This window comes from Mesoplodon densirostris, chromosome 18 (assembly GCF_025265405.1).
Source record: "Mesoplodon densirostris isolate mMesDen1 chromosome 18, mMesDen1 primary haplotype, whole genome shotgun sequence".
Classification (NCBI taxonomy): Eukaryota; Metazoa; Chordata; class Mammalia; order Artiodactyla; family Ziphiidae; genus Mesoplodon; species Mesoplodon densirostris.
The window spans coordinates 5,317,644-5,452,313 of NC_082678.1; the positions used below are offsets into that span (position 1 = coordinate 5,317,644).

A 134,670-nucleotide genomic window follows, 5' to 3' on the forward strand; every position below is an offset into this window, starting at 1 on the left:
ATCGGGGTGGGGCCCCGTGTCCCTATCGTTGATGCCCATTCCTGGAGGCTCATTCAACTCCCTGTCATCCTGAGCAGTGGAGATAGCATCTCTAAGGTCTGCAGAGAGTGGGTTCCCCTACCGTCACCCCTAACCCCAATGCTCAGAGGTAAGTCAGGATGGGAAAGGATCCAGGGAGGGAAGCTTTGCTTGGAGCCCAGATCAGGAGGGGGCCTGGAGCCCTGGATAATAAACGTCCCACCAGTTACATTATGGCTCCCCTCTGGCTCAAATTTCTTTCCCTCTCTGGAGCTAGGACAGGAGGGAAAGGAGAGGGAGGACACGTGGGGCAGAAGATGGGGGGGGCAGGGTGGGGAGGTGGCAGACAGGTGCTTCACTGGCTCTCCTCCCCAGGGAGAGACCTCTTCACCCGAGCCAGCTGGGGTCTCTGAGTCAGAACTTGGTGCGAAGGGGGTGTCCAACGCAGTAACTTCGGCTCAGCCCATCACAGGAGACTGGGCAAAGCGGGGCCACCACAGACTCAGAGAAGCTCCTGCTAGGACAACAGTTACTGAACCATCAACACCCTGGCCTCTGGGTTGTGCTTGTTCTCTGGGCAGGCAGGAAGGGGTGGCATAAGTGGTTTCAGCCCCATCCTTATCTCTGCCGGAGACCAGTGATCATAGGACCAGTGTTCCGAGACGCCACGTGGGCCCTGGCAAGGCAGCTGGATGGCCTCGTTTTTGTTGCCTGCTTCTGGCCCCTCTGCCTGGTACAGAGGAAGCGGGGACATGTTATGTCAAGACCAACCTCTCCCATCGGGATGTGCTGGAGCCAGGAACAAAGCTGCTTCCCTGGTGGAGCAGTGGGTAAGAATCCGCCTGCCAATGCAGGAGACACGGGTTCGAGCCGTGGTCCGGGAAGATCCCACGTGACACGGAGCAGCTAAGCCCGTGCGCCACAACTACTGAGCCCTGTGCTCTAGAGCCTGTGAGCCACAACTACTGAGCCCGCGTGCTACAACTACTGAAGCCTGTGCGCCTAGAGCCCGTGCTCTGCCACGAGAGAAGCCACCGCAATGAGAAGCCCGCGCACCACAACGAAGGGTAGCCCCCACTCGTGGCAACTAGAGAAAGCCCGTGCGCAGCAATGAAGACCCAACAGAGCCAAAAAAAAAAAAAGGCTGCCAGCTACCAAGAGAGCCCAGCAACATGCCTGGTCCAGCTCTGATGCAAGAACCCAGGAAGGCAGATCCCGGTTCGTCATCCATGGGCAGCACCCTGGAGCCGGTGGTCTGTGGGTGGGGGTGGGAGGAGAGGAGAGTCCCTCACTCAGCCCTTCCACCACCAGCTTCTGGAGCAGCAGAGAAAGCAGATGCTGCCCTCAGGGAGCCCCAGTCTGAGGAGGAGAGCTATGACCCTATCTCTCAGGGAACCCCCAGACTAATGGAAGAAAGAGGGTCCTTTGTCTTTGGGGAGCTCTGATACTGGTGAGACCAAGACATGCCCCAGACACAGAGACTGAAGCACCTACAAAGCCTAGTTATCTACTAAAGGAAGTGGAGAGAGAACAAACCGAGTACAAGGGAGCTGAGGGAGGCGGTTAAGAAGCAGTGCCCCACCCTTCCTGTCCTGGGCTCCTGTGCAGACATTCCAAGTGCAACCCTGAAAGAGGGGTGTCAGTATCAAAACCAGGAGAACCCAGGCAGCTTCTTCCAAGTACCTCCCCCATTAGACTATGGGGAGTTCCAACCAGAAACCGTTTCCCCTCGTTTCTCTGGGGCCCTGTTATCAGCAACCTTGGTTGCCTGTAAGGCATGATTTCCCAAACCAGGAAGGCAGAAAACCAAGCAGACGGAGCTAGGCGTCTGAGCTGCCAAAGCGGATGCCACCACAAGTCCACTGGCTCGTTCAACAAACATTTATTGAGTTACTACTACATACCAGGCGCTGCAGATTCAGAGATGAGGAAATTGTGGTGCCCATCCTTGGAAGATCTGATGGTGATGACAGCCTGGGCGACAGAGGTGTGCACAGGGGCCACGTGAGCCCAGAAGGGGCACCTAAAGCAAAGGTTCAGGTACTTTGTTCACAAGAGCACTCACTCAGGGCCACGTGAGCCCAGAAGGGGCACCTAAAGCAAAGGTTCAGGTACTTTGTTCACAAGAGCACTCACTCAGAACCCATTTATTTTGCCTATTTGTTTAAATCTTATTTTACATAGACTTCTAATAATTTTGGAACTATGGTTTCCTTGATGCAACAGGTTAGAAGCAGTATATTTGAAGTAGGAAAAAAGTTCACTACAGATAGAATAACAGCAGGGTGTATCAACAGCCTGACAGCAGGGAGAGACATTACTAAAAGTATTTTTAAGAACTCAAAAAGCAATGCAGGGCTTCCCTGGTGGCGCAGTGGTTGAGAGTCCGCCTGCCGACGCAGGGGACACGGGTTCGTGCCCCGGTCCGGGAAGATCCCACATGCCGCGGAGCGGCTGGGCCCGTGAGCCATGGCCACTGAGCCTGAGCGTCCGGAGCCTGTGCTCCGTAACGGGAGAGGCCACAACAGTGAGAGGCCCGCGTACCACCAAAAAAAAAAAAAAAAAGCAATGCAGTAGGGCCCTGTAATGTCTTCTTTTTTAAATTTTATTTTATTGAAGTATAGTTGACCTACAATGTTTTGATAGTTTCTGGTATACAGCAAAGTGATTCAGTTATACATGTATATACATTCTTTTTTGTTTTTAAATATTTATTTACTTATTTATTTGGCTGTGCTGGGTCTTAGTTGCAGCACACAGGATCTTTTTAGTTGCAGCATGCAGGATCTTTAGTTGGGGCATGCAAACTTAGTTGCGGCATGTAAGATCTGGTTCGCTGACCAGGGATCAAAGCCAGGCCCCCTGCATTTGGAGCATGGAGTCTTAGCCACTGGACCACCAAGGAAGTACCTACATTGTTTTCCATATTCTTTGCCATCATGGTTTATTACAGGATATTGAATATAGATTCCTGTGCTATACAGTAAGTTGTTTATCTATTTTATATATAATAGTTTGCATCTGCTAATCCCAAACTCCTGATGCATCTCTCCCCCACCCCTCCTCCTCCTTGGCAACCACAAGTCTGTTCTCTATGTCTGTGAGTCTGTTTTCGTTTTGGAGATAAGTTCATTTGTGTCATATTTTAGATTCCACATATAAGTGATATCATATGATATTTGTCTTTCTCTTTCTGACTTAGTACAATAATCTCTAGGTCCATCCATTTTGCTGCAAATGGCATTATTTCATTTCATTCTTTTTTATGGCTGAGTCCTATTCCACTGTATATATGTACCACATCTTCTTTATCCATTCATCTATTGATGGACATTGAGGTTGTTTCCATGTCTTGGCTATTGTAAATAGTGCTGCAATAAACACTGGGGTTCATGTATCTCTTCAAAGTACAGTTTTCTTCAGGGATATGCCCAGGAGTGGGATTGCAGGATCATATGGCAACTCTATTTTTAGTTTTTTGAGGAACTCTGTACTGTTTTCCATAGTGGTTGCACCAATTTACATGTAGTGTCTTCTAAATGACCCTGTGTGGACAAATTAGTCTCCCCGCCTCTAAGGGGCCTATGGATGTTGGCAAAATGCATAATATTAATCTCACTGACTTTGAGTTACCTGCAAACAAGGTCAAATCTTGGAGTGTCCACTTTCAGGGACAGGGAGCCGGCGATGCATTTGAGAAAGTGTCCCTCCTATCAGGGCAGAAGTAAATAATGCAGAACGAGTCCTGGAAAAATGCTTGTTCGACCAGGGCTGCTTCCGTGTTCCTTCCTCCACAGGACCAAGATCTGCCCTGAGGCTGTGCAGAGCAGCCCAGTCTCTCCTGGAAACGACAGCCCTTTGAATGGGTGAAGATGGCTCTCCAGCACCTGATTCAGCACATCATGGCCCTTCTCTGTTCTTGTCTCTCTGTCCCCGATTAATGTCCCACAATCACCACCACACCCACACACCTGCCTAGGTCCCTGGAAAATCCAGCTTATCTCCTCCCAGTCACAATACTCATTTCTGCAGTTAAGATGATTACTCTCTTCCTCTTTTAGAATGTTTAAAAAAAAAACAAAAGGGCTTCCCTGGTGGCGCAGTGGTTGAGAGTCCACCTGCCGATGAAGGGGACGCAGGTTCGTGCCCCGGTCCGGGAGGATCCCATGTGCCGCGGAGCGGCTGGGCCCGTGAGCCATGGCCGCTGAGCCTGCGCGTCCGGAGCCTGTGCTCCGCAACGGGAGAGGCCACAACAATGAGAGGACAGCGTACCGCAAAACGAAAACAAAAACTCAAGTCCCCACACTAAAACTAATGTCTGAAGTCAGCACTCAATTTTCATTCATTTTAGGGGTCAGGGCAATTTATCATGCAGAGTCAAGCCATCAGGGAAGGTTCTCTCAAAGGATGTATGGCAACAAGCACAATGGCATGGTGTCTGTCCTGGAGAACAAAGAAAAGACTCCAAGATCACCAAGACTGCAGTCGCAGGGCTCCTGGTGAATATCTTTGCCACAGTCAGCAGCAAATGTCAAAATTCCATGGACATCCAAAACCTCAGCATTGTGAATGATCTGGAAAACCTAAGAAGGGGTGAGCTGCTGAGTGGGGTGGGGAGGCAGGTTGAGGATGCCAGGCCAGCCAAGGGGGCTGGCAACAAGGAGCATGCCCCCACCCAGAGGGATTCAGGTTATCAGAGCTGGCAGGGATCTTTACTTTACAAAAAGGCCCAGAGAGGGATGGTGAGTTGTCCAAGATCACACAGGGAGTCAGGGAAGAAGCAAGACTAGAACCCACAGGTCCCCTGTCCCTCTGAGACGCGTGCGCACGCACACACACACACACACACACACACACACACACACGCTTCCTTCCGAGGGAATGGGCTGAGGGAAGGGTAGACCTAGTGGTGCCACTGAGGGAGCTGGACATGGATCGGAAGAGAGCCCCACCCACTCAGAGCCAGCTCCACCCCCGCAGCACAAGAAGCTAAGAAGCTTGAGGAGCATGGGGAAAACCTGTCTGTACATGGCGACCGATGCTGTGAGATGCTGAGGGAAGCCACCCTGGAGGAGGGGAGCAAGACTGGAGGGGCCATTCCATCCCCTTCCTCACTGCTGCTGGATTCAGAGTTGGGAACCTCCAAGATGCTTCCCATGCCCCACCCCATCCATACACACGCTTGCCCCCACTCCTTCCCTGCCACAGCCCTTGAATCTCCCCTGCATCCTTGCCCATCATTAGGGCATCCTAATGTACCTCTCTCCCGTCCAGATCTGCCTCTCATCCAGTTCCCCTAATAATGGTGTCTTCATCTTTTATAATACCGCCCTTCTCTTTTCTAAGGACTTTTCCATCTATTATTTCACATGAGATAGGTAGGCTACTTGCTATTGCAATCCCCATCTCACATGTTTAGGAAACTACCTCGGAAAAGTCCATTGGCTCACCAGCTACTCAGTGGGCAATCTGTGAGCAAAACCCAGGCTTTGAGACTCCAGCCGGTGCTTTCCCCTCACAGCTCCAACCCCTGCCAGAGTTCTCACCTCCCTCTGCCGAGTTCCCCTCTCTTCATTTCTCTTCCATCTTCCCCCACCACCACCTGCCCCTTGACGGCCTGTCTTTCCCCAGGGCTCTCTCAGTCCCAGCACCACCATCAGCCTACCCCAAGCAGTAGTCACTGGGTAGAGCAGGGGGGTGCCCTGGGTGGAAGCCGGGTGAATGTGAAGGACAGGAGGGGTGGCAGACAGCCCAGGGCTGGTCCCCCAGTCTCAGGGCTGAAATCTGGGCGGTGGGGGTCTTCCATTCCTCTTTAGGCTCTGCCCCCCAAACCAACTGATGACCCCAGCCCCTGCCTCAGGCCCTTCCAACCCTTTCTGTGCAGCTCCCTAAAGCATACACCTCTCACCACTCCTCCCCTCTCGGAGACCACACTACGTGGGTATGTGTGATGAGGCGAGCTGGCCAGGAAAGGCAAGGAGGAGCAGGGAGTCAGTGACAGCCAGTGCCCCATTTCTGAGCCCTCACACACATCCTCCCATTCAGGGACCAGAACCTGAAGCTGTTCCCCTCCGAAGGTGAGAGAAGCTGAAGGACTCTTCTTCCCTCCACATCCCATAATGTGATGGGGGCTGGGGAAGGGTGGACAAAGTCTCAGAAGGAGAGAGGGACACAAAGGTCCCCCTTCTCCAGCAAAGGAAAGAAACCGATCAAGTGAGGAATTCAAGCCCAGAACCCTTTCTCAAAACCCTGGGGTGGTGGTGGGTGGGATGCAGAGGGGTCTCTCAGGATGCAGTGATGACAGGCATCCCAGCCACGGGTTTCCTGGGCCTTTAAGTGCATCCTCCCCCTGCCCCAGGCTCCACCAGGCTCTTCTAGGCAGGATGAGGCTGAACCCACCCAGGGCTGCACCGGCGGTCAGGAGGACGCCTCTTCCTTTAGGGCTCTCAGTCCTCCTTCTTCGGTCACAGTCAACCGTGCAGTCCCTTTCTCCTCTGCAGGGTCCTCAACGTCCATCAAAAAATACTGTAAGGAGCTGAGCTCCCCCGTCACCCCACACCAGACCCTGCCCTGATCCTCTTTCCCTGGGGAGGGGTACTTGAGGGAGACACAGGACACCAAGCCTCAGAAGGGGGCCTCTGTGCCTGGGGGTGGGGGGACCCTCTGGGTGAAGTTATGTGAAGGCAGACGGAGCGAGGTAGGGTCCTAGTCACCACTGTCCTCATAGCTCTGTCTGGGCCTGAGCCGGTCCCCCAGGAGCCCACGAGGTTTCGGGAGCTACAGGCTTAGGTGGAGGAGGAGCTCCTGGTGCTGAAGGGCCTGACCCGGAACAGCAGACAGCCGGGCTGAGGGAAAGATTGGCGGATTGGCGCTGCTGGGCCAGGGTCGGAGGCTGCAGGAGCTGTGGGACGCGGCGGGGGCGGGGCCGGGGCGCCTGGGGGCGGGGCCGGGACGGAGTGGGCGGGATTGCGGGAGCCTGGGGGCGGGGTGATGAGGGAGTTCCGGAGCACGCTGGAGTGGTACTGCAGGACTGAGGGGCGAGAGGCGGGGCTTAAACGGCTGGTGGGGATCTCTGGGGGCGGGGCTAAACTGGTGATGGCTAGCCTGTCTGCCGCGGGGGCGGGGCCGGATGGTGAAGGCGGGACTACGGGGGCGAGGGGAGGGGCTTAATATGGCTGGGGGCGGGTGGGGGCGGCCTGGGGCGGGGCTACGGGTTGCAGGGGCCAGATGCAAGTTGGGTGGGGCGTGACTGGCCTCCTCCAGGGAAATCTCAGCCAGCACGTCCAATCGAGGGAGGATTCTAACGGAGAGACTAGGCTCCTGCCCTGAGGGAATCCTCACTCAGTGGGGAGACCTGCTCCCTCTCCCTCGTGGAGCTCTCTGTCTCACTAACTGCAGGAGTATCTAGCTGATCACTTCCCATATCTCTGCCAGGTGGATGGGGCCCTGGATCTTAACAAGCCAGAGGTTCTGGGAGTCTGAGGGGCGGGCCCGGTTACTCAGTCCTCGAATGACTACAGGAGACTTCTAGCAAACTCAGTTCCATACTGGCTGGATACATCCTCTACGTGCTGGAAGTTCTGAGTGATGAGGGTCGGGAGTGGGGATGGGGTCAGTCTCTGATGTGACTGATGGGCCTACTGGGTTGGGCCCCATTGTACCAAGAAGGACCTGCAACATAATTTACGAGTCCCACCGCAAAATGAAAAATACAGGGCTCCTTGTTAAAAATTTATTAAGAAATATTCAAGATGACAACAGCAGAGCGTTAAACCAAACATGGGACCCAGTGCAACTGCATAGGTTCCCTCAAGCCAGCTGTGGTACCAAGCTACAAAGCAGAGTGTCTCAGGGTCCAAACCCAGGTGTCACCTCCACGGAAAAGGCAGGACGTGCAAGCCCTTCTACCCCACGCACCCACCCACCCACCCATTTTTCCTAAAAGAAAGGGGAATGTATCCTCTTAGGAATCTTCTCTTATCCTCTCCTGGAGGGGATTGAATCTGCTGCCCCCCAACACACACACACACACACACACACACACACACACACACACACCAACTACCAGAGCTGCCTTACAATCCACTGCCCACCAGAGGGAGAGACTGTGCCCCTGTCCCTCACGTGGTCTCCACTCCTTTACCCTCTGCAGAGCTGAGCACGGAGCAGCAGCGGCTACTAGCCATGTCCATGGAGAAAGTTCCTTCCCCAACAGACAGAGCTGATGAGGATCTGAGGGTCACAAGATGGGTGTCAGGGATGACAACTAGGGTAAAATTGAACACTAGAAACGATGTGGGAGCGCATCCAGCTCCACCCCACCTCTCACTGATGAGCACTCTGGACCAAAGAGCACAAGGTACTTCAGGGCCACACAGCAAGCTCTTGGCAGAGCTCTCTACAGAACTCAGGTTTCCAAATTCTTAACCCATGCCTATTTTTCCTCTGCTCTAGCACTAATGGGCAGAAGGGGTCAAGGATGGGGGCAGGGGCTGAAATTTAAAATTTTACTTCAGGGACTTCCCTGGTGGTCCAGTGGGTAAGACTCCATGCTCTCAATGCAGGGCACCTGTGTTCCATCCCTGGTTGGGGAACTAGATCCCACATGCATGCTGCAACTAAGAAGCCCGCATGCAGCAACAAAGATCCCACGTGGGGGCTTCCCTGGTGGCGCAGTGGTTGAGAATCTGCCTGCCAATGCAGGGGACACGGGTTCGAGCCCTGGTCTGGGAAGATCCCACATGCCGCGGAGCAACTAGGTCTATGAGCCACAACTACGGAGCCTGCGCGTCTGGAGCCTGTGCTCCGCAACAAGAGAGGCCGCGATAGTGAGAAGCCCGTGCACCGCGATGAAGAGTGGCCCCTGCTCGCTGCAACTAGAGAAAGCCCTTGCACAGAAACGAAGACTCAACACAGCCAAAAATAAATATATAAATTTATTTAAAAAAATTAAAAAAATCCCACGTGCCTCAACTAAGACCTGGCACGGCCTAAATAAATAAATAATTTTAAAATAAAATAAATTTTACTGCACACCACCTGTGAAGTTGGTAGCTCCCCAAATGCAAAGCATCTTGTGATGTTTATTCTCTACTGTGCAGGTGGTGATCATCCTGGACCAAATTTTTCCAGGGGGATGCAGTGCTCTTCTGTCTTCACTTCAAGCTGCTCAGGGGCTTTTAGCCCCTGTGAGGAGCTGAAGGTCACCCAGCCCTAGTCAGACTCTGCAGCCTTGACATACAAGGGCATGGACACCATTATACCCGGGACCCCAATGCCTTGTCACCATTCTGCGCCCTCCACGCCATCCTCGCCATATTGCAGGTGTGGCCAACAACACCTGGCTTTCCCCAACCAGAACTGGGGAAAACAGAGTGGGGCTTGGTGCAGGCCTGGGGGAGTTGGTGAAATGGAGAGGAGCTTCGACTCCAAGTTCTCCTGGAAGCAGAGCTTCAAAGGCTCCATCTGGGACCCAGTCTCTTCAACAAGGATCTGGGACCTTTGTCCCATCACGAAGGCCTGGCAGTCACAGCTGAGGAGGAAAGCTTCTCTTTCATCAGCTGTGAGTGGACAGGAGCTCCAGCACCTGGCGCAGCTGCATCTTCAGCCTGACTCCGGGTAGCGGGCCTGGCAGCAGAGGGCTGGGGGCAGCGAGGGCTGGCACCTTGTAGTTTGACCTTGAGTTTGACGTACTTCTTCAGTGATTCAGCACAACTTTGAGTAAGTGTCACAAGCCACTGACCAGTGTCTGCCCAGCCAGGATTTTGGAGATGTCTTAGGCTCTAAAGCGGATTTGAGAATTCGGGAAGAACATTTTTTTAGGGGATAAGAAAAGAGTCTTATTTTTACTCCATTCAGAAAAGAAGTATAGTTTATTTATGGAAGTATAGCTCACAATCGGCAGTCTGCACCCCAAAACTTCCAACCTCCCATGAGAGATATAATTTTTTTTTTTTGGCCTCACATTGGGGATCTTAGTTCCCCGACCAGGGATCAAACCCACTCCCCCTGCTGTGGAAGCGCAGAATCTTAACCACTGGACTACCAAGGAAGTCCCCCATGAGAAATATAAAACGCAACGCCCTCACTGCACATTCTTCCTGCTTCTCCACCACTCCAGCCTGTCTTCATCCCTAGTTAGTCCACCTCTTTTTACTCAACAAAGGTCCGGGAGTATGTCTGTGCAGGGGGTCCCTTCCCCCAAGTGCTCCAGGCTTCCCACACCCTACAAATTGGCTCTGTCTGCTACAGGCACGTTCCTTAAGCTCCTTCCTGCCCTCATAACTCCCAGGGTGTCAGCTTCTTCCCATTCTTGCCAGGATCAGTGCCTTCCACCCTCCTGAACTTCAGTAGCCTACCCCTCTCTCCTTCCTCTTTGGCCCCTTCCTGAGGAGAAAATTAAGAATAATAAAGAAGGACTTCCCTGGCGGTCCAGTGGTTAAGAGTCCACACTTCAAATGCAGGGGGCACAGGTTCGATGCCTGGTCGGGGAACTAGGACAACACATGCCACGCAGCGTGGCAAAAAATAAAGTAAAATAAAATCTACAACAGAAGGAAGACCCACCCCACCCCCCAAAAGAAGAAAAAAACTATATATTAAAAAAAAGGAGAATAAAGAAGAAAATGGGTAAGTAAATAATGCCCCGTCCCAATGTCTGTGTCTGTCTTCAGAGTCTGCAGTGTACTCTGTGGGTCAGGGTCTTAGAGAACAGGTGGCTGGGGTTTCCTCCCCTAAGTCGATTCCCTTACCAGACCCCCATCTCCTAGCAACCACACACAAATCACAAGATTGGAGCAAACCTCGGGGATGATTACCTCCCTTAACTGACCACCAGAGGGAGATACAGAGCAAAGCCTGTTGCCTGCATCAGCACCATGCACTACCCAGGCTCCTGTTTCAATAAATCACTATTAATTGACGTAAAGAGTACTTACACATTAATCCAACTTAAATTTCCTCCAGCACAGTTTGAATTGTGTCCCAGATTTCCCTGAACATAAACAAGGACTCTGAGGAAAAGAAGTCTCTGGACCATAAAGTGATTCTGTGGCTTATCCCTAAGGACTTTACTGGAGGTTTTCTTGAGGAGCTGGTGCTGAATGGGGTAGAGGGTGACAAAAAGACAGGATATGCTGGGTGGGAGGAACAGCACTGGGACAAGTCTGGCATGGATGTTTTTATTCCAAAAGCACAAGACCTTCCAACCTGATGACCTCACAAGTCCTCATTTCTTCTCTGCACCTTGAACCCTCAAAGGCTCCTGCTTGGAACACCATCATGCAGTTGGGGGAATGGTGTGATGGGGTGAAGGTGGGGTGAGAGCAGGACAAGGAGAATAAGGACAGGCCTGGTAGAGTTCAGAGGGAATAAAGGAGGGCAAGAGAAATAAAGAGGCAAGGTTTCTAGGTCAGAGGAGAGAAAGCTGGCTTGATGGACTTTCTGGGTCCTCAGGAAGAGCAGAAACAGGTGTGACTTATTTTTTTTAATATTTATTTATTTATTCTTGGCTGTGTTGGGTCTTTTTTTAAAATAAATAAATAAACTTTTTTTTTTTTTTGGCTGCATTGGGTCTTTGTTACTGCACGCAGGCTTTCTCTAATTTCAGCAAGCAGGAGCTACTCTTCGTTGCGGTGTGCGGGCTTCTCATTGTGGTGGCTTCTCTTGTTGTGGAGCACGGGCTCTGGGCACGCGGGCTCTAGAGCTCAGGCTCAGTAGTTGTGGCGCACGGGCTTAGTTGCTCCGCGGCACGTGGGATCTTCCCGGACCAGGGCTCGAACCCATGTCCGGCCAGACTCAACCACTGCGCCATCAGGGAAGCCCCTGTGTCGGGTCTTAGTTGCGGAACACAGGATCTTTTTGTTGTGGCACTCGGGCTCTCTCGTTGAGGCGCCTGAACTCAGTAGTTGTGGCACTCAGGCTTCGTTGCCCCATGGCATGTGGCATCTTATGTCCCTGACCAGGGATGAAGCCCTCATCCCCTGTGTTGGAAGGCGGATTCTTAACCAGTGGACCACCAGGTAAGTCCCAGGTGTGACTTCTTGAAATCACTCTTCTCCAAGTCTTTGGAGGATGAGCTGAACTGGAAACCTTGGCTTGCAGTCAGTGGGAGGAAGATAGACACGAGGAAGAAACTCCCAAAAGTCTGGCTGAGGCAACGGTGGGCTGGGAAGAGGGTGGGAAGTGGAGCCGCCTTCTCTGGAGCTGATTAAAGGATGGGAGACTGCACAACCCAGGACCACATGCTGGATTGCTGTCGTATCACATCAATGTGCTGAATAAGAGATACAGAGAGGAAGAGATGGAAATCCAGGAAGAACCAGGAAAAGAGAGATGGAGAGGTGATTACACAGACACACATTTCTGCATAGATGTGCAATTGTGACAGGAACCGCATGACTAATGGCAGCCTTCCCCCACGCCCAAGCTCCCGTCCCACCGCCTAAGAAGGGATGTTTGTTTAAGGTAATGGTTAGAGCTGTCGAGGGAGGAGGTATTAGGTAGCTGCACAAAAAGTTTTGAGAAGATGGAATTATGAAGTTACCTGAAAAATGGCAGAAGATAGTGGAACAAATCAGTGAGTACGTTGTTCAATAAAGTTCTTGGTGAAAATGAACAATGTGTCTTTTATTTTTACTTTAAAAACGAAGGAACTTTTTGGCCAATCCAATAAATCAACTATACTTCAATAAAATGTTTAAAAAACTATACTTCAATTAAAAAAATAATAATAAGAGAGCCGTGAACCAAGATGGTGGAGTAGAAGGACATGCTCTCACTCTCTCTTGTGAGAATACGAACTAGGTGCTGGACAATCATCGACAGGAAGACACTGGAACTCACCAAAAAAGATACCCCACATCCAAAGACAAAGGAGAAGCCACAATGAGATGGTAGGAGGGGCGCAATCACAGTAAAATCAAATCCCATAACTGCTGGGTGGGTGACTCACAGACTGGAGAACACTTATACCACAGAAGTCCACCCACTGGAGTGAAGGTTCTGAGCCCCATGTCAGGCTTCCCAACCTGGGGGTCCAGCAACGGGAGGAGGAATTCCTAGAGAGTCAGACTTTGAAGGCTAGTGGGATTTGATTGCAGGACTTCGACAGGACTGGGGGAAACAGAGACTCCACTGTTGGAGGGCACATACAAAGTAGTGTGCGCATTGGGACCTAGGGGAAGGAGCAGTGACCCCAGGGGAGACTGAACCAGACCTACCTGCTAGTGTTGGAGGGTGTCCTGCAGAGGTGGAGGGTGGCTGTGGCTCACCATGGGGACAAGGACACTGGCAGCAAAAGTTCCGGGAAGTACTCCTTGGCGTGAGCCCTCCCAGAGTCCACCATTAGACCCACCAAAGAGCCCAGGTAGGCTTCAGTGTTGGGTTGCCTTGAGCCAAACAACCAACAGGGAGGGAACCCAGCCCCACCCATGAACAGTCAAGTGGATTAAAGTTTTATTGAGCTCTGTCCACCAGAGCAAAAGCCAGCTCTACCCATCACCAGTCCCTCCCATCAGGAGACTTGCACAAGCCTCTTAGATAGCCACATCCACTAGAGGGCAGACAGCAGAAGCAAGAAGAACTACAATCCTGCAGCCTGTGGAACAAAAACCACATTCACAGAAAGATAGACAAGATGAAAAGGCAGAGGGTTAGGTACCAGATGAAGGAACAAGATAAAACCCCAGAAAAACAACTAAATGAAATGGAGATAGGCAACCTTCCAGAAAAAGAATTCAGAATAATGATAGTGAAGATGATCCAGGACCTCAGAAAAAGAATGGAGGCAAAGATCGAGAAGATGCAAGAAATGTTTAACAAAGACCTAGAAGAATTAAAGAACAAACAAACAGAGATGAACAATACAATAACTGAAATGAAAACTACACTAGAAGGAATCAATAGCAGAATAACTGAGGCAGGAGAACGGATAAGTGACCTGGAAGACAGAATGGTGGAATTCACTGCTGCAGAACAGAATAAAGAAAAAAGAAGGAAAAGAAATGAAGACAGCCTAAGAGACCTCTGGGACAACATTAAGTGCAACAACATTCACATTAGAGGGGTCCCAGAAGGAGAAGAGAGAGAGAAAGGACCAGAGAAAATATTTGAAGAGATTATAGTCAAAAAACGTCCTTAACATGGGAAAGGAAATAGCCACCCAAGTCCAGGAAGAGCAGCAAGTCCCATACAGGATAAACCCAAGGGGAAACATGCCAAGACACATAGTAATCAAACTGGCAAAAATTAAAGACAAAGAAAACTTATTGAAAGCAACAAGGGGAAAATGACAAATAACATACAAGGGAACTCCCATAAGGTTAACAGCAGATTTCTCAGCAGAAACTCTACAAGCCAGAAGGGAGTGGCATGATATACTTAAAGTGATGAAAGGGAAGAACCTACAACGAAGATTACTCTACCCAGCAAGGATCTCATTCAGATTCGATGGAAAAATCAAAAGCTTTACAGACAAGCAAAAGCTAAGAGAATTCAGCACCACCAAACCAGCTCTACAGCAAATGCTAAAGGAACTCTAAGTGGGAAACACAAGAGAAGAAAAAGACCTACAGAAAGAAACCCAAAACAATTAAGAAAACGGTCATAGGAACATACATATCAATAATTACCTTAAACGTGAATGGATTAAATGCTCTAACCAAAAGACACAGGCTTGCTGAATGGATAGAAAAACAAGACCCATATATATGCTGTCTACAAGAGACCCACTTCAGACCTAGAGACACATACAGACTGAAAGTGAGGGGATGGAAAAAGATATTCCATGCAAATGGGAATCAAAAGAAAGCTGGAGTAGCAAATACTCATATCAGATAAAATAGACTTTAAAATAAAGAATGTTACAAGAGACAAGGAAGCACACTACATAATGATCAAGGGATCAATCCAAGAAGAAGATATAACAATTATAAATATATATGCACCCAACATAGGAGCACATCAATACATAAGGCAACTGCTAACAGCTATAAAAGAGGAAATCGACAGTAACACAATAATAGTGGGGGACTTTAACACCTCACTTACACCAATGGACAGATCATCCAAAATGAAAATAAATAAGGAAAGAGAAGCTTTAAATGACACAATAGATCAGATAGATTTAGTTGATATTTATAGGACATTCCATCCAAAAACAGCAGATTACACTTTCTTCTCAAGTGTGCATGGAACATTCTCCAGGATAGATCACATCTTGGGTCACAAATCAAGCCTCAGTAAATTTAAGAAAATTGAAATCATATCAAGCAACTTTTCTTACCACAACGCTATGAGATTAGAAATCAATTATAGGGGGAAAAATGTAAAAAACACAAACACATGGAGGCTAAACAATACGTTACTAAATAACCAAGAGATCACTGAAGATATCAAAGAGGAAATCGAAAAATACCTAGAGACAAATGACAATGAAAACACGACGATCCAAAACCTACGGGATGCAGCAAAAGCAGTTTTAAGAGGGAAGTTTATACCTATACAAGCCTACCTCAAGAAACAAGAAATATCTCAAATAAACAATCTAACCTTACTCCTGAAGGAACTAGAGAAAGAAGAACAAACAAAACCCAAAGTTAGCAAAAGGAAAGAAATCATAAAGATCAGAGCAGAAAAAAATGAAATAGAAACAAAGAAAACAATAGCAAAGATCAATAAAACTAAAAGCTGGTTCCTTGAGAAGATAAACAAAATTGATAAACCATTAGCCAGACTCATCAAGAAAAAGAGGGAGAGGACTCAAATCAATAAAATTAGAAATGAAAAAGGAGAAGTTACAACAGACACTGCAGGAATACAAAGCATCCTAAGAGACTACTACAAGCAACTCTATGCCAATAAAATGGACAACCTGGAAGAAATGGACAAATTCTTAGAAAGGTATAACCTTCCAAGACTGAACCAGGAAGAAATAGAAAATATGAACAGACCAATCACAAGTAATGAAATTGAAACTGTGATTAAAAATCTTCCAACAAACAAAAGTTCAGGACGAGATGGTTTTACAGGTGAATTCTATCAAACATTTAGAGAAGAGCTAACACCCATCCTTCTCAAACTCTTCCAAAAAATTGCAGAGGAAGGAACACTCCCAAACTCATTCTATGAGGCCACCATCAACCTGATACCAAAACCAAAGATACTATAAAAAAAGAAAATTACAGACCAATATCACTGATGAATATAGATGCAAAAATCCTCAACAAAATACTAGCAAACAGAATCCAACAGCACATTAAAAGGATCATGAACCATGATCAGTGGGATTTATCCCAGGGATGCAAGGATTCTTCAATATACGCAAATCAATCAGTGTGATACACCATATTAACAAATTGAAGAATAAAAACCATATGATCATCTCAATAGATGAAGAAAAAGCTTTTGACAAAATTCAACACCCATTTATGATAAAAACTCTCCAGAAAGTGGGCATAGAGGGAAACTACGTCACCATAATAAAGGCCATATATGACAAACCCACAGCAAACATCATTCTCAATGGTGAAAAACTGAAAGCATTTCCTATAAGATCAGGAAGAAGACAAGGTTGCCCACTCTCGCCACTATTATTCAATGTAGTTTTGGAAGTTTTAGCCACAGCAATCAGAGAAGAAAAAGAAATAGAATGAATCCAAATCAGAAAAGAAGAAGTAAAACTGTCACTGTTTGCAGATGACATGATACTATACATAGAGAATCCTAAAGATGCTACCAGAAAACTACTAGAGCTAGTTAATGAATTTGGTAAAGTAGCAGGATACAAAATTTATGCACAGAAATCTCTTGCATTCCTATACACTAATGATGAAAAATCTGAAAGAGAAATTAAGAAAACACTCCCACTTACCACTGCAACAAAAAGAATAAAATACCTAGGAATAAACCTACCTAGGAAGACAAAAGACCTGTATGCAGAAAACTATAAGACACTGATGAAAGAAATTAAAGAGGATACCAACAGATGGAGAGAAATACCATGTTCTTGGCTTGGAAGAATCAATATTGTGAAAATGACTATACTACCCAAAGCAATCTACAGATTCAATGCAACCCCTATCAAATTACCAATTGCATTTTTTACAGAACTAGAACAAAAAATCTTAAACTTTGTATGGAGACACAAAAGACCCTGAATAGCCAAAGCAGTCCTGAGGGAAAAAAAACGGAGCTGGAGGAATCAGACTCCCTGACTTCAGATTATACTACAAAGCTACAGTAATCAAGACAATATGGTACTGGAACAAAAACAGAAACATAGATCAATGTAACAAGATAGAAAGCCCAGAGGTAATCCCACACACCTATGGTCAACTAATCTATGACAAAGGAGGAAAGAATATACAATGGAGAAAAGACAGTCTCTTCAATAAGTGGTGCTGGGAAACCTGGACAGCTACATAAAAGAATGAAATTAGAACACTCCCTAACACCATACGCAAAAATAAACTCAAAATGGATTAGAACCCTAAATGTAAGACCGGACACTATAAAACTCTTAGAGGAAAACATAGGAAGAACACTCTTTGGCATAAATCACAGCAAGATCTTTTTTGATCCACCTCCTAGAGTAATGGAAATAAAAACAAAAACAAACAAATGGGACCTAATGAAACTTCAAAGCTTTTGCACAGCAAAGGAAACCATAAACAAGACGAAAAGACAACCCTCAGAATGGGAGAAAATATTTGAAAACGAATCAACGGACAAAGGATTAATCTCCAAAATATATAAGCAGCTCATGCAGCTCAATATTAAAGAAACAAACAACCCAATTCAAAAATGGGCAGAAGACCTAAATAGACATTTCTCCAAAGAAGGCATACAGATGGCCAAGAAGCACATGAAAAGCTGCTCAACATCACTAATTATTAGAGAAATGCAAATCAAAACTACAATGAGGTATCACCTCACACCAGTTAGAATGGGCATCATCAGAAAATCTACAAACAACAAATGCTGGAGAGGGTGTGGAGAAAAGGGAACCCTCTTGCACTATTGGTGGGAATGTAAATTGATACAGCCACTATGGAGAACAGTATGGAGTTTCCTTAAAAAACTAAAAATAGAGCTACCATATGATCCAGCAATCCCACTACTGGGCATATACCTAGAGAAAACCATAATTCAAAAGATACATGCCCCCAGTGTTCATTGCAGCACTATTTACAATAGCCAGGTCATGGAAGCAACCTAAATGCCCATTGACAGATGAATGGATAAAGAAGATGTGGCACATATATACAATGGAATATTACTCAGCCATAAAAAGGAACGAAATTGGGTCATTTGTTGAGACGTGGATGAATCTAGAGACTGTCATACAGAGTGAAGTAAGTCAGAAAGAGAAAAACAAATATCGTATATTACCGCATGTATGTGGAACCTAGAAAAATGGTACAGATGAACCGGTTTGCAGGGCAGAAGTTGAGTCACAGATGTAGAGAACAAACGTATGGACACCAAGGGGGGAAAACCGCGGGGGGGTGGGGTTGGTGGTGTGATGAATTGGGCAATTGGGATTGACATGTATACACTGATGTATATAAAATGGATGACTAATAAGAACCTGCTGTATAAAAAAAAAGCAAAAAAAAAGCACCAAGTCCTAACCACTGGACAACCGGGGAATTCCCAATCATTTTCCCATATATACATATATCAAATCATTACATTGTAGCTTTGGTGGTACAGTGGTTAAGACTTTGTGCTTCCAATGCAGGGGGCACAGGTTCAATATGCGGCCAAAAAAAAAAAGAAAGAAAAATCATTATGCTGTATACCTAAAAGTAGTACAATATTATATGTCAATTATATCTCAATCTTTAACAATGTTAAAAGTAGTTGGAAATGAGGACCTGGAGCTCAGGAGAGGAGTCAAGGTGAAGATATGTATGTGGTGGTCAGCAATTTAAAGATTTAAACTATAGGAATGACTTAGCTGGTGGCGCAGTGGTTAAGAATCCGCCTGTCAATGCAAGGGACACGGGTTCGATCCCTGGTCCGGGAAGATCCCACATACCGTAGAGCAACTAAGCCTGTGCGCCACAACTACTGAAGCCCACACGCCTAGAGCCCATGTTCCACAACAAGAGAAGTCACTGCAATGAGAAGCCCACTCACCACAACTAGAGAAAACATGCACGCAGCAATGAAGACCCAACGCAGCCAAAAATATAAGTAAGTAAATAAATAAATAAATTATTTTTTTAAAAAAAGAAGGGGAGGGCCCAGATGAGTAAAAGCTCCGGACGGGTCCCTGATGTTTCTCCTGCCACAGGAAGCTGGCAGCAGAGCGCCCATTCCTGGAGGAGATGCGAGGGCGAGGAGAGAACCTGAACGTGGAGGTGGAGGGGGTACAGACCGCACAGAAGGTGACTGGCAAGAGCTGGCAAGGCTCCTCCCTCCCATTCTTCGCCCCGCTGGGGCTACAGGTTAGGTACACACACACACACACACACACACACACACACACACATTCAGTTTACCCTCAGGGGCTGCATCACTTAACCCGATCAGTGCCCCCTCAGGATACCGAAAAGGACCCACTTCCTCCCCATTCTCTTCAACATCCAGACCCCAGTTGGCCAGAAACAAATCATCCCCATGGTCAATGGTGCCCAGCTGGATAGAGTCCTGTGCCAGATGCCACGGGGAGCTACCAGGGAAGGGGACACTCTTAGTTGTGGATTTTCCCTCACGATGCTCCCAATCTACAGGAAAGGCATCCTTGTTGTCAGAAAGTTCTCCGTCTCATGCAGGAGACACAGAGGTTAAAGGCCAGAAAATTCAATGTAAATAAGTAGTGATCTACATACCTATATCTACACTGTATAAATATTCAAGGGATGAGTGGGAACCGGGAGTAGGGAGTAGTCATGGAAGGCTTTCAAAGGAGGTGAGCATGGGACAGATGGCAAAGAGGAAGAAGGAACCAGGGCCTGGATGGAAGCTCTAAAGTGGGACAGGGATGCATAGGCAGGTGATGGAGCCCAGTTCCTTCATGTGCCTGAACCAGGAAGAGAGAAAGAGGTCGTTAAAGGGTTGATCAGCGGAAATGAACAGAAGAGCTCTGAAGCTCACTCCACCAGGTGGAAAGGCGATCAGGGACACCGCTGAAGGGTTCCCAACTTCTGATCTCCCCAGACGCTCTCGGGCCTGGCCCTCCACTGGTCCCCCATCCCTCACTCCCAATGTCTCATACTTAGCATCTCTGCAGAGTCACAAATCCTCATTGTCTACTTCTAGGGATCCATAAACCACAAGGAGGCTGTTACCATCCCCAAGGGCTGCGTCCTGGCATTTCGAGTGAGACAGCTGATGGTCAAAGGCAAAGATGAGTGGGGTGAGCACATTCTCCCCTCAAGACAAGAATTACCCGCACCACTCCTAAGGCATCCTGGTCCCCTCCCGTGGCAACGCCAGGAAAGGAGTAAAGGAGTGTATTGTATTGTGGCCCAACCAACAGAGCCAGAACTGCAGAGGCTGCTCTGGAGAGGGAGTGAGGAACATCTGGGTTCTGAGCATCTCCTGAGTGCGAGGCCCTGTGTAGATGGGGGAAGGGAGTACAGGGATGAATGAGCACAGCCTCTGCTCTCAAGAAGTCGGGGGCCACTGGAGGAAACAGGCACACAGACACCAGCACTAGAATGCAAGGTAGAAAAGAGTGGTATCATAGGAAAAGATTTACAGAGGAAGAAATGATCACTTCCAGCCATAGAGGCGGAGCAGGGGATTAGGTGAGGCATTCGAGGGCAGGGTCCTAGCCCTTAGCAGAGCCCATGGGCTTGAGAGCAGAGAAGAAAATTTGGGACGGCTGTTAAGAGTCCCACTGCCCTCCCCTCTCTTGTTCCTTACAGATATTCCACCCATCTGCAATGATGACATGCAAACCTTCCCTCCCGGAGGTGAGTGAAATTGCTTCCCAGCTCCCCACATCTTTCTCCCTACCCCTGACGTTACCTGCTGAAATCCTGCACCCTCTAATAGGGTATACCATAATCCCCCAAGGAGCCCCCTGGTTTTGTTTCCCAAGGCCTGAAAGATATCTATCCTCAACTTTAGGAAAGGCATATGGAGACACAGAAAATTGCCCATGAGAGACAGAGAAACAGAAAGAGACCGGAAGGCACCATCAGAAGCAGAAATACTGGAGACAGTGCGTGTTCCCAAATTGCGGGGGCGGATGAGCTCTGTGTTTTTATAACGATCACTGATAAAGCTGCCTTGACAACTGCTCTAGATAAAAAGGCACAAAGAGGTTTTATGCTGACATATGTGCATTGTTTGTCTTCAGAAGAGCCAGAAGAGGAGAAGCTCACCTGTGTTTCCTGTCATTTCACTGCACCTTTCTTGACAGAATTTTAAAACTCCCGTCTTTGTCTTCCCTTCTCTCTGGGACTGACAAGGAACAGGGCAGAGCAGATCTCAGCCAACTACCGTCTCTGAAATGTGGCAGGAATTCCAACAGCTTAGGGAAAAGCAGTGGAAGGGGAAAGTCTTTGGACAAGATGCCCAGGTGGTCTGATGCCTCCAACTTCTGTCCTCAAGGCCTTAGTAACTATAACCTGTCCTATGCCACCCAGCGCCCGGGGTGGGAGCTGCTGAGTCACAGTGATGCCAGCTTAATCCAGGTGCCCCTTTTCACAATGCATTAGCATCTGTGCTGCTCCAGTCCTACCTTCCACGAATGGAGCAGGAGCATCCTTAAGGTGGCTGGGATGTCCCAGGAGACAGGATATATTTCCTCATTCAGGTCTCATCCCCTGGGTACGGCTACCGGTTTGGAGGATTGCATTCTAAATGGTTTTGTTTTGTTTTGTTTTTCCCCTCAGTTATCCAGGCATCTGATGTTGGTAAGGAATTTTGTGTTTCTCCCTAGACTTTGGCAGGAAGGCAGGGGAAGTAACCTTGGGGTGAAGGGACGGGAAGACACGTGCTGAGTCCCAGTTGCTGGGGGTTGCAGCCACTTCCAGGAAGCCACTCTTTCTAAAGCAGGCTGGACATATTCCTAGGATGCCAGGCTGCTAGAGGGACAGGCCAAGGTTCAAGCTATCTTTAATCCACCCACATCCCCGAATTTAGACCCACTGCTCTTTGGGTCAGTCCCCTCCTGGTCTTTACTCAGTCACCGAAATTATTCTTCTTTGTCAGCTAACTCTTGAGAAGGGAAAATAGACCTTCCTTATCAACTCTTAGCTGGGGTCTTAGAGAAAGGGAGGTCAACTGTCTACTGATCCAGGATGGGGCCTGGGATCTCAGGGAGAATGAAAACCTGTCTTGGATGATAATGTGGGTCCTGGTCCACCCCCTCCCGCCACCCCACCCCCAACACCTCAAGTCAAGGCTGGGGGATGACTTCATAACTGTGTTCCTTGGTCAAGCAAAAAGAGAGGAGAGCAAAGCCCGGGGGGCATCAGAGCCTGGGGCCTGAGCAGGGCTGAGTGAAGGAAGCCTGCAGGGAGAGCACTGACTGAACTGATGGGGAGTGTACCACATCTACTGTCCCCACAGGGGAGGTACACGAGGACTTCAGGACCCTAAAAGAAGAGGTTTAAAGGGAGACTCGGGGGCTTCGGGGGCTTCCCTGGTGGCGCAGTGGTTGGGAGTCCGCCTGCCAATGCAGGGGACACGGGTTCGTGCCCTGGTCCGGGAAGATCCCACATGCCGTGGAGCGGCTGGGCCCGTGAGCCATGGCTGCTGAGCCTGCACGTCTGGAGCCTGTGCTCCGCAAGGGGAGAGGCCACAACAGTGAGAGGCCCGCGTACCACAAAAAAAAAAAAAAAAAAAAAAAAAAGGGAGACCCCGGAAGTGGAGAGGCTGAGCCCAGAAGGGAAGAGCTCCCTGCTCAGCTCCCTCAGCAAACTCTTAGGGAAGAAAAAGGAGCTGGAAGACCTGGAGCTCACGGTGAGGACCCAAGGGAAGGGTGGGAGATGCAGAAGAAGGAAGGCTTTTGGTGGAGGTGTGTGTGGCGATCTGATGGGTCTGGCAGCAGGTGGGCAGTGGCTAGAGGAATCGACAGTGGACGCCTTCCCCAAGGCTGGTCAAGTGTTCCCCAGGCTGCCAGGGGCACCACTGCTCCCTGTGTCCCTCTGGAGAAGGGCAAACAGTGCAGATTCCCCCAAAGCACATGCTCCCTCCTCATGAACAGAGGGTAGGCTCCCTGCTCCGTTGGAAGGGGGCTGGACCTTTCCTTTCCAGAGTCCAGGGCTCAGACACCAAGGAACCCAGGAGTCCAATACTTTTCAGGGCTTGATACCTTGAAAAAGAAACGAGGAGATGGAGATAGTTAACACATCTCAAGGGAATGCTATGTGCCAGGCACTATGCCCTTTAACTGTGTTATCTTAAATAGTCACCCACCCAACTTTCCCCACAGCTTGAAGGAGCTCTAGACAAAGGACATGAAGTAACCCTGGAGGCACTCCCAAAAGATGTCCTACTCTCAAAGGAGGCTATGGGTGCCGTCCTCTATTTCCTTGGAGCTCTAACAGGTAAGTGGGGAGTGAGGTCTTCATTTATATACCTATTCAGTGGTAGGATGAGTCACTAAATGACTTTCCAGATGAATAAATGAATGAATGAATGAATGAGTAAATAAGTAAATGTCAAGCAAATTATACTACAGTTAAGTAGTTTATATCTACATCTTCAAAAATTGGTTTCAGGCTTCCCTGGTGGCGCAGTGGTTGAGAGTCCGCCTGCCAATGCAGGGGACACGGGTTCGTGCCCCGGTCCGGGAGGATCCCACATGCCACGGAGCGGCTGGGCCCGTGAGCCATGGCCGCTGAGCCTGTGCGTCCGGAGCCTGTGCTCCGCAACGGGAGAGGCCACAACAGTGAGAGGCCCGCATACCACAAAAAAAAAAAAAAAAAAAAATTGGTTTCATTCCTAAGGATTCACTTGGTCATCATAGCCTAGTCTTGCTAACAGAGGTTGGGAAATAACCCTAGTTTTATCAGCCATATACTTAAAACTTCTACATATAGCTAAGCTCATCACTTTTATATCGCTATCTGTTAGCTTTAATTTGAGGATAACATCTTCTGATCTTGCCCCTGAATTCTCTTCTTCCCTCTGCAAGAAACATTCTCCCACCTTGAAAAACTCTCTGGACCTTCACGTGTAAGCTGAGGTGTTTGTTCCTTCAAGAAGCCTGCCCTCAAACACCAAGACCAAAGTAGACCCTCAGCTATGGCTCCTGTAACAGCCTGATTATAATTGCATGTTACTTTGTCTTCTCCACTAGACTGCAAGTTCCTTGAGTGAAGAGAGGATGATTTTTACCTAACACATCCAGCAAAGGTGCCTGGCCTAGAGCAGGCATTCAACCTTGGATGAATGTATGAATCAGTGGATGCCGACGTTCTGGAAATACACCCCCTGGGAGCCTGTAGTCCCCTTTGCACCCACACATCTCTTTCTCTGCTTTTCTTCTCCAGAGTTAAGTGAAGCCCAACAGAAGCTGCTGGCACAATCCATGGAGAAAAAGATCTTACCTTTGCAGCTAAAGCTGGTGAGAAAAAATGGCAGGTGTCGGGGAGAGTTCGCGAGGGAGTCAGCTAGAACCAGTGGAAAGATGCAATTTCGCCTAATGACAGAACCATCCTCCAGGGCCTCTGTCTTATCCCAGGAGCTCATGCCCCCTTCTCATTTCTCTCCATGTTTCTTCCTGTTTGCTATTTCACAACTAGAGGGAGAAGAGTGCACTTTGGGGCAACTATCTGGGTTTTTCAACCTGATCCTAGGAGAAGAGACAGAAACCTCTGACTTGGTTTATTCCTAGCCAAGGGATGTGAGCAAATCTTAATGTCTCTGAGTCTGCCTCAATTCACTCCTCTGTCAAATGGGGCTAAAAACAAATTGCCGCTCATCATTCAGGGCTATTAAAAGGCCCAGACAGAGTTGTCATGTAATGTAACAAAAGGGGTTATAGTAAAAGAACGGTAGCCCTCTTCATGGTTTTTTTGAGATAGGAAAAAGGAAGAGAGCTTTCTAGTTCTTTCTTTTCCTACTACTTTGGTTCCTTCCCGGTGGAGAGCACAATGGAACAGAATTTCCGCCAGGATAAAGAGGGTGTTTTCCCCCTGCAACCTGAGCTGCTTTCCTCTCTTGGGGAAGAGGAACTGACCCTCACAGAGGCCCTAGTGGGGCTGAGTGGCCTGGAAGTGCAGAGATCAGGCCCCCAGTACACATGGGACGCAGACACCCTTCCCCGCCTCTGTGCCCTTTATGCTGGCCTCTCCCTCCTGCAGCTACTGACCAAGGCCTCCTAACTTGCCTTTTCCATTGGCCTCCTGCTTTCCTAAGGCCTTCCCTACTTTATTGTGTCCTGTCCTGACATGCAAGGGCATTTCAGAGCCAGCAGGCTGAGGATGATGGAAACCTTAGCTGATTACCCAAGATAATCAATTTCCACTTGTCCAACTCTGTATATCCCCCTGCCCCATGGCTCCACAACCCATCTGCTGATGCTTAAATCCTCTAAAAGTGGAAACACTCAAACTTTTAAAACTATGAACCATTTCAGCAAAACCGAAATTAAATACTTTCCTAGGCCAACCCCTACCCCTTTAGAACCCCCATCTAATCAAATATCTGAAGACCTCTTTTTCTTTATACATTTTAGGTGTTCATCCATTTGTTTCACTGTTCCACTGTGCTGAATATTTAGTGATGACTATAATCTATGGAGTGTGGCTATGGACGTTTTTCCCCCATATGATCCAAATCATAAGATTGAAATGTTCTCTCAGCTCAGGAAATGGTTTATCCAGTTGTAGATCTTCCAGTGCATCATCTGGGTAAAACCCCTACCACTTATGATTCCAAAAATCAAGCTTCATTGGAATTGATGAAAAAAATATTATTTCATCTTGGGTGAAGTGCCTTTTGGTGTTTTTCTTTGAAGAACCTATCCTAAGGAAATTTTTTTTTTTTTTTGCAGTACGCGGGCCTCTCACTGTTGTGGCCTCTCCCGTTGCAGAGCACAGGCTCTGGACGTGCAGGCTCAGCGGCCATGGCTCATGGGCCCAGCCGCTCCGCAGCATGTGGGATCTTCCCGGACCGGGGCACGAACCTATGTCCCCTGCACCGGCAGGCGGACTCTCAACCACTGCGCCACCAGGGAAGCCCCCCTAAGGAAGTTCTTAATTTGTGCCAGAAAAAAATAAATAAATATTATCATACTACGTATAGATTATATGTACATGAATACTGTCATGTGGTCCTCAGACCAACTGGAAAATGCTCAGAGAAGAACTGTGAGGGTGTGGAATATGGAGTCTAGATTCTAAAGTCAGAAGATGGGACTTCCCTGGTGATCCAGTGGGTAAGACTCCACGCTCCCAATGCAGGGGGCCCGGGTTCGAGCTAAGATCCCACAGGCTGTGCGGCGCGGCCAAAAAAAAAATAATACAATTTCTTTAAAAATGCAGATAAGTAAAAATAAATAAATAAATGGTACCCAAGAATTAGACTGATGCAAAACTTTAAAAAAGCAAGTGTGATATTATCTTCTCATTTCACCTTTCCTTCTTCTGCCCTCAATTAGCGTGGTTGTTATGTGGGTAGGTTTGGCATGTGGAAGGGCTAATACAGACATTCAGTCTCATAAAACTGCTGGGTCCATACCAGCCTCCTCTGCCTAAAGCTGGGTTTTAACATCTTTCACCAATCTCTTATAAAATAGTTTTACGGGTGGAATAATTTCTGCAAGGTTTTTGGCCCCAGGAGTCAGACTCTCCCCCTTCTTAGCCACCCCCTACCCAGGCTGCTTCCCTCACTCACCAAGAATTCATGACCCATTGACAAAAGCTTTGCGTTAAGCCATCCTCGCCCATTCTGGGGCATCTTCCAAGGCCTCGCTATATTGCTCAAGGACATACTGGGTAGTTATCTGCTGACTTGATTGTTTTTCCCTTGTGATGTAAACTTAACAATGAAGTGAGCTAACACCCTAACTATCCAGAAGGGTAACCTCATAAAGATGGACAACAAAACCTGTCGGTTTTCTTCCTTTACCATTCTCATGCCCACCTTCAGTTACAGATATGGTGTTACAAAGAAGAGATTTTCATGAGTTTATTCCAGTGATGATTCAAAAGTCCTGTTATCCTTCTCCCAGTCCTAGGGGGCAGGGGGACAGTTAGGAAGGAATTGGTCAGGCATTTTTCCCTAAAACTGGAGCACACACTTTTCCATTGAGCAAGTGGCTGTTTAGTGCGAGCAGCTATTCGCTGCAGTCGCATAAAAGGAGGAATACAAAGAATACCGTCTCTCTGTATAAATATAAAGGAGAATATAGTCGAAACATATTCTCTGCCCTCTAGGACCTTACAACAGGGCTAGGTTGTCTTGCAGGGTCTGACCTGGTCTAAAACTTAAAACTTCCATTTATGGAAGAGATAAAAGTTCCAAGATAGGAAGGGAGTTTTTGTTTTGTGTCTTAAGAAATTGGAACCTGTATCCTCCTCCTGCAGAATCGCTGGAGGATTCCTATGAAAAATAAGTGGACAGGGTTTCAGGTCCAATTTCCTTCCCTTGGAGGAGTCTTAGGTGCTCCTTAGGTGTACTATTATTCTGTTCCCCCATTTCACTACAGTGTCTGTCTGGATGCATAGAGGCGCCTCAACGTACCCCCTGAAGCCTCTCTCTTTCCTCCGGCCTCACAATACACAGCAGCCCAGAGCAAAGCTTCCAGCAGATTACATTCTGGCGCTGTTTTTTTTTTTTACCACCCCTCCCCCTGAATGTGCTAGCCCTGGGCCTCACAGAGTGGACCCCTAAATTTTATTAAACTTAAGTAATCACACACAAATGCACTTTGCCCCCATCCGCACTCCCAGGCTGCAGAGATTTTATGCCTTATTTTCAGCACGAGCTAAACTCGGACAAGGAAGTCTGAATCCCATAGGGTTCTTCCTTGTCTCCAGTTTGGTTTTATTTTAAGCCCAACAACCTAGCTCCACATCCCTTTGGGCGGCGGTTGAGGACCAGCCTCTTGGATATCAAAAGTGACCCCTTACCGGGCGCAAATTGAGCGAGTTTAGGCACGAAACCCGCCCAGCAACTCGTGGCGTCATCACGCCCTGCGTTCCGATAGGCCCTACCCACTCCACGCGGGGTGGGGTGCTCTTAGAGTCCGCGGTAACCCAGTTGGAGCCTGAGGTGACCTCTTGTGGACATATACGGAAATGCACTCGAGAGGCGCAAGAAAAAAAATCAACACACTGGAGCCCTCCAAAGCAAGCCCCGCAAACTCATAAAGGCTCCTCCCCGCTCTTTCTGCGAAGATCCGCCTCCATCCTGCATCTCGGCGGTTGACTTTTTTCCCCTTTGATGACTCGGTCATCGGCCAGCCCGGCCTGGCGTTTCCCAGAAGGCCCAGCGCCGGGAAGGGGTTTGCAGGTGCTCCGTCATCGTGCGGCCCGACGCGAGTCCGCGCTCGTGTGCAGGCCCGGCTCGGTTCCTGGTCTCCGGTGCGAGGGTTCACGCGAGGCCCCGGCCTCGGTCCCCGGACTAGGCCGCGACTCCGGGCGCCATGAAGCAGGAGGGCTCGGCGCGGCGCCGCGGCACGGACAAGGCGAAGCCGCCGCCCGGCGGAGGGGAACAAGAACCCCCGCCGCCCCCGGCGCCCCAGGATGTGGAGATGAAAGAGGAGGCGGCGGCGGGTGGCGGATCAACTGGCGAAACTGATGGCAAGGCGGCGGCTGCGGCGGCTGAGCACTCCCAACGAGAGCTGGACACCGTCACCTTGGAGGGTAAGAGAGCCCGGGCCGGGGACGTGCCATTATCACGGGTGACAGCGCCGCGGTGATCCACCCTCTCCTTGGGATCCCAGCGCAGCCTCCACCACCTTGACTTGAGGGTTCCTTGGGATCACCCCCAAATGCCTGCCCCCACTACCCTGACACTCCCGACCCCAGCCCGGATAACTGAACATTCTCTCTAGGCTCAGGACTCCTCCCTTCGCACCCCCCACCCCCCACCGGGGATTGCATCTAGAAGTAGGTCTCACTGGGCCCATAGACTTTCTCTTCTGAGTTCTCTCCTTTCACCTTATTACTCTATTTACATCCCACCGGACAGATTCTAGTGACCCCAGTGCACGATTGATCTCTCTAAAAACCGGTGTCTGTATTTATGTTTGAAGGGGGTCAGAATGACGCCAAATACTGGCCCCTGCATTTTAAGAATGGTTTCTGTTGTCTTAACTACCTTTAGCAAACTCCCCTCAAAGAGCCCTTTCTCCCTAGTATCTTGCTTCCTTGTTGCTGTACTTGAGGTGCCCAAACGATCCCATTGCTCTTTTTCTTTCCCTGCAAGCCCTTACTCCTACTCTGTTTCTAAAGAGTTTAAACACATTACACACTTCACCTTTTTAGGTGTCGGATGTTTGTTTGGGTTCCTAATGTTCACCTTCCACGTAAACTATATACCACTCCCATTTCTTTTCTCCTAGGTGCCTGTTCCCTGTTTCCCATCATCCTCTTGTTCCTCCAAGTTCATATTTCACTTTTCCTGCTTAGAGCATCCTGTCCACATTTGGAGTGGGTAGAGTGAGAGCTTCCCACTGTGACCCTGGTGCTCTTTTCTGGTTCTGGATCACGTAGGACCGGACTGTTTATCGGGTTTTCTCTCTACTTAACTGCACGAGAAACTAGCTCGGAAACATTGAAATAAGCAAAGTTAGGCTCCTGGGTGGTGCTTTGAGGACGTGATAGTGTTGACTGCCTCAGCTTCTACTCTGAAGTTGGATAGCAGGCTCAGTATCTAATAAAGATCCTTTTACATAAAATAACGATAGTCAACCAGTGGCAAAGGTGCCATTCAGCATTACCTACTGGGTATATACATATGTTTCTTATAAACGTTTTAATATGAGAGGTCTAAAGTAGCAGGGGGAAAAAAAAACCAACCGTGGTTAACATTATTTCCTCTGAATTTTTGAGCTATTCTCCCATAATTGAGATCAGGTTTATGTATACAGTTTGGAACAAGGCATAACTAAATACAGATGATTTTGTGTGTTTTCATGTAACATGTCCATAAAGCATTCAATGTATTCCAGAAACATTTATTGAATAACTGATATAATGGCTAAGAATGTACGCTCTGGGATTAGTTTCCTTATCTCTATAAATGAAAGTAATAGTACCTACTTAATTGGGTTGTTGTGAAGATTAAAATGTTTACAACTGTGCCTAATACATGATGAAAGCATAGTAAAATCCTCCATAAATATTAGCTGTTATTACTATTATATCGTTAATGTGACACCGGCACCCGATGCTAAAAATACAAAGGTAACTGAGAAACTACCAATTGATTGCATTCCCTTATTTCTGGATATTTAAGTTGTTTCTATTTTTCTCTGTTACAAATAGCTTTGCAACCATCATCTCTGTTTCCAAGTTTTTGATCTACCTCTATAATTATTTCTTCATTAGATATTCCTGAATTGAAAGGGTATTTACGTTTGTTTTTAAGGTTTTTGGTAGATACTGTCCAGAAAAACTGAACTGATATACGTTATACGAGCAGAAGTGTCTTGCTCACCCCTGTACTCTATATGTTATCATTTTTAAATACCACTAGAATGGTAATTGAAAAATGTTTTCCCTTGCGGTTATTTGAATACTAGTGAAATATACTTTTCACGTCTGTTATTTGTCGTTCCTCTTTTTGTATTGTCCATTCATGTTCATTTTTATTTCTTTCTTTCTTTTTTTGCTGTAAGCGGGCCTCTCACTGCCGTGACCTCTTCCGTTGCGGAGCACAGGCTCCGGATGCTCAGGCTCAGTGGCCATGGCTCATGGGCCCAGCCGCTCCGCGGCATGTGGGATCTTTCCAGACCAGGGCACGAACCCGTGTCCCCTGCATCGGCAGGCGGACTCTCAACCACTGCGCCACCAGGGAAGCCCCATTTTTATTTATTTTAATCCTTTATACAAGCTCCTTGTAGAAAAGGAATATGAATCTCTGGTCACATGTGTTGCAGATATTTTTCTTCTGTTTACGGTTCTCAGAAGGATTTGAGACGTCTCTTCCTATTTGAAGATATGCTAAATCTCCATGTGTTTTTGGTTTTCATTGTTTTTTTCTTTTTTCTGTCACCCTCTACTCCTTGCCCTACCCCGTCTTTATTTTTCTTTGTCTCTTGGTTATGTCTTAAAATCAATGTATGGCATCCATAACTATTGCTCTTAGGGCAAAAGCGGTGATTGGCCACATCCTGCCATTTGTAAGAGGCTCCCTAGGACTGCTGGGCTGGAGTGGCGGGGGGGTGGGGGGAGTAGGAGTTGGAATTAACATTTTTCTCCCCTCATCCTCCACAGACATCAAGGAGCACGTGAAACAGCTGGAGAAGGCAGTCTCAGGCAAGGAGCCTCGGTTCGTGCTGCGGGCCCTGCGGATGCTGCCTTCCACATCACGCCGCCTCAACCACTACGTTCTGTACAAGGCTGTGCATGGCTTTTTCACCTCCAACAATGCCACTCGAGACTTCTTGCTACCCTTCCTGGAAGAGGTAAGTGAGTCAGGCCAGCGTGAAGGGTGCAGGCTTGGCTTGACACACACATTCCACCCTGTGTAACTGTTTCCTATCCTGGAGACCTGTCTTGTTACCTGCCATAGCAGAGTCATGAAGCAAGACAGCCCCTCTTGATACTCATTTGCCCTCTAACAAGGCGACCGTCCTTCTGCCCTGTAGAGTCATTCTTTTTTTTTTTTTTTTTTTTTTTTGCGGTACGCAGGCCTCTCACTGCTGTGGCCTCTCCCGTTGCGGAGCACAGGCCCCGGACGCGCAAGCTCAGTGGCCATGGCTCACGGGCCCAGCTGCTCCATGGCATGTGGGATCTTCCCGGACTGGGGCATGAACCCGCGTCCCCTGCATCAGCAGGCGGACTCTCAACCACTGCACCACCAGGGAAGCCTAGAGTCATTCTTCTGAGTCAGGAAGAAGAGCCAGGAATCAGGACCCTTCCAGCCACACTCATTTCCCAGCACCCCCAACAGGGGGCCTATTCCACCGCCTTTTTGCCTCCAAAGCTTCACCATGATGGATATATAGAACAGTGGTTAAGGGACTTCCCTGGCGGGTCCAGTGGTTAAGATTCCTCGCTTCCATCCCTGATTGGGGCACTAAGATCCCACAGATCCCACATGCCGCGTGGTCCGGCCAAAAAAAAAAAAAGAACAAAAGAACAGTGGTTGGGCCTCCCTGGTGGCGCAAGTGGTTGAGAGTCCGCCTGCCGATGCAGGGGATACGGGTTCGTGCCCCGGTCTGGGAGGATCCCATATGCCGCGGAGCGGCTGGGCCCGTGAGCCATGGCCGCTGAGCCTGCGCGTCCGGAGCCTGCGCGTCCGGAGCCTGTGCTCCGCGACGGGGGAGGCCACAACAGTGAGAGGCCCGCATACCGCAAAAGGAAAAAAAAAAAAAAAAGAACAGTGGTTGAGAGCACAGGTTTTGGAGGGGGTGTTGAATTTGAATCCAAACGCTACCATTTGGTATCTGTGGGACTTGGGCAAATGACCTAACCTCCTTGGGCCTCATTTTCTTCTCTTGGTAAATGTGATGAACAGATTTGGGGGGGCGAGGAGGAGGGGGAAAGCTCTTAGAACAGGGTGCGGCACAGAGCGCATGTTGATGAAGTTAGTTTGCTGGTGGTTGCGGTCTCCGTGCCAGGAGGAACGTCTCCTTTTCCTTTCTGGCTGTAAAACTCCCCTTATCATCCACGATACAGTTCGGGTCCTGCCCCCTCTCCAACCTCACTGGCCCTTCAGCCACCTTTATCTCCCTAAAATCCTGGATGCTTACAGTCTGTTTCATAGATGTAAAAACTCAGAGAATCCTTGAGATGGACAGTGAAGACTTTACTGTCTGGGAAAAAGGAAAAGCACCCTCTCCCAACCCCACCTGGAATGTTTTTTAACCTTTACATCTCTAAAGTAACCCACCATGATCGTCTTTTGATCTATTACACATTATTCCAGTTTTGGTGACTAGATCTGAAGGTAAGTACTATGTATATGTCAGTTTCCCCAAAAATTCCTTTGTTCCCACCAAAAAAAAAATTTTTTTTGTTTGTTTCATTATTCTTTTTTTTTTTTTTTTAATTTTGGCCACGCCGCACGACTTGCAGGACTCAGTTCCCCAACCGGGGACTGAACCCAGGCCACGGCAGTGAAAGCCCAGAATCCCAACCAGTAGACCACCAGGGAACACCCTGTCTCATTATTCTTGATCTCATCTCTAGAATTGTATCCCTTTATTAACCCTGCCTGATAGAATTCGCAGTGGTTCCAGGTATGGTGGTTTAATCTTGACTTAGACTGTAGGCTCTCTGAGGGGTCCTTACATCATCCTTTCGGTCCACATTATACTCTGTAAGGATGTTACACTCCTGTAACCCTTTTCTGAATTTATTGTATTGCCAGCCTCCTTGACTGCCTTCAGAAAGAGACTGTGTCATCTTTATTTCTGTATCCCCAGCACCTAGAAAAATCTTGGCGTGTAGTAGACACTTATTAAATATTTGTTGAAATACATAGTGAGTGCTTAATAAATTCTTGGTTGACTGATCTGACTGAGCTCTTCCACGGTGACTCATGTCCTCTCCAGCCCATGGACACAGAAGCCGATTTGCAGTTCCGTCCCCGAACAGGAAAAGCTGCGTCGGCTCCCCTCCTGCCCGAAGTGGAAGCCTACCTCCAGCTCCTCGTGGTCATCTTCCTGATGAACAGCAAGAGCTACAAAGAGGTAGCCAGGGCCGGTGCGAGCGACTGACGCGCCCCAGGCGGGGTGTGGGCTTAGTGGGGGATAGTGCCTCTAGTGAAGAAATAGACAATCGCTGGGTTATTAACTGTCCCCCAGGCTGTTCCCCCGTGTGGGAATGCACCCCGCCCCGCATCCGGGGAAGACCCCTCAGCTCCTGCTCAGGCTCTGGGAAAGGGCTGGCAGTGGTCACTCTGTACCCGTCTGTGGCGCGATCCCAGTATGGTGGATGCTTTTGAGAAGAGTAGATCTGGAGACAGAAATACCTGGGTTCAAATCCCATTTGTACCTTAGGCAAATTAATTTCTCCTAGCTGTGTGTAAAATGAGACACACTGCCCACCTTAAAAGATTATTGTTCGTATTAAATAAAATAATATCTTTTAAAAATACTTAGCTCAATGATCTGCACGTGTAAGCATTCGCAACATTTTAATAAATGGTAGCTATTATTATGAAACTGAAAGACTCCATTTTGGATACCACTCTTCCACCACGCCTTCCAACCGGGGCCAGCTCCTTTGTCAGGCTTAGCTACTGTCCCAAGAGCACGCCCAAAAAGTGACAGGTCTCCTCAGTCCTCTGTTTTGTTTTTTCCTTGCTCTGCCACTGGTTGGCTTTTGTTTGGTTGGTTTTTAGAAATAATTCCCTCCCTTGAAAGTGTACAACTCAGTGGTTTTTGGTATATTCACAAGGTTGTGCAACCGCCCTCACTATCGAATTCCAGACCAGTTTAATCACTGCCCCCACCAAAACGCGCCGTACCTATCTGTAGTCACTCCCTGTTCTTCCCTCACCGCAGCCCAGTCATCTATTAATATTTGTGTCCCGTGGATTTTCCTATTCTGGGCATTTTATCTAAATGGAATTATATAATATGTGCCTTTTGTGTCTGGCTTTTTTCTGTAGCATGATGTTTTCTAAGTTTGTCCATGTTGTGGCATATATCTGTACTCTGTTCTTTTTGTGGCTGAGTAAAATTCCATCATATAGATATACCACATTTTGTTTATCCATTCATTGGGTGATGGGCACTTGGGTTGTTTCCACGTTTTGGTTATTGTGAATAATGCTGATAGGAATGTTCGTGTGCAAGCTTTTATGTGAACGTATGTTTCCAGTTCTCTTGGATGTATGCCTAGGAGGGGAATTGCTGGCTCCGTGTTTAACTTTTTGAAACACTGATGCTTGATTCTCTTTTGGCTGCCTCCCCAGGCACAGAAGATCTCTGATGACCTAATGCAGAAGATCAGCACTCAGAACCGCCGGGCCCTGGACCTTGTGGCCGCAAAGTGTTACTATTACCATGCCCGGGTCTATGAGTTCCTGGACAAGCTGGATGTGGTGCGCAGGTACTGTGGCCGGCGGGCTGGCCTGTGGCCCGTGGGGTCAGAGACATGGTCAGGCACTACCACAGAGCTGTGGACTTGCAGGGGGCCGTGGGCTGGGAGATGTAACGTGCCCAGCAGGAAGTGGGGGTAATAGTTAACACGCCCTGAGCTGTGCGAGGGTTTGAGAGCGAGGCTGAGACTAGATGAGGAAACGGAGACGACCAGTGGCCTGTTAAGTCCTGCCTCCCAGGCTCTTCCCTTCACCACACGTCAGGGGAGGACTCGTTAGTGGGTCAGAGGTACAAGCAGGTTCAGGCTGGAAAACCTTTCACTCCTCTGCTTGAAACCTGCAGCGGCTCCCCGTTTCCCTCAGGGAAAAGCCAAAGCCCTCACGATGTAAGCTTATTAGGCCCCATGGGGTCTGGCCCCCGTTCCTGCCTCCTTGATTTTATTTCCACTGCTCCCCCGACGCTGGCCGCCTCGCTCCATCGCGGGCACGCCAGCACACTCTTCCCTCGGCCGAGAACGCTCTCCTCCCTGCCTCCTTCAAGCCTCTGCTTAGCTGTTACCTTCTCAGTGAGTGCTACGCTGACTGGGCTATTTAAAGGTGCAACCCCATCCTCCTCTCCTCCTGCGGTTCCCATCGCACTTACCCTGACTTCGACGTCACCCCACCACCTTCCGTTGAGCTGCATGGTACGCTTACTCATCGTGATGGCTGTCTGTCTCCCCCCACTAGAATGCAGGTCCCCTGAGCAGAGTTCTGTCCTTCTGTGCACCTGGACTAGTGCTTCATTTGTTGAGTATTCAGTGAATAACCAGAAAAGCAGTTTGAATCACTTTTTTAGGAATTGAGAGAGAATGGAGCGGTCAGAGGCAGCTTGAAGAGTTGTCATGTGAAGGCTTTGACCTCCCGTTTCTTTCCTTCTGGAAGCTTCTTGCACGCTCGGCTCCGGACCGCCACCCTGCGGCATGACGCGGACGGGCAGGCCACACTGCTGAACCTCCTGCTGCGGAACTACCTGCATTACAGCTTGTACGACCAGGCCGAGAAGCTGGTGTCCAAGTCTGTGTTCCCCGAGCAGGCCAACAACAATGAGTGGGCAAGGTACCTCTACTATACAGGTGAGCAGGGCCCGCCCCCCAGCCGGAAGGTGTCTCGGGCTCAGTCGGTGCAAATTTGCTAAGAAAGTGGTGCCCTTGGTGCATAAGAGTGCCCATTTGGCACTCTGGTTTGCGGGGGGCCGGAGTTTGGATCACACCATCCTCTTGATCAGTTCTCTTCTCCACACCCAGGGCGCATCAAAGCCATCCAGCTGGAGTACTCAGAGGCCCGGAGGACAATGACCAATGCCCTTCGCAAGGCCCCTCAGCACACAGCTGTCGGCTTCAAACAGACGGTGAGCAGCAGTTCTCACCCCTTTGACCCCCTTACTTGTCTGATACCATGTTAGTGCCGTTTCCCTATCTGAGGAGCCCAGGAGGTCCTTAATCTTCTTACCCTAAAGGTGGCATCGCATGTCTGTTTGCACGTGACACTGTTCAGGGTACGTTAGGCAGACACTACGTGCACCTCTGGCAGTTTATGTTCCCAGTATTCTCCCTGGTACGTAGGTTTAGAATATTCCCGATTCCCCAGAACCCCCTATAGTCATTCCAGGTGAGGGCCTGGATTGTGTTGATAAACCCCAGGCTCTTACCTGACCCCTCACATGCCCCTTCGGGAGCAGTGTTGTCTGTGGCCAGGGAACCCAGAGCTCTCCCTAAGGCTGGCTGACTCGGGTGGAGGTAAACCTTGGCCGTGGCAAAGCCGTCAGTCACCAGGTAGTTTTTGGAGTGCTGACCTTGACGCTGGGCACTAAGGGATAGAAGAGAAGAAGAAGAGGTGGTGCCCGCCCTCGAAGAGCGAGAGCAGGAGCACTGGCTCAGAAGGCTGAGGGCCTGTGCAAAGGCACAGAGCCTGGTAGCCAGGATCAGGACCCAGCTTTCCCAGCTACAAACCTCTGCTCTCACGTTAACACGTCCACCTCCTAGTGCCCTTGAAAGAGAGCAGGGTGAGCACGGGCAGTGACTAGCTCAGTGTGGTGGGAGGTTGGTTTTGTTTCAGTTCAGAAGTTCAGAGAATGGCAGATTCAGTTGTGGTCAAACAAAGTAATCTTAAATAGTTAAATTTGATCTGGGTTTTGAAAGATGGGTAGAATTTTCATAGAAAGGAATGGCTTTTCCGACATATGGGGTACACTGCACGATGTGAGATTGCTTTTACAACGTAGGACACACACTAAGCCTTCTTCGAAAATTCGCTAAAAATACAGGTAATTGACATAAAGGCTGTGTTGTGCACCAGGGAGAGGTCTCGTGGGGTAAAGCAGTGTTTCCAGACCAGATTTTGCTATGGATGGATACGGTTTCACAGTTTTCTGTGGTGGAGCCAGGTCGCCGGAAGAAGGATCAGAGGGCGCTGGACTGCGGTCTTTGGCCTATAGACTGTTGGCCAGGGAGCCAGGAAGGAGGTGGGAGGGTTGCCTGAGAGGGTAAGGGGCAGAGTTGGGGAACTTGCCACCCAGAGAGACTTCAGCAAATGGGCGGTGGGCCAAGGCCTTGAACAAGGTGGGAGGAATGGGATCGAGGGCCCACGTGGAGGAGCCAGCGTTAAGTAGAAACAGGGAGAGTGAGAACACGTAAAGAGAGACATCGAATTTAACTTGGAGTCCAAAACGGAGCATGTTGACAGTGTATCCATGCGTGGAAAATCCACATTCTCGCCTTGGGTGATCTCATTTGCCTTCATGGCTCAGCTGTGACCTCCATGATGCTTCACCAAAGTCCATTATGAACTGTCTTAATCTGCTCGGGTTGCTATTACAAGACTGGGTGGCTTAAACAATAGAAATTTATTTCATCACAGGTTTGGAGGCAAGAAGTCCAAGATCAGGATGTCAGCATGGCCGGGTTCTTTTGAGGGCTTCTTTTTTTCTTTTGTGGTACGCGGGCCTCTCACTGCTGTGGCCTGTCCCGCTGCGTAACACAGGCTCCGGGCGCACAGGCTCAGCGACCATGGCTCACGGGCTCAGCCGCTCCGCAGCATGTGGGATCTTCCCGGACCGGGGCACGAACCCGTGTCCCCTGCATCGGCAGGCGGACTCCCAACCACTGCGCCACCAGGGAAGCCCTCAAGGGCTTCTCTTTTGCTTGTAGTTGGCCATCTTCTGACGTCTTCAAATGGTCTCCCCTCTGTGCACGTCTGAATCCTAATCCTTCTTATAAGAACCCCAGTCATATTGAATTAGGGCCCACTCATATGACCTCATTTTACCTTAATTACCTCTTCAACGGCTCTATCTCCAAATCCAGTCACATTCTGAGGTACTAGGGGGTTAGGGCTTCAGCATATGAATTTGGGGGTTCACAGTTCAGCCCATAATACAAGTTCTGACCCCTTTCATGAAGCCAGACCTGCAAATCCGACTTCCCACCATGCATCTGCCTGACTCCTCAGCCTCAGCTTGTCCAGACAGGCCCTTCTGGGCACCCCTCCCCAATCCTTGCTCCTGCCCTCCTGATCCAGATAGGAGCCTCCGGGCCATCTTGGACTCCTCCCCCCGCCCCCCCCACCACCATCGCTGAGTCGTCTGTTGATTTGCCTCCATGGCTTTTGTATTGATCTCTCTGATGTTACCAGTGCCCTTGTTCAAGCCACTGACCCTGCTGGTCGCCATCATCCCCTCCACCAGCCCAGCTTCCGCACAGCTGCCTAACTAAGCGGAGCTCCAGGCCCGTCTGCCTGGCCCAGGAAGCTCGCATTTCTCCCCATTGCCTGCCCAGTAGAGTATTCTAAGTCTTGTGAAGTAGGCAAGCCAGGTATTGTTGTTGTTATGCCCATTTTAGGGAGGTGGAAACCAAAGACTCAGTTGCTCGGCGTTTCCTAGCTGGCAAGTACAGGCTAGCTAGTTCTGTCTCCAAACTCAGAACTCAGCCTGGCATTCAAAACCGCACGTCCCCGGACGGGCCCCGCTCATCTCTCCAGGTGGCCCCCCACACACCCCCTCCAGGATGCCGGCCTCTTCTCCAACCTGTTCCCTGGGCTGGAACGTCCTCCCTCCTTTTCTGCTTCATCAGAATCTTTAAGGCATGTGTTAACTTCTGCCGTCGGCATGGCTTTGCCCTCACTCGTGGGGTACGCCGAGAGCCAAGGGACAGGGCAGCCTCGTGGGTGTGTGTGGAGGAGCTTAGGGTCCTTGCCCAGGGGTGGGCACCATCAGCCACCACCTGTTTTAACCCCTTGCCTCCATCGTGACACTTGCTGTCACGTGGTTTAGCTGTCTGTGCTCCTGTCCCTCCCGCCTGGTGGGAGGCTCCGTAACTGCTGGGCATCATCCCTCCCCCGTAGTCGTCCTTGCACGGTGCTGAATCCACGGGAGGCGCCGTTCAGAAGTACCCACAGTGGTATTTGGAGGAGGAGGGGCCCCATTTTCCAGCCAGCCGGCTCGCTGGCTGAGGTTCTGCAGGCCCTTCCCTGAGCTTCTGGCTCTACCCAGATAACTAATTTTACACGTAGTTCACCTCCCCACCAGCATCTTCGGCTGTGACTCACATTCCACTGCCTGGGCCTCTCGGCCCCACTTCCTCACCGTTTCTGAGCCACAGAACCTACCCATCTGCCTGTCCTTTAGAACTTTGCCGTTTCAGGGCGCTGTGCACCGATTGGCCAGATGAAATGCAGCTGAGGGCCTGGTGTGGCCAAAGGGTCAGAAGCTCACAAGGCCTGTCTCCCAAGGCAGAGCTTCAATTCCACGCCCAGCACAGCTTCAGGATTTTTTCCCTCTCCCTGTGGGCCTGGTCCCAGTGCCACGTTCCCTCTTTCCCTGTGTGTCTGGCTGAGTTGAAGCCCCATTTCGTTCTCTTCTCCCACCCGGCGGGGCTCCCTGCCCACTGTGTTCCTGTGTCACACTCTGCCAGGTGCACAAGCTTCTGATCGTGGTGGAGCTGCTGCTGGGGGAGATCCCGGACCGGCTGCAGTTCCGTCAACCGTCCCTCAAGCGCTCACTCATGCCTTACTTCCTTCTGACCCAGGGTAAGGGCTGGTCCCCTCCCAGAGCTTGCTGGACCCCTGGTACTGTGGCCCCTTTTTTGTGTGCACCCTGTGCAGCGTCTGATCCACTCCTCTCCCCACTGCAGCTGTCAGGACGGGAAACCTGGCCAAGTTCAACCAGGTCCTGGATCAGTTTGGGGAGAAGTTTCAGGCAGATGGGACCTACACCCTCATCATCAGACTACGACACAACGTCATCAAGACAGGTGTGGAGCAGGGTCTGAGGGGCCCCTGGCAGAGCAGGACCCGGACTGGGCTTCTCCGGGGGCAGGGACAACCCTGTGGGCGCCCGGGCGGGTGAAGGGTCTGTGCCCACCCCATCTTCCCCACCGCACCTTCCTCTCCCAGGTGTGCGCATGATCAGCCTCTCCTATTCCCGAATCTCCCTGGCGGACATCGCCCAGAAGCTGCAGCTGGATAGCCCAGAGGATGCAGAGTTCATTGTTGCCAAGGTGGGCCTGGCTCAGGGACCGCGGTTGTCACCTTCCTGCCTTATTTCAGGGATGGGGGTGGGAGGAGGTTGACCAAGGAGGGGAATGGCTAAAGCAGTGGCCTAGTCTTCAGGGAGTGCCCGTCTTGCAGTGAAGCCAGGAAGTTGCCATAGAGAGAGAGAGGGTGTGTGTACGCAAGTGAGTGTGTAAGAGATCAGGAGGACAAAGAGGTGGGACAAGATGTTCTAGGACTTGGAAGATGGATTTTCTGGTGACTCTTCCTCCCATTTGGGGCCTGCAGGCCATCCGGGATGGCGTCATTGAGGCCAGCATTAACCATGAGAAGGGCTATGTCCAGTCCAAGGAGATGATTGACATCTATTCCACCCGTGAGCCCCAGCTCGCCTTCCACCAGCGCATCTCCTTCTGCCTGGATATTCACAACATGTCTGTCAAGGTGCGGAGCCCTGGGCTGCAGAGGCGATGCTGGGCAGCAACATGCCTCCCTCCGCACCCACGGGTTCCTCAGGGAAGACTGGCTTGGTTTGGGGCGCAGTTCCCAGACGATCTCTGTAAAATCACTGGGGGTCCAGAAGGGGCAAAGGACTTTGCTTGTGGGACCACAACACCTTCCCTTTGCTCTTCAGGGGTCTGGTTGCCAGGGAGGATCAGACAGGGATTCAGAGTGCAGTGTTCTGGATTTGGTTCCAAGTTTGAGTCATTTACCTTCTCTGAGCCTGTTTCTCCTTCTGTGAAGCTGATAATGAGGTATTACCTGCCCTGCCTGCTTCGCAGGGTTGACGGGATTACATGAAATCACTGTCTTGGGGGCACTTAGCGAAGTCTGAACTGTGTAAAAGGTAGGGCTGCCATCTCCTTCCACAAAAGGCTCTTAAGCTCTTACCCTGTGTCAGGAGCTGGGTTAAGTGCTGGTACTGTTGGGCTGCCGATTTTTTTCCTGCTCTCTTCCCCCAGGAAACCAGGGCTATAGCTTCACTTAAAACCAGGCAAACGCTGTGCTCTGCTAGACAGGAAAGGCCCTTTGTGATCTGGTCCCCTGTGTCCCTGGCCTGCCCCCCCAGGACCTCTCCGCCGACCCCTCCCCTCCACCCCAGTTGGCCCCACTGAACTCAGGCCGGGCCCGCTCACACCCTGGATCCTCTGCCTGCAGCGCCTTTCCTCCACCCCACAGCCCGTCCATTCTTCCTCTTCCTTCTCACTGCCAGTCCCTCTCCCGGCCCGATCAAGAGGGTTGATCATTTATACCTCTGGCTTCTTCTAATTCTCCATCTTCAGCACTTATCCCGTGGTGTTGTAGTAATGAATTAGTCTCCATGCCTGGCTCCCCCACTGGACTGAGCTAGGGAGTGATCACCTGTCCCACGCATACCCTGGCGCCTGGCACGCGGGAGCACGACGAGCGGGTGTTACATTGATGCCTCCTCTTCACCTTGTTCCTCTCTCTGTTGTGCTTCAGGCCATGAGGTTTCCTCCCAAATCGTACAACAAGGACTTGGAGTCTGCGGAGGTAAGCTGCCCTGTGCTTTGGGTAAGACTGAAAGATCAGACTTCCCTATAGAAAGGGGAGAGGGGAGGTTTCTGGAAGGGCTGGGGCAACTCCGAAGCTTGGCCAGTCTCTGGCCCTGGGTGGAGACGGAGTGAGAGAGCCCGACCTGCCCTCAGCAGCCCGGCCCTCGCCCCCTCTTTCCCCAGGAGCGGCGGGAGCGGGAGCAGCAGGATTTGGAGTTTGCCAAGGAGATGGCGGAAGACGATGATGATAGCTTTCCTTGAGCTGGGGGGCTGGGGAGGGGTGGGTGAGTGGGGACTGGCTCTTTATCCTTCCCCGTAGGGGGTCCCCTGCCCAGGGAACCGGCCCCTTTTCCCACACGCTGCACACAGACTGCATATGTGCAGGGGGTGAGGCGTGCAGGGAGCCAGTCACCCCCACCTCATCCCAGGGCCCCTCCCCAGCCAGTGACGTAGCACACGTGGGCAGGAGGGCGAGCAGGCAGCCTCCCCAGGGCAGGGTCCTGGCTAGCAGTGTGGGCAGCAGGATGGGAGGGACTAGCCCTGTGCTCTCCTCCAGGGAGGAGGGCACTGGAATTGGGACGTGTTAGGTTGTATGTTTTTTGAAGCTTCAGTTGTGATTTTTAAACAATAAAAAGTTCTCCAGGACTCTTTGTGCATCAGTTAATTACTCTTATCTCACTCTCACATGTGCAACTGTTAACAGGCCCAGATCTTTTTCTGGCCTGGGAGTGCTAACCCCAGGCATGACCCGAGGACCCGAAGCAGCTGTAGATGAAGAGGAGGCCGAGGGCTGGGTGGAGAGACTCTGGTCTGGGATCAGAGGGCCTGGGTTTACTCTTTCATAGCTAACTGGCTCTCGAATAACTGGCAGCTCTCCAAATTTCTCAGGCTCCTTTCCCATATCTGCCAAATAAATGATTAGACTCAGTGACCTCCTGGCTCCAAACCTGGGAATCTAGGCTTCCAATGGATCAAACACAAGGTGCGAGTCTGACCCTCAGGTGAGGTTCGCAGGGGAGAGGAGGGTCTCCAGCAAGGCTGCAGCGGGTGGAGAGCAGGGTTCTGCCCAGTGGGCCTTAGGGAGTGGGGGCTGGGCTCCTTCCTGAGAGCAGAGCGGGAGTCAGGCGAGAGGGGCTCCCTGTGGACCCCCAGCCCACCTCCTCCAGCTGCACGTGGTGGGAAAATGCACCTGCCAGGGTCTCTCTAAGTCTCCCAGCCGCTGCCAGCGGCGCTCCCCACAGTGGGTCCTTCGCGTCACTGATGCTCTCTGGTTGGCACCTGGGGCGTCGCCGTACACGCACCCTTCGTTCCTGCCGAGCGAGCTCTGCTATCAGAACGATGCCGCGTGGGTCTCTGCCTCTCCTCAGCTGCATTCCCTCTCCTGGCCAGCTCTCGCTCTGCTGATTGCCACACATCTTCCAGGCATCCTGCCTCACAGTGATTCAACTCCCTGGCGTCTGAACCACTCACGGGATGATCAGATTCTCTTAGGAGGTTGTCGCTGTGAAAGCCTTATCCTCCCAACTAGAAGATAACTTCTTAAAGAGCGTGAGGCACTCTGTCCCCCCAGGGCCTTGCCCAGTACCTGGCACGCCGAGCTGGTTAACGTCTTGTTTGTTAGGAAAGGTACACCATGTGTGCATCACCAGCTGCTGATTTTCATACCCCGATAGCCCTAACTTGAGCAAAGGCATGTTCTAGACTGGCCTGGCTTTGGTTTCTGATCCCACCGCAGCCTTGGTCACGTGATGTGGGTTTGCCACTTCCTTTAAGCTGCTGCCAGGTCGTGAAACTTTTTTTTTTTTTTTTTGGCTGCATTGGGTCTTCATTGTGGCGCGAGCTTCTCGTTGCGGTGGCTCCTCTTGTTGCGGAGCACGGGCTCTAGGTGCACGGGCTTCAGTAGCTGTGGCACATGGGCTCAATAGTTGTGGCTCACGGGCTCTAGAGCGCAGGCTCAGTCATTGTGGCGCACAGGCTTAGTTGCTCCGCGGCATGTGGGACCTTCCCGGACCAGGGCTCAAACCCATGTCCCCTGCATTAGCAGGCAGATTCTAAACCACTGCACCACCATGGAAGTACCTAGTGAAACTCTTGAAAGTCTGCTTTGTGAAACGGCACTTTTTTCCCCAAGCTCCCCCTTTGATCTTTGTGGAAGATGTTATTATTCCAGCATCCAAACTTTCCATTATTTTGTTTTAAAGGATTCAATCTTTTCCCCATTTTACAGGTCAATTCAAAAATCTAATAGATCTTTTTTTAAAATTTATTTATTTATTTTTGGCTGTGTTGTGTCTTCGTTTCTGTGCGAGGGCTTTCTCTGGTTGCGCAAGCGGGGGTCACTCTTCATCGCGGTGCGCGGGCCTCTCACTATCGTGGCCACTCTTGTTGCGGAGCACAGGCTCCAGACGCGTAGGCTCAGTAGTTGTGGCTCACGGGCCTAGTTGCTCCACGGTATGTGGGATCTTCCCAGACCAGGACTCGAACCCATGTCCCCTCCATTGGCAGGCAGATTCTCAACCACTGCACCACCAGGAAAGCCCCTAATAGGAGATCTTTAATTCCCTTCCAGGAAGGATGGGGACTAACGGTGAGCACCCCCTGTGCCCCTTCCGGGGCGTGAGGACAGGCTTAGGTGGGACATGAACACTGGCCTACGTGATACCAAGTTCAGGTCATGTTCTGTAGGCTGTGCAGCCTTCTCCCAGCCTCAGTCTGTGGCTCTGTTATCTGGTTGGTTGGTTTGTTGGTTGGTTGGTTTTTGTCCCTACATGGCTGTCCTTCTGGCCCATGACCACTTTACCTGACCTCTAAAATGACTTTCTTTTTGAGTGTGTGATAATTAGTTGTAATTATTATTATTCCCAATGACACATCTTAAAGTCAGCACCCAGCCCAAAGTGCCCCATACCCTTTCCTGGTTGGTAATGGATTGGAGAGTCTATCATCCTGTTACACAGAGTTGGGGTCATTTGTCACGATTTCCTGGTTCTCAACCACCTTGAGTCTATAGACCATTTTTCTGTCTGCTCACGGTCTGGAAGTTTCTTGTAATTCATCGCCACTGGCTTAGCTTTCTTTTCCTGGAGAAGTTCAGTGTCATCTTTATGCTTGGAGAGTTCCCTGTGTTCTCTACCTTCCAGGTTTGTTTTTTAATTAGAAAACTACAGAGAAGGACAAAGAATAACATAAGAAACACCCATGTTCTTTCCACCCAATTTTAATAAATATCAACCTTTTGTTATCGTGTCAAGTTTTTTCATGCAAGATAAAACATGACACATAAGTTAAAAGCCCATTTTCCTTCCCCAGGCCTCCTCCCTCCCTCCCTAAAGGCAGCCACTCTGATGAATTCAGTGGGTATCCTTCCAGTTTATGTTTATATACTTTTACTACAAAATATAGTATTGTCTTGAGTTTTTAAATCTTTGTAAATGATGTGTCACATGAAAGTAAGTTCCTTTCACTCAGTATGGGTTTTGAGAAGTAATCGTGTTTAAACCCATGCCCAGCACTGTTCTAGGGACTAAGAATACAACTGAATAAAACAAACTGCTTTCCTCGTGGATTTTCTATTGTGGAAGGGTGGAGAGGCGCATGTGGTATGAATGGGCCACAATTTATTTGTTTATTAATTTATTGGTGGCCATTGGTTTACTGTTATAAACAGCAGTGCAGAGGACATCTCTGTATGTCCCCTGTACATAGGTCCTGTGTACTAGTTTGCGAACTTTTCTTAAAGGGCCAGATGGTACGTTTTTTAGGCTTGTGAGCGATATGCTCTGTCACAACTACTCACTCCCGCCCTTCTTGAAAGGGGCCTTACATAAACAAAATGTAAACAAATTATTTATGAACACTGGCTTTTCATGATTTTTACCTGTGATAAAATGTTCTTTTGGGGCTTCCCTGGCAGTCCAGTGGTTAAGACTCCGTGCTTCCACTGCAGGGGGGCGAGGTCCCTGGTCAGGGAACTAAGATCTCGCATGCTGCGCAATGCAGCCAAAGAAAAAAAATCTTTTGATTTTTTTTTCCAACCACTTAAAACATGTAAAACCGATTCTTTTTTTTTTTTTTTTTTTTTGCTGTACGCGGGCCTCTCACTGCTGTGGCCTCTCCCGTTGCGGACACACAGGCTCCGCGGCCATGGCTCGCGGGCCCAGCCGCTCCGCGGCATGTGGGATCTTCCGGGATCGGGGCACGAACCCATGTCCCCTGCATCGGCAGGCGGACTCCCAACCACTGCGCCACCAGGGAAGCCCAAAAACCGATTCTTAACTCAGGGTGTACCTATCTTGGCCCACAGGCCAAGTCTGCAACAAAGGCATTACGCCGGAGCCTTTATAAGGCCACTCCAAGCCCAGTTCCAGATGGAAACAGGGAGTGGAAGCCGCTCACCCGCTCTGGCCATTGAGAAATAACTGGGAAAGACTTCAGGAAGCTGGAAGGATGAATAACAGCTTGTGGGGTGGGGGGGTGTCTCTGGAGCCAGGACCTTTGCCAGATCATTTCAGTCTGGCTCAGCCCGCAGGTGTCAGGACTGGTAACCGGGCTTTCTCTCTGCCTGGTCTTTATTCTCTCATGGGTGGGGCTGAAGTCTGGATTGAGCCATCATCCAAGAAGTACATACAGCTCTCTGAACAGGGAGACAGTGTAATAGGAAGGACGGGGGCTTGGGAAGGCTGATCACAAATCCTTGCCCTGCCCCCGACTCGTTCTGTGATCTTGGGCCTTTCGGTTTTCTGAGGCTGTCCCTTGTCTATAATGGGAATAATCCACACGTGGTTGATAGGATGAAAGACAAAAGTGTAATGGAAAGTGCCTGGCATATAAGAGGTGTCCGGTAACTGCCAGCCAATGTTCGGATTTTCTCTCTATGGAATGGAGGCCAGAACACCTCCCTGGCCAGGCAGTTCACTTCCTTTGGAAGTAGCCCACCCCATCCTCCAGCACCTCTGGCTGTTAGAAAGCTCTCTCCTTGAGCTGAAAGCTGGCTAGCTGGGCTTCCACTCCCTGTGCCACTTCTAGCCCTTGAGACCACACAACAACCTCTCCTCTTGACCAGACAAAATGGCCTGTTTTCTTCAAATCATAATCGCAAGTCCTTTCACCATTCTGGCCACCCTTGTTAGAAGTAGCATTTTCTGAGCCAAACCTCTGACACACTCGGACTGTAAGTGAAAATTAAAGTTTGGGTCTAGAGCTGGCCTGGTTATGGTTGAGGAAGGCCAAACATTGGTCAAGAGATTCAATGGTGGGCACTTCCCTGGTGGTCCAGTGGTTAAGGATCCGCCTTCCAATGCAGGGGACGGGGGTTTGATCCCTGGTCAGGGAACTAAGATCCTACATGCTGTGGGGCAACTCAGCCCTCTCCCTCTAGAGCCCGCACACCACACCAAAATATTCCGCGTGCCACAAGGAAGATTTCGTGTGCCACAACTAAGACCCGACGCAGCCAAATAAATAAATAAATTTTATGTAAATAAATAATGAATGAATGAATGAAAGAGTTTCAATGGTTAAGAGTTTAAGACTCTGGCACAGTGCAGACCTTGGCTCTGCTAGTTTTGGGCAAGTCAACCTCTCCAAGTTCAGATTCATCTTCTGTAAAAGGGGAAATGGTTCTGGTACCTTCCTCATAGGCTTATTGAAAGCAGTGCATTTGCCAATGTACAGGGCATGCTCTGCACAACATCTGGGGCGGGCTGGGTCCTCTGGAGGTTCTTAGGGGGAAGGAGAGGAGGCTTGTTTGTGAGAACCTCTGCCATCCCCCCACAGTTCTGTTAAACCCACCCCTCTCCTCCCATGGAGGTGGGCGCAGAACTGGGCTTAATAGGAGCATGGTGGCCAGTTGCCTGGCCTAAGGTGGAGCTGGGGGCCAGGGCTGTCCGGCAGGACCAGGGACCAGAGGCAGGATGGGAATTGATTAGCAGGTGAAGGCCCTGCCAGCTGTGGCCACCAGGGGGCACCCCCGCCCCAGAGATGGCCTGGCCCAGTCAGACAGACCCACTCCTCATCCGAAGAGACTCTGTTGTGGCCCGTCCTGGGGTAGGACAACGTTCTGTTGGGACAGAACATGACAGTCTTGGGTGCGGTTGGTCAGACTTCCCCAGGCAGGCCCCCATGGCCTGTGGAAAACTCTCAGGCCCAAGGCAGAGGTCGGGATTATAACTCTGACTCTGCTACCCATGACCTTGGGCAAGCCTCTTCCCTCACTGGCCCGGTTCACAGGGTTGGAACAGACTCCAAAGTCCCTTCCAGCGCTAACAGTACGTGGTTCTCGGGTTTGAAGCCGGGTGGTTTCTTCTTTCTCACCCTAGCGCTTCTCCACTCAGGGCAGCACACTCATGCCCGCTGGCCGTGAACCTGGCCAGGGAAGCCACCTGTCCCAGACCCTCAACTCCAAAGCACTGCGACACTAGGGGGGAGGGGTAGTGCGGGCGGGGGTGAGGAGGAAGGGCAAGGTCAGGTGAACCTGAACCGAGAGCCTCAGTGGGTCTTACTTCATTCGGCACAGACATCCGGTTTCCTCTGGTCTCTGCCAGGATTCCGGGGGCTTAAAGGAATGAGTCATGGGGGGGATTGGGGAGTTCCCAGCTAACCAGTTCGGGACAGGAACCAGGATGATGCCTCTCAACATGTGGGGTGGGGACAGGAGGCAAGACCCCAATGTTCCTATCTCAGGCCTCTGGCCCCTCAAGAGGGCACTCAGAGAGGCAGCCTCTGGGAACTGGGGGGGGATAGAAATAGGGCAACTAGTTTCTTCCTTCTCAGAATTGGGGGCCTCGGGACCAGGTGGCTTGAGAATCCCAAGGGAGAGTGGCAAATGGGGCTGACCCAGGAGACGTGCCAGGAGAGAGCGGGAGGGAGGGCCCCGAGGCCTAGGCTTGCCTCTTCCCTGGGGTCAACCAGACTCCAGCCTCCCGGGCTTTTATCATTTTATCATTGGCTCAGCTTTTGTTCAGCGGTTCAGTTCAAACACTCTGGGGCAATTCAGACCTGGGTGGGGCTGAGGGGAGGAAGGGAGTTTGAGGGGGGCAAGACGTCAAAGAAGAATCAGAGATTCCACAATTTCACAAAACTTTCGCAAACACTTTTTTTGTCCCAACCCCCCTGCACTGTCCTGGACACCAAATTTGCATAAATCTTGGGAAGTTATTACTAAGCCTTAGTCGCAGCACCAGGTAATTTCCTCCCAGGCCTCCATGGGCTTGTGTATAAAGGCCCCTGGACCTGGTCCCTGACAGAACCCACAACCTACAGACCCATCCAGACCCCTGGCTGAACCTGCTGCCCAGAGCCCCATGAAGCTGATGGGTGAGTGTCCGGGCCCCAGGAGGGGAGAGCTGCGGGGCCGGAGTGGCAGAGGGCAGGGTCCCTGGGCTCCCAGAAAGGTCTGCACGTCTCCTGAGCCCCTGTCTGCTCCCAGCCCTGCAGCTGCTGCTCTGGCACAGTGCACTCTGGACGGTGCAAGAAGCCACACCCCTCGGCCCTGCCAGCTCCCTGCCCCAGAGCTTCCTGCTTAAGTGCTTAGAGCAAGTGAGGAAAATCCAGGCTGATGGCGCTGAGCTGCAGGAGAGGCTGGTGAGTGAGGGCAGCCTGCCGAGGGACAGGGAGGGGACAGAGATACTGCAGCATCGGGCAAGGAGGAAAGAAGGTGCGCAGGGCAGAGCTGAGGGGAGAGAGAGAAGCAGAGGGAAGCAAGGGGAACCGTGGGGAAGGGATGTGGGATGGGAGAGGAGAGACTCAGGGGACATGGGAGGAGATTAGGAAAGGCAGAGCCCTGGACGGCTGGTGCGCAACTGGGGGAAGAACCTCCAGGGGACAGTGCTGGGAGGGGCTGCCTGGGGGCCTGGACGGAGGAACGGGGCTGAGGAGCCTGGCGGGACGTGGAGGGAGGGGAAGATGTGGATGTGGAGAGATGGGGGCACTCGGGAAGGAGGAGCCGCCCGGCTCTGCCAGCCCCCTCACTCAGCATCCTTCCCACCCCCAGTGCACCACCCACCAGCTGTGCCACCCTGAGGAGCTGGTGCTGCTTGGGCACTCTCTGGGCATCCCCCAGGCTTCTCTGAGTAGCTGCTCCAGCCAGGCCCTGCAGCTGGTGAGTGTCCGGAGGGGAGAAGGGAGATGAGGGGGACGGGCAGGAAAGGATGACCTGGAAGGCTCCCCAGTCCTCCAGGCTCCATGCTGGGGCCCTGAGGGGAGCAGCCCAGGCAGCGTCCCCTGACTTTCCTATCCCATCTCCCAGACAGACTGCCTGAGCCAGCTGCACGGCGGCCTCTTCCTCTACCAGGGCCTCCTGCAGGCCCTGGCGGGGATCTCCCCAGAGTTAGCCCCCACCTTGGACATACTGCAGCTGGACGTCACCGACTTTGCCACCAACATCTGGCTGCAGGTGAGTCTCTTTGGGAGCAGCAAGTGTTAGGGCCCCGGACCAAGCTGGTCCCCAAAGGTGGTGCTGCCAGCCTGGGGACCCCAGAGTTCTCTAGGGCTGGGGCAGGAACATTCTCGGTGGGCTGGATGTAGGAAGCTACCACCTCATCCCAGGACCCTCCCCCATCCCCCCTAGCTGAGGGCATGAGGCGGGGTCACTGGACCTTAAAGAGACCTGGGTTCGGTCCTGGCCCCACCATGAACCCTGGATCGTCTACAGCCCATCAGCCCTTCGTCTTTCCTCCCTGTGCTGACTACACCCTCAGCAGGGCCTGATTGCTGACCTCATCTTCCCCCACAGATGGAAGACCTGGGGGTGGCCCCTGCCGTGCAGCCCACCCAGGGCCCCATGCCGACCTTCACCTCGGCCTTCCAGCGCCGGGCAGGAGGGGTCCTGGTTGCTTCCAAGCTGCAGAGCTTCCTGGAGCTCGCGTACCGTGTCCTGCGCTACCTGGCCGAGCCCTGAGCAAAGCGCTCCCCATCCAGTGTATTTATCTCTATTTAATATTTATGCTTATTTAAACCTAATATTTAAAGATGGGGAAGACAGAAAGGAGCCCCAGACTCCTGGATCCTTCCCACCACCTCCAAGTTTCATTCTCCCGCCTATAGCAGGGAGAAAAACTCCCGTCTTCCCGTTCCCTGGACTGGGAGGGAGTTGGTAAATACCAAGTATTACTTCCTGTGACTGCTCCCTGCCTGGCTCCGTGGTGGGCTCTGCGGAGAGCCACAGCGAACCCCTACCCTGAGGGTGCCTACCTCGGGGCCTTTGGAATCACTGGGAAGTCTCCCACGTGGGAGATGAGACAGCCCTGTTTAATATTTAAACAGCAGTGTTCCCCAACTGGGTCCTTGCACCCCTGGCTCTGGCCTGACTTGGCTGTTTCCCTTGAGTCCCCTTTGCTACGGGCACGAAGCCCATCAGAGGCAGCCGGAGCCAGGACGCTTGACCCTGGGGTCCCACGAATTTGCTGAGGAATCGTTTTAAGATTTTTTTCGGGCACGTTTTGACTCCTTGTGTGGGGAGCCCAGGCATCCATCAGCGACGCCTCTTGTTTTTCTGGATGCGCTATAGACACCATCAGGCTAGTGGCGCCTGCCCCACCCCGCCGGGGTCAGGGTCGGGATTCTGACTCCTTTTCAGGCTGGGCAGTCATGTCTCTGCCTTGCTGGGTGGGACTGGGAATGTGGGAGGGAAAAGATGAGGGGGCTCGTGTGACGGGGTGTGAGAGGGACGCTCGACTGTTCACCTTCCCCCTCGGCCCCCACTTTCTCATTGTAGCCAAACTTCACGATAATAAAGTGTTTGTCTCCAGTAAATGTCCTTCCTCCTTCTTGCGTCCAGCTGGTGCCTGGCCAGGGGTCGCGGGCGGGGAGTTGAATGGAGGGCGAGGCCCGAAGGAGGGGAAGAGGAGGTGCACCCACTGGGTGCAGACACTGGGCCGGGTGCTAGGACACGGCAGTGAACAAGGCAGGCGTGGTCCCGGCCCTCGTGGAGCCATGGCCTAGCAGGGAGGACGGAAGGTAGATGGGTCACCCGTACTGGGAGAGGAGAGTGTAGGGTTGGGAGAGGGGGACTGGGGGGCTCAACATTCCAGACACAGATGGACACAGGCCCGAAGTGAGGGCTGCAGTTCACCATCTTCCATAACCTTCACCCATCCATGCTCACAGCTGCCCACAAAGATAGAATTATGAAGGGCCTTTTACAGATTAGGAAGCTGAGGTCAAGGTGACAGCTTGGCTTGGACCCCACATTCCAGGCTCTGCACTTCTGTCCCTCGTCAAGCGCTGCCTCTGATCTGGCGGGGAGCCCGCAGCCTTCCTACCTGTCTCGGGCCTCATGGGCTGAAGAGGCCTGAGCTCACGCCTGGGGAGACCGGAGGGGCCGCTTCACAGCACAGGTTCAAGACAAACCTCTCTGTGCTCTCAGCTGAAGACGCACGTATGCTTCCAGGCTGCCACCACCAGACCAAGGACATCCAGACGGCCCACCAGTCCCCAGGTCCCCTCCCAAGACTTTCCCATCCTCAACTCCTGAGTCACTTCCCACTTCCCTTCCCCATCTGATTCCTTAGAAGGAGGGTCATGCTGAGTGGGGCTAGGACCCCCAGCTGCACGGCTCAGGGGCCCCCCTCTCCAGTGGGTCCTGAAGAAACGGGGCTTGGAGACGAGCAGGCAAAGAAGGGTTAAACAGAGTTCCTGCCTTTGTCCCCCCCCCCTCATCCCTCAGCCCCTCAGCCCCTCACCCCTCATACCCCCAGTCGTCCTCTTCTGGAGAGGAAAGATCCAACTCCGGGCCAGTCAGACTCTGGGTGGGGCTTGGCCGGGCTGGGGAACATCAGAACAGGACACCCTACCCCAGCACCAGCGGGGCCTTTAGCCAAAACCTCTCCCTTTTCAGAGTAAGTCTGACTTTGCGAGGTGGGGGGAAGCGGCAGGCGGGTATGAGGAAGGGAAGCTGCGCCCACCGCCCGGCCCCGCCCCTACCGAGCGGGGGACCCTGAGCCCAGCCCTCCTCTGCGCACCCTCCTGCTTCCTCCACCAGGGAGGGACTGCACGGGTCCAAGGCGGAGCCAGCGTTCCCCACCCCCTCGGACACAGGCACCGAGGGATCCATGAGGTCTTTATTTACAAGCCAGCCGAGGTGAACACACCCGTGTAAGAAGAGATAATATACATCTACACACATATACACACATACCCTGCACCTGTAAAGTTCCCCGGAGGTAAATCCACTCCTGGGGAGGCGCGCACAGGGGTCGGGCGGGAGGGCTGCAGTGAGACCGCCCGGAGTCAAGGCACCAGGCTGCTCACACGCATCAGGTGCTGGCAGTGGGAAAGGGAAATTATGAAAGAAACTGGGAGCCGTCTTAGAGGTCAGAAGTCAGGAACAGGGGAAAGATCTGGAAACCGACCGAGGGCGGTTACATCATGTGGATATGAGCAATGATGTCTCATCTTTGCACACGTCCTTTTCTGAGGCGCCCGGGGCTGGGACCCTCCCTGCCAGCCCCTGCGGTCACTCCAAGCCCCTCAGAGGGCGGCAATGGCTTTGGCGGCCACCTGGCGGCCCAGGGGCAGGCTGAGGTCCGTGATGGCCAGAACCACCTTGGGGCTGGACATGGCTGACACCTTCACCAGTTCCGATACCTGTCAGACAGACAGACAGCTGCTCAGCAAGGTAATGGTGGGTGTGACGTCCAGGAGGAAGGAGCCCTCCCTCCTGGCCGCCGGACCCCAGGCTCTCCTGCAACGTGCTGCCCCGCTCTGAGCCGGAGGGTGGGCCAGGGCCCGGGGCGCGGTACTCACGGTGGTAAAGGGCATGAACTGCAGGATGCTGCCTCGGCCGCCCTGTTCCAGGCAGTCCACGCAGCCCTCCATGAACCACTGCGCAAAGTGCGTGTGGGGGCCGGCGGTCCGAGAGCCCAGGATGGAGGAGATGAGCAGGAACAGGTTGGCTGTGAGGAAAGGGCGGCGGGGGGAAGGAGAAGAGCTCCATGAGAAGGGTTTGGGAAGAGGTCAGATTCTGGGAGAAGAAAGAAGTGCTAAGGGTGTTCCCCCCACATGGGGACGTCAAAAAGAGAAGGTACAAAGGAAAGCTGGGGGCGAGCCAGAGAGGGACGAGACGGGGGCCTGGGGGAGACAGGAGAGCCGGCAATCAGGGGGGACGGAGGGCAGAGGGGAGGAGGGTGGGGAGCGGGGCTGGGAGGCCTCACCCAGGACTCGGTTCAGCGGGTCTCTCATGTTAACCGTGTGTAGCTGGGAGGCTGACAGGTTGCTGCTCATGGACCGGTCCGCTGTGGGGCAAGCGAGGGGCACTGAGCAAACGGCCTCCTGCGTTCCGAAGTGCCGCCCACGGGAGCCCTCACTGTCGGGGGTGGAGGGCCCGGCCGGGGAAGATGCTTGGGTCCAGTCACACGGATCCCAAATACAGGCCTCCCCACAAGCAGGTAAGAGAGAAGAACTACCATCCGGTCAGCACCGCCAGGTGCCAATCTGAGGGCTGCCTGTGGCTGAAACCGCTAATCCTCACGTCTCCATGTTACAGACCAGGAAGCTGAGACTAAGATTTGCTAAGTAACTAGCCAAAGGTCATAGCATCTCTCCTCTGTTCAAGTGCACCATTGGCCCCCTAGTCCCTAAAAGACCTCAGGGAAACTTCTAGGCTCAGGAGAAATCTCTGGAAACAGGAAAAATTAAATGCCACGTGAGAGCCCCTAGCAGGCAGAGACGATGCCATCTAGGGAAGCAGGTGGGGTTGGGGTGCCCTCCAGGCAGGAGGAGTGGGGAGCAGTCCCAAGTACCAGCCCAGGCCTGCTCCAGGTCTCGGGGTCTGCGCTAGGGGAAGGAAGGTCAGAGCCGTGAGTCGGTGGCACAGACTGTGCCCAAGGCAGTGAACTCACTGCCATGAGGAGTGGGGAAGGGTCAACTAGGCACCCCGGGCTGGGACGGGATCTGGGCAGAAGAGCCTCAGCCCTGAGGGAGTGATCCACAGCAACCTTTGGTCGCTCGAGGATAGGAAACAGAGCAGCTGCAGGGGACAGACTGGGGCAGACTCCTCCCACAGCCTCTCTGACCAGCCAGCGAGATGCAGAGCAGCTCTCAGAAGGAGTGAGTTCCCGGGAGAGGAGACAGCCCGCCCGGCCCCTGTCCACACACTCACTGGGACTCGAAAGGATATTTGCATCTTCCTCGTTGGAGCTCAGCAGTCGCATCAGCTTCGAGGGCTGCATGTCATCCAAGGGGAAGAGGCTGATGTAATCCTGGGGGGCAGGAGAGCCACTGTTACCCACAGCTGCATCCCCTGATCTTCCAGGCCTGCAGCTCAGTTCGGAGTCAAGCCCCCATGGGCCGCAGGCAGCATCTCCAGGGGGTCAGCTTCCCTCTCCTCGCCCCTCCCACTACCCTAGGGAGAGACCCTCCCACACAGTCACCCCTGACACAGTGGCCCAGAGGCAGGGACCATGCCTGGCTGCCTGTGCCCGGGAAGGCGCCTCTTACCAGAAGAGGCTCAGTGAACATCTGCTGAACAAGCACAAGGGCAATGAACGGGGGAAGGGGCCCCTATCCTACCTCGATGTCTTCGCGCTGTCTCTTCTTTTGGCGGGAGGACGCCTGCCCCTTGTGGGAAGAGTAGGAACTCAGGGCACACCAGACGGCCAGCCTGGCAAAGGGGTCCAGGAAAAGGGGGTAAAATCAAAGAGGCCCCAACGCGGTTTCTGTGCCCATGCTGATCAGGCCCCACCCGACAGGGCTTCCCCACAGCCCAGCTTCCTGGGTGGCCCAGGCAGGGTGCACCACTCCGGGCTGGGGGGACTTAAGGCTCTCCACAAAATCCTACTTGGCGAGAGCAGTGCCAGGGGGGTCCATGAGGCTGTGCCACTTGGAGGAGTCGGTGAGCAGGCCAGGCAGGATGTGGCCCAGCAGGACCAGGGTCACTTGCTGCATGTCCAGACAGAAGATGGAGTACAGCAGCTCCACCGCCCGCAGCGTGTGCTCCTTCCGCGTCTCCTTCAACAGCTCCTGGAAGGACGGGGCAGAGGAGGACCGAGGAGCTGAGGGCCCTCAACGTGGGCAATGACGTCCTGCAACTCCCTTCAGACCCCAGGAGCTCCCGAGGCGAGGACCGGCCTCTGGAGTCCAAGGAATCTTCTCTGCGTTCAGTGGGCCTCGCAGAGAAGCCCAGCCGACTGGGCTGGGGGTTGGGAAGCCAGAGGACCAGACCACGCTTGGTGCTGTCAGGCGTTTTCTCAGCTGTCTCCGGTGGTCTGAGGACGCCTGTTCCCCCCAGCCCACACCCACCCCCGACCCCAGACCCCAGTACCTTAATCAGGTTGTTGCAGAACCAGTAGACGCCTCCCATGTGCAGCAGGGTGTCAAAGATGTGGATGGAGCGACTGTCCACCCATCCCTTCTCCAGCACCTTAGCAAATATGTCCGTCAACACCTCCTTGATGGGTCGCTTGGGGGGCAGCAGGTTCCAGTAGGGCATGGTGTCCATGCCCGTGGATGGGAACTTGATCTGTGTGGCCGTCTGCTGCAGCACGTCCGCACACATATGCTCCAGGATGGAGCTCATGATCACCACCCTGATGGGGGGAGGGAAGCGGGAGGGCCTGTGGGTCAGGCAGCAGCAGGTTCAATAGCTGGGGTGGGGGCAGGAACAGGCAGGCCCAACTCTTCCCAGGACTCCGGTTACGGAATTAGCCCCATTCTATGCTGAGGGAGGAGACAAGGGGAAGTTGCAAACCCCTAGGAGACCTGACCCCACGAGTCCTGCTCCGGCACCAGCCTACGGGGGGCGGGGGCACTTGCCTCCCCCAGGTCATTCTAGCAATATATTCATTCATACTTTCTCTCACTCTCTCTCCAACTTCCTCCATCCCCCAGGCCTGGGCCCTGACAATCCTCTGGCATAAATAAATACAATCACTTCCGTCTAGGCTGAGTGCTTGCGGGGGTTCCCCACCCAGCCTTGGCCTCCTCCCAAAGTAACTGTTACTTCCAGGACAGGGGCCCAAGGGCTGCCCCACAAGACTTTTCCCGGCCGTTGGTAGCTGGGCAAATATAAGTGTACATCCAGCAATTTCCTCATGAAGAGTCTTTGACAGTGAATGCAGGCCTGGGCCTGAGCGCTAACCGTTCGGGGAACACTGGGGGGCTCTGGGAAAGTCACTATGACTTTCACGGCCACTATTTCCACCTGCCTGATGGAGCCACAGATTTCCCAGATAGGAGTCAGGGTGCTTAGCATGGATTATGTCACAGAAAACAGTCCATGACTTTTGGGGGAGGGTGATGAGGGAGGGGAGGAACAGAGGAGATGGGATTTTACCGATGCTCCCAACCTCATTTCAGCTCAGTGTTGCCACTTCTCTTAAAAGACATCCTGAGGGCTACCTTGTGGGTCATCACTCATAACTCTTCGCTTGGTGCATGCCCACGTTCATAGCAGCACTATTCACAAAAGCCAAGAAGTGAAGGAAACCCACGTGTCCATCAACCAAGGGAAAGATAAGCAAAATGTAGTATATACATACGATCCAGCCTTAAAAAGGAAGGAAATTCTGACACATGCAATGACATGGTTGAACCTTGGGGACATTACACAAAGTGAGATATGCCCGCCACAAAAAGACAAACACTACATGACTCCACTTACATGGGTACCTAAAGAAGTCAAATTCATAGAAACAGAAAGTAGGATGGTGGTTGCCAGGGGCTGGGGGAAGGACAGGAAGGGGTGCTGTTTAACGGGTCCAGGTTCAGATTTACAAGATGAAAAAGTTCTGCATATCTGTTTCACAACAGTGTGAATATACTTAACACACTACTGAACTGTACCCTTAAAAATGGTTAAGGTGGGGCTTCCCTGGTGGCGCAGTGGTTGAGAGTCTGCCTGCCGATACAGGGGACACGGGTTCGTGCCCCGGTCCGGGAAGATCCCACGTGCCGCGGAGCGGCTGGGCCCGTGAGCCGTGGCCGCTGAGCCTGCGCGTCCGGAGCCTGTGCTCCACAACGGGAGAGGCCACAACAGTGAGAGGCCCACGTACCGCAAAAAAAAAAAAAAAAAAACTGGTTAAGGTGGTAAACTTTATGTTATGTATTTTTAACTTCTTTTTTTCTTTTTCTTTTCCCTACGGTACACGGGCCTCTCACTGTTGTGGCCTCTCCCGTTGCGGAGCACAGGCTCCGGACGTGCAGGCTCAGCGGCCACGGCTCACGGGCCCAGCCGCTCCGCGGCACGCGGGATCTTCCCGGACCGGGGCACGAACCCGCGTCCCCTGCATCGGCAGGAGGACTCTCAACCACTGCGCCACCAGGGAAGCCCCCCGTATTTTTTTAAAAAGCTTATGGGATGGGCAAATGAACCAACACCACTGAACTCAACACAGCTGAAGTCGCTAGGGAGGTCCTCCAAGTCCCTGAAAAGCCCAGGCAGGAAAATGGCACAGAAGATAGCTGGGCCTGAAGGGGCAGGGTAGGGAGGGGGTGGGCAGGCCCAAGGCCTGTAAAATCTACAGATGGGCTCACAGTTCCTTAAGAATGACAGAGCTAAGATAACCATTCCGTTCTGGCAAGCCAGCTGCCCAGGACTCGAGCTCCTTGAGGGCAGGAATCAACGCCACGTGGGGTCTGTAGCTCTGTCGCACACACAGCGGGTGCTGGATAATAACACTCCCGGCACAGAGACACACACTAAGCGTTGCTGAGTCAGTGAGTGAAGACGTGATTGAGAGCGTGAGTGAGTGAGGAAGAGAGCGAGCAGGTGAGTGGCATGTTCGGGAAGGTAAGAGAAGAGGAAGAGAGCGGTTCCTGGAGGCGCTGGCTTCTCAGGACAGACCTGCAGAGTTCCAGAAGGGAGGGGATGGGCCGCTGACCTCTCGTTGTAGAACTGCAAGGTGTTCTCGCTGTACAGCGGCCCTGCCAGCTGGCGGATCATCTGCAGCGACTTCTCACGTTCGTCCAGCCCCAGCATCCGCACGTGGGCCACAAGCCAGGCCACAGCACACACTGCCAGGCTGCACACCTTCCCCTTGATGTTATCGGTGATTTTCTGGGGGGGTGGGGAGGGTGATGGGGTCACCCTCTCCCCTTCCCTGGCCACCACTTGCCCCAGCCTCCGTGGGCAGCTCAGCGCGGCAGTGGGATCCAGGGCCATGTTCCACGCCTCTTTTCACCACAAGTCTGATTTTCCCCAAGTTCCCTGCCGGGGAGGGAGCAGCTAAGACTATGACTACAAGAAAGATCAAGAGCCACACGCAGGCTCCTGGATTAAGGGCCTTTTCGTTCTTATGAAATCTAACAAGCTACCAAAGACTGCCTCTGTGTCTCAGGGAAGAGAGAAGGCTGCTGGAATGGTGGGGCTACCTGGATGGACTCAAAGGCCAGCACCCCATTCTCCCAGGCATTGAGGATTTCCAAGATGGCCGCCGAAATGTTGAGACAGGCCTCATGCCACTTCATCTGCCTACAAATGGGAGAAAAGTCACCACTGGGGGGCGTGGGACGGGCTGAGGGAGAGGGTCTGGGCCCTACCCGCACCACCACCCTTGGGAGTGGGCGCCCAGGCCACTGACACCAGCTTTATCTCCGAGGAGTTGTTGAGCAGAGCCACCAGGGACTCCACTTTGGTGGAGTCGGGCCGGAAGCAGGGGTGGTCAGGGTTCAGGATTTTTCCCTCCTCGGGCATGCAGGTCTGCATCCAGGTCTCAAAGAAGAACACCTCTCCTCCCGTGTTTGACTCGGACAGGATCACCTGAGAAAGGAGGGCGTGGGGAGGTGCAGCACGCTGCACCTCGTGTCCTGCCCAGTGGCTCCCCCGCTCCCAGCCTGAAGAACTGGGGACAAATTGGTCTGAGGGAGAAAGACAGGGGCTCTGCTGCCACCTAGTGGTGGGTGTGGAACTGAGGGATTCAGGACATGACAAGGGGGCATCTATTGACTTGGGGCGGGGGCATCTGATTTCTGCAGCCAGGAGAACTAACTGGCTTGGGACATTGACGGGGGTGGGGTAGGGGGGGTGTGAGGCAGGGAGAGTTATTGGTTGTTACCTTCCCCTTTGTCCCAGGTGCCCCAATCGTGACTGCTCCCCGTCACTCACCTCTGAGCCATAGGTCTGGGCCACGTGGCACAGCATGAGAAAGGAGATGTCAAAGAGCAAGGCTCGAACTGAGGCCGCCTTGGCTGTGAAGGATGAAAAGGCTGACCCCCAGCCTAGGGCAGGGGCCCAAAGGCCTTGTCTGGGTCGGGAGGGGCTCAGGATCTGCCTCAAGGAAGGTCAGGGACCGAGGGGCTCCTTCAAAGCTCTGAGGCTCAGAATCCTTTTCTTGAGTCTCAGTTGGAACATCATCCCTTCCTTGGAACCAGACTCCTGAACCCTCCTTTCCCCCAACACCTGACCAAATCGTAATGCGGGATGGAGAGAGACAAAGGGTGGTTTGGGAAGAATGCTTTTTCCAGCATGACCTTCTTTCAAGGCTCCCCAAAAGCTTCAGTCAGTCACCCCTGGGGGAGAACACAGCCTCCCCAGGATGAGCAAAAGCGTCCCCTTCCCTCCCCTGTTCTCTGCCTCCACACCCCTCCTTCAGCACCACTGGGTCTGGGGGTGTGTGGAGCTGACTTACTGCTTTCTTCACTGCGGTGTGTCGTGAATTCGTTCAAACTGCAGAAGGAATGGAGACAGGTCGCATCAACCAGGGCAAGGGCTGGGCAGCGGCTGGGGTCAGGGGCTCCGCCCACTCAGAGAGGCGGTCACTAGCGTCTGAATTATGGGTTCAACTTAAAAGGAACACCATTGTTACAGAAACAAGAACTCTTTCTATTTTTAAAAGATTTCCAAGGCCTAGAGAATGGCTCGCTGAATGGAACAACATTCTATACATCAAATTCCAGGTCAATCCAAAAAGTCAGCAGAATTTGAGTCCCTTATTAGTAAGTGGGTATGAACACAATCCCTTCACATCTGCTGTTCAACACCTCGTCACCTGGCCAAACACCTCCACTCCATCCTCAGCTGAAGAGAAAACAGTACTTCCTGTCCAGAGAATGGGCCCTTCCCTCAGGTCTCCAGCTGGGATGCTCTGCCTTGGCATCTCTGGGGAGACTCAGACCCCAGTGCCTCACCCTTATTCTGCCACCTCTTCCTTTGTTTTTCGCTTTCTTTCTTTTTAATATTTATTTATTTATATTTGGCTGTGCCGGGTCTTAGTCGCAGCACACGGGATCTTCACTGCAGCATGCGGGATCTTTCAGTTGTGGCATGTGAACTCTTAGTTGTGGCATGTGAACTCTTAGTTGCAGCATGTGAACTCTTAGTTGTGGCATGTGAACTCTTAGTTGCGGCATGTGGGATCTAGTTCCCTGACAAGGGATCGAACCTGGGCCCCCTGCATTGGGAGCACAGAGTCTTAGCCACTGGGCCACCAGGGACGTCCCCACCTCCTCCTTCACACATGCCTCCCAGACCCTGGTCCGGGGCTCAGGCTTCCTTACTTGATGAATTTCCGGGCAAAGGACTTAAGCTTCCCAGTGGCCGCAGCAGCAGCCAGCAGCAAGTCCAGGCTCTTCCCAGACAGCATGTGGCCCAGGACTCCTAGCAGCCCCTCCGGGGACTTGGAGTGGTCTGCATCCATTGTCTGGGGACAAGACAGGAAATCAAGTCCTGAAGAACACTGAAGACCGCCCCAGATACAGCCTAGCCACAGTTTCTCTCTCTGCATGTCTCCATTAAACGGGATACCAGGACCTGCCATTTAATCGACATCTGACTCCAATCTGGAAATCCGTTCCTTAAATTCTCTGCTCTCCGATCCATTCCTCTCGACTAAACTGGGACGATGGTGCTGGAGTCAGGATGGGCGAGGTCTCTGCTGTGCGATTCAGTGCTGTTTCCACACCCACCACAGCGCCTGGCTGACCAGTGAAGCGCAACAAACTCTTGTTTCCAGGGGCGCTTCCCTCACCTTCCCCCTTTCTCTATTTCCAAAGTAACCAGAAGAGAGAGAGGTCCGTGGCCTATTTACTTATCTGGAAGAAGAGGGAAACTGGAAAGAGGGAAGGTGTGCCCCTGGTGGCAAGGGAACAGCACACTCACTTTGAGGATGTTGGTGACGGTGGGCTCCGCGCGGAGGATCAGCCCGGGGTTGGGCTGGATGTTGGCATTTTCATCTGATTTCAGCTGGGGTGCGTGCTCCCGGTCTGCTTTGCTGTGTCCACAAGAGAAGGTAAGGGAACAGAGATGAATTCCTGACACACTCCTTAGTCCAGGCCCAGAAGCAGAGGCACAGAGAAGGCGCGAAGCACATAAGCACCAGGGGGCTCGGGGGATGCTTATGAAAGTGCATCCAGTATCGCAATTGCTTCAAATCGTCTCTAGTCATTACATCTGTTTAGAAAGTTCATTTAAGACTGAAGGAAGTTTTACAATTTCTACTTCGATCACAAAGGAGGGCGAGAGTTAAAGCCCTAACAGTGCAAAACCCTGGTCTGGAGAAATCAGTGTCTCCTGTCCCTGGTAACCCTAGGTGTGGTTCCCGTCACCCACACTCAAACCCTCGACAGGAGGGAAAAGGCACCCAGCAGCCCAGTCTGAACACGAGGCGGGTGGTCAAGGGGCCCTTGGGCCAGCCCGGGAGCTCATCCTTACCGCTTGGCCATGAGGTTGTTCGTACTGGCTTCAGACAGAAGCCCCTGCTTGCTACATTCTTGGAGTAGGAAATTTGTACAGTCACAGCTGTGAGGGAAAAAGATGATGGGGGGCCTAGGCATACTGCAGGGGTTACTGAGGGGGAGCCGTGAGGCCCTGCCCAACATCCCCCCTCCTTTAGGGTGAAGGACATTTTGAGTGCCTGAGGGGAGGCAGAGGGGCTTGGGCACTCGGCAACGACGGGGCCGCAGCCTCCTGCCCCTGCCGAGGGGAGGAACAAGGAGCCGGTCCCCTGGTGCTGATCTGGCACAAGGAGCAGGGGAAGAGCCGTAACTCCTTCCAGTTCAGCGAGGTGAGCCGGGGACCTCATACTTGCAGCGCTGGTCAGCTTTGTCCAGCAAGGGTGTGAGCTTCAGCAGGAACTCAAAAGCAGAATTGACATCCTCGGTAAAGTCCTGCGAAGGGACAGAAACTGCCATCTGGCTTCCAGGTCCTCCGCTCCACCCACGGCCCGTGATGTGGGCTCACAAAGGCACCCTGCTGGGTACAACAGCCTACAGGTCGGCCGTGCCCACTGCTGGCTTCCAGCGACTGGACGAGGACAGTATGGGGCATCACTGCTCCCTGCCATCTCGGCCCTGGTCATCTCGGGCACCCTTGCCTCCGGAGCAGCCTGGCTGCCTTCTGTGCGTGGATGCCCACAGATGCTCAGGGGATAACCCCCCCTTCCAGCCCTCCCCAGCACAAGAATGCACTACCGCCCAGGGAGGGCCAAGTGACCCTTCCCTTGCCCTTGTTTCTCCAGAGCTGTAACAAGGATTCACCTGTTCCCATGCCAACTCCCCATCTCATTTCTTTAACTTACCTTGTCCCCATGGGAGTATTTCTTCAACTTCACCAAAACCTGTGGAATCTAGAGGGTGAGGCAGGGGGAAAAACAGGAAGCTCAATTTCTTCTCTCTTTCACCCAGAACGAAAGGCATCCCTTCCGTCCCCCTGCTCTGGGTTGAGACAGGAACATTCCTGCCCTGGAAGTGAAAGCACTCAAAGAGCCAAATGAGAAAGCTGACGTCTACCCATGCGCCCGCTGCCCTCAGCCTGCAGGGCCCAGGAACCCCTCACTGCCGTGGCTCAACAAGGAAATGCTCTAAGTGAAAGTGGGCTCCTGGAGCTGCCCCGTGCCAACATGGCTGATGACCAAGCTCCCAGCACCTGTGGGCCAAGACATGGCAGAGGCCTGCCAAGCAGGCTGAACAGCCTGGGACCTTCAGGGAAAATCGGGGCAACTTGTGCTGGGGGACCTGGCAAGCTGGGCATGAAGTCAGTGGGGAGAAATGCGGGGCAAAGGGCCAGGGTGTCTCCGCTCTTCCTGAGAACCATTCTGAGACTGGCTCTCTGTGGCTCCCACGTCCCAGGTACCTTGAGGAAAGTGAAAGCTGTCCACTTGAGCTCCCCCGTGCCCTCAGGAGACTCGATGAGGCCCACGAAGCAGGCTTTCCAGATCTCCAGGACAAAGAGCGGGGTGGGGATATGCTGTGGGAAGACCCAAGGGAGAGCATAAGAGGGCGCCCACCCCCCTCCCGTCTCCTGAGCCCCGGGGGTCAGTGGGTCACAGGACGGCAGTACAGGCACCTCCCCGACTCTTTGCAAGGACCAGGGACAGCAGGTGACACGGCAGAGCCATTCCACCTGACAGAACCATGCACGTTCCACCACGAATTAGGAGAAACCCTATTTCTCCCTTGAAAGACCAGAAGAATCCTCCCTGCCGCCCCGGGGACAGAGAAGCAGCCCTGGCCTCCCACCTGCATGCGTTTCACCATCATCAGCTGCTCCACCAGGGGCTGTGTCTCGCCGGTCAGGTTCATGGTGCCCTCAAGCAGGACCACCGCGTGGACTGTGGGGAAGCCAGTCTTGTGCAGCTGCTCAGAGTGCACAGACAGCATGGTGGGGATGCTGAGGGGACACAGAGGGGACAGTGTGCGGGGGGTGAGGGAGAGTCAGAGAGGAGGTGAGAGCAGAGAGGTCAGGGCCCGAGGCCACGTCTTCCCTCCCGTACCCGGGCCTTTCCGCTCTCCCTTCACCGGATCACCCTGGGAGCAGGTACCTCCTAATGAGCGTGCCACACTGCTCAGCCTGGCTCCGGAGCTGCGGGTTGCTGAGGTTGGCCAGGATCTCCCCAAGCTTCAAGAGACAATGCTCGATAGCAGTCCAGGAGGCTGGCAGAGAAAAGAAAACGCAGAGAATCACGGGGAGCAGAGAGAGAGAGAGACTGGCCCCAAACGCCTTGACCTGTCGCCCCCTGGGCCCACAAAAACCACGCAGGGAGGCTTCCCCCGAGGATGGCCTGGAGGCTAGGGGCCTGAGGGCAGCATGCACTGTTTCCAGAAGGGGGGTGAGCACCACTGATGAAGCCGCTAGAGACGATTCCCAGAAGCCCGATTCCTTAGGGGTCGCCCACAGCTGACTTCAGAAACTAGGTACGGCAGAAGACAGGCAGTGACAGAGAAAGGCCCAGGGGGCTTGCAGTCCAGTGGCCAGAACAGGGAGGTGACCACAGATCATTTCGAGAGTGGGCCAGCCTTGCAAGCGGCCACCGCTCTCCACCCCAGCCAAGCTGGATTCCTAAACAGCCTTCTGTGCTCACCCGCTCCCTGTCTGGGCCTTTGCTCTCGCTGTCCTCCCCTCTGCAAAGCCCCTCCTACTCACCTTCTCCCCTCACACTCTCACTGTCCTGCGAGTCTATGTTCAAGACCCAGCTCCTTTAACAACTTACCCAACTGGTCCAACCCACTGACCTCTTACTCCTAAATGCCTGAACTCATGGTCTATACCACAGAGTTGGGCACTTCTAAATCACTTATCCTAGTTACACTTCCAGAGGGTCAAGTGATGAATAAGGGCACCAACTAGCCCATTAACCTCCACGTAGCAGAGGGGAAAAAAAACACAAAAAGATAAGACCTGAGATCCAATCAAATTAAGTTAAAAATTCATTCATGTTTCAGCCAATAAACATTTGTCAAGCGCTCAAAATAGACAAACTGTCAACACAGCCCATTTTTACACAGTGATCATCTTTCTGGACTTTTCATAGCCCATAACCATATTCTGAGAAGTAATAAATATACTAATCCTATAACAAGGTCTTCAACCAGGTCCTAAAGACCTGGGTGTCACCCATTCCAGCATTCTCGTTACAGGAGAACAAGAGATCCTTAGGTAGTCCCAAGCCTCATCAGCAAGACCGTGGCCTTCAGGCCCCATGTCCAGAAATACCCGTCTCCCTCCCACCAGGTGATCTGTCTGATCCCGGGCTCTGGAGGGTTCCAACATTTAATATCTGCACTTGAGTCGAGAGGTGTATAGCTCAACAGGCCTGGCAGCAGGCAGGCACTGCATTTAAAGGGATGTTTTAGGCAGCACTCAAACACAAAAGTTATTTGCTTTCAGATGAGTAACATGGAGACAAACACAGCGAATGGATGGTGTGCTTGTCTTGTCCTCTCGTTTTTTCCATGTATATTATGTACTAGCCTTGCTCCCCACTAGCATGTACACTTGTTGAGGGCAGGGACCCTGCCACATGCCCGTTCGGTAGCCCCCCGCCCCCACCCCCAGCACCTGGCACAGTGCTGGGCATACAATAATGCTCAGTAAATACCTGTTGGTTGATTGGCTCGGGTGCCACCCTGCCCAAGTCCCTGGGATGTATGCAATGCTTATGGGGAGAAAAAAAAGGAAGTGGGATGATTTCAGATCCTCCTGGAAAAAAGTGGGATGGCATCCTGCCTCTCCCCTCTCAATTAAAGAACCGGCTATGGGAGCAGTGACGGGTGGGGCTCAGGGAACCAGGGGACATACAGGCCTCCTCTAGTTTGGCGATGTGGAGCAGGGCCCGGTTCTTGGTGCTGCTGAGGGTCTTCTCCAGGCGCTGCAGGCACATGGCAAGCTGCTTCTCACCAGCCGCTGGGGTGCCGGCCTCCAGCCCCTCCCGGAGCCGCTCTGCAGAGGCTGCGGTGCAGCGCAGCAGCCAGTGGAGGGCGCTGAGAAGGGCCCGGCACAGCCCGATGCACTCCTCCGCTTTGCCGTGACAGCTACCGGGAAAGGATGCAAACTCTGTCTTTGATCCAAAGGCTGAAATCCGACCCACACCCATGTTCCCCAGAGTGCCTGGCGCTCCCTTACTAGGGAAGAAAGTTGGGAAGCTTGCAAAGTCCTGGGGAAGACTGCCCTGCTGGCTTTCACTGGATAAGATTTCAAATGAGCTACTCCAAATAGAGAAGAGGCACTTTAGTCCTAAGGGAGTAAGTAGAAAAGGATGCGGATGGGCGGGTGCAGACAAGCAGGTGGGAAGAAGTGTGGGAACCGACAGAGGTGGCCTGAGCCTGTATGCCGGGAGCTTCTCCTTTACGCTAAGATAATGCTGGAAGGCGGTGAGCTCCTCATCCCCGCCATTACCTCAGTCGGTCACAAAACATGTCCATGATATCCAGCAAAGCCTGGACACACAGGTCCCGGGAAAAGTCATCAAACTGTGGAGAGAACAGTGGCGATGCGACGGGGTGTCCCAGGCACACCCCAGTCTCAAACATGAGGCAGCTGGCGCATTCAGGAGTCCTGCTCATCTTTCCTCCAACCCCAGGTTTCAGACTCGGCAGCCTTTCAACATTGGAAATGCGCTCCTGATGGCCAGTGCCCACTTCCTAGGATCCCCCTCCCTCTAATGGAAGGCAGCCGTGCCAGCCAGAGGCATGCTGTGCTGCCTGCCCAGCCACAGAGGTCACTCGATCAGAGCAGTCAAGGAGGTGGGGCCCCATCTGTCACTACTGTATCTCTGTCCCTCCATCCCCCATCTAGCCTGTGAGTGGCTATGGTCATACCTTACTGATAGCTGTGAGGACGGAGGAGTAGGACACCATCTGGAGGGAAGGAAGAAAGATAAGTTCAGACAACTGGTGTCTGAGAGGAACAAAACAGACACTTAAAGTTGCTCCTAAAATCTCAACCCCTTCAAGAGGCCTTCCACAAGCCCAGGGGCCGTAACACCAGGCACTGTGTCCATCCCTGCTTCCATCAAACTATGATTGACAGCACCAGCGTAAACCCACTAAGATGATGATTTGGGGGCTTCCCTGGTGGCGCAGTGGTTGAGAGTCCGCCTGCCGATGCAGGGGACGCGGGTTCGTGCCCCGGTCCGGGAGGATCCCACATGCCGCGGAGCGGCTGGGCCCGTGAGCCATGGCCGCGGAGCCTGCACGTCCGGAGCCTGTGCTCCGTAGAGGGAGGGGCCACAACGGTGAGAGGCACGCGTACCGCCAAAAAAAAAAAAAAAAGAGGATGATTTGGGGGTATTCAAAGGGGCCACACACTGTCCACCGTATAGTACAAGGTTTGACTGCTGGTGGGCAGAAGAATGGACATGAGTGAGGTCATGTTACTCTCCTCCTGCAACTCCTACCAAGGGTGATTTTATCTGGACAAGAACTGGAGACATACGACCTGTTCCTGCAATGAATAGGTGGTAACTCCACTTTGAAATAGGAAGGGAATTTCAATACACACACTCATTCTCTAAGATACCTCCAGGACACCACCCAAAGCTGAAATCCTTTCTCGGTGCTCCAAGTAATCCCCTTAGACCCATCATTACACAGTGGGTACCTGCTGCCCCCACCAAACTAGGAGCTCCTTGAAGACAAGGGTGCTTAGGGAAGGTGGGAGGGAGATGCAAGGGGGAGGAGATATGGGGATATATGTATACATATAGCTGATTCACTTTGTTATACAGCAGAAACTAACACAATGTTGTAAAGCAATTATACTCCAATAAAGATGTTAAAAAAAAAAAAAAGACAAGGGTGCTTTTACTCAGTGACCACCATCAACTTGTTAATGTTTGTAGAATGAATCAGTAAAACACACCTTTTGATCAATATTTTTCAAAGTAGCTTCCAAAGCTGCGCTGTCCGACAGGGAAGCCACTAGCCCCATATGGCTGTTTAAGTTTAAACTAAAGTTAAATAACATTAAAAATTCAATTCCTTAGTCATAGTAACCACATTTCAGGTGCTCAACAGCCACATGGGGCTAGTGGCTGCTGTATTGGACAGCACAGATATAGAACATTTTTATCACTATAGAAAGTTCCATTGGGGGATGCTGTCCCAAAGGGTCCTCAAGATGTTAAAAACTTTTACACATGCACACACATACACAGAGCTTCTGTGTGATATGAATTTGAGAAACCCTGAAATAAACATGTACAAAGAGCTTTTTTTAAGGGTTCTTTTAGTAAAGAGATTTCTTTAGTATAGGACTGCTCTTACCCATAATAATATACTTGTTTACAATGAGACTCTCTGAGATCACTGGAGATGAAGCAAGCAATATTTTTCCAATTTATTAGACCAAGGAATCTCACTTAACTAGTATCTGCAAAACACATTTTGCAAAATGCCATCTAAACAGCAAGATCCCTGAGACAGAAATAGTGTTAAATTTATATGTTTCCCTAAAACCTAGTCTGGGGCCTACCACATAGTAGGACTGCTTTGGTTTGATGAATTCTAGTAACTAGCATTCTGAAAAAATTTTACCTTAAACACAAATTTCTATTAGTAGAACCTATTATCACCATTATAAGATTGGAGATGTAGTTCAAAAGAAATAATCTGTCCTGAATGAAATCAAACCTTACAGAGAGCTTTTAAGTTGTCATATTTAAAAAAAATAATTATAGCATGCTGATCAAACATGAATAATACTATAGAAAATAGTTACAACTCTATACTCAAAATCAGTGGCAAAATATACCAAAATAAAAAGCAGAATACAATGCCAGAAACTGTCAGGATAATCACCTGCCTCATAGGTTGTCTTCACTAGAGGAAAAGAAATTTCCAAAGATTTAAGAAGAAACCTAGGGCTTCCCTGGTGGCGCAGTGGTTAAGAATCCACCTGCCAATGCAGGGGACACGGGTTCGAGCCCTGGTCCAGGAAGATCTCACATGCCGTGGAGCAACTAAGCCCGTGCACCACAACAACTGAGCCTACGCTCTAGAGCCCGCGAGCCACAACTACTGAAGCCCGCGAGCCGCAACTACTGAAGCCTGTGCACCTAGAGCCCGTGCTCCGCAGCAGGAGAAGCCACTGCAATGAGAAGCCCGTGCACCGCAAGGAAGAGTAGCCCCCGCTCACCGCAACTAGAGAAAGCCCGCACGCAGCAACAAAGACCCAATGCAGCCAAAAACAATAAATAAATTTTAAAAAAAGAAGAAGAAAGCTAAGTCACCCTCAATGACTCAGTATGGCAAATTTTACATGCTTGGCAATGCCTTCCATGTATAATTTCTCCCTCACATGAACAGGCTGCTCTCTGTTCAGACATTTTTTAACCAGTATTCTTGGATAAAGAGGAACAAAACACACAGAGGACTTAAATACACAATTAGTGTTTAGTGCCACTCTCAGCGGGTCATGCTGTGAAGCACTAGCTGGTGTCTGACAGGGACCAGAAAGTTGGGAGCCTGCCTGGCAGGATGACCATAACATTCCAGGCGAGTGTTTGTTTATTAATAACTGATGTCCCCATAGCAAGAGCTTGGAAGTGAACTGAACCTTGTTGGATACCAACCGGAAGGGGGAGCTGGATGTTTCCACTAGAAACTGACCCCAAACTACCACAAGAGGAAGCCCCAATTCTGTATGTTCTAAGGGATGCTGTGAGTTACCATGAATTTATCGTCTCCAAATTCAGAATTGTGTTCAGTGAATTTCTGCTAACAGTATCAATAAAGCCCCCTACTCTAAAGACCAGAAATACTTTCCACATGGTGAACTGTTTTTTCACAGCAGGACGTATAACTTATCTCAGTCCTACTGTATCGATCAACGTAGAAGCTCTAAACTACCACCAGCCCCCGAGGCTGGAGCCCACTGACGCAGCCCAGGGCCCACCTGGCCAGCCCAGAGAGACCCTGCAGCTGCTCTCTAATCTCCCTTCTCTTCTTCATATTCGACGCCTTCAACTACTCCTAAGTGCCCTCTACACACACAGCACTGGACCAAAGAGCCTCTTGACTCGGAGGGAAGAATACATTACTACTTTTGCATACAGCACGTTACAAGTCATGGAGGTCTTGACTCGGAGGAAAGAATACATTACTAATCTTGCATACAGCACGTTACAAGTCAGGGAGGTCTTGCAAATATATTTATTTCTCACTCACTGGTACTTCAGCCTCTTCCTCTCTCCTGCCTTTGCCACCAGTCTATGCATCTCAAGATGCTTCTCTTCTTAAAAGAAACTCCCGCAGGCCCTATACTTCCAATTAACCACCACGCTCTCCTCACCGTCACAGGAGTTCTCTGCACTCCACCTCCCCACCTTCCATTCACAGTGCGACCCACTCCAATCACTTCTGTCCTTCCCACCGCATGAAATCTCTCATTAAGCTCATCAACAAACTTGTTAAACCCCATGGACACTTCTCAGTTCTGATCTCGCTGACCTCTCAGCAGCATCTCACACCAGGAAACACCTCCTCATCCTTCGGTCCTCTCCTCCCTGGGCTTTTCGTTTTTTGGGCCACGCCTTGAGGCATGCTGAATCTTAGTTCCCCCACCAGGGATCGAACCCCCAGCCCCTGCATTGGAAGTACGGAGTCTTAACCACTGGACTGCCAGGGAAGTCCCCCCTGGGCTTTTCTTGATACCACACTCCCTTGTTTTCCTTCTCTCCTCATTGGCCCCTTCTTTTCAGACTCCTATGAGGAATTCTTTTCCTATGTGTGTTCCTTAAATGTGACTGGTTCCTTAGAAACATGGCTTGGGTCACTTCTTTGCTCCGTCTGCACGCTCTCTCTGGGTAAATCTCATCCGTGCCCATAGCTTCAATTACCACCTGCGGCTGACAACTCCTAAACCGTAGCTCCAGCCCTGACCTCTCCTCCTGAGTCCCAGACATCGATGTTCTACTGCCTGCTGAGTGTCTTCTCTTTGACAGCCCACACAGGCGCTTTCCACGAAACAAGGCCAGAATCAAACAAGGCATCTCCACCCCTCACCTGCAATGCTAACAACAGTCCTGCTCTTCTCCCACCGTCTCCTTACGATCCCATCAGCCATCCAGATGTCCAAACCAGACACCTAGACACTGGCCTTGACTTCTCCCTCTCCCTCACACCTTTCATCCAGGTAACCACCAAGTCCTCGCCATGCCACTTCCTAATTTGTTCTTGAATTCATCTTTTTTTTTCTGCTGCCGCTTCTCAAGTTTATGTTAGTATCATCTCTTACCTGAATCACTGCAACAGCCGAAATCAGGGGCTGGAAAACAACAGCTCACAAGCTAAATCTGGCTCATCACCTTTTTTGTAAATAAAGCTGCATCAGGACACAGCCATGTGCACTTACTTCTAGATCGCCTACACATTATAGGCCTGCTAACAGAGACCATACAGTCTGCTAAGCTGAAAGCATTTACTATCTGGTCCTTTACAGAAAAACTGTCTCCCTGCTTTCTGTCTTACCTCCCTCCAACTCATTCTTCAAATTGCAAACAGAGTGATCTTTCTAAAATTGATCCACAAATCCCACAAATCCACAAAGTCAAGGAAACCCCAATCAAAATGCAAAAGGCCTTTTTAAGGAACTTAAGTTGAGTCTAAAATCTGTCTGGAAAAGAAAATGCCTGAAAATAGCCAAGAAATTTTTGAAAAATAAAACAACTAAGGGAACACTTCCCTAACAAGATATCAAACATACTATAAAGGTATAGTAATTAAAACAGTAAAGTACTGGTACAAGAAAAGACAAATATGTCAATGAAATATACTAGAATGTCAAGAAATAGACCCTAGTCTGTAAGAGAATTTAAGATATGACAAAGAATGGCCTATTCAATAAAGGCAGTTGAGCCAATTGTCCATCTATTTGGAAAAATAAATAAATTTGGATCTCTTCCTCACACCAGAATAAGTTTTAAATGGATTAAACAAAGTGAAGTGTTGGCAGAAATTAAAGACTATATTTTGATCCTTGGAGCAGGGAAGCCCTTATGCAAGAGAAAAGCCATATAGAGGAAAAAATGGTTAAATCTGACAACAAATACATATTTAAAATTCTGGGGAGGGACCTCCCTGGTGGTCCAATGGTCAAGAATCCGCCTTCCGATGCAGGGGATGCAGGTTCGATCCCTGGTCGGGGAACTAAGATCCCACATACCACGGGGCAACTAAGGCCATGCGCTCTAGAGCCCGTGAGCCTGAACTAGAGAGAAGTCCACGCCCACAACGAAGATCCTGTGTGCCGCAGCTAAGACCCGATGCAGCCAAATAAATAAATATTTTAAAAATTAATAATAAAATAAAATTCTGGGGAATTCCCTGGTAATCCAGTGGTTAGGACTCCATGCTTTCACTGCCGAGGGCCTGGGTTCAATGCCTGGTTGGGTAACTATGATCCTGCAAGGCACACAGTGCAGCCAAAATAAATAAATAAGATTCTGCATGCTAAAAAAATAAAATGATAAAGTAAAAAAGTGATAGAAAATTTAAAACATAAAAAAAAGACAATGATTACAAGATAGAATACACTAAAAGACTTAAAAATCAGTAAGAATTCTTGGAGTGATGAAAATGTTCTAAATTGACTGTGGTGATGGTTGCACAATTCTAAATATACTAAAAACCAGTGAATTGTACACCTTAAATGGGTAAACTGTATGGTATGTGATTTATATCTCAAATAAAGCTGTTACTACAAAATTTAAGAAAACAAACTAATGACAGAAAAATGGGCAAATGATATTCATAAGTAATTCACACAATATACACAGAGAGCCAATAAACATATGAAAAAATATGCTCAATATCACAATCATGGAAATACATCTTATAACATGTTGTAATTTTTTGCCTCTCTAGAAAATCATCTTAAAAGATTCAACCTTGGCAAAGGTGTGGGGAAATACTATCAAGAACTATGGGGCAGGTGTAAACTGATACAATCCTTTTTTTGAGGGCAATCTGCAGGATCTACTGTAATTTAATATGTGGGCACTCTTCAAATCAGCAATTCCATTTCTAGGAATCTATCCTAGGGAAATAGTCCCAGATATGCAGAGGCAAGTACAAGAATGTTCAGTGAAACCTTGACTATAACAGTAAAAAATTTAAAACAACTTAAATTACACTACATATGGAACACTAGGCAGCAGTTAAAAAGAAAAAGGTAGGGACTTCCCTGGTGGCACAGTGGTTGAGAGTCTGCCTGCCGATGCAGTGGATGCAGATTCGTGCCCCGGTCTGGGAGGATCCCGCATGCCGCGGAGCGGCTGGGCCCGTGAGCCATGGCTGCTGAGCCTGCGCGTCCGGAGCCTGTGCTCCGCAACAGGAGGGGCCACAGCAGGGAGGGGCCCACGTACCACAAAAAAAAAAAAAAAAAAAAAAAGGTAGGGGCTTCCCTGGTGGCACAGGGGTTAAGAATCCACCTGCCAATGCAGGGGACATGGGTTCGAGCCCTGGTCCAGGAAGATTCCACATGCCACAGAGCAACTAAGCCCATGTGCCACAACTACTGAGCCTGTGCTCTAGAGCCCGCGCACCACAACTACTGAAGCCCGTGAGCCTAGAGCCCATGCTCCACAACGAGAAGCCACCACAGTTGAGAAGCCCGTGCACTGCAACAAAGAGTAGCCCCCACTAGCCACAACTAGAGAAAGCCGGCACACAGCAATGAAGACCCAACGCAGCCAAAAATAAATTAATAAATAATAGATAAATTTATTTTAAAAAAAGAACAAGGTAGATGAATATGTGCCAACACAGAAAGCAGACTTGATGCCAAGAGGAAAAAGGAAGCATAAGAACCATGAGCCAGCTGAGGAATACTACTCAGCTTTTTTTTTTTTTAAGATTTATTATTTATTTATTTATATTTATTTTTGGCTGCGTCGGGTCTTAGTTGCGGCACACGGGATCCTTATTGAGGCATGCAGGATCTTCTGTTGCGGGTGCGCGGGCTTCTCTCTAGTTGCGGTGTGTGGGTTTTCTCTTTAGTTGTGGCACACAGGCTCCAGGGCGCGTGGGCTCTGTAGTTGTGGCATGCGGGTTCCAGAGACCGTGGACTCTGTAGTTTGCAGCATGCAGGCTCTCTAGTTGAGGCATGCGAGCTCAGTAGTTGTGGCATGCGGGCTTAGTTGCCCCGCAGCTTGTGGGATCTTAGTTCCCTGACCAGGGATCAAACCCATGTCCCCTGCATTGTAAGGTGGATTCTTTACTGCTGGACCACCAGGGAAGTCACTACTCAGCAATTAAAAAAAAAGAAATGAAGGGCTTCCCTGGTGGCACAGTGGTTAAGAATCCACCTGCCAATGCAGGGGACACTTGATGCCAAGTGTCAAAGAATATCCACATTTATCTGAAAAGCTTATTAAAATGTTCTCCCCTTTTCAAACTAAATACCTAATGTGTGAGGCCAGATTTCCTTCATATACTTCAGCTGAAACAGCCTACTGCAACAACTGAATGCAGAAGCAGCTATGAGAATTCAGCTGTATTCTATTAAGTCAAATTAAAGAGATTTGCAAAAATGTAAAACAATGCCACTTTCCTCACTAATTTTTTTTGTTTGTTTGGTAAAATATGGTTATTTTTCATTAAAATCTTACTTATATTAATATATAATGGGTTTACTTTTTATTATTTTTAAATACATAGTTTTTACATTTCTCAGCTTTCATTTTTAAAGTGGTAAATAGGAATAGATTTAATACGTCTAAACAAAAGCTCTGTAGGAGACTCAATTTTTAAGAATACAAAATGTCCTGAGACCAAAACTGCTACTCTAGCCATACCACATTATTTTCAGTTCCTAAACATCATGTGATGTTTGTCTCCCAGCCGTTGCACATGCTTTTCTCTCTGCTTTGTACACGCTCATCAATCTGCCTGGCTAACTCCCACTCAACACTCACGTCTTGGTTTAAACATCACTTCCTACCCAGTTGCTCAGACTGGATTAGGTATCCCTCCTATGTACTCCCATAGTACTCTGTCCGAGGCTATATCATAGTCCCATCCTGTGACTGACTGCTTATTTACATGCCTGTATTACCCACTATATTCCTTGAGTGCTTGGATTAGACCTTGTTCACAGCGAAATCCCCAGAGCCTATGGTACCGTCTGGCACATACAAGCATCTGTGAATATTTACTGATAGACTAAGTTAATGTAATATTCATCATAACCAATGAAGTATTATTATTTTCACAAGAAAACTGGGGCTCAGAGAAATGATGTGTTCAAACAAATTCACCTAGAGAGTGTGAGCTGACAACTGTATTCCAAGTCTTTTACCTTCAAACCCTCATTCTCTGGCAGAGGTGGAAGAGTTTACCTGGGAACTAATGGCATACTTCAGGTAGGACAGGATGAGAGGATTGGGGGAAGGTCCAATCATGGCCTGCTCCAGGAGTGCTTCTGCAAGGGGAATAACAAAGGAAGACTGAGTGGTTACAGCACTTCTGGGTTTAGCCCTCCCATCCTTCCTTCCTACTTCACTAGAGACCTGCTAGGTTGAGAATGTCCCAGGTGGCTCCTTTGGGAAAGAATTTCTTCATGTTGATCGCCCACTGGTAGTCACTCCACCGCTCCTTCCAAGCTTGCAAAATGGCTTGCTTCAGGTTCACCACCTTCATGATTTTACTCTGAGGAGGCGGGGCCGGTGGCGGTCAGCCTTGAGGTGAAGTCGAGCTAGAGAAGGGGCGAGGGGATCCTGAGGAAAAGAACGGGGGGCGGGGGGGGGTGCAGCACAGAGTTAAATGGAATGGAGAAGATACAGAAAGATTAAAGGGAGGCAGAACTAGAATGGGAAAAAGGAGAAAGGGGCAAAGTAGGGATCCTGTCAGGTTTTTCCCTCCTGAATCAACTTTCTCTAAACTGGAGCCCTAAGAAGAGGGTGTCAAAGGGGCTTAACACGAAGAATAAATGGGTAGCAAGGGGTTAAGCCAGTTCCGGTTGCCTAAATACGCCCTTAGCTCTGGCTGCGTCCCTCAGCCACTACCACCCCAAATCCAGATTCCCCCCCCCAACATTCCCTCCACCTTCCCCAATCCTAAAACTATAATTCCCTCTTTCCTTTTCATCCACCACCTCCCCAAATTTAAGCCTACCGGATAATCCAGTCCTAGATCCTAGGTACCGCCATTTTGGCACTTATCAAAGAGCTAATTTTCTATTGGCTGGGAGTAACAAACATGAACCAGTAGGTATGCAGCAAGAGACCGCTCATGCCACGATGTCTTCTGGGAATTGTAGTTCCTTGGACTCCGCTAGCGAGGACGCTAAGCGAGGAACACGAGAGACGAAGCTGGTCAGCTCGCATTGTTTCTCTGCTTTAGGGAAAGACTACTAGGAGCTGAGGCATCGGAAAGACTCGGGGGGCTTAGGGAGAAAGGCTCTCGAAAGGTCTCCCGCTATCAGGCATCGTCCAGTGACGTCACTGTCGACCGAGCATTTAAATCGCTTTCCGACACCCTTCCATTACCCGTAGTTAGTAGGCACACCAAAGGTGTGGCATACGTTCAGCAATAGGTTTTCTCTTTCCTGGCCTCTTTTTGTTCTCCTAAACCCCTGAATCTACCTGAGTTCTTCTCATTTCCACACCTGTATTCCAGAAGTGACACTGAGTCTCTGTCAGTTGTACACACCTCACCCACTACTTCACCCCCAAATCTGGAAGTCCTCTCAGAATCTCTTGGCCCAGAATACCGCTTGACTACAGGGAGACGTAAGGAGGAAACTGAGGTTTAGGATTTAGAAAATAAGGAAAGTTTGAGAAACTCTTATAGTCAAGAGGGCCTAGGGAGACACGATGACTAAATGTAACTTGGTATCCTGGATGTGATCCTAAAACAGAAGAACATTAGATGAAAACTAAGCAATCTGAATAAAGCATGGACTTTCGTTAATAAAAATGTATCAATATTGGTTCATTAATTGTAACATGTACCATACTAATGTAAGAGGTTAAAGGCGGGGGGTTGGGTGTGGGGTACATAAGGACCCTCTACTATCTTCAAATTTTTTCCTATAAATCTAAAACTATTCTTTAAAGAAATGTTTATTAAAAACAATATGATGTCTCGCTTTATCCTATGGAACCATATTGTGGATAATTATGTCCAGTGTTTGGGGTATTAGCCCTTCTTCCTCCCTTCCCCGCAGTGAGAAGCCAAAAGCAAATGCTACCCACCTCTGACTCCAACATCTGAGCCTCATCTGAGCTTCCCTACACACAGCCCTCATCCCTGTCCTGTCCCGTGGACAGGTCGTCGCTAACGTTTACAACCAGAACAACATGGAAGCCTCCAGCCAGTGTCCTGCTACCCTTATTTTCAGCCCCCCATCCCATACTGTGAGGAGCCTCATATCCCCATCCATGAGTCCAAGCTCCATCCATATTTCCCAATAACCATTCTTTGGTCATCCTTTCAGTGGCAAAATCAGTTCTCAGAGGGATGACTCTGGAAGAGCAGTCCACTAAGGCCCTGGAAGCAAACATGAGACCCTCAGGGCAGAGAATAACAGGATCCTGGGTATCTGGAGCATAGTCTAAACAGGGAGACAAGAACTCCTGTTCTGAAGAGGAGAGTGCATCTGGTGGACAGCCAGATCACATCCCTCTAAGGTCATGACTGCCTATGGCCTTCCTCCATCCCCATAACCCACCCACAACCCCTTCCATTCTGCTCCCTTTAGTGCCTGCCCAAGTGACACCACGGGGGAATAATGTTTATACAAAACAGCTGCTAAATATGTGTGGCCAAAGCTTACAAAGCAGGAAGGAGGGAGAACCCAGACTCTTCACACTTAACCTCCAAACTGCCCCCAGCCACACACACACACACGCACACACACTGGAGACAGCCACAGACCCTTTTCTCAGCAGTCCCTCCTTCCCTTCTTCTCCCAGGCCCCTCACTCTACCTTTGCTTGCTTCCCTCCTCTCATCTCTTTGCTGTTACTGCAGCTTAGGGCTCCCCACCTTGACCCATTCCTGGATCCTGCAGCTCCTTCCCCATCCCTCAGAGCCCAAACTGCCCTCTTGGAGAAAAACTGTCAACTTTGTTACTGCTCCTGACTTAGTAGGTATTTGGTCCAGTCCACATGGGAGTGGAGAATGTTTGGGCCCTGAGGATAGTGATAGTCTGAACACAAATCATCCCCTTCTGTCTGGAAGCTGGCAGATCTCCAGGGGGGCGCCTCCTCCCCACTTTACAGTGGCAGGGAGGTGGCTTCTGTGGTGAAACAGTCTGCCTTCCCTATCCCCCACCTGTCACCAGCAGCCCTTTCTCTTGGCTTGGCAGGGTTTCCCCAAGGACTGGACTCCTAAGGGTGTAAAAGAACTCCCTTATTATTATTATGTTTTTTGTGGGGGGGGGCCGTGCCGCATGGCTTGTGGGATCTTAGTTCCCCAACCAGGGATTGAAACTGGGCCCTTGGCAGTGAAAGCGTGGAGTCCTAACCACTGGACCACCAGGGAATTCCCTAAAAGGGCTTCCTTAGTTCTGGGCAAGGGCTCTTTCCAATTTCTCTACTTTGTCCTGACTCTCTAGTCTGTCAATTTCAGAGACAGCCTTTCTGTACACCACTGCTTCCCTCCAGACCAGAATAGCTTCCTAGGACTCATAAGCTCTTGGCTTGCCCTCCACGAGGACAGGACTCCATGATAATCCTCCTGTGGGTGAGAGAAGAGATGCCAACATCCCCTTTGTGTGTAGAAGGAAACCCGCCCCCCACACAGCCCCTCTCACACATCCCTCCTACTTATTCCACTTTCCTTGGCTATCCTTTCCTTCTCCCTCAGCACTGATACAGACTGGGCTCCCACTTCTGCTCTCTTAGCCCTGAGCCCCAAGCTCTTCATCTTGTTGCCTGGTCTGGCTGGGGAAGGGGTCTGGCTGGAGAAGTGGGGCAGATAGAAGCCAGCCAGGCAGAGTGACATGGCAGTAGCAGAAAAGGAACTAGGTCAGAGTGAGGACTTGGGGTGGGGTAAGAGGCTGTGAGGAATTGGGGTTTTGGTAACCAAGGACATGGAAACATTCCTCACCTAGGCTGTAAAGAAGTATAAGGAAAAGTGGCAAGTCTAGACCCAGAAACACTGAAATACTTGGTAAGCAGACAACGCACAAAGGGTTTCATCTTCCCTTCTCTCTATAGGGTAACTGACTCGTTTCCCTCCTCTAACTGGAACATTTTCCTTTGGATGCTTGCCTGGGTCCCCCCACTAAGGGGAGTTAATTGGCAGCAGGTGGGTGGGAAAGAAAGAGAGTTGTTCCCACACACTCATACACAGCTGGCTCCAAACCAGTTCCCTCCCCCCACCAGTCCCCACCTCAGAATCCCTGCTCTCTGTCTATCTGGGGAAGAGGAAGATGGGGAGAAGGCTACAAGGTGGTTCCAGGGACAGCTCTGGGATGCCCACAGTTCCATCTCTGTCTTCCCACTGCCCCCAGGAAAGGTCCAGAAAGAGACCAGCCAGGACAGTGAAAGGCAGAATTTGAACCAATCCTTGGAGTTGTTTCCTCCCTAACACCCTGAAGGATGCCTTCTCTCTCCACACCCTCCAGTGCGGAGAAAAGAGTGCAGTGGGGGCTTCCCTGGTGGCGCAGTGGTTAAGAATCTGCCTGCCAATGCAGGGGACGTGGGTTCGTGCCCCGGTCCGGGAAGATCCCACATGCTGCGGAGCGGCTGGGCCCGTGAGCCATGGCCACTGAGCCTGCGCGTCCGGAGCCTGTGCTCCACAACGGGAGAGGCCACAACAGTGAGAGGCAAAGAAAAGTGCTGTGACTGCTCCTCCCTCCGGGCCCTGAGAGCCACTCTGTACTCTTGGCCTCCACATCCACCTGTCCCATCTCTGCTTTAACTGAAGGGGGAGGGCTGCAGCGTGGTAGGTAAAGGAGACTGCCCCCTACCCCTCCCCTCCTCTCTCCTCCTGGCAAAGCAGGACGAAGGGGATTCGCATGGCAGAGAAACCAGAAGCTGGGCAAGTTTAGGGGATCCAATACCTGGCATGTATTAAATGTTCAAAAACAAGTGTCAAAGGAATGAATAAAAGTAGGAGAAACTCTGAAAGACAACCTGGAGAAGGTGTCAGCTTGTTTTTCCACTTCTATCCTCAGATACCAAAAGCAAGGCTCAGCCAGGCCCGAGTCCCTTTGCTGATTCTTTTTTTGTGACCCATAACCAGGGCACGTGATGGGACAAATGTGGTCGATAGGGGGGCATTAAGTGGCCACTTTACTCTTAGCAGGACAACTGTTTGCTAATTTCCCAGTCTCTCATCTCTGCCAGCCACTTGATCCCCAATTCCCATAAACTGACCCCCCTTTCTTTCCTCCATTTCCACCACCTTTCCTTGATTAAAAAATTGGTAAGAGGGAGAAATACCTGGGTTTTAAGTTCTCTTAGTTGGTGACACCTCAGTTTCCTCTGTTTTCCAGAGTCTTTCCAGAACTCCCCAATAAGTGCGGCTGTGTCTGCAGAGTTAAGGGGTGTCTGCTGGACACCTCATCACTTGCTGACATCACCCAGAGCCCAGGAGGTCAAGATGAGATGGGGAGAGGAATTACTGAGGCCCAGGCCACTGAGCTAGTTCCGGGACAGGCTGGCAGAGGGCTTGTCCCCTGTTCCCCCAAACTGTTTGGGGCTTCTTGGCAGGGGTGGAGAAAGCTATGTGGGGTCTTGGCTTCCAGGCTTTTGGGGAAGCTATTCAGAAAGCAATCTGGATCCCCTGGTTTCTAGGGGTGGGACCCTTGAGAAATCTTGGGGTGCTTCCTAGCAACAGTCTGGGAGGGAGAGAAGGAAAGGGAAGGAAGAGAGGGAGGGGCCTGGGCATAGCTGTTCCAATGGGAGCTCAGAGAACAGGCTGTTCTTGCTGCCTCCTTGGCAACCAAAATCTAAGAGGGAGGGGGCCGTCAGATGTATCCCCTTGCGGGCTCTCTATCCATCCTCACTCATGCCCCACCATTCTGTTCTCCCCTTGGACTCAGCACTGAAGCAGGGGTGGCGGGGATGGTAGGAGCAGCCCGGTAGAGGTTTCATGGCCAGGAGGGAACATGAGTTGGGGATGAAATGACCATGAGGCGAGCTATAAGTTTCAAGAAATAGGGGTAGGCAGGGTGAGTGCGGTGGGAAGGGGAGTGATGCAACACAGGGCCAGGGGCTATAAGCACAGACTTGGGCTGGTTCCTGGCATCTGGCAAGATGCCTGCTTTGGAGGCAGTATGCCCTGCACTTTGTCCTTGCCCAGGTCTGTTACCAGCCCACATCTGGAGCCAAGGAAAGGGAGAGAGGTAAGGAGAAGATAAGAATGGTGAACTTTTGGGGTTTCCCTGGTGGCGCAGTGGTTGGGAGTCCGCCTGCCGATGCAGGGGACACGGGTTCGTGCCCCGGTCCGGGAGGATCCCACGTGCCACCGAGCATCTAGGCCCGTGAGCCATGGCCGCTGAGCCTGCGTGTCCGGAGGCTGTGCTCCGCAACGGGAGAGGCCGCAGCAGTGAGAGGCCCGCGTACCGCAAAAAAAAAAAAAAAGAATGGTGAACTTTCATCTTTGAGTTCAAGGTGCTCACTCTGGCCCTGAGGAAAAAAGATGGATCAGGAGACACTTCATTTTCTATGGCTTTGGGTCTAGGATTTCAAAAAGTCTCCCTCATCCCATAACTTTAGGGCCTTTCATCAAAAAGATGTGGTGGGGAAGCCAGAATGGAGGGGAGACAAAAACCATAGCACTTTCACCTTCTCGCTCTGGACTCCATCGCCCTGCCCTACCTAATCCAGATTGCTGCTAGACTTTTCCACTGCCTCCCGCTTCTGGCTGATGGATGCAGAGGATACATGTACCTCATCTCATAAATGTATCTTATGTACTGATATTTTCTCCTAACTCCTTGGGCAGCCCAATCCCAAGGGACTATCTCCATACATGGTACAGCCTGCACCCTAAGCACTGCACACCGCAGCCCTGCCCTGCGCCCCCCACCCCCCAATCAGCCAAACCCGATCACTGAGGAGGTGGCATTGATGGGCAGACAGCCACCATCACTGCACCTCCCCCTGCATGCTGCCCCGACCCTGTGTGATCAGCTTCCTGCCCCATATTGCAGCTGTTGCATGTCCACCGTCAGCCCAGGCTGAACCCACAGGTTCATTTACTGCATGCTGACACTGCACGCTGCAGCCCCAATTCCCCACTGCAGGCTCCCTTCCCCCACTGCAAACCCCTCATCACCACCACTCCACTCTGCATCCCATGCGTTTCTCATCCCCTTGATTCCAGGGGGTCCCAAGAGAGTCACTCTCCCCTCCCCCATGCATTGCAAACCCCAATACCCCCTAAAAGAAGTGGCTCCAACAGAGCTGAGGATGCAGGTGGCTGAGACTAAGAAGACCAAGGGCAGCCCGATTCAGATAGGCTGGTGGTCAGAACCCCGATTTTGACAAGTGATTCAGTACAAACTGGGCAACTGGTAGAACAGCTCCCCTTAACGCACACACATACACATCCACACACACACACACACACACACCTCTCCAAGAGCAGACCGTGGAGACGGCCCCGCCCTGGGAGCCGTGGGAAGGCTATGGCCTTGGTAAGGTTATGGTAAAACCTGAGCTGATGACAGCAGGTGAACCAGAGGGGTCGGGGCGGGGGGTGGTGCTGGGGTAATTAGGGCTCTGCCTGGCGCTGGGAGATCCTGAGATGAAAGGATCTGGCGTCACTGGGTTGGTTTTATGTCCATGAATGCAGGTGTGTGTGTGTGCATGAGGGGTGGGGCTGGCATGATGGAGTCCTCTCCTTTGGGGAAGGGGATCCATCTTTACACAGCACACCCTCCTCCTTAGACTGGCCCTGTACATTTGGATTGGGGGGGGGGGCAAACATGGGCGGAAAAACCACCTCTGTGAAGCTGAGAGTTGATGGGGTAGGGCAAGCCTTACCCCCTCCCCAGCTCAGCAAGAGGACCAGATTGTTGAGGAAATGACTGGTGACGGTGAATAGAAAAAGCCTATACTGGAGGAGGGTGACATTTGAAAGAGGAGGCAGTGGATCAGGTAATGATGTTAGAAATGAGCCTGCAAGGGAGGTAATGGGGAAGCATACCTCCAAAAGGATTAAAAACACAGGATGATTGAAGTTAAAAGGACCTCAGGGGTAACCGTGCACAATCGTCGAATTTTAAGGTTGAGGAAGCTCTACCTACAGCGGTGGTGATTTGTTCAAGGTCACACAGTGAGTTACTGGCAGAGAAGGGACCCGAACTCAAAACAAACTCTAAACCTCCTGGGGTTTGGTATTTAGACACCCCCCCCCCACTCCTAAGGTGCAGGCGGCTCGCCGATAAGCCCTTCTCCATCCCCGTGGTGCATCTCCCCCAACCCTGCAATTCTTCCAGCAAGGGAAGGCTATTTTCTAAATGACATCTCTTCCAAAATATGTCACCAAGTACCACTCCCGCCGGAGACGCCTGGAGTGGGGCGGGCAAGTGCGGGCGGGGCGGGGGCAGAGGCGGCCGAGGGGCGGCTGGCCGGGGTCCCGGGGCGCGGCGGGGGGCGGGGGGCGGGAGGCGGGGGCCGGCGGCGGCGGCGGCGGCGGCGGCTAGGCGGCCTGCAGGGAGCAGCCGAGAGCCGGCCGGGCGCGCAGAGCCCGAGCCCCAGCCAGAGCGGGGCGGGGGAGGGAGGAGCCAAGAGCGGCCGCCGCCTCTGCCGGAGGAGCCGCGGGGCCGCCACACTCGCCCCCCGCCCCCCCGCGCTCACTCGCACTCACACCCGGGCGCAGGAGGCGGGCGGCCCGGGCCCCACCGGCCCCCCATGGACGCCCCCGGCACGGGGCGCTGAGACCCCCGCGTCGCTGCCCAGCCCGGTCCAGCGCGCCACGCCGAGGTAAGGGGGAGGGAGCGAGGGGGCATTAATATGCAAATGCATCGCGATTGATTATGCAAAGCCGCGGGGCTCTCTGGCCAGCTCCCAGGCGGGCTGGGGGCGCCTGAGGGGTACCCGCTGCCAGCCTCAGCTTTCCTGGACGCCCCGGTGACCCTGTCACTGGCCGGGAGCTTGCAACTTACGCCCTGGGGAAGAGAGGCGTTGCTGGGAGGTCGGTGGGCCCCGGGGTTCGCCGGCGGAGATGGCGTCCGGGCCTCCCCCTCGAGGGCCCGCCCGGCCTCTGTCCGGCCCGTCCGCTGCGCATTCCCGGGCCCGGCCCCGCTGCCGGCCGCCGGAGCTCCCCCGCCCGCCGCGCCGCGGTTTGTTTACGGTGCGCCGGAGGCCTGCCCCCCCAGCTCCCACCCCTAGCCTCCCAGGCCGAGGCCGAGTGGCCTTTGCAAAGCTGCCTCCAGCTGCGGAGGGCGGTAGGAGTGGGGTGGGGGGTGGGCTTGCCCTGGCCCCGGGAGGAGGAAGTCCCCCCCGCCTTCACCCGCCTCCCCAATTGAACATGGCTCTCTGGTTGCAACACTCCTAATTGCAAAAACGCGACTGGTTGGGGGTGTGTGTGCGGGGCGGGGGGTGTATCTGAGGGTTCCTAGATGATTAGGGGAGTTGCAGGCTAGGGCGGTTAGGGAAGAGAGGGAGGAATGGACCCGTGTTGTGTGTGCCACCCGCTTCCCTCCCCTTGCAACGTGTCTCTGGTGCCCCTTCTCTGCCTGGGGCCTTCCCTAGTCCAGTGTGAAGGAAAAGCCTGCGGGGTGGGGGATGATAGGGGCAATGGAGAGAGCCACGCGTTTCCAAGGGTGGAGGTCGCAGAAGGAAAGTCAGTGAGATGGGAGCCCACCTCTCAGTGCTGGCTCTGGCCCCAGGAGGGGGAAGGGATGAAGGGGGCTGTTGTCCAAGATGAGGGGGGAAGCAAACGTGACATGCAGACACACAGATACGCCCACATAGACAGCCACATGCACACCCAGGGACACCCAGGCGGATTCAAGGACAGGAGCTGCTGGACACACCCACATGGGGACAAGGGAAGAGGCTGGCTGCCGCTGCACAGGGGAGCTCAGAGGGGTGAGACACACCCACGGGAGACCAAGAGCAGGGAGACCAACTCATGCACATACCCATGCACAGGGTCACACGGACATGCTGTCACCCACACAGAAAAAGTCACTATCGCACGCCTGCGTGAACACAGAGCAATTGCACACAGCCGCACATTACAAAAGACCCTGTCACTCACAGGCACACACGTGCTCGCATGAGCCCAGTCACACAGGCATCATCTCCTTGCCGTGACAGTCGCTGTCACTCAGTCAAACGCAAATGCAGTTACACATCAGCACACGGATACAACTTAGCAACAAGTATTTTCCTGGACTCTTACTGTGGCTCTCTGGGGTTCTGTAGACCACAAAACCCCTGCTCCCATAATGGTGTAATGCATGCATTCATGATAATATTTTCCGTCTCTTTCGCTTGTCATACCCCCCCTCCCCCAGATGGTGAGCTCCTTGAGACCTGGGAGAATCCCTGGAATTGCTCTGGATCCCACCCAGAGCCTAGCATAGGAAGTACTCTGTAAATACTTGTTAATTGATTGACTGTGGGAACTCCGGACACAGGTACACTCATTTGCACACAGTCCCAGGGACTCAGGTGCAGACGGCACTTACAGGGCTCAGGACCACACAGTCACAGGTCTACAATTCTGGATGCACACAGTGTAGCTGTGCAGTCAGGCACACCCCTAGATGCACATACAGTCATAGACTTTGCCCCTCAAGCTTCCTCCTGTCTTCTTTTTTGAGGTCCTTTTTTTTTGAGGGACAGAGAAATTAGAGCAAAGAGAGTAGGGGGTCGGGGAGTTCTAAGGGCTGAGCCATGGACCTGAAGCAGTGTTCAGTGACTTCAGGAGCTGGGATGATCCTGGCTGCTGGGGGGAGGGGGGTCTTGGGGAGACCTAGCTCCTAGGAAGCAGCCTCTATCCCCACTCCAAAAGCAAATAAGGAACCTAGCCGCCCCTGCTGGGGTTGTTTGAGCCCTTCCTGGGGATGCTCACGGGCCCCGCGCTGAGTTCCTGCCTCCCGCCGTGAGTCTGGCCCCTCTACCCACCTCTGCCCTCCTGTCTAAACTTGGAAGCCTCCCGTAGGAGGCAGTATGTTGGTGAGTGTCTGGGTGAGTGATGTGTATTTTTGACTTGGAATTTCGCTCCAACGCTCTGTCTGCGCTGTGTCTCCTCCCTCCTCGTTTCTCTGCTGGTCTGTACCTCTCACCTGTCCCCGACCCCATCGACCCCTGTTCTGGTCTCCGTTTCTGCCACGGCCTCCTTTCTCAGAGCTGGGAACCGGTGGTGATGTTCTTCATTCTTCTCCAGTTGTTAGTACTCAAACCCCGCCCCTCGGCCCGCCTGCCCTGCCTCTGGGGTCAGCGGGAGGTGGGGGTGGGGGGCAGGGGGCTCAGCTGGCTGCTCAGGACATCCTGCGCTTCCTCAGTACTGCAGCTGCGGCCAGCGAGTTCGGGGGGCTGGGAGTGGGGGGGAGAAGGAAAGGGGGTCGGCCACTGCCCATGCTGACCTCTCAGGCTGGCAGGCTCAACCAGGGGACACCAGCTGGGTGGAAGGCCTGGGTGTGCAGGCCATGGCTAGCTAGCCCCCAAACAGGCCGGTGAGGGGGTTCCCTCCACACTGACCCGCTGGAAAATAATCGCCCCCCAGGGGCAGTGGCAGGAGTTGGCAGGACCCGGCTGAGCTGGGTCTTTGGCAGGACTCACAGTGGCCTTTCTCCACACCCCTGGCAGCTGAGACCCGCCTCAGAGATGCCCGACAGCTGTGCCTGCTTTGCCCAGCCTTAGAGCCTGGTTCTGAGGGTACAGCTGCCCAGACTTTGTGTGGGGCTGTGTGAGGCCCTCTCCCATGGGCTGGCCCTCCGGCCCAGAGTGGCAAGTCTTCCAGAGAGGGAGTTTGAGCAGGGGGCATCCACCATTTCTGGCCATGCTCCCCTCTAGCTGTGGCCTAGACCATGGATGAGGAGGCAGTGGTAGGGATTCTACCATAGAGAATCCATGGCTGCTACTGAAAGGGAAACTGAGGCTGGGTCACAGGGAACACATAGCTGGATGAAAGAACAAGATGTTGTTCCTCTAGCAGGTGATATGCTGTAATGGTTAAAAGCAGGGAGATATATATATATATATATATATATATATATATATATATGTATGTATTTTGGAACTCGATTGTCTGGGTTTGAATCCCAGCTTTGCCACTTGTGGGTTGTATAATCCTGGGCATGCGATTTAACCTCTCACTTGCCTTGTCTGTGAATTGAGGATGTTAATACCTACCTCATTCAGCTTTTTGAGGATTAGAGGAGCCAGAATATGTAAAATGCTTTAACAAGTGCCTGGTGCATACCAAGCACTGTATGTGTTAGCTGTTACAACGAGGAAGTCTGTAGGTCACTTCTTGGAGAAGCTTGGTGGAGAATTGGATCTCCTAGACATCACAGGAATGGGATGGGGATGGGGGGTGGTAGGGATAGTGGGTCCCTAATCTCCAGCCTCCTCATCCTCTATGTCCCCTCTCTCTCCCCCATGAGTTTGTGCAGCCTGGAGCCCCTCTGCCTTGCCCTCCTCTGGTCCTCACCTTTTAGCTCCTTCTTAAAAGGAGCTCTTGACATCTCAGCCTGGGACACACCTCCCCAGTTAGGGGCAAATGCATGAATGTTTGGGCATCACTGCATCTCTGGTTAGGACAAGTCTGAGCACTGGGAATGGGGGAGAGAAAAAACCAGGAAAGCAGGCTCTCTCCGTACCCCCGCTCCTTTCTTAGGAGTAGAGTACGGCACCCTTCCTCTCTCCTGGGGACCCAGCATCTCAGCTACCTGCCATTGATCCATCAACCAGGACCCAGCCCGGGCTGACAGATTCCCCACCCCTGCATGGAGGGGGCATTAGTGTGGAGGATGGTGGCAGTGAATGAGGAGGGTGTTAGGCGTGGCACCTCGAGATCCAGGGTCTGTCCTGGGTTGCCACCTTTCCTCTGTGCGTCTGGTGATAAGCCTACTCCAGAGGCTCTCCCAGATCCCTTTTATGTAGCTCCCCCAGGACACTGGTGGGGATATGCCTTGTGGTGGGCCACTGGGGCGCCTCTGGAGTAGGGAGCTAATCTCAACCCTGGTTCTCATGGCTGTAAAGGTGCTTGGGGGACTTTTGTGCCTCTTGGGGAGGGAGGCAAGCGTTGACCATGGTGGGCAGAGCGCCGGCTGGGAGTTGGAGGCTGGGTTTCCACCACTTGCCAGTTGCTGACTCTGGGCCTAGGTTTTCATAATCTGGAGACAACGATGCCCACCTCACGCAGAGGGAAGGTCAATAACATACTGTGGGGTGATACCTGTGGTCAGTCGCTGCTGCATCCTGGCACGGCAGACGACGCCTGTGGATTCTCCTCTCTTCCCAAGGCCTGGAACGCTCCAGGGTGCGGATACACATACTGGTTGGAACCAGAGACAGTTCTCAGTCTCTCACAGAGGCATCTGGGGCTGGTGCAGGGAGGGGAGCATGTGGTTTTCAGGCATATGGTGTTGCCTGCCTTCCTCCCTGGCAGGCCGAGGCTGGGGGACCAAAGGGGACCAGGCTGGGGCACCAAAGGGGACCTCCCGCTTGCATGCCATTGTGTGAGGTGGTCCAGAGGGAGGGGTCAGAAGTTCTCTGGGTAGACAAGGGGAGCAACATGGAACTTACTGGTGCCCAGAAAATGCTATCCTTGGTCCCCTGCTTTGGAGGTGGGCACCCAGTACTGGGGACTGGGGTTAAAGGTGAGGGCCAAAGGCACAGCCACACCTCCAGCAGTGGCAAAGAGCAGCGTGATTGGACCCAGCCCCCAGCCCTCGTCTTCCTCCTCTCTTACTCTTGTCAGGAAGAGATGAGCTCTTGGCTCCTAGAGCCTTAGCTGCCTGTTTCATTTTCTCTTTTACCCAGGCTCGTGGGGCGTGGGCGAGGGAAGGGGAACGGGACCTGAGGCTTTGGTGGCTATCAGCGTCTTTGTACACATCAGTGAGTGGGTGTGTTGTGCGCGCAATCCATGTATGCGTGTTTTGTGCATGTGTGGGCTGGGGAGGGCTCTGAATATCTGCTGGAATGGGAACCCAGAACCCGAGGCTCTGCGCATGCGGGGTGAGTGTGTGTGTCTGCACGTGTCCGTGTGTGTGCGGGAGACTCAGCTGCATTTACTTGCTCTCTCTCGCCTGCTCTCTCTCCCTTGCTCACTCGTATGCGTTCTCCTCTCTCTCTCTCTCCCTCCCTCCCTCCCTCTCTCCCTCTCTCTCCCTCCCTCCCTCCCTCTCTCCCTCTCTCTCCCTCCCTCCCTCCCTCCCTCTCTCCCTCTCCCTCCCTCTCTCTCTCTCTCTCTCTCTCTCTCTCTCTCTCTCTCTCTCACACACACACACACACACACACACAATTTTCAATCTCTCTCTCTCTCCCCTCTCCTCCTCCCTCTCTCTCTCCCCATTCCCTTCCTCCCTCTCCCGGCTTCTCTCTCCCCCCCTTCTCTCTTCGTCCCTCTCCTCCACCTCCCCGCCTCGGCCAGTTCTGCTTGGGTGGGGGCTATCTCCTGACTCTCTGGGGTGCCTGGGAGAACATCCCTGCTTTTCTTTTCCCCTCCACCATTCCCTTCCCTCCTGGGCGTGCTCCCCAGGGCTTGCAGACTCCTCTCTGCAGCCTCCTCCTTGGAAGAGGGGAGTGGGGAAGGGAGGACCCCAAGCCCTGTGCCCCTGATGCCATCTGCAGTGAGCGCCTTGGCCCTGTGACATTCATGCCTCCAGCCTTCAGCTGCCCCACCTCCCAGCTCCGATTACCCGCTGGCTGCTGGGGGGAGGGCAGGGAGAGTATGCCCAGCTTGTGGGTGCTCCTAACTCTGCCTTCTTGGCTATTTGGATCTCCCCGTCCATTTCTGGGGGGAGCTGGGGCAGGGGGCACGAAGTTCTGTGGGTGGACAGGGAAGGGACTGAGCTCTTGAGCATGGATGTGGGCACAACCATCGTCAGTAGGCGTGGGGGGGTGTGGAGGTGAGCCCTAGACGTGGGCGCCCACCTTAATGCCTGACACTGGAGCTGGCCTGGGGCGGGAGGAGGGACAGGAGAGCAGCAGGTGGGTGAGGTTACGGTGGGGTTGGGCGGGAAGCACAGTCTTTGATGTTAAGACTGGGCATCTGGCCCAAGTCAAGGCTACTGTTTATGTCTTTCTGTCTGTGACCTGCAGGGGGGAATTTCCTGTTATATTCTTTTGGAGGAGAGGATCCTTTTGTTTAAGTCACCTATCTCCCCCTTATATTATATCCCCCAACCCCATCTCCCATCCTCGAGCCTCCAAGGCCCCACAGTGGCTAGGAGATCAGACGTAAGGGTCACTGCCCTTAAGCTCCAGAATCCCATCTCATGGGGGCCCAGCGAGCGCCCACCGGAGAGTGCCGCCTCACCCCCCCGCCCCCCCGCCGCCGCGCCTGCCAAGCTGGTGCCTCTGTCTGTGTACTCCTCTGCCATGTCACACCTGCCAAGTAGTACCTCCCTCCCCGCCCTCACTCCTCCTCTCTCTCCTGGCTCTAGGATAACAGGGAGATGGGTGGGGCCGCCCCCTCCAGTCCACACCTGAGAATAGAACGGGGGGGATCTGGGGGAGGAGGCAGGGGTCCCGGCCCCGAGAGGCATCGCCCCTCAACCCGGCTGCCTCTGTTCCTGCCACAGCCTCCAGCATCTCCAGACTCCCCGGGGCTGTCGGTGTTTGTGGCTGTCCATGGGAGCCCACGCTGGCACAGGCAGCAGTGTCTGCACACAGATGCCTGTGTTTGCCTGTGCATGCCCGTGTGTGTGTGTGTGTGTGTGGGGGGGGGGGGGGGGCTACAGTGGCCACCTGGCCACCCTTCTTGGCCCCCATGGTGTGGAGTCAGGGCGTCAGTGCCAGATAATTGGGAGTGGGGGAGAAGTACTTCCCCCCACCCTAGCAGCAGGCAAAGGGGAAGGGGAGAGGGAGGTGTGAATCTCCCCACAGCACTATTAATAGCCCACATGCCAGGCCACCAAGAACCAGCTGTCACCGTGGAAACCATTTCTCTTCTCCCCTCCCCCCGGCCTGCATGAGGTGGGACTTAGGCGGGGCGTGAAGCACCCCCCCCCCATCTTGCTTTGTTACCTTTCTGCCTTTGTCTCTCCTTCCCTTCCCGGCCCTCTTTTCTCCCTCACCCTGCTCTCTCCACTCCCATCTCCTTGCGCCTTTCTTCCTCTCCCCTGACTCCACTGCCATCCCCGCCTCCACCCCCACCCCTGCCCATCTCTTTGTTCTTGCGTCTCCTCATCCGTCCTCCCCTCTTCCCCCATCGTCCCTTTCACCTCTCTGCTTCTTCTCTTTCTCCCATTTTCTCAGCCCCCCTCTCTATATGTGCGTCTCTCCCTCTGTGGTCGACAAGGAGGAGGGCTGGGCTTTCCTTAGACCATTAAGGACAAAGTTCACGGGCCCTGACAGGTGGGGCCAAAGCCAAGAGCAGACACTCAGGAGAGTGGTGGGTACAGAATTGGGGGCTGGATTCTGAGGCAGAGAGTCCCCTCTGGCAGCCCTAGGAGTCCTTCCGGGGAGTCCCTTGGGTCCACAGGACTGCGGAGTGGGACAGTCCAGCAGCGGGAACATGGCATGGTGCCCATGGATGCCGCATTGGCCTCTTGTCTCAGTCCCCCCATTGCAGAAGCACTTAAGCTTAATGAAATGCTTCCCCCTCCGCGGGCACCTTGCCCACACTGCCACCAGGCATCTCTTATCTGACAAAGAGGGAGTGGGTGGCCAGGCCAGCCAACAGGTGGGCCTTGCCTGCCGGCTGTCCAGCCTAGTCTCAGAGCCCCATAGCTCCAGCCCTCTGCCTCTTGGGGGGATGCTGAGCCTCTTCCTCTGCAGGGGATGTGCCAGGCAGGCACTGGGGGAATTGAGCAGGACTCCAGGAGGAGGGGAGAGAGGCTGCCCATCAGCATGGGTATCTCTGCCCCGCCCCCCTGGCCCACTGACTTTTCTCTGCCCGCAGCTAACACACGCTCGTGTGCTATGTGCCTCCCCGCATGCTGGGTCCTCTGCCTGCTCTGTCGCCTCAGAGGCCCAGGTATGTCCCCAGAGAGACGACAAGCACTCCCCAGGGGTTCCAGCCTCTTGCTAGGTGCCAGGCAAGGGTGCCCTAAGCAGTGAGGGCAGGACCTTGCTTCTCTGCCCACCACCAGGGGCTCAGTGGAGCCTGGGCGGCATCAGGCACCGTTCGGCTCAGCATAGAGGTGGGGCAAAGTGGGGGGCCTCCTCCCTCCACCCCCCGCAGCAGGCACGTGCAAGCCCTTGGCAGTGCCCAGCCACATTTGGAGTTAAGGCCAGGCTGGGTCGGGGGAAGGGAAAATAAACATGGTGGCTTAGGTTGGCACTGCCCCAGGTGTGCCCTGTAGCAACTGGCAGTGGCAGGAGTCGGGGGGAGGGGTCCTCCAGAGCTATGGCCTGGGGCAGGAGCTGCCCAGGCCATGCGCTGCCATCGGTGCTCCCTGCCTGGTCTGGCCCGTAGCCGCTGATACCCATTCCCACACACCCCGGTTCCCTTCACCTGCCTCCAGGGCCTGCTCGCAGGGCTGCCCCTCTCTCAGCATGCCCACTCCTGTGCCCGCCTCCTCCCCTCCCTGGGGGCACTCGGGCCTCAGGCTGGCGAGTGGATTTTTCCAGCTTCTGTAAACAAGTGGTGGCAGTATGCCAGGTGGGCAGGAGACGGGCGGGGGCAGCACCGCAGCCAGGGTGTGCCAAGCACCGAGGCACAGTCTTGGGGGGAGGGGGAGACAGGGAGACACCCAGACCCAGAGAGAGAGAGAGAGAGAGAGAGAGAGACATTCAGATGCAGACAGACAGACCCAAGGAAGCTTCACTGGGCACAGATAGAAGTGGAAACAGAGGCGACAGAAAATAGCCCTCTATTGTCCAGCCCAAGGCCCAGGCCTGCCTCGGCCCCCAGCCCCTCACTGCTCTGGCCGAGAGCAGCAGGCCCCTATGCCCGGGCTCTGGGCATCCCCACCCACTCCTTCTCCCCCCATCTCCACCCCTTAGGGCTGGCTACGCCATTATAAATTTATAACAGGAATTTCTCCGCAAGCCAAGAAAAACTTGACCTACTTTCTTGACGGCTCCCTGGGCTAAGGCTCCCTGCTCGCACCCCTCCACCCCATGTCTCCTGTCCAGCCCCAGTGCCCATTTCTGGTCTGCGGGGGCATCGAAAGCGGAGTAGGCCACCCTTCAGTACTACTGCCCTGCTCCCCAGGATGGGGACTTGCCTGAGTGCAGAGGCCCTGTCCTGTGGTCCAGCCCTGTCCTACCCTGCCCAATGGCCTGACTTATCTCTCCTTTCCCCTCCCACCCTGGCTCCTTATCAGTTCCTGGGGGTGGGGCCGGGGGGCCCAGGGGCAAGGGCTCCGGTGCAGCAGCCACTCGATGGAGGTTGTGTGCGGAGAGCTGCACCTTTTGTCCCCTCCCACGTGCCCACACCTGCCTTGTGTGTGCAGACAGGAGCCTCGGGTCTGCAGTCTGGGGTCAGCGGAGCAGCGTGGGGGGAATGGTTGGCCCAGGTTGGCACTGCCCTGGCCCCCAGGTAGCAGGACAAGGCAAGCATTGGAGGCAGGCTGCTTACTAGCTGTGCCAACTCGAGTGAGTGATCAAGCTTTCTGAGGCTTTGTTTCCTCACCTGTGCAGTTCTGATACCGGAGGGCCTATATTCTCTATTCCATTAACGCGGGTTAGTTTCCTTTCCCCTCCTCTTGCCGTCCTGGTGGGTGGCAGCTCAGCGAAACCAACTGGGAAGTCTGGTCCTCAGACTGCGAAGTGTGATTCGGGACCTCGTATGGGAAGCTCCTTGGGGGGCCGGGACTGGGGAGTCGTAACTGGGCCAGCAGCCGGGGAGGTCGTCTCCCTCCTATTTGCAATGTCCCTCTCCATGAAGGCACCCATGTGGGCATTCAGGATCCCTGCGTGCTGCCCCCACAAACCACACTTCCTTCACCAGTACCCCCCATGCCTGGGCTGAAGCTGCTATCTCTGGTGGCCTCTTGCCCTGTAACACTGATGAGTTTTAGGGAAACTGGGGGGTGGTAACAATAGCTGATGGTTAATAGACCCATATTGAGGGCCAGGCACTTGACTGAATGTGAGGAACTGAGACAAGGTACAGGGATGACCTCATTCTTTCCCTCCATCCCTTTCCATGTCTGGGGATCAGGATGTGGATCTCCAGTCTTGCCTGCTGTCTGTTGATCTGAAGGGTTGTCCCGGTCCTCTCCCTGTGCCTGCCCTCCATGACTACCACCATCTCATTATGAGCCCCAAAATGTTGGCACCAAAGGAATCCTATTCACCTAGCCCCACCATGGCGCCACCTTATCCCTGCCTCTTTCCTCTCTCTGCAGGGACCTCCGGACAGGACAAGATTCCGAAGCTACTCCCCCAGCCCAGGACCCCCCCACAGACCCGGCTTCCCCCCCAACCCCACTACCTGCCACTCCCTGGCCCCTCTCACCGCCCGCCCCCCTTGGGGCGCAGGGCATGGTGTGAAAGGCCAAGTGCTGAGGCGGGCACCATGGGTGCTGGGCCCTAGGGCCTGGGTGGCGGGGGGTGGGCGGCCTGTGGGCGTGCCGGGGGGGCCAGTGTGCCCACCCCAGTCTCTTGGCGTGCTGGAGGGCATCCTGGATGGAATTAAAGTGAATGGAACAGAAGCCAAGCAAGGTGGAGTGTGGGTCAGACCCAGAGGAGAACAGGTAATGGGTCTGGCAACTAGGTCGTGCCAACTCCTAGGCAACAGGAAGGGTCACCTGGCTGGGCCCGAGAGAGTGGAGCTTTAAGCACCTCTGGGGGGACGGGCATGAGGCCAACAAGCCTGCTGCCTACCTTTGCCCAGGAGATGAGGTCATGTTCCCATGCGGCAGGGAATTAGGCACCCCAATGGAAAGATGCCCATTTTGAAAGGGGGAGGTGACGCAGAGCAGAGTAATTACAGGCAGCAGGCACGTGGCCCCTCCCTTGACAGTGCTGGGGGTCTCAAATGCCCCCCAGTGTCCCCTCAGCCACCCTCACCTGAGCATGTGGAATCCAAGCCTTGCCATTTCCCTCCTCTCCCTACCAGCTTGTTCACTTCTGACCACCAGCGTGTGGTCCAGAAGCCATGGTGCATGTGACATGACATTTCAGGGCACGTGCACCAGTAGCTGTTGGTCACAGCTCACGCTTATATTTGGAACCTATTGGGAGCCTCACAAGCTCTTCCTTGTTCATGGGCAAGGGCGGGCATTGCCATGGGGCTCCTCCCAGGAAGTGAAAGTGAATGCCAGCTATGAAGGTTTTGCTCCCACGTGGAGGAGGCATCAGCCCTGCACACACAACTAGGCATGAGTTACCTATGATCTGCATTGTGCTTCAGGAGCCCAGAGGGTCTCTGCTTCTCCCGTCGGCTCCAAGTGGCACAGAGCTCAGTCTCAGTTGGCGTGGTGCCCTGGGAGCTGGGTACAGCCTGTGCCTATGGCCAGAGAGAGGGTGGGGGAGGGGTGCTCTGGGGAGTAGTGTGGCCGTTGCCTAGGAGACCAGATCCTGAGCCAGGAGGCCGGAGGCCTGGCCCGGCAAAGCCCTGGGGCCCAAGACTGGGTCCCTGGAGGGGTAGAGGAAGTGGATGGGGCTGGCAGAGCTGGGTAGGGCAGTGGGGGTATCCCCGCCCCCGCCAATCCCCACCCCAGGGGGCTCTGAAAAAGCTTTAGCCTGTCATTGCGTAGCTCTCACTTACAGCCTCCGTACCTCCCTGCCCAGACTTCTGTGGATCTGGGAAAGTCTGCTGCTAACTCTGAGAAAGGCGGGAATGCCAGTTCCTGGTCCCCCAGGACTGCAGCCCCTCCCCTGTCTGCCTCCCCTCCCCCATGTCCCTGCGCCACCTTGTGGCTGTTCCTGGGACTGCACCCAGAGGCTGTGAGTCTAGTTAATTGCTGAAGATTGCCAGCTCAACTGGGGCCTAGGTGGCCTGGGAGTTCCCCCCACACCCACCCCTCCAGAGGCAGGAGGGAGATCCGACCCTCGAACTGTTGTAGACATCAGACAGGGGTAATCCCCAGGGCGTGTGGAACACAGAGTTGTCTGTGGCTGTGACCCTGGCCAAGGTCACTGTGTCAGTGTGTTGGGAGCCGCATCAGGCCCCAGGCGGGTGTGGGGTGGGGGGAGGACCCTGCAACATGCCACACACAGGGTGGGTGTGGGAGGTTACACAATCCGTGCATGCATGTAGAAAGCTTATGTAACCTGTGTGTGCCGAGGTTATGTAACATGTATGTGGAGAGGCTGGCAACATATGTGTGCAGTGGCTGAGGGTTATAATACCTTGCTTGGAGGGGCCCAGCGTCCTTGTCCTGGCTCTGACTCCAGCCACAGTGTCACCAGGCACAAGGGGGGCCTAGGTTTGCTGCTCTGTTAAAGGGAGGCCATGGTCCCATCCTTTTCTCATATTCTTGGGTCTAGGTTCTAGTGGTCCACTGTGGTTATTTATTTTATTTTTATTTTTATTTTTTAATTTTTGGCTGGTGTTGGGTCTTCGTTGCTGCACGTGGGCTTTCTCTAGTTGTGGCGAGCGGGGGCTACTCTTCGTTGCGGTGCGTGGACTTCTCATTGCGGTGGCTTCTCTTGTTGCAGAGCACGGGCTCTAGGTGCGCGGGCTTCAGTAGTTGTAGCACGCGGGCTTCCGTAGTTGTGGCTCGCGGGCTCTAGAGCGCAGGCTCAGTAGTTGTGGTGCATGGGCTTAGTTGCTCCACGGCATGTGAGATCTTCCCGGACCAGAGCTCGAACCCGTGTCCCCTGCGTTGGCAGGCGGACTTCTAACCACTGCACCACCAGGGAAGTCCCACTGTGGTTATTTAGCGTGTGTGTATGACCTGGAAATCAAGTCACATGTTCACTGGGGGGAGGGGCATGGTATTATTAGGTGCCCGTCTAGAGGGTTGTGTAACATGTGGGCATATCCTAGAGGTCACATAACACATTTGAGAAAGCCTTGAAAGTTGCATAGATATAGATAGTAGAGCCTGCTGCTTATTTACCGTGCTTGGGTTTATACTGAAGGCAGCATAGTTGTTCGTGCGTGCTGGTCTTATGTTGCACATATTTGTGTGTATTCTAAAGGTTATATAGCTTTAAGCACGTCCTAAAGATTCTTTCTGCGTATGTGTCATGTACTGAAGGCTTAAATATGTGGCTATCTTATAGATTATGGGTGTGCTCGTGTGTGTGTGTGTATGTTGGGGCCCTAGAACATGCTTGTGCCCCAGCCAAGCCCTTTATCTCTCTCCCCAAAGCTTCCAGATAGCTGGACCCTTCTCAGTTTTGTCAGTTGACCTGGGGGTGGGAGGTAGGATGAGGACACAAGAAGGAGGGAGTCAGGCCTGGGGGATGACTTCAGCCTATTGGATGAGAAGGGGGGCTGCCCAAGGACTGCTCTCTGATTCGGCCCACTTTGCCCCCATCCAGTGCCAGGTCACCAGATGGAAAGCGAAAAAGAAAGAACGGCCAATGTTCCCTGAAACCCAGCATGTCAGGTGAGCCTGGCTGCGTGTTCCCTTCCTTCCCACCCTCAACCCGACAGAGCCAGGCCCGGACACTTCCAGGGCCTGCGCCTATACCAGCAGTTCCTGTGTCCCATGGGGAGAACCTCCTGGAGGAGGAGAGCGTGGGATGGACTTGTCTGGGGTGAGAGGGGTCATGTGGGGCACGCTCCAGCCTTTGAGGATGGATTAGGTCAGGAAGGGCCTCTTCCCTTCCCCCATAAGCCCCTTGCCCGAGGTCCCCAAGATGAGCTGCTCTGACATTTGCTTCTCCTTCTCCCGTATCCCCTGCCCTGGCATGCAGCAAGAGAAAAGCCCTGAATGGGGCAGTCAGAAGAACTGGAGTCTCCATATTCTTAGGGAAGGGGATGGACAAGGTGACCTCTGATGTGTCTCCAGGATTATACCTGGAGACAGAGAACCCTTCAGGGAGGTTGGGCTAGGGGATGGGCCAGGACGGAAAAGCTGGGGGATGGAGAAAGTGTAGGAGCCTCTCTGCTGGGGACCCAAGCCATGCCTGCCTGCCTGCCTCCCTTCCTCCCTCCCAGGGTATATCCCTAGTTACCTGGACAAAGACGAGCAGTGTGTCGTGTGTGGGGACAAGGCAACCGGTTATCACTACCGCTGCATCACTTGTGAGGGCTGCAAGGTATGGACCAGCCAGCTCCTGCCCCTCCCCCACCACCTGAGCGCCGCACCCCCCCGCCCCGCCGCCATCACATTCCTTTAAGTCCCTCAGCACCTGGCACAACAGACAGCTCTATAAACATGTAAGCTAAAGCCCACCTGTTATATCCTCATTTCTCTTCTCTTATTCATTCATTCATTAGTTCATTCGTTCATTCATAATCCCTGCTCTGCCACTCATAGGTAAGATGCCTAATCTCTCTGAGCCTCAGTTTCTTCATCTATAAAATGGGGACAAACATACTACCTACTTCATAGAGTTGCTAGAAGAATAAAATGAGATAATGCACATAGAGTACCTAAAACAGTGCCAAGTACAAAAGAAGCGCTCAATCAATGTCTGCTTTCATCCATCCATTCAGTGTATTAAGTGTGAGATGTGCAGTATGTGCCCTTCCCTCAAGTTGCTCACAGCCTACCAGAGAAAGACTGACATCAGTTAAACAACATCAGTGTTTCTCAAAATGTAGTTCCTGGACCACCTGCAGTACTTGTTAAGTGCAGATCCCAAGGCCTCATCCCAGTCCTACTCAATCAGAATGTTTTGTGGTGGAATCTGCCTTGGATTGCTTCCACTGCACCTGAAAGGGTGAGAACCAGTGCTGGGGGGCATGGCAGAGCCCAGAGAAGAGGATGGCAGAGTCTCCCTGGGCAGAGGGGGTCTATGACTTGGGGAGGCTTAATTAGATCTCACTTTGGACATTTCAGCCTACATGGTTTTCCCAGGATCATCACTTCCTGACAATGTAAGACCTTTCAAGAAACAGAAAGCTTTAAGAATTATGTCAGGGCTTCAGGTTCCTCTCTTTCCTGGTGTCAATCAGGCCAAGACCACCAGGGATATAGAGTCCCCTAGCAGTGTTCCTGCAAGCAATGCCAGCAGTGTAATATAGAACAAGGAACCTCACCCTCAAGGACATCTGAGTCCCAGCGGGGCATCCCGAAAGGACAGGGATGCCTTCCCACTCCTAGAGAGCCTGATGTTGTAGGTCTAGCGTGAGGCCCAAGAGTCTGTTTTTTTTTTGTTTTTTTTTTTCGGCACGCGGGCCTCTCACCACCGTGGCCTCTCCCGCTGCGGAGCACAGGCTCCGGACGTGCAGGCTCAGCAGCCATGGCTCACGGGCCCAGCCGCTCCGCGGCACGTGGGATCCTCCCGGACCGGGGCACGGACCCATGTCCCCTGCATCGGCAGGCGGACTCACAACAACTGTGCCATCAGGGAAGCCCGAGAGTCTGTATTTTTGATGGCTACCCAGGGTGATTTTAATTGCACCCTAAAATCTGAGAGCTCAGACCTTGTGTCTTATACCTCAGGTCCAGTTCTGAGTCTCTGCTGCCCATTTAGCCATATGACTTTGAGCGAAGTACTTAATCTCTCCAAGCTGCAGTTTCTTAGTCGGCAAAATGGAGATAATAACATTTCCTGCCTCATGGGGTTGACATGAGTGTTAAATGTGATGATACAGGAAATAAAAGGCTTATAAGTGCCCGACACATAGTAAGTATGCAACAGACATTAGCTCTTCATATTATTACTGCCATCTTGAGTCTTGAGGTTTTTCCTTTAAAGCAAAGACTAAATTCTCTCTATAAAATTGAAAATATTCTCTTCATGCTAGTAGGGTTCATACCCAATGCCTTTTCTTGACCTTTTGACCTCCCGCCCCCCATTTCATGAATTCCACCTGCATGGGCAACAGGCAGCATGTATGAGAATGGTTTTGGGGCCAGTGTTGTTTTTAGAGTCGTTTAACAAGATGGAAAATCGGGTATTAATTGGTGTCCAAAGCGGCTATTCCTTCAGGCCTCTTAGCACCTCCCACCATCCCAGGCTCAAATCTCCTAACTGTGGTCACCATCCTTAACTCTGCCACCACCACGACCCATGTACCCCGGCCCCTAGGCAGCTGGGGGGCTGAGGATGTGTATTTCTAAGTCCTGGCAGAGCCCAGTGATGCTGGGCTTGCTGTGTCGAGAGGATGCCAGGTTCCCTCACTAGTTCCCCAGCCCGCCCCCCACCCCCACCCCAGAGAACTGCACGGTGGATTCAGGAAGGGAGGACTGCGATCACAACATGCTCCGTCTCCCTGCCCTCCCCCACCTCCAGGGCTTCTTTCGCCGCACAATCCAGAAGAACCTCCACCCCACCTACTCGTGCAAATATGACAGCTGTTGTGTCATTGACAAGATCACCCGCAACCAGTGCCAGCTGTGCCGTTTCAAGAAGTGCATCGCTGTGGGCATGGCCATGGACTGTAAGGGGATGGGTTGGGGAAGCGGGCCAGGCAGCTGTGAGGGGGGGGCGGTGCGTTCAGACATGGCAGCTCCCTTCCAGGTACCCACAGGGCAGAGGGACAGTCTGGGTCAGGCTGGTGGCAGAATGAATGTTCAGAATCTTGGTCCCTGCTGCCCTCATCCCTGAAGAAAAGGAAACAGGATCCCTCTCTGGGCTCTGGGCATGGGCCCCAGTGCCTACCTGCCTTTCACCACTCCAGAGCCTTAGAGTTGCTGGGTAGAAATAAGTCCTGAGTACCCCCCCGGAGCACGGTGCCTCTGACTACTAGAGAAGGCACCCCACTTCTGGGTGAGAGAGGGCATTTTTCATTAGCTAGGGATTGGATGGCACAGTCTTCTAGTAACTACTCTCACCATAACCCTTTAGATCAGAACCTGGAATTCCTCTGGGTCAGCCCAAATTGGCATTGATGTGGTCCCAGTGATCATTCAGGATCCAGGTTGTGCCACCCGACTGCTAGGTGATTTGGGAAGTCACCTAGCCTCTCTTGGCCTACTGGGAAGAGTAGTTTCTGAGTGGGTTACGGAGTGTGCGATGCAAAGGGCATCGCATCTGTCTGTTGTTGACAGTGGTTCTAGATGATTCGAAGCGGGTGGCCAAACGCAAGCTGATTGAGCAGAACCGGGAGCGGCGACGGAAGGAGGAGATGATCCGATCACTGCAGCAGCGACCAGAGCCCACTCCCGAAGAGTGGGACCTGATCCACGTTGCCACGGAGGCCCATCGCAGCACAAATGCCCAGGGCAGCCATTGGAAACAGAGGCGGAAATTCCTGGTAAGGAGAGAGGGAGCGTGGGGGAGCGGCAGCCAGGTAGCCAGGAGAGGAGAGTGAACTCAGAGTCTTGCCTCCTCTAGAAAGCCACCTTAGTTTAGTCTGACCCAAGGCTGATAGTCTCCGCAACTTGACAGTGCTGATTTGTACACCTGTGTACGTGTCGCTGCTATCAGGGTCCTTCCTGCCTTTTCCATCTGACTGGGAGCTCCATGAGGGCAGGGCCTTGCCCTCCTCATCGAATTTCCAGTGAACGGAGGTGAGCTCTCCTCTTTTTCCTGCCCACAGTGACTGGGAGGAAGGGTGAGGACACAGTCATGGAACAGTACTTTGGGGTACCTCTTGGTTGCTGGGCATTGTTTTAGGCCCTGGCAAAACTGAGTGCCAAGTAAATGGTCAGCTTGGGAGGAGATGGATAGTTGGTTGTGTATGGTGGGGAAGGCAGAAAACTCCTGGTGGAGTGTGTCAGCGTGTGGAACAGTACGCTCTTAGGAGCACCGGCTCTGATACCAAGCACGTGTGTGTGTAACTTGTCGGGGATCAGACTGCCCGGGTTCAAATCCTGGTTCTACCACTTACTAGCCACATGACCTTGGGCTTATTACTTAGCTGCAGTCTGTCTCAGTTTCCTCATCTGTGGAATGATGATAAGTATAACATCAACTAATGGTGATAAGTCGTGGGAGGATTAAATGAGATAGTATGTGTAAAACACATGGCTTAATGCCTAGTTACATGTTAAATATTCAGTAAATCTAGCTTCTATTGTTATGACATTACCTCTACTGCTATTATGATCCTTGTGATTATTAGCCAACTTAGAGCTCTGGCGCTGGTGTATTCTCTGCCCCAAGATGGGAGGAGCTTTAGGCCTGGGTTGGGACACAGCTGTCCCCGGGTGCTAGGGGCCCCGCCTCCCCAAGCTGCCTTGGAGCTCCCCCTGGTGGGCAGGGAGCCTCGGTGAGAGGTTGAAAGGGGTCTGCAGCCCCAGCTGACCCCCATCTCGCCCTCTAGCCGGATGACATTGGCCAGTCACCCATCGTCTCCATGCCGGACGGAGACAAGGTGGACCTTGAGGCCTTCAGCGAGTTTACCAAGATCATCACCCCGGCCATCACCCGCGTGGTGGACTTTGCCAAAAAACTGCCCATGTTCTCTGAGGTGAGTGGCAGATGGGAGGAGAGACACGGTACCACGCTGGAGGGAGACCTCGGGCTGCTCCCCAGGTCACCCAGTCCCAGCTTGTGCTCATCTGAAGCTCTCTGGATGGGGAGCAATTCCTGTAGGTCAACACACCCAACACACACACACGCACACACACGCACAGGGTGAGCTGATCCCTAAAGAACCAACAGGCTCCACGGGCCCAGCCTCCCCAGCCCGTCCCTTCCTGTCTCCCCCGAAGTCTACGCAGCCATCCTGACTCTGGAAGTTCTCCTTACTTTAAAGAGCACTAACTCTGGGAACAGGCTGCCCTACGTGGCCTGACTCCCCGTACCTCCCTTTGCTCGTCTGCGGTGGGCGTGGAGGTACTGACGGGACCTAACTCAGAGGCATAGTTGGGAGGCTTAATGAAACAGGGCAGATCCATCGCACATTGCAAGCGAGCTGTTCAGAGCACACGTTCCTGGCCGGTGGTGGCCTTGCCGCTCCCAGGGGGCACCCGCGGGAGGGGGTGCTTATGGGGAGGGGCCTGCTGAGCATCCCTGTGGTTCTGCAGCTGCCTTGCGAAGACCAGATCATCCTCCTGAAGGGGTGCTGCATGGAGATCATGTCCCTGCGGGCGGCTGTCCGCTATGACCCCGAGAGCGACACCCTGACACTGAGCGGGGAGATGGCTGTCAAGCGGGAGCAGCTCAAGAATGGCGGCCTGGGTGTCGTCTCCGATGCCATCTTTGAACTGGGCAAGTCACTCTCTGCCTTTAACTTGGATGACACGGAAGTGGCTCTGCTGCAGGCTGTGCTGCTAATGTCAACAGGTACCGAGGCCTGGCTGGGAGGGCTCGGGAGCTTCCAGGGGCCCAGAGTTTGGCTGGGCCCTGGGCCTGTCACGCTCCTTCTTTAACCCCATGGTCTCTCTGCTCCACAAAGCTACCTCTCTGTCCCCAGGCCCACCCTTGGTCCCCGGTCCCCTGCCCTGTCACCCGTCCGCCCTCCGTTGTGATATCCAGGCCCATCTCTTACCTCCCGGTCCCTCCTCTTCTCCTATCCTGGCTTCGTTTGTTCTCTCTGCCCCCAGCTGCTCTCTGTCTCCCCCAGACCCCTTTGTTCCCCATCCCCTACTCTGCGCCCATCCACCTTCTCTCCCCCATCCCTCCTCTGTTCTCAGTCCCCCTTTCTTGCCCCCAACTCCCTCTGGATTGCTCTCCCCACCCCAGCTCTCTGCCCGCGAGTCCTGCCCTGCCTCCAGGTCTCCTCTCTTTCCAGGCCCACCTCTTGCCCTCTGTCCCCTTTACCTGCCCCTCCACCCCCTGGGCCCCTCCCTCTGCCCTGCGGTTGCCCCTCCACTTGCCCAGAGCGTGTTTTTCTTCCGTCTCCCCCAGCCTCTCCGCCTCTGCCCCCCTCCGCCCACTCACCCGCCTGCCCCTCCTTCCCCCGCAGACCGCTCGGGCCTGCTGTGTGTGGACAAGATCGAGAAGAGTCAGGAGGCGTACCTGCTGGCGTTCGAGCACTACGTCAACCACCGCAAACACAACATTCCGCACTTCTGGCCCAAGCTGCTGATGAAGGTGACTGACCTCCGCATGATCGGGGCCTGCCACGCCAGCCGCTTCCTCCACATGAAAGTCGAGTGCCCCACCGAACTCTTCCCCCCACTCTTCCTCGAGGTCTTTGAGGATCAGGAAGTCTAAAGCCTCAGGCGGCCAGAGGGTGTGCGGAGCTGGTGGGGAGGAGCCTGGAGAGAACGGGCAGAGCTGGGGGCTGAGGGAGACCCCCACACCTCTTCTCTCCTCCCTCTCGTCCTTGGATAGATTCAGCTCCCCCCACGCACACACACCCCCCGCATTGCCCCGTCCCTCCTCAGAACCTCCAGCCCTGGGGCAGGGCAAACAAATGAACTTGCTATGAAAAGGACAGTGTGGGAGGCGGGGGGGGGGGGTCCGGGGGCGGGGGGGACCGTGTCCTGCAGTTCCCAGGACCCCGTCCTCCGAGAAGGTAGGAGAAGGGAGGGAGAGCTAAGAGGGGACAAGCCATCTTGACCGTAGGGGATGGAGGAATGTGGGATGGGGGAAGATGCCCTCAACTCACCCCCTACACACACGCAAGAGAGAGCCCCCCCCGCCCAGTCTCTTGGCCTAGGTTCCCCCTCCAGGCTAAGGGCCTCTCTGCTTCCCCAGATGCCTGGGTGCAAAGAAAGGCTTGGCTTGGCCCCTCCCCTGGAGGTTAAAAATTACAGTCATTCTAACTGCACTTTGGAAACCAGGCACGGAGAGAAGATAAATGAAGTACTAGACAGAGGAAAAAAAGAGAGAGCGAGCGATTGATAGAGAGATGATATTAAGTTATTAACTGAGGCTGGCCAGAGGGGAGGACCCCCCCCACCCCCGAGCACTTTGAGAGCTGCCCCTCCTCCCCCCAAATCAGAGAGAACTGCCCCTCGCACCAGGTCCCCAGGGGTAGGGCTGCCGATCAGAGCTGTGAGTTAATACAACAGGGTCCTGGCCACCCCCCCTTGCCTTGCCCCCCCCGTGCCCCTTTGGCACCCCCGCGCCAGTACTCCCTCTGCTCTCTGCCACTCGTGCCCGCTGAGTTCCATCTACCTCTCATGCTGGATGCCAACTGGCCCCTCACCAGCCTGCCCTGCTGCCCGCACAGCTCCCCTTTCAAGTGCCCAGCCCCAGGGGCCTCTCCCTGTGCCCCCCACCAGCTCCTTCCGCATCGTGGCACCCACACAGGAAAAACTGTGGCTCAAGGTCCCGCCCTCCTCACATCCTGCAGTATTAGCTACGATCCAGATGCTGCTGCCATGGGGTGGGGGGGTGTGCGTGAGCTTCTCCCAGAGCCTCCACCCCCTTAGGCCCCTGTTGCCATCTGTCTGCTGGGCTCTCTCGAACCCCTGCCCTCCTCCTTTCCACTCGATGCACTATCCCAGACTCTGGGCAGGCAGGCACCGGAATGGGGGTGCTTAGAAAAATGGCACTTAGTCGAAGCCCCGGGGGAGGGGGTGGTTGGTGCTCCTCCTTTTTTCTTTGAAGCTCTTTAGGCCAGCCGCCCCTGTGCCCCTGGAACCCCTTTCCCCTCTTCTTTTCTCTAATTCAGGGACTTTGGCTTGAGCCACCTCCCACCCTCCTGGTGAGGAGTGCTCTGTTGGTCTGCACTTGGGTGAGCTGCCCTCCTCCTCCTCCCTTTGGCTATCGCCCACTCCGCAGGGGAGAGAGGGAGGGAGGAGGTAGCCCTCTGAGGGTGGGGGGAGGGGAGGGGGGGAGGGACGGAGCAGACCAGAGGGCCCTGGGCTCAGGGCTGCATGTCGGCAGGGATGGATGGGTGGACACAGATGCCCCCGGAAGCCATGGGGAATGGGGCAGGGGGCGGGGGGAGGGGTGCCAGGGCTTCCTGCGCTTTGCACTATTGGGGCAAAAATGTCTTAAGCAGTGGGGAACCTGCCACCCCACCCTGACCCTCAGCCTGCCACAGCCCCTTTCTCACACACACGCACACACACAGACACACACACACACACAGACACACACACACAGACACACACACGGGAAGGCAATGCTATGCTGCCCATCAGGGCATGTCCTTCCCCCACTGTTCAGGTGTTCCGACAGGGCTGGAGGGCCTAGAAGAGCATCTGCTATCACCTGTGCATGTGCCTGCCCAGCCCTCCTTGGGCTCGTGGGCTGCCCGTGCTGTCCTTGTCCGTCTCTACCCTCGCTCTCTCCTGGGGTACTGATTCCTGTATTACTCCAGTCCCATGGATAAGCCCTCTTGTACCCTCCTCCCACCCCCTGGGGGCCCAGTGGAATTCCTGACCTGTCTGCCGTCTGTCTCTCCATCCCTCCATCCCCACGTCCACCCCTCCGTTCCCATTCTCAGCCATGCCCATGGTGGAGAAAAGGCCTTCAAGAGGCTTGGCCTCTTACAGGCCCTTGGGAATCCCCCCTCCCCCTCCCCAATCATATGAGCTGTGATCCCCCACTCCTCCCCGTAACCCCTCCCCCTCCCCCCACTCTCAGTGACGTGGGGTGTATGTGTGCGTTTCTGTGTGAATGTGTGAGCAAGTACACGTGGTGGGGGAGGAGCCGGGGGGGACTCAGGAGCGCCACGCACCTGCTCTAGAGAGGCAGCTGTCCCAGTCCCTGCTTTGGAAGTGAGGGACAGGGCCCTCTCCTGGGGGCCATTGGTGCTAATGAGGGGGATGGCCTTGATGTGGGTGCTTAGCATGCCTCCCCCAGTATTGGCCCGGGGCACTAGGGCAGGCACAGTGGGGCAGCAGGTGCAGTGTTGGTGGGAGGAGGGTGCCAGGCCAGGACAAGGGGGTGCCAGAGCCATGACCACTACCCCGCCCCCACCACCCGCCTCTCCATCTCAGTATTCCCCCTCCCATCACTCATAACACACATACCTCATCCAGCCTCCTCCCTGCTCAGACCTGGGGAGGGTGGGGGTGGAGGAGCCCCTACCCCTTCCCCTGGTGGCGGGTCTACAGGGCTGGGAGAGGGCAGGGCGTGTGACACAGACACCGTCCATAAGGGGGACAGTAATTCCTGCCCTGGGAACTCCTGGGTGGGAGGAGGGGGACACTTCCTTGCAGGCGCTACTGAATGTATGAGAAGCTGGTGCTGGGGTGGGGGGAGGGGGGCTGTGGCCAGAAACAGGGAAGGAGGTAGGTCCCTTCCCCAGGGAGGGGTGGGGCCAGTAGGGGTGACTTGGGGGGCTCCTACTCCTGCCCCACGTTGACAATCAGTATGTCTGTTATGTGCGATTTTTCACCCCGTTGTGTTCTGGGTCAGGATTTTAAAGAAAGATATTTTTATGGTAATTGTTGCTCGTCTATTTTACTATATATTTATGTAATAAATATATGATGAAAATAATCCCCTTGGGCACCCCCCCCTTAGACTTGTGTGCTGTTTCCCTGTATCCTCCCATCTGCTGGCCAGAGGACCCACCCCACAAACTGACCAGGTGGAGAGGTGTGCCCCCAGCCTTGGCCACGTTTCCGCCCCGCCCCCCAGAACGAGCACACACCACAGAAGCCAGCTCAGCTGTGAACTACTGGATTTGAGACAGGAATAGAACAAATCGGGGGGCTAGAGAGTCAGAGGGGGGAGAGAGTGGTTTAAATAGGGGGAGGCAGGGGAGTTCAGTGATGGGGGAGGGAGGCAGGTATTTACAAGAAGGCTCGGGGGGCCAGAGGCTCATCTTGGAATATTTTATAACAATATAAATAAGATTCTGGTTTGCTTTTCCTTTTCGTCTCGTAAAGGAGAGAGAAGTGCAGAGTTCGATTCTGTACAAGGGGGCAGCGGCGGAAGGCCGGCCGGGCGGGTCACTGGGCGTCCACCCGGAAGGACAGCAGCTTCTCGGAATGCATGTTGTTCAGGGTCCGCAGGTCCGGCAGCTTGAGCAGCAGCTTGGTGAAGCGGGAAGTCTCCGAGGGCCGGTTCTTCAGCACCAGAGCCCGAAGAGCCCGCAGCAGCGTCTCCTGGAGCTGCTCCACCGAAGCGGAATTCTCCATGCCCGAGCGGTCTGTGGGGAAGACGACGGCAGTGAGGCAGGCTCCCTGAGCTCCTCTGACGAGGAGGACCCGGAGGCCTGCGAGGACGCGGCGGCGGCCATGCAGCCTCTCCCCGAAGCCCCTCAGAGGGCCGATGGGGAAGGAGGAGGAGGGGGAACATGACTCCCTCTCCTAGGCCTCCGACCCAAGAGCAGGAGGTGCCTGCGACCTGGGAGCCCAGGCTCAGCAGGGCTGGCCCTCCTCCCACCCCACCAGGCCGCTCTACTTCCCCGAACAGGCCAAACATGCCCAGGCTCCCTTGCATTCTGTTCTGTAGTTCCCTCTGCCTGGGATGCCCTTCCCCCTCTCTCTGCCTGGCAGTCTCTTTACTTGTCCTTTGAGGCCCCACTCAAGTGTCACCTCCTTCCCCAGCTCCCCAGGCAGAAATAGTTGTGTGTGCTTCCAAAGCCCTTGGTTCATGCTTCTACTGTGACACTTATCTCACTGTTTTATAATTAGTCGGGCATGAGTCTGTCTCCTGAGCTAGACTGTGTCTGAATCATGTCTGTATCTCCAGTGCCCGGGTGCAGGGCCTGGCCTAGAGTAGGTACTCCATAAAAGGTGTGTTGAACCGAACTGCGTCCGCCTCCTCCCGGGGTCAGGCTCAGGCGAGAGCCCGACCTACCTGCTGAGACGAGCACCACCGCGGTGAAGAGGCCCAGCTCCTCCTCGGTAAGCGCCAGGGAGCTGAGCTTCTCGCTGAAATCGAACATGGCGTTGAGCAGGTCTCCCATGCCCATAGCGCCGAGCTCCTGCAGGCTGTAGGTGGTGCGGCTCAGAAACATCACTGTCTGGTCCTTCACGTTGAACAGCGACGCAAAGCGTACCATCAGCACCTAAAGTGGGGACAGTCATCCTGGGTGGAATGGGAGGAGCAATTGCCAAGTTGCCCCTAAAGTTTTTCGGGTTTTTTTTGCGGTACGCGGGCCTCTCCCGTTGCAGAGCACAGGCTCCGGACGCGCAGGCTCAGCGGCCATGGCTCACGGGCCCAGCCGCTCCGCGGCATGTGGGATCTTCCCGGACCGGGGCACGAACCCGTGTCCCCTGCATCGGCAGGCGGACTCTCAACCACTGCGCCACCAGGGAGGCCTCCCCTAAAGTTTTGTGAAAGGGTTACTGGTGCTGCCTTAGATTTCTCAGTCAAGACTGGGGCTAGTTTCTGAGTGAGCAATGAGGTGGGGGCGGTGCCAGGTGTTAGGATGGGGAACATCCCACTGGCTTTGGAATCCAGCCTGAATCTGGGTCTCAACCTTGTCACTCCCTGTGACCTTGGGCAAGGCACTTCACCAAAGTGAATTTGCTCATGCCTAGAACGGGAATAGCGCTATACCCTAAAGTGTTATTTTAGAGTAACAGGATGTAACTAGACCCCAGCTGAGATGACAGAAGTCCCAGCCGTCCGGAGGCAGGACTGGGAGGGATTCTGCCCTTCCTTCATCCGTCAAGAGTAAGGTTTCAGAGCCCCTGCCCACCCCAGACACCCTTTCTGCTGGATCCTTCCCAAGGTCAAGAGCAGGGAGCACAAAGGGTCACTCACCTCAAAGGTGCCAGCCTTAAGCAGGGTGACCTGGTCGTGCTGAGAAAGGTCACGGAAGCCGGGGATGTGCTTGGCAAACTCTACCACCTCCCTCACAGCGGGCGTGAAGCTCATGGAGAAATCCTCCCAGATCTCCTGCACAGTTCGCCCACTGCGTCCGTGCGGGTACATGTTCATGGGACATGCCTGGAAGAGGAAAGAATTTGGGGAGGGGAGTATCAGTCAGGCTGCCTCAGGTAGGCTTCCCCAGCAGTGCTGGGCCCCAGATTCTGCTTGGGTTAGAGTTGTGGCCTCGGAGGATGGGTCTTTCAGGTAAAGTAGCAATCAGGTGCCAGGTGGAGCTCAGGGATTCCCAGGCAGAGCCCTTCCTGCAGGGCTGAGCATCCTCCCTGCACCTAGCCTTCAGGCACACCCAGCGGCCCTTTGCTAAACCCAGTCTCCCCAGTCCCCTGCCCACTTCACCCCCAGTGCCCTCACCAGCAGAACGTTCTTGGAGTTGCCCTGCCGCAGACTGTTGGCAGGTGCTTCGCCTTCTGGGGCTGGGTACACGTGGGTGGGGCACAGATGGTGCCCATTGCTGTTTGGCTGGTGGCAGCTGTGATGGGCAGGGCCAGGGGGCCAGGTGGGAGGGTAGGAGGAGGGAGCCTGGCGTAAACTGTTCAGGGCCTCATTATGACGCTGGGCGGCCATGATGTTGTTGTCATTGGGGGCAGGCGGGCAGCCCTGACTTTCCCAGTGATGTGGGGTGGTGGTTGGAGGGTTGCCCGAGGCATGGTTGGCATTTAAGTTGCCAGGTGAGGTGCCCAGCTTGTCATGGGCGTAGGTGAAGATCTCTCGGTGGGCCCGGGCTACCTGGGATATTACATCCTCCACTGTGGGCTCAGGACTTGGGGATCGGGGAGGCGTCAGCTGTTGTGGGAACTGGGAGAAGCCCACCAAGGGTGAGGGGGCAGGGGCTGGGGGTGGTGAGGGGCCCATGGGGCTTGGGGTGGGGTGCTGGGTGGGCGGGGTCTCCAGCGGGCACTGGCTGCTTAGCTGGTTGTTGGCCAGGTTCATGGCACTCTGCATCTCAGCCAGCATCCGCTGCTTCTCTCGTTTGGGGATGCGCCCAAAACGCACAGCTGTGACGGGATGAGAGCAGTGTCAGGAAGTTCTAATACACACTCACATGCTTCTCTTCCTTCCTCCTGAAAGGGAAAGCCCCTTAGGGCTTGGGGTTCCACATCAAACCCACAAGGCCACACCCATCGAGGGGGTTTTCCAAGTAGAACTTACGGTAAGAGGTGACCAGAGGGACTAATGGGAAAGATGTGTGTGTTTACCTGAGACCCGATGGAATGTGGGCGTCCCCTATGCAAATGAGATGCCTCGTGTTGGGCCTTTTTAAGGGAGGGATTAATTCAGAAGCTTCCGAGTGGAAGGAAGCGGGGGGAGGGGAAGCTCGTGGGCACGGAGCCGCCTCACCATCTCGAGACATGCCCACGGAGAGGCACTTCTTGAAGCGACACTGCTGGCAGCGGTTACGATTGATGCGGACGATGGAGCAGTTCTCACTTTTCAGACACCTCTTGTACTGGATGTTCTGCTGGATGCTCCGACGGAAAAAGCCCTGTGGAGCAGGGGCAGCTGGTGAGCATCTCCGTCTAGGCCAGGCCTATGTGTCCTGTGGGAGAGGGTCACCTGCCCTTACCCCCCTCCCCACCCTGCCTCACCTTGCAGCCCTCACAGGCATGCACGCCGTAGTGGAAGCCCGAGGCCACGTCTCCACACACCTTACACAGTAGCACCATGCCATTCAGCTCTGCGGGAAGAGAGGGGCAGTGGGTGAACGGGGCAGGTTTCTGAGTGGCCAGAGAGCTGGAGGTTTTCTGAGCTGGAGACTGGGCCGGGGGGGGGGGCGGGGTGGGGGGGAAACTGAGGAGGAGCTTCAGTATCTAGGGGGCACTCGAATGAGCAGACAGGGCTGACAGCAGCTGATGCAACTCTAGGAGAAATCCCTGAGGCCAGCGTAGGTCCTGGGAATAACGGTGTCACGTGAATGTCAACTCCCCACCTCAGCCTGGACACCTTCCCTTCCCCCCAAATCGGCTGGAAATTTACTCACTGGTGATGTTGCTGGTGCTCTTGCTGGGGGACACTCGGTTGCTGTCTTCCAGGGCCACTTGTAGACCCCTGGGGGGGCTCCCGTTATAGAAGGAGGAGGAGGAGGACAACGAGGAAGATGAAGAAGAAGGGGAACCATCGTCACCCAAGCTGGGTGGAGTGCTCCCAAAGGAGCGAGCTGGGTCCTGGGTGAGGGAGCCAGTGGGTGATGGTGGGAAGTAGGTGGGACAGCCTTGGGTCAGGGACTGGAAGCTGCCATTCGAGCTGTCACTGTAGAGGGACTCGGGGCTGGTGCGGTTTGGGGAGGAGCCGCTGGAGCCGATGTAGGTGATGACGCCACCTGGCAGGAGAACCCAAGGGAAAGGCGTGTCAACCGCCATATATCTTTGGTCCTAGGTCACCACTCTGCCCATCCCTCACCTGCCTCCCAAAACACTGTTGGATACTCAGAAGTTAACCGTGTGAAACACCTAATCTTGGCGTCCCCAGAAGAGCCACAATAAGCAACTCCCCAACACATACCAGACATGGCCAACCAACCACCGCAACTCTTGGCAGGTACATTCAGCTTCTGCCTGGCGTGTGAGGTACCTCTCTAGAGGCATGACCTCTGTGATGCTCTGTGAGTATCTCACATATGTACCAACCCCCCACCCCCCACCCTGGATGCCTGCCTTTAGAATATCAACCGCAGCTAATGACTTAATTGTCAGCAGCTGACCTCGGGATGGGATGAGCAGCTGAAAACCATTCATAATGCCCAGGCTTCAAAAAAAAAAAAAAAAAAAAAAAAAAAAAACAGCTGCTGATTTTAATACCAAGACCATTCCAGAGATGAGACCATTGAGGGGCAGCTAGCCAACAGTGAGGAGAGTGCGGGTCTTACAAGAGCAAAACAATCACATTCCCTCAAAACTGGAAGACGTATTCTCCAAAGGTACTGTTCCCTTGGCCTCCAAGATCAAGAGTCAGAGTGGACTCTATTCCTGAATCCAGGAAGGGCTTAACAGTATGAGTTGCAGGAGTTGGAAGTGAAGGACAAACTGTCCAGCCTAAGGCTTTGGAATTCCCTCTTCTAGATCTCTCTGCCTGGTGACAATGACCTTGGCTCTCTGGCCATTCAGGGACTTTGGCCCTCTAGTTATATTGCCAACCAGGTGGCTGTGTTCCCATTGCATTAGCAGGAGAAGAAGGTGACCTGCCTGCCACACCTTTGCCAAGTACCTCGCATGGCCTGCCATGGATGGGGTGGGAGGAGGGAGGATCCCAGGACACATGTGAGCCGACACAGGGCATGCCACTGTGTCTACAGAGGCACATGTGTTGCTCACCCACTGACACACACTAAGCTGGGCAGAGCAACCCTAAAATAGCTCAAGGTTGGTCAGGGTGAACCGAGTTCCCTGTAAAATAATTGCACAATAGATCAGCTCCTACAGTTTCAGGGCTGAGGTGGGGGAATGGGATATTTGTTTGGTGGTAAATGAACCTGACCCAGTTCAGCCATCCCCCAAAGAGAAGTAAGACTCATCCGAAGAGACTTCCACCTGGAAGTGTGGGGCACACTCAAAAGAATCTAGTTTTAGATCTGGATCTATCACCACCAACTTGATTTGTGACCCAGAGGAAATCAACCCCCTCTCTGGGTCCCAGTTTCCCTTTCTGTGAAAAAAAAAAAAAAAAAAAGATGAAAGAGACAGTATCCTTTCAGCTATGTTTGTGGGATGTAGTTGTTTTGCGGGAAGCCCTTAGGAGACAAACTGCTTCTTGTTTGGTGGGAGTAGGCGTAAGACAGTGTTTGCAGGACTAAGAAACGAGATGCTTGGGGAACAGAAAGAATTTGTAATGTGGAGAAGCTGAGTCTAAAGGCAGTACGGTGACGTAGGTGCAAGGAGAATAAAGAGGAAAAGAGTGAGGAGAAGGGTGGCTAGATGTGAGGTCCCCTTGAGGAGTGTAAACATGAGGCCACGAGAGGTCAGGGATGGCTCTGTCTTACTCTGCATCTGGTTATGGGGGAAGGAGGAGGGGGCCGGGCAGGCGGACAGGAAAAGGAGGCAGGCGGGGGCGGTGAGTCAGCCCAGCTTCACCCAGATCTCGGCGGGGCGGGGCGGGAGCCGGGCCCTCAGCCGGCCTCACGTCCCGGCTCCACGTGTGCCTCTTGCACGTGGCTCCCCAACGAGGAACCCCAGAACCCGAGGTTCCGCCCTCTCCGCTTCCCGTCAATCGGGAGCAGCAGCCCCGCCCCCCGTCCCACCCCTCCTCGGCGTCCGGGGTCCCAGTCTAGGGCTGGGCCCCTCACGCCAGCTGGGTCAGGACTACTAAGGGGAGGAGAGAAGGGTACACGCGTTGCCGGGGCAACGGGGGGCGGAGCTCATTATGTAACGGGGCCGGGAGGCAACCACCAATGGAGTGGCGGCCACGGCTTCTGCAGAATGAAAACAAACGCAGCACGTGGGCCCGGCTCCGCAGCCATGTGAGCGCTCCGGGCTGCCGGGGCGCTCTGGGTGTCCTTCCTGGGGCAGGGCACCACTCGTGGGGCTCCTCAAGTGCCGCTCCCTACTGAGGATTCACCAGTGAGATCCGACCCATTCCCCCAGCCCCTCCTGCCTGGAACTCAGATCGCCCCACTGCTTCTCGAGTTCCCTCGAGCCTGCAGGAACTAAGGGAAGAGGAAGATTGGAAGGAGGGGGTCCTCCTTCCGAGAAGTCCAGGCATGCCACAGCTGCAGGGGGTGGACAGATGGGGGCGTTTCGGGGCACTGCTCCAAAACTCCCAGTTCCTGTAAACTGTTCATCTCACCACACGTACCCGCTCTCCATTTCCTCCTTCCCCGCGATCCGAGTCCTTCAGGCTAAAGAGAGGGGCTCTGAGGGGTGATGGTGGGGCGCCTCCGGGCGCATTCCCAGGCCGAACAACCCGCTCTGGAAATCCCAGCCTATGGCCCCCATCACGCTAGCAAATCCCCAGGCCGAGGGAGTCTCCAGTCCCTTACAAAGTTCCTTACAAAGGCGTAGATGGAGGAGAGGAGACAGTGACAGAGAAAGAAGGATGGTAGCAAAGGAATCTTAGTACCTGTGTTGTTGTTGGAGTCCAGGGTCGTCATGTCTTCACCAGCTGACAGCGGTCATTCAAACTGGACCTTGACACAAACTGGAGATTACAATTGCCGCTGTCGCCCCCTGGGAACTGACCGAGGACGGGGAGTGGACCCCGCAGCTCACGATAAGGATCCTAGGCACCCTGCAGCAAGGTCTTGGGGTGGCCGACTGCAGCCCTGCAGAAGGGTAGGACGCCGAGGCAACGGAGGTCTGCTTTGCATGGGAGAAGCAAGAGAGTGTGGGGGAAGGGGGCGGAGGGAATCAGCCTGCGGTAGTTCTGGCTAGAAGGTAGCAAGGAGGGTCGGGTCTCTGCAGTGCCCGGGGTGCCACTGCCTGAAGGCTCCGCAGCGCTGCAGGGTAGGGAATCTGGAGCTCCCGGTGCAAAAGTCCCAGAGGGAGAGAGGTTGCAGTCAGGAAGTACGTGATGGGAGAAACGGGGCACCGAGGCGCAAAGAAGCGAGACGTGTGCCCTGCTACGTTCCCTCGGCAGCAGTATTTCACTCTGCCAATCTCAACGGCCTTTTGCCCCAGCCTTTTTCTCTGGGACAGAGGGCTCTGCGCAGGCGCCAGCAACCCAGGGTTCCCGGGCCGCACGCGGCACTGGAGCAGGTACCATGTGATCCCAGGGAGCGCCTCGTGCCCCAGTGACACACTTTTCCAGCAGCAGGCACGTTGAGTTCCGTGCGCCTGCGTAAAGCCAAGGCTGTCGGGATATGTAGTCCATTGGCAAAGTGGGCGGACTGCGTATATTTCCCCGTTTCTGCCTCGCAAAAGCTCTTGCTGGAACCGGGGCGGAGCTGAGAGCCTTGTCGGGGGGAGTGCGCTGAGTGTCAGGGTGGCGTGTTTGGAAAGCCTGTATGGCAGAGGCATGTGAATTCCTGGGGAGGGGCTGGCAAGCTTGGCCGCTCCCTGGGAGATCAAAGCTAACAGCCCCTTTCTGCAAACCTTGCAAACGTGAGGGCTTCACGTGATTGCAGGACTGACTTCGCCTTGAGGTTACTGGTGACACGAGAGAGATGACAAGTAAGAATATCCCCTCGGTCAGGAGCTTAAGCTGAACTTCTGCTGCAGAGCCAAGTCCTGAGATGGAAAGGAAATGTGGCCCCTGTTCCATTCTACTCCCCTAGGGAAAGGAGTTGCCATGGTGGGGGGCGTGGTGAGGATGTCCCTGGGGACTCCCTGTTTGCGTGTATGACACCACCCCACCCACTGAAGGTGACTTTGGGGTGAGTCATTTCCCTTTGTCTAGGAAATAAAAAGGACAAGGGAGGAGAACTTTGTGGTGAAAGTGCTTTGAAGTCCTAAAGGGGCCAGAGGTGAGGCGGGGCTTGGGGGCAGAGTGACACCCCCATCCCCACCCTCAGTGCTTCAGGGTAGAAGGGAACACAAAGGCCATCTTAACCCTCCCTCCTTTACTGACGAGGAAAATGAGTCTTAGAAGAAGTGATTGGCCCAAGGTCAGGCATCCATTGCTAGTTTCATTTGACCACCATCAAGGAGGTGGGCAGCCATGGAAGTGAAACGCTGAACAGGGGTTAGAAACAGCCAGCATCTCCCTTCAGAGGAGCAACTCTGCCCCCTTGGCGAAAAAGGGTCTCCAGTCAAGGTCTATCCTGTTTTGGGGGGGTGGGGGGGGGTTGGCCTCGCTGTGTGGCTTGTGGGATTCCCCAACCAGGGATTGAACCCGGGCCTTCAGCAGTGAGAGCTGGGAGTCCTAACCACTGGGCTGCCAGGTATTTCCCGAGGTCTATTCTGTTTGAGGACTTGGGTTGCGGGGAGAGCTGCGAGCCTCTCGAAGCAGCCAAGTGAACCTGGGCCACCTGCTGCTTCCTGCTAGTCCCTCCTCAGTCCCACTGCTCCTAGGGAGGGTTTTTGTGTTGTCTTTTTTTTTTTTTTTTCCTACACAGGAAGCCCTTCTCCACTTGTTCACAGATAGCTCCTGGGACAGCACTGATGGATGCCTGGAAACAGCTACCGAAAAAGTAAAGAAAAGGAGGCGTGTGGACACCAAGGAAGGAGTAAGCTGGGTGGTGAGGAAGTAAGCAGAGAGGACTGTGAAGATGACTGAAGAGGAGGCGGCTGGGCATCTGGCCTCACCACTCGCTGACCCTCTGACTCCCAGGGGAAGACACATGGGCTCCCTAGAATGGCCTGGGCTTTAGTTTTGTTCCCTTGCCCCCAAGGACAGTGGGAGAGAGAGGGTAGTGGGCTCTTCCCTGGCCTGCCCTGGCCCCTTGGCCCAGAGCTGGGAAGCTGCAGCAGAGCGTGGGAGGACCTGGGAGGGGCTAGGGCAAACAAGGAAAGAGGCTTTTCAGGAAAACTTGGTTCTGAACTCAGCCTCCACCCCCTCTCCCTCCTCCTGCTGGGCTCTAGAGGGAAAACTGGGAGGTGAGCTGCCATGTCCGGCGCTGCATGCTCTCTGCGCCCTTCCTGAGTCTCCATCAGAGCCAGGGCCAGGGCCAGAGCCCAAGCCCAGGGACCTGCCAGGGCTCGACTCAAAATCAAGGACCTTGGTATGACCTCTAGCTCCCCACCAGCCCAGCACCCCCGTCAGCACACTCCCTTTAGTTGCCCTGTTTGGCAACTACAGTTCTGCTTGCTGCTGTGGTCACCCTGCCCACCCCTTGTTCTACTTGCTGGTGTTTATCCCAATTCGGGGAGGGCAGGGGTCAAGACTCCCTCCCTGAGTTAACAGCCAGTGAGAGGCAGGAGGAAGCAGAGGCAGCCAGAGCTGAAATGCAGTCAGCCTGACTCTTGGCAAGAAGCTGGGTTGTTTTGCAGTCTGTGTGAGGTACGAAGGCGGAGGCTGGGAGGGAGGAGGCAAAGGAGGGGGGTTACTTCTGGGCCCTCCTTCCTCTGCACTTCTTATAGGGCCCCTCCTTTGCTCCCTGACAAAGAAGTAACTTTGGGATCTTCCTTCTACAACTGGAGAGAAGGATACAGAATAATGACGAGGCAGGACTCTCCCTTGGCTCCAGAAGCTTCTGTCTATCCATCCTGCTCCTCTCTGTCAACAGCTGCTGGGAGAAGGACAGAGACTATGGGACTCAGAGCCACCAAATGGAGGGAGAAAAGGCTGGGTTGTCTGGCCTTTGGGGACCTGGAATAGAATCTAGCTTTGGCCTCTCTATGACCTCAACCTTGACCTAAGACAACAGGTGTATCTCAGCACGGCCTCCCACCCCTCCTGCCAGCTGGACATTCCAGTTCACTTCTCTACACACACACACACACACACACACACACACACACACACACACACACACACACCTGTGCATGCTCACGCACCATATCTCCCACAGCGAAATTCAGCCCAAGAACAACTTGGACCCTTAATAAACAGTGCCCAGATAGAACCACGGGGAACGGATGCATATCCAAGACCCAGCACAGCAAAGCACACCTGGCTCCATGTTGCCCACACGTCTGCTGAGATTCCTCAGAGTCTGGGATTCTAGACTGACCTCACCATTTAGGGGCCGGATGGAATCCTGGGTGTGTGTATATGTTTCCAACTATGTCTTAAATTCTCTTGAATTTCTTTGGTCTGGGGAGGACAGCAGAGATAGGGTAGAGGAAGAGAAGAGAGTGAGAGCTCCAAGCTCTGGGCAGAGTGTGACCATAGGATTATGAACGAGAGACTGCATGTGTGAGTGTGTAAGTGTGAATGGCAAGAATGTGTGTGGATGTGTGTGTTTGATCCAAGACCTATTTTCCTCATCAGTAGGGTGCTCTGGGTAACAAGGCAACACCCTGTGCAAATCCTGGGTGGCCTAAATCTTGGGCTGACTGCTTGACTGACGGACTGACTGGGGTGGGTCCTTGCTGGAAACCAGGTCAGCCTTCAGTAGGTGCCTTCCTTCCCTGCTCCTTTCTCACAGAACGAACCACTGCCCCAGGAAAATAACCTGCCTGCCCAGGTGATGCAGACCCAGGACAGAAACGCTGGGAATGCCCCAGACCCAGGCAGCAAGCCCTGTGCCTGGGAGAGACTCATTCCCAGCCCTCCTAGATCCTTTTTCTGTTCTCTGAAAGACCAGCCAGCTTTCCCTAACCCACCAAAAGCTTTGATGTCTTGGGGAGAATTTCAGGAGAATTAAGTAGGAGGGTTAAAGTCCGAATTAATTTTTTCTCTGGAGGTGATAGAAAAAGGGAGGGTGAGGTATGATCCAAGCCTGGGTTCCACGGATGTGTTTTGTCTCAGATTCTATCTTTACCTCACTACTCCTTTTTCCAAGGAAAGGAAGTAATAAATATGTATTAAGTACCAACTGTATGCCAGGTACTGGGCTAAGTGTGTTACACACATTATTTCATTGAATGTCCACGACAGCCCTATGCTGTAGGTCTCATTCTTAGTTTCTTTATTTTTAAAATTTATTTATGTTTGGCTGCGTTGGGTCTTTGTTGCTGCGCGTGGGTTTTCTCTAGTTGCTCGAGAGAATGATTACTCTGGGTGGAATGTCTGAGCTGTAAGCTCATCCTCGTGTTTCCTAAGCAACGATGGTGCTGGAAATGAGGTGTGTCACCACGAAGGGGAAGCCTGAAGTACCCCTTGCTCCTGTCTCCACAAGTACCTTAGTTTCCCGGAACCTCTAACTCCACCCTCATTTCTTCTTCCCTTAAACTCCTCCCTCTCCCACTCCTACATTCCCCTCCTCTGCTTAGGTAGAAGGGGGCCAGATTAGGGTGCAAACAAACGCATAAAAAACCAAACTTCCACATACATTGCTACAGAAGTGAGTAACTTAAGCAGGCATCCGAACTCTCTTCTCTGACCCCATGACTCTGGGATATGTAGCTGGTGATGAAGGGAGAGGGACACATGGGTCTGGGCCCCTTAAAGGGCCATGGTGTATCAAGAATGGATTGGTTGGGGAAAAAAATGGGAATTCCCTGGCGGTCCAGTGGTTAGGACTTGGTGCTTTCACTGCCAGGGCCCTGGTCGGGGAACTAAGATCCCACAAGCTGCACGGTGCAGCCAAAAAAAAAAAAAAAAAAAAGGATTGGTTGGGTGGTGTGGTCTCCATCTTGCTGCAAGGCACCCTCGGTGGGGGCCACATGAATCGGGGCTGCATGGATGCCCCCCTCCTGTGGGAGCCTTGTGCATGCAGACCCTTTGGTGAGAACCACATCTACATGGACCCCTTGGTAGGAACCAATCAATACGGATCCATTGCCAGTAATGACCTGTTACATACTTGCTTACATTTATAATTCATTTAGTCGATTGACTTTTCCAGTGAACCAAAGTTCTCCTTCCTTGTTAACACTTCAAATACAAGTTTCAATTAAAAATATTAAAAATAAAAAAGAATGGATTGGTTAAATGAGAGTATGGAAGACCACCAAGGACAGACACAAGTTGTATAAAAAGCCATAAGGAGGGACTTCCCTGGTGGCGCAGTGGTTAAGAATCTGCCTGCCAATGCAGGGGACACGGGTTCGAGCCCTGGTCCGGGAAGATCCCACATGCCGCGGATCAACTAAACCCGTGCGCCACAACTACTGAGCCTGTGCTCTAGAGCCCGCGCACCTAGAGCCCGTGCTCCGCGACAAAAGAAGCCACCTCAATGAGAAGCACACACACCGCAACAAAGCATAGCCCCCGCTCTCTGCAACTAGAGAAAGCCAGCATGCAGCAACGAAGACCCAATGCAGCCAAAAATAAATAATAAAGTAAGTTTATATATTTTTTAAAAAGCCATAAGGAAACAACATTCTTCTTCCCCATTTACCTGCTTGAGAGATGAGCATTTCTGAAAACAGCCCTCTGAAAGCCACCCACCATCCTGGGTCAGTGCTTCTTCAGCAGATGCTTTGGGGAATCCTCCTTTGGGTTCCCCTCTCTGAGCCCAGGATCCCAGCAAAATCACAGGATCAAGGAGGTGACATGGACTGCCCTTGGCAGGAGAAAACTAAGCTCCAGAGTGCCCACTTTCTGGCACAGTTTCCTCCTCCCAGATTGGGGGGCAGTGACATCCAGCACATGCTATGCCAAGGCCATCCTGTCCAACCTTTGCTATGCTGCTGCTGGAGCCCATGGGTGGTGTCATCTTCCAGGTCCCTGCACCTGCCCCTTGGCTGTCCTTGAGCCTCTGTAGGACTAAGATGCAGGGGAATGTATGGGGAGTGGTGAGGCTGGGATACCTGTGTGCCTGCCCCCATCGCCATCCCTTACCCCAAGCTCCATCTCAAACCCCCTCCATGTCCAACATCTCCTCATTCCTTGGGCCTCTGCAGATCTCCATGCAGCTGCCTGGGGAGGCCGGAGGCTCATGACAGTCCTCGTGAGCAGGATGGACCTTGGAGGAGCTGCGGCCTGGGCAGGAATTAGGGGCTGTGTGTAGCTTCTGGGAGGCTTACATAAACACTGGCTGGGATGGGGAGGGAAAGAGGGATGCAACGGGTTGCCCAGGAAAAAAGCAACCCCGCCCCCCCCCCCCCCCCCGCCAGCTCAGTCTGAGTGGAAAGAAGGAACAAGGCTGATTTTTCCCACCTCCCATCCCTCTCCCCTGGTCTGCAGCTGTTAGTTGGGCTGGAAAGACTGCAGTATGTTGGGGGAGGGGAGCAGGGGAAGGAGAGAGGGAGGATGCGACTTCACAAATTTGGGATCCCTCCCCTTTTTCTAAATTGGGGGTGGGGGTGGGGACAAGCAATTTGCCAGAGATTTTCAATGCCGCGGGAAGGAGCTTTGGCTCATTAGAATGCGCAGTTTGCACCCTGAAAAAAAAATCTGTACTGGTTGCAAAAATGCAGACGCGTGTAGGGGCCCAGTGGAGAATTTAAAAAAAAAAAAAAAAAAAAAAAAGCGCTAGCTCTGCAATGCAGGATCTGCGAAGTTTTGGTGCGGTGAGGAAATGTGGGTCGTGCTCCTTTCATTTGCTTGTTCCTGCTAACCTACTGTCCGCCTGACTCCAGCACAGTCTCACATCCCAGCAAGAGGCACTGCTGCTCAGAAACAGGGTCACGGGTGGGGGGCCAGAGCAGAGGGCTGGGAGCGGGGGTCTGGGGTTAGAGTGCTGACAGAGGTCTCTAAGGGGCTGGGAGGGCCAGATGGATGAGAGGGGACACTTCCATGAGGGATGGAGGCTGAGCTTGTCTCTCGCGGTGCAAGCAAGAGTTTGTTCTCCAGCTGGACAGAGTTTGTGTTCTTCCAGATCTCACCCCCCCATCCCCACCCCATCCCTCAGCTCTTCCCTGTCCCCAGTTGGCAGAGGGATTTTGCCCTTCCTGTCCACTAACCCCACAGACCACTGCTGCAGAAAGAATCCTTGCTTCCAGTCCCTGACCCCACAAATCCCTGAACACTCCTGGTTCTAATCCTGGACCGGGCACTCACTGCATCTCTGTGCGGCATCCTCCTTCCTAGAAAGAGGGGACCAGGCGGCCTGATTTGGGGAGCCCAGGCTGCAGGGAAACCAAGTCTTGGCTCTGGGCTGCCATTAGCACATCAGTTGGAGGACTGGGGCTGGCATTCTGTGCTCTTGGCTTGGGGACACCCTTTGTTCATTTGGGGCTTAGGGCTCTGGGTTGTATAAATGCCAAGGGGCTGCCTGGGAGGAGAATATGCCTGGGGAAACCATGTTCCTTTCCTGGGTGTTTCCTCCCCTGGTGGCTTGGGAGAGACGGAGGAGACAGAAGCAGGATAAAGAGCCAGGAGACAGGGGGAAGGGAGCCCAGCGCCCTTTCACTCCTTCCCCGTCTTTCCTCCTGTTTCTCCAGCCGGTGGAGGACAGGGCCGAGTGTGTGTGTCTGTGCCGGCTCGAGGCTCACGCGGGCTGCTGGGGTCACATGGCCCGGGCATGTGCAGCCTGCTCCATTTCTACCACAACAACTCGCTCATAAACAGCCCGGCTGCTGCGGCGGTGGCGGTGCAGACATGTGCAAGCGAGGGGGTGGGGCACGTGGCCCTGCCCGAGCCAAGGGAAGGCGCTCGCTCAGCACGGCCTCTCCCCTCCCCATGCTGGCGCTCCCTCGCCACAGGAAATTCCTAGTGCTCCGTTGCTGCTGCAAAACATGTTTTGGGAAGTGACTTTAAATAAGGATGGAGTCGATGGACTATTTAAAAAGAGAACGTCTAATCAATCGGAGACCGACTTCTGCTCACCCTTGCCCTATCTGGGATCCCTGGAGGCGTTGGGGTGGAGGACTGAGCAGGAGTCACGTGTTCCCAATTCTCACCTGTTTCTTCCTCCTAAACTATATGACATTGGAATGAACCAGGTCCCCATGGTGAGCACTGGGGTGAGGGGCTGTGGTTCCCTAGGACAGTGATTCTCAGGATTAGTGGAGGGGTCAGCATCACCCAGGCACCTGTTAGAAATGCAAATTTTCAGGCTCCATCCCAGGCCCATTGAATGAGAAACTCTGGTGGTAGAGCCCAGCAATGTGAGTTTCACCCAGCTCTGCAGGCAATTCTGATGCAGGAGAACCACTTCTCTGGGTCTCTGTTCCCTAGCAATCAGTCCTGTAGGAGAATCTAGCCCAGGATCTGGAGAGGGTCTACCTTCTCCTTTTGTGCTTTTTCATCTCAAAGTTTAGCCAGAGAGCATAACCAGATTCAGTTTGACTCAGTGTAAAAAGCATTTATTGAGTGCCTACTGTGTGCAGGGATTCTGGGAATGAGAGCAAGTGAGTAGTGGGAGGATAAGTAGCTGAGACGTGAGAGGGGAGGCTAAGGTTTGAAGGGAAGAACGAGGGGAAGAGAATGCTAAGACTGATTATTTATCCTTTCTCCATCTTCCTGTCCTGAGACTCCTACAGAACAATTGATTGTGTTTCAAATTGTTTTGAGTCTGGAGGTAGAAATTGGTCCCTTGTCTATTTTTCCTGGCCATGAGGACCCCAAGCTCATTACAGCCATAGGTCCTTGACACCCCATGCAAAACCAAGACAGTGGGCTTCCCTGGTGGCGCAGTGGTTGAGAGTCCGCCTGCCGATGCAGGGGACGCAGGTTCGTGCCCCTGTCCGGGAAGATCCCACATGCCGCAGAGCGGCTGGGCCCGTGAGCTATGGCCGCTGAGCCTGCGCGTCCGGAGCCTGTGATCCGCAACGGGAGAGGCCACAACAGAGAGAGGCCCACGTACCGCAAAAAAAAAAAAAAAACCAAGACAGTATGAGCACCATGCATGCACACAAAAACACACACTCCTTGGGATCTTGCCGGGTAGGGATAGGGAGAGTCAAGAAAAGAAATGAGGTCCCAGAGGGTTGGAAGTACCCTGGGCAAAATGAGTTTAACAGATAACAAGCAGGAAGAGTCTTTCAATGGGGCGGGTGGGGACAACCCTGGCTTACTCTAGCTTCCTGAGACACAGAAACTGTGACCAGAGGAAGCAGAGGGTCTCTGAGGCAAGTCACAAAGGCTCCAGAGAATGAAATCTAAGCCTTGAAAGCAAGGCGACTGGAGAATGGGGGATGGACAGTAGATCAGAAGGGTTCTCTTACACAGGCAAACAGAGCAAGGGTGGGGCATGGGAGGGAAAGCCAGGGAGGGGGCCGTGCTCAGCCCCTCTCCTCTCCCTTTCCCTCCTCCATCCCACGCAGCCTCTTAGGAGCAGAGTGCCCATCACTGTCTCAGGTGCGACCAGTTGACTCCTGGTCTCTCCGTGCTTCATTTTTTGAGGAATGCTTTCCTCTGTTACTCACAGAGCCCTTTCTCTCACTTCTCTGCAAGGTTTCCTCTCTGTGCCTGAAAGGCTCTGCGCTCAAGGAGCAAACAGCCCCGCAGGCTCAGCTGCAGTGACCTACATCGGCTCTCCTCTAGGCCCTGGGTGTGGGGGGCTGAGATTTCAAGATAGGAACTTGGGAATCTGGCACAGGTCTACAGATGATGACTTCAGGGAGACAGTCTGCAAAATCTGCACCGAGGGACCGCGAGGCAGGGGATGCCACAGGACTGAGTTCTCACTTTGTCATTTGTGGACAATATCAGAAGACTCTCCAACTCCCGCAATGCAAAAACATTTCTGAGCAGTGACCCCTTGGAGAGGAGGCAGAGGCCTCTGACAGGCCTGGTCTCTATTCATTCGATTTGGGAGTCGTTTCTGCCCGTTCCCCATTCTCGCGGAACCCATCCCAGTCGGCTACAGCTGGGTGGAAAGATTTCCTTGGCCTTGATGTAGACCAACAAGTTCAGATTTCAGCTGATTTATTTCAGGAACATGGAGAGTGAATAGAGGTAGTCAGATACGCAGAATTTCACTCCCAAGCTTTACTATGGAGAGACGTACTTCCTTAGACCCAAGGGTTCTGAGGAGGATCCAGAAGGAGCCCCAGGGCCAAATGACCATTTACAAAACCCTTACCTTCAGGACCCTGGCAGCTGAACCTCTCCTTCCAGCTACATGCCTTCTGGAACAGGGAAGGCAGGTTCTGTAATAGGTTTTTTCCGCCTCTCTCACTATAAACCAGTGTTTAGGATGCCCACCGTCTCCATATTGTGGATGTTTTGCCCTGGCAAGGAAATCCTATTGTGGGGGTAGGAAATTAGGTGATGGTGACAGAGAATGATAGATGAGCCTTTTGCTTGGGGCGGGCGGGGGTGGGGCTGGGGGGAGAGGGAGGGAGAGAGAGACACGGAGAGAGCGCGCGAAAGCAGGCTATGCAGGACTGGGTGGCTCTCCTGTCCAAAGGGCTTCCCCTTGGCCAAGCCCCACCCCAAAGCCCAGGAAGTCCAGAGCTTGGCACCCAGCCAGGGTGAGAGCATTCCTCAGGACTCTGACAGGCTGTGGGGGATGGTGGTGGTGTTCCTACCACAAGGATGGGGGAGGGGGAGGAAACGCGCAGGGGAGGAAATGACCTCGGAGGGTAAGAGGTGGGGAACTAGTCCCAGTCCCACGAGAGAAGGGCTGAGGCTGGATGTCTTCCCAACGGCCATGCGAAGGGTCTGCAGCTTCAGAGCAAATGACCCCTAAGTCACCTCTCTGCTCAGGGTCACCACTGACGTCCCAAACTGTCCTCTGGAGGCTCTCTCTCTCTCTCTCTCCCCGCCCCCCCGTCCCCGTCCCCGTCCCCGTCCCCGTCCCCGTCCCCGTCCCCGTCCCCGTCCCCGTCCCTAACTCTGGGACTGTGGTTGAGCTCGGGAGCCCCCGAGTGGCGAGAATCTAGAACTGCAGCTGGGCTGGGGGAGGAGCCCATCGGGTCTCCCTCTGTCTCTCCACCAGGGCCCCTCCCTTTTCCTCCACTAGACCCAGGACTCTGGAAATAGCACCTGGTAATGGGAGCGCTGACAGATGCTGAGTTATAGGAGAGCAAGTGTCCCTAGTCCTTAACGTTCTCGCTTGATTGCTTTGGAGCTGTTTCCCTTGAAAATAGGTGCCTTAGGACTCCTCCCATTCCCTTCGACACATCTCTCTTTAACATGCCCCTGGGTGGCGTGCTTGTTGGCTACAATGGACGTCCCCTTGTTTGTGCCCCAAGATTTGTAGTTCTTGGGCTATCTACTATTCATGACCTCTGTGACTTTGGAGGGACAAATGGCACCCAACTCTTCTGAGTTTAAATTTACCCTTCCTTCTCTGATCACTACCCGATGTACAACCCTTTCTCCTAGTCAGCCTCCAACCACGTAACTTCCGTCACCCCGATTCCCTACCCCATCTCTCAACACCACATCTCACGTGGGGAAAAGGAGTGGGGCAGGAAATGGACAAAGCCCCGGTCAGAATTTTTCCCAAGGAAAACAGTTCCTCTGTTTAGCTTCACTTAACCTGTTTTCTAGCTTTTCCTCTTTAGTCCCCTTGCTCTGCATCAAGCCTTCCCACTGGACTAAGTTTTGCTGTCCTGCCCTCTCCTCCTTCCTCCACCATGATCTCCCAGGGCTCTTCCCATCCAGGACAAATGTTCCCAACGTTGAGAGAGGAGTGGCCTCCATTCTGGAAGTAATTTGCAGCTTGAGGAAACTGAGCCCAGAGAGGAAGCGCTGTTTCCAGTGTCGTTGGGGAAGGAGAGGTGATGGAGGAGGCAAGAAGCAGAACGCTCACCCTAGGAGAGGCCACGTTCCCATCATCCCGTCCGTAACTGAAGAACTCGGGTGGTATTCGGGGATCTCAGAGAGCTCTGCCAGCATCATGCAGAACTCTAGGGGAAATGGAGTAGAGGTAACCAGCGTTGCAGCTAGGGATTAAAACTCCACCCAACTCCACCTCCAAAGCAGTTTTTTTTTCCCCTAATTAATTAATTTATTTATTTTTGGGTGTGTTGGGTCTTCGTTGCTGCACGGGGGCTTTCTCTAGTTGGGGTGCGCAGGCTTCTCACCGCGGTGGCTTCTCTTTTTGCAGAGCACGGGCTCTAAGCACACGGGCTTCAGTAGTTGTGGCATGCAGGCTCACGCAGGCTCAGTGGTTGTGGCGCATGGGCTTAGTTACTCTGCGGCATGTGGGATCTTCCTGGACCAGGGCTCGAACCCGTGTCCCCTGTCTTGGCAGGCGGATTCTTAACCACTGAGCCACCAGGGAAGCCCCCAAAGCAGTTTTTTAAAATGATATCCTTCCTCTTGAATTTGCCTCATCTTTTTTTTTTTTTTTTGCAAAACAGCATGTTTATGAAAACTCATTTGATCCATTTTGTGATGACACTTGAAATAGATTTACTAATTAAGACAACCAACACTCTGCTTTTTATTTGCATTTATTTTTTTGCAGCATTTATTCCCGGGCCATAAGTTTTTGTTTCTTCGATTTCTTCTGGGATATCTTTTTCTTCTGGGCAACCTCCTCTTCTGGTTTAGGAGCAATCTGTTCTTTTTCAGTATGGATCATCTCAATGTGGCAGGGAGAGCTCATGTATGGGTTGATCCGACCATGAGCTCTGTAAGTCCTGAGCCGCATCTTGGGGGCTTTGTTCACCTGGATATGCTCAATGACCAGGGAATCTACATCTAAGCCCTTAAGTTCAGCATTACTCTCTGCATTTTTGAGCATGTGCAGTAAAAATTCAGCACTCTTTTTGGGCCACCGACCCTGCGTCCAGCCCCACTGTTTGGCCTGGGCACACCTACCAACTCCACCACTGTAACGACGGAATGGCACACATTGCTTCTTTAAGGTGACATCCTTCAGATACTTGGTGGCTTTTCGGATATGCATACCCTTAATGGCCTGGGCAGTTTCACGAGTGTTCTTAAAGCGAACACGAAGATTTGAACCTCTTGACTTGCATGATTTTGTGGAGTTTTCTGGGTCGAGTGAATAGCGAACCATTTTTAGAGGTCACCTCAGGCCGCTTACCGGAAAAGCTGCCTCATCTTTTAATTGTATGATCCTTAAAGTTATTAACCAGGGAGTTATGGTTTTGAAATCATTTTAAGCAGAGGCAGTCACGTTCCCCTATTGTACTCCAGTCCTCAGTCAACTTTCCTCTCCTCCCCAGGCTGCTGCTCCACATTCACCCTGAAGGGGGCACTTTTGTTCAGTCGTTAGTTGGTGCCAGCGAAAAAGGACCCCAAGAAGGAAATATAACAATTGGTCACGTGTTGGGGGTGGGGTCCTCGCAGAGGTTGCTGGGCCAGGGAAGGGAGGTCCACGTGGAGTGGGCGGAACTCGCTGAAAGTTTTGGCGGGGCTGGCAAAACGAGAAAAATAGACGAATTTGAGTTGTGATTTTATTTAAAAAAAAAAAGAAAGGCAGCAGGGAGGGTGTGTCCTGCGGAGAGGCCCCCGCGGAGGGGAGAAGGGGAGCGGCAAACGAGCATCCTGCTCGCGGAGGCCTGGAACGCAGGGCAGGGTTTTTGCCAGAAAGCTCTGAGCCGGGGCAGGGCTTCAGAGCCGGAAACCTTTGTGGCTCCATGCTGGTTCCCCATCCCCCATCCTCCCAAAAAAGGGAAAGGTGGCCTCTCCACCCGTGGTCTCATTTCGGTGCCATGTGGAGCTGGGTTAATGCCAGCCACGCAACCCGTCTTCATTTACCTTTCCAAGAGCCTCAGGAAGCCGCCCAGATGAGTACTCTGTCTCCGGGAAGAAGCCAAAACAAGTCTCTTTTTACTATACCTAGTTCGGCCCCACTCTTAGTAGGAAAACACAGCTTCATACGGTCTTAAAGATGATCTATTTCAATTTTCTTTTTGGTCTGGGGAAACCAAGACCCAGACTGTTAAAAGGGTTTGCTACATGCTCTTTCCAAACTATAGGCATTCCCTTCAAAGAATGTAGGTCATAGAAACGGAATTCTGTCATTCCAAAAAGTCTTAGAGGAATGGTGAAAGTGTTGGCTTCAACTCCATCCATACACTTAGCCAGAGGGCAAACGGGAATGGTCATTATCCCGTTAGGGATGAAACAGATTTGTTTAGGGACTTGATTTATGAGTCCTATGGTTTTCCTAAGGCTCCTTCTCAGCCAGTAGGTCCACTTTCTCCCTCTTGTCCTTTACTCTTTGATATCTCACGTCCTCATATATGTCCTAGTTCAGGGATTATCACAGTTTAGAACATAATGGTTTGGAAGCAAGAATTCTCTTTCCTTTTTAGAGAGCTTCTCTTCCCAGGTTTCAGTTTTCTGGTGGTCTGTCCATCTCATCCTGTGAATTGAGATCAAGAAGATCAGACCTCAAATCCAAAATTCCAGCCTTTTCGCTTTGGGGGAGAAAAGCATGTTTACTTAGTCTGGAGCAGTGAAATCCTAGACTTTGGATTTCAGAGCTGTAAAGTTTTCAGGAAAAATAATTGTGGGGGACTGATGTAAGCTTTTTATTTTGCCAAGTAAGGACATTAAAAAACTACCCACCACTGATTGCTGTGTGCTATCACTATCATTTCATGAAAGTACATTTTAACATACACAAAATAGGAAGTATGTGACCTCTGAGTAAATGACAGTATTAAGCCACCCTGCATTAATTTACATGGGTGCATTTATTTGTAAACTTTTAAATGATGACCATTCTGACTGGTGTGAGGTGGTACCTCATTGTAGTTTTGATTTGCATTTCTCTAATAATTAAGCTAAGTTTTTGTGTGTGTGTGTATGTGTGTGTGTGTGTGCGCGCGCGCGCGCGCGCGCGTGTGTTGTTATTTATTTATTTATTTATCTTTGGCCACGCCCAGAGGCTTGAGGGAATCTTAGTTCCCTGACCAGGCATCGGAAGTGCGTACTCTTAACCATTGGACCACCAGGGAAGTCCCACTAAGTATTTTTAAATAGTTGAAAATCTAAAATAACATTTCATGAAACATGAAAACATATGAAATTTAAACTTCAGTGTTCCTAAATAACATTTTATAAAATGGTGGGAATGTAATCGCTGGTTGCAGCCTCACCCCAGAGCCTTTGCTTTCAAACAATGCGTCTGCCACTTGTCATTCCCTCTAAATCCCCGTACCACTGGTACCTTAGATTAACCACTCATCATCAGCCACCACTCATTCATTTACACATTGTCTTTTGTGCTACGGTGGCAGAGTTGAATAGTGCAAGAGACTCTATGGCTGTCAAAGCCTAAAATACTTACTATGTGGCTCTTGAAGAATAGGTCCTGGTATAGACTCCAAAGCAGTGTTTTTCAAATTTGAGGTGCATCAGAATCACCTTGAGCGCTTGATAAAACACAAAACTGCTTGAGTCCCACTGCAGAGTTTCTGATTCATTAGGTCTAGAGTGGGGCCTGAGAATTTGCATTTCTAACAAGTTCCTAGATGATGCTGATGATGCCAGTCCAGGACCACACTTTGTCTAGTGAGAAAGAAAACATATGCAATTTGTTCATGGAATTGCCATCTGCCTGACCTTAGAAATCTTGACCACAAAGTCCTCCTTCTCCCTCACCCCCTCCTCACACTTTCTACTGATCAAGAAATTCTGCAAATTACTAATAATGTGATAACTACACTCTCAAGCCTTAGATTAGCCATTCATCATCTCTCACCTGGCCTCCTGCCTTCCGTGCAAAGATATATTGAAGTTAGCTTTCAAAAACACATATCTGATCATTCCACACTTTGGTGGAAATCCTTCGATGTTTCACCTTGGCTGATAAATTAGTTGTCCCTCAGTATCCGAGGGAGACTGGTTCCAAGACCCTGCTCAGGATACCAAAATCCTCGAATGCTCAAGTCCCTTATATAAAATGGCGTATATTTGCATATAGCTGACGCACATCCTCTAAATCATCTCTAGGTTACTTGTAGTAACTAACACAATGTAAATGCTATGTAAATCATTGTCAGGCTTGCGGCAAATTCAAGTTTTCCTTCTTGGAACTTTCTGGAATTTTTTTTCCTGAATATTTTCTTTTTTTTTTAATGGTCAGCTTTTTAAATTAAATTTATTTATTTATTTATTTTTGGCTGCGTTGGGTCTTCATTGCTGTGCATAGGCTTTCTCTAGTTGCGGCAAGCAGGGGCTACTCTTTGTTGCAGTGCGCAGTCTTCTCATTGCAGTGGCTTCTCTTGTGGCAGAGCATGGGCTCTAGGCGCACAGGCTTCAGTAGTTGTGGCACGCGGGCTCAGTAGTTGTGGCTCGTGGGCTTAGTTGCTCCCCGGAGTGTGGGATCTTCCCGGACCAGGGCTCGAACCTGTGTCCCCTGCATTGGCAGGCAGATTCTTAACCACTGCGCCACCAGGGAAGTCCCTTCCTGAATATTTTCAATTTGCAGTTGGTTGCATCTGCAGATGTGGAACCTGCGCATATGGAGGGTCGACTGTATCCACTTCTTAACTGGGCCTTCAGACCTTAACAATCTGGTCTCAACACACCTTGCTTGCTTTATCCCCTGTACTCCCCAGTATCCAAGCTAAAGTCCAGCCAACTTCTCCTATTTACTCCAAAACATCCTTTTATCCCATGCCTAGGCAATGTTCTCACCTCTGTCTGAAATGTCCTCCTATGGCCTCAAACTTTAAGACCCACTTCAGTTGTCACTTCCTCAGTTCCCTCTAGATAGTATGTTCTACCTTCTCTGTGCTTCTAGACAACTTTATTTTTCCCTAGGTTTCACTAATTTTTACACTCTATTAATGTTACAAGACTGTCACTCTCAACCAAGCTAAAGGTCAAGGGTACATGCTTTCTCTTAATATAAACAGCTCATTTACTCATTCAATGAATATTTATTAACTGCCTACTTTGTGCCAGGTATGGTTCTAGGGGCTAAGGATACAGCAGTGAACAAAACACAAAGCTCACATTCTAGTGCGAGAAGGCAATAAACAAGGTCAATTACATCTTAGATGGTAATAAGTATATGAAAAATATAAAGCAGGAAAGGCAAGGGAGGGTATTTGGAAGAGGTTGTGCGTTTACACAGGGTAGCCAGAGAGGAAGGCATGATGAAAAGATGATATTCAGTAAAGAGCTGAAGGAGATGAGAGAGGAAGGTATGTGACTACCTGAAGAAAGAGTGACCCAGGTGGAGGGAACAGCAAATGAAAGGACCTGAGCAGACACATGTTGGGTGTGTTTGAAGGACAGCAAAGAGGCAAGTGTGGCAGGAGGCGGGTGAGTAAGGGGGAGAGTAGTCGGAGCCAAAGTCAGAGGGCAGTCCCGGGGGCCAGATCCTGCAAGCCACAATGACGATTTTGTTTTTACTCCAAGTAAGATGGGAAGTCATGAGAGGGTTCTGAGCAGAGAAAGAACATGGTCTGCCTCATATCTTATCAGAATCACGATGGCTGCTGTGTTAAGAACAGACTTAAGTGGGGGAAGGCAAAGCTTGAAACTGAGGGACTAATTACAAGGTTACTGCAATAAAAAAGTGAGATACGATTATGGCACAGATTATGACTCAAGGTGCAAGTTGTGGAGATGCTGCAAAGGTGTGTGATTCTGGATATATATATATATATATATTGAAGGGCAATGGGATTGAAGACTGATTGGATGTGGAGTGAGAGAGAAAGAGAGGAAGGCTGTAGAAGAAGCAGGATTTGGGTGAGGGAAATTCAGGAGTGTGATTTTAGACGTGCGTTTGACATGCCTGTTACACATCCAAGTGGATATGTCTCCTTGGCAGATGAATATATGATTTTGGAGTGAGAGGATGATCCCAGAAGAAGATATAAATTTAGGAGTTGCCAGTATAGAGATGGTATTGAAAGTCTCGACACTGAAAAAGATCACCACTACTCTATATGCCTCCTCCCACACACCTCCTTCGCTGGTATCCCTAACTCCAGTACTCCCCTTGCAGATCTGAGGCCATACAGTCTGGTAGAAGAGGGCTGGGGCTCCCTTGGCTTCTTAGCATATTCGCACCCATTTATTTAAAATTTCCAGTGTTTTGGGGAGGTTTTCACATTAGACCAAAGAATGTTAGTCATCTCCATCTCCATATAGACTGGAAAAAAAAACATCCCACCTCAACACACAAAAAATACAATCAATTAAAACTATTTAAAAGTTTTTCCCGGAGAAATTCTGTGAGGACTTGTTGGCTAAAGTTGCCTGTAAGTGAAGACAGACAGACACACAAACTGAACACTGAAGAGAGCGGACAAAGTGCTCAGCATAGGAGAATACCCTAAAGTATTCCTATTCCCGGTAAAGGTAAAGGTCCCTTCCGAGACTTCCTTTGCCTCAATCCTTCATGAAGCCCCAGAAGATGCTAGAAGTGACTTAAGAAGCCTGGGGAGATGGCCGTTGGGAAAGAACTGTCGGTAGTTGGCAATGCTTCATTCCAGGGAGGTGGCGGCAACAACTCCCTAGGCAGCAGACATCATGGATTTTCCTCCCTCGGGGAACCAGAGGTCCCCTCCGTTTCTGGCCTGGATCCCTTAGAGACAAAGAACTTCATTCTCTCCCATACCAGTGTGGGGCTGCTGGGGAGTGCTGGGGGTGGAGGGTTAGAATTCTATGCCCAGGAAACACCCATAGGCTCAAACCGGAGCCTGCATCCTGACTGGTCCAGGAGGCGTGCGGGGCCGCTGGGCCCCTCCGGCGAGGGCCAGGCCGGTTGCCAAGGTGCCCGGGGAAGGGGGTAATCCAGCGCAGGCCGGGTACGTGGACCGCTCGGTACACTTCCACGGAGGGCGCATCTGCCTCCCGAAGACCCCTTCCTTCCTCTCAACTCCATTCTCTCACGCTCCTCTCTCCCGAGGAGCCTCCGCATTCGCCTTCTACCCGTCATGGCCC

At 52.7% G+C, this 134,670-nt stretch overlaps 7 protein-coding genes and 1 non-coding gene across 11 annotated transcripts; 4 read left to right on the top strand and 4 right to left on the bottom strand.

Moving 5' to 3' along the window:
- Window positions 1-17,509: 17,509 nt before the first annotated feature.
- Window positions 17,510-25,313, top strand: GSDMA (gasdermin A; the record flags this gene model as incomplete). The annotated part of the gene is made up of 11 exons (XM_060082143.1): window positions 17,510-17,545; window positions 19,317-19,472; window positions 20,287-20,383; window positions 20,898-20,945; window positions 21,335-21,361; window positions 21,873-21,893; window positions 22,552-22,591; window positions 22,830-22,944; window positions 23,417-23,531; window positions 24,480-24,570; window positions 25,079-25,313. Coding segments are annotated over 11 exons (981 nt in total), but the record flags the coding sequence as incomplete, so codon positions are not given.
- A 3,091-nt stretch (window positions 25,314-28,404) lies between these two features.
- PSMD3 (proteasome 26S subunit, non-ATPase 3) lies at window positions 28,405-42,842 on the top strand. Its single transcript, XM_060081337.1, has 12 exons — window positions 28,405-28,799; window positions 31,377-31,567; window positions 33,662-33,799; window positions 35,029-35,165; window positions 36,079-36,269; window positions 36,441-36,544; window positions 40,104-40,218; window positions 40,323-40,442; window positions 40,585-40,688; window positions 40,969-41,124; window positions 42,145-42,195; window positions 42,381-42,842. The coding sequence occupies exons 1-12, from the start codon at window positions 28,580-28,582 to the stop codon at window positions 42,456-42,458; spliced, it is 1,605 nt and encodes a 534-aa protein (XP_059937320.1). The 5' UTR covers window positions 28,405-28,579; the 3' UTR covers window positions 42,459-42,842.
- Window positions 42,843-49,498: 6,656 nt separating this feature from the next.
- On the top strand, window positions 49,499-51,906 carry CSF3 (colony stimulating factor 3). Its single transcript, XM_060081900.1, has 5 exons — window positions 49,499-49,511; window positions 49,624-49,778; window positions 50,188-50,295; window positions 50,443-50,589; window positions 50,929-51,906. Exons 1-5 carry the CDS (start codon window positions 49,499-49,501, stop codon window positions 51,091-51,093), a joined length of 588 nt encoding a protein of 195 aa, XP_059937883.1. The 3' UTR covers window positions 51,094-51,906.
- Window positions 51,907-53,245: 1,339 nt separating this feature from the next.
- Window positions 53,246-77,013, bottom strand: MED24 (mediator complex subunit 24). 3 transcript variants are annotated; one of them, XM_060081125.1, is made up of 27 exons: window positions 76,956-77,013; window positions 76,352-76,558; window positions 76,181-76,263; window positions 67,662-67,700; window positions 67,240-67,313; window positions 66,643-66,875; window positions 66,443-66,499; window positions 64,886-64,997; window positions 64,584-64,734; window positions 64,198-64,311; window positions 63,644-63,691; window positions 63,151-63,233; window positions 62,779-62,865; window positions 62,227-62,338; window positions 61,626-61,768; window positions 60,758-60,795; window positions 60,235-60,317; window positions 59,711-59,889; window positions 59,502-59,601; window positions 59,012-59,187; window positions 56,455-56,719; window positions 55,972-56,153; window positions 55,704-55,794; window positions 55,294-55,393; window positions 54,347-54,427; window positions 53,940-54,088; window positions 53,246-53,780 (listed from the first exon to the last, which is right to left on the bottom strand). In XM_060081125.1, exons 2-27 carry the CDS (start codon window positions 76,479-76,481, stop codon window positions 53,664-53,666), a joined length of 3,027 nt encoding a protein of 1,008 aa, XP_059937108.1. In that variant the 5' UTR covers window positions 76,482-76,558; window positions 76,956-77,013; the 3' UTR covers window positions 53,246-53,663. The 3 variants fall into 3 exon arrangements, with proteins under 3 accessions (XP_059937108.1, XP_059937107.1, XP_059937106.1); XM_060081124.1 differs by lacking the exon at window positions 66,443-66,499; XM_060081123.1 differs by lacking the exon at window positions 66,443-66,499 and having other exon boundaries at window positions 60,235-60,347.
- On the bottom strand, window positions 60,396-60,499 carry LOC132479395 (small nucleolar RNA SNORD124). The gene has a single exon (XR_009530515.1). It is a non-coding gene; the product is annotated as a small nucleolar RNA SNORD124 (small nucleolar RNA).
- Window positions 77,014-84,519: 7,506 nt separating the features above from the next.
- Window positions 84,520-105,224, top strand: THRA (thyroid hormone receptor alpha). 2 transcript variants are annotated; one of them, XM_060080746.1, is made up of 9 exons: window positions 84,520-84,726; window positions 95,226-95,573; window positions 98,314-98,381; window positions 98,936-99,036; window positions 101,182-101,329; window positions 101,913-102,145; window positions 103,157-103,303; window positions 103,863-104,121; window positions 104,744-105,224. In XM_060080746.1, the coding sequence occupies exons 2-9, from the start codon at window positions 95,521-95,523 to the stop codon at window positions 104,992-104,994; spliced, it is 1,260 nt and encodes a 419-aa protein (XP_059936729.1). In that variant the 5' UTR covers window positions 84,520-84,726; window positions 95,226-95,520; the 3' UTR covers window positions 104,995-105,224. The 2 variants fall into 2 exon arrangements, with proteins under 2 accessions (XP_059936729.1, XP_059936730.1); XM_060080747.1 differs by having other exon boundaries at window positions 101,940-102,145.
- A 3,136-nt stretch (window positions 105,225-108,360) lies between these two features.
- Window positions 108,361-116,228, bottom strand: NR1D1 (nuclear receptor subfamily 1 group D member 1). The gene is made up of 8 exons (XM_060080745.1): window positions 115,579-116,228; window positions 112,508-112,846; window positions 112,116-112,204; window positions 111,868-112,012; window positions 110,881-111,524; window positions 110,404-110,589; window positions 109,492-109,702; window positions 108,361-108,838 (listed from the first exon to the last, which is right to left on the bottom strand). Exons 1-8 carry the CDS (start codon window positions 115,607-115,609, stop codon window positions 108,639-108,641), a joined length of 1,845 nt encoding a protein of 614 aa, XP_059936728.1. The 5' UTR covers window positions 115,610-116,228; the 3' UTR covers window positions 108,361-108,638.
- Window positions 116,229-128,230: 12,002 nt separating this feature from the next.
- On the bottom strand, window positions 128,231-129,174 carry LOC132478166 (large ribosomal subunit protein uL22-like). Its single transcript, XM_060081094.1, has one exon. The coding sequence runs from the start codon at window positions 128,807-128,809 to the stop codon at window positions 128,255-128,257; it is 555 nt and encodes a 184-aa protein (XP_059937077.1). The 5' UTR covers window positions 128,810-129,174; the 3' UTR covers window positions 128,231-128,254.
- Window positions 129,175-134,670: the final 5,496 nt, after the last annotated feature.

Coding starts and splice junctions, on each gene's coding strand:
- THRA (XM_060080746.1), top strand. CDS start 95,521: ATGGAACAGAAGCCAAGCAAGGTGGAGTGTGGGTCAGACCCAGAGGAG. Junction 101,330..101,912: donor TGTGGGCATGGCCATGGACT/GTAAGGGGATGG, acceptor TGCGATGCAAAG/GGCATCGCATCTGTCTGTTG. Junction 102,146..103,156: donor AACAGAGGCGGAAATTCCTG/GTAAGGAGAGAG, acceptor CTCGCCCTCTAG/CCGGATGACATTGGCCAGTC.
- NR1D1 (XM_060080745.1), bottom strand. CDS start 115,609: ATGACGACCCTGGACTCCAACAACAACACAG. Junction 109,703..110,403: donor TTAAGGCTGGCACCTTTGAG/GTGAGTGACCCT, acceptor TCCCCACTTTAG/GTGCTGATGGTACGCTTTGC. Junction 108,839..109,491: donor GGTGGTGCTCGTCTCAGCAG/GTAGGTCGGGCT, acceptor TCTTCCCCACAG/ACCGCTCGGGCATGGAGAAT.
- PSMD3 (XM_060081337.1), top strand. CDS start 28,580: ATGAAGCAGGAGGGCTCGGCGCGGCGCCGCGGCACGGACAAGGCGAAG. Junction 33,800..35,028: donor ACAGCAAGAGCTACAAAGAG/GTAGCCAGGGCC, acceptor CTGCCTCCCCAG/GCACAGAAGATCTCTGATGA. Junction 40,689..40,968: donor CAGAGTTCATTGTTGCCAAG/GTGGGCCTGGCT, acceptor TGGGGCCTGCAG/GCCATCCGGGATGGCGTCAT.
- LOC132478166 (XM_060081094.1), bottom strand. CDS start 128,809: ATGGTTCGCTATTCACTCGACCCAGAAAACTCCACAAAATCATGCAAG.
- MED24 (XM_060081125.1), bottom strand. CDS start 76,481: ATGAAGGTGGTGAACCTGAAGCAAGCCATTTTGCAAGCTTGGAAGGAG. Junction 56,720..59,011: donor TTGCAGTTCTACAACGAGAG/GTCAGCGGCCCA, acceptor TCCCCCCATCAG/GGTGGTGATCATGAGCTCCA. Junction 54,428..55,293: donor AAATATCCTTTCGAGTCCCA/GTGAGTGTGTGG, acceptor CTTGCCCCACAG/CGGACCGGTCCATGAGCAGC.
- CSF3 (XM_060081900.1), top strand. Junction 49,779..50,187: donor CTGAGCTGCAGGAGAGGCTG/GTGAGTGAGGGC, acceptor TCCCACCCCCAG/TGCACCACCCACCAGCTGTG. Junction 50,590..50,928: donor CCACCAACATCTGGCTGCAG/GTGAGTCTCTTT, acceptor CTTCCCCCACAG/ATGGAAGACCTGGGGGTGGC.